Source organism: Apodemus sylvaticus, chromosome 1 (assembly GCF_947179515.1).
Source record: "Apodemus sylvaticus chromosome 1, mApoSyl1.1, whole genome shotgun sequence".
NCBI lineage: Eukaryota > Metazoa > Chordata > Mammalia > Rodentia > Muridae > Apodemus > Apodemus sylvaticus.
Window position 1 is genome coordinate 107,247,667 of NC_067472.1, and position 144,179 is coordinate 107,391,845.

The following is a 144,179-nucleotide window of genomic DNA, read 5'->3' on the forward strand; positions in this document are numbered from 1 at the left end:
AAGGCTTACCTCATATAAAGATCTCTTTCTTGTCTCTTTCTCATGCTCCCCAAAGCCCAGGATCCCTGGGCCAGGAAACAGCCAGAGTTAAGCAGTCACACATGAGTGCTGTAGCACATGAACTGAGGCATATCCAGAAGATACCGATTCAGAACCAGAGGCTATAAAATCATCTGGGAGCTGAGCCAGGAAGCTTTGAGTGGGAAGCAGTCCCCCGCCCCACCCCTCCCATTGCCACCCTGTGGAAAGGCCTCCACCCTGATTGCTTGGACATCTATACCTGTGGGATGGTAAAAATTTAAAACAAGTATCACACATCAGTCTGTGATTTACCCTGGCAGGAAATGACGTGTTCAATGTCTTAAGGCCTCCAGACAGGGAGGAGCAGAGAGCTGAGTGTGAGCCAGGGACAGGATGGGTGGCAACAGATGATATGTTCTAGATTAACATTTTCTAACACCAAGTCCTCCTGGTCCCCTCCCCATCATGTCACACTCTCCTGCTTCTAACAACCCTCACTTCAATTCCACTATGGAAAAACGGTCAGAGCATCCTCTGTGTTGGTGACAGGACATATTAGTCCCTTGATTACAGTGTCTTCCTGTGCCTGCTCTTAGTTATTTACTCACTTAAACACACACTGGACACTCAAAATGTGTTCTAGATGTGAAAATGAAGGAAAATATGGCCATGACTTCAGACTCCCAAGGACTGGACTGGGCATTTATTTAGTGTTTTGTTTTGTTTTGTTTTAAGACAGGATTTCTCTATGTAGTTCCAGGCTGTCCTGGAACTCACTCTGTAGACCAGGCTGGCTTTGAACACACAGAGATTCACCTGCTTCTGCTTCCCAGTGCTGAGATTAAAGGTGTCTACACTATTCTCAGCTTTATTTGGTTTTTGAGACATAGTCTCATGTTGCTCAGGTTGGCCTCAAACCTTCTAAATAGCTGAGACTGATTCTTAATTCATTTTCCCCCAATTTTTAAACAATTACTTTTATGTATATATTTGCCCTCATGTATATATGTGCACCATGCTTGTCTGATACCAGCAGAATCCAGAAGAAGGCATCAGATCCCCTAGAGCTGGAGTTACAGATGCTCATGAACTGCGAAGTATAGGTGCTGGGAGCTGACCTCAGATCCTCTCCGAGAGAAGCCCTTGTTCTTAACTGCTGAGCCATCTCTTCAGCCCTCTGAGCTACTGACCTCTTGATGCTCTTACCTCTGCCTTCCACATTCTGGAATTACAGACACACTCCACTAAGCCTAGCTGAATAAATAATTTTTGTTATGGGAAATATAGAATTAAATTTAAAAATAACTAAATATCAGCTCATAAATAACCAAGAAGGAGACAATGGGCTATTATTTTTGTTTCTGTGTTAGGATTTAAAGTCAGGACCTTAGAGAATGCTGGACAAATACTCCTAGTATCTGAGCTGCCAATATCATTTCTTAAAGGTGTACCACCTCTAAATACAACCACTAAGGGCTAAATTTTAGCGTGGGAACCTTTGGGGACCCAGAGACTCCAGCCACAGCAGAAGGGTACTGTGTGTCATGCATGGGGTACCTTTCTTTCTTTGAAATTACAATATATGCACTATATATCAATTTTGGCTCAAGCATTACCTCGTCAGGAAAGTCTGTCCTGGTTTTCCAGGTGACATGCCCTTGGTTTTTCCTCCTTGTTAACCCTATATAGACTTGTGTCTGTAGGCCTGTAATCATTTCCCATTGTTTTTTACTGACTGGCTGATTTTGAGACTGTCCCAGTGTGTAGCCTAGGCTGGTCTCACACCTACCTCATGTTGGCCTTGAACTTGAATCTTCCTGTCTTGATGCTGGAATTAGAGGCGGCACCACCATGCTCACCTCACTTTGCTTGCTATGTTAGGTCACCACTATTCTCCTGTAGGCAGTAGTCTTCTTTCAAGGGTGGCCTGAGGGTCCCGTGTATCTTAGTTACAATTTCCATTGCTGTAAAGAAACACCATGACCAAAGCATAAGGAAAACATTTACTTGAGGGCTGGCTCACAGCCTCAGAGGTTTATTCTATCATTATGGCAGCATGCAAGCAGATACGGTGTTGGAGAAGGGGCTGAGAGTTAACATCTTAACCTACAGGCAGCAAGGAGGATCTGTCTCACACTGGGTGGAGTTTGAGCATTGGAAACCTCAAAGCCCACCCCCACGGTGACACACTTTCTCCAACAAGGCCATACCTCCTAATAGTGCTACTCCCTATGGGTCAAGCTTTCAAACACACGAATCTATAGGGGCCAAATTTACTCAAGGCACAACATTCTACTCTCTGCCCCCATTGGCTTCTAGCCATAACATAAGGCAAAAATGCATTTACTACTACTTCAAAAGTCCCCATAGTCTGTCACAGTCTCAACAAATGTTTAAAAGTCCAAAGTTCAAGGTCTCTTCTGAGATTCACAGAATCTCTTAACTGTAACCCCCTATAAAATCAAAAAGGCAGATCACATACTTCTAACATATAACTGTTCCAAAATGAGGGAAAGGGAACATAATGAAGAAGTACTGGACCAAAGCAAGACTGGAAATCCCCAGGGCAAGCTCCCAACTCTGCATCTCCTTGTTTGGCATCATAATGCTCTGCAGATCTCCAATTCCTTTCAGCTTTGTTGACTGCAGCACACTTCTTTTTCATGGGCTGGTTTTACTTTCTGTAAATAGCTTTCCTCGACAGGTATCCCATGACTCTGGCATCTCTAACCTCTTGGAGTCTCCAAGGTAATCCCAGTTTCACCTTCACAACTTTATGCTGTGGCCTCTCTAGGCCTTCATGCCTAGCCTCAGCTGGTTTCCTTGTCTCTGAAGGAAATCCATAACCCTTTTCACTCAGTGGCCTATCTAGACCTCTAAGCAGGGACACCCCTGACACATTTCTGGCTTCAGCAGCTTTCCTTAGTTGCAGAGGGAAATTCCATCCTTGATTCTAAGGCCAGTACCACATGGCCAGAGCTACCACATTCTGCTGCTCACTGTGGCCCTCACATAGTTCCCTTGTTCAATTACATCTTCCCCAGCTTTCTGTTTTCCATGGTTTCCTTCACTGACTAAGGTTGACTGTTCTGGAACTTGCCCTGTAGACTGACCTTGAACTCAGAGATCTGCATGCCTGTCTCCTGAGTGCTAGGATTAAAGGTGTACATCACCATGCCTGAACATATGCTTTTCTTTAATTCTTTTTCATTATAGATCTTTATAAGCATGGCCACTATGTCTCAAGATCTGTGTGTATGGATCCACACCAAAAGCCTGAGTCTTCCAGCTTCAAGATTTGGATCTAAGGCATGTTACTTTCCTGCCTCAAGATCCTAATCAGGTGTGCACTCCATTTCTGATTTGTAGTTCATTCCAGATATAGTCAAGTTGACAACTGAGAATAACCAGCACAATTACCCATTGTTAACATAATTGACAATCACACCTCCTTATGTCTAAATGAAAACAAGACCAGGTCAAAATAATGCATAGCATGATATAACTATCCCTGCTGTAACCACAGACACATTGTAAATTTAAAATAGGTGGCAATGTCCTTTGGGGAGTAACCTTTTCACAAGATGGAAGCTTACTTAGCTGGGTGAGATCTTGCTCTGAGGTTGCCACTTTCTTAATTCCATTTAATATCTTTAATCTGTTTTTCTCCTTGAACATAGAATTTAGGTCCATCCCACTTCCTAGTGTCCTTTGATCCTTGAGCCATATATTTTTTGATCAAAATACTCTTAAGAGTGAACAACAGACCAGAATCAATGCTTAGCTGTTTTGAGATTTCTTTCTAATTGTCAAAGCAATTAATCTAAATCTCGTCATCTTTGCTTTAAGCAGACTCTTTGAACAAGGGCAAAAAGCAACCACATTCTTCACCAAAATATCACAAGAGCAATCTTTAGGCAACATACTAAAATTCTTCTCTTCTGAAACCTCATGAGCCAGTCTCCCACAATTCAAATCACCCTCAGTACCACTATCTTCCATGTTTTTACTAGTATGGCCCATTAAGCTGTGCTTAAAGTATTCCATTACTTTTCTAACCCCAAATCCCAAAATCACATTCCTTCAAACAAAAACATGGTCAAGCCTATCAGAGCAAATACCCTAGTCTCTGGTACAAACTTTTGTCTTAGGGTTTCCATTGCTGTGAAGAGATACTATGGCCAAGGCAATTGTTAGAAGGAAAACATTTAATTGGGGCTGCTTTACAGTTTCAGAAGTTTAGTCCGTTGTCATCATAGCAGGAAGCATGGCAGCTTGTAGGTACACATGGTGCCGCAGAAGGAGCTCAGAGTTCTTGGTCCACAAGCAGTAAGGAGGAACTGTCAAACATTGGGTGGAGCTTGAGCACAGGATACAACGAAGCCCATAGCCCACAGTGACACATTTCCTCCACACTGATTTCAATAAGGCCACATCTACTCTAACAAGGCCATACTTCCTAATAGTGCCACTTCCTATGGGCCAAGTATTCAAACACATGAACCTGTGGGAGCCAAACATATTCAAGCCACCACACTAAATAAGTGTCCAGTGTCCAGAACAGAGGCTAGAATAGGACCTCTGGTTGGTGGTTATTTGTTTCGGGAATAAACATAGCACTCTTATATGAACTTTACTGGTGGTAATTTTGTTTTTATATTTATTTAATTTTACATGCATGAGTGCTTTACCTCTTGCATGTATGTGCATGGTATGTGTGCCTGGTGATCACAGAGGTCAGAAGAGAGCACCAGATACACTGGAACTAGGATTGGGGGTGGTTGTAAGACATGTGGGTGCTGGAAACTGAACCCAGGTCTTATGAAAAACAGCAAGTGCTCTTAACTATTGAGCCATCTCTTCAACTCCCTGATGTGTGATAGTTTGTATATGCTTAGCCCAGGAAGTGGCACTATTAGGTGTGGCCTTGTTGGAGTAGGTGTGTCACTGTGGGCATGAGCTTAAGACCCTCATCCTAACTGCCTGAAAACCAGTATTCTGCTAGCAGCCTTCAGATGAAAATGTAGAAAGCTCAGCTCCTCCTGCACCAAGTCTGCCTGGATACTGCCATGCTTGATGATAATGAACTGAACCTGTATGCCAGCTCCCAGTTAAATGTTGTCCTTTATAAGACTTGCCTTGGTCATGGTATCTGTTCGGAGCAATAAGACCCTACTTAAGGCATGTTGCTTATTTAATTTAGACCTGATCAGTGCTGAGCCTTGTGCTATATACTTTCCCTCCTGCTCACTCTCACCATCTTCACAATTGCCATGTGCAGGACCACATAATATACTATCATTAAAACTCAGTCAAAGGAAGGTCATAAATACGAATGAGATATTTCTTTTAATTCTTTTGTTCTTATTTTTTTATGTCTATGGATTATGGGTATGTGCCTGTATGCAGAGGGAATTAGATTCCCTAGAACCAGAGTTACAGATGGGTATGAGCTACCATGTGGGTTCTTAGAATTGAACCCGAGTCTTCTGGAAGAGCAGCAGTACTCTTAGCTGCTGTGTTATCTCTCCAGTCATCTGAGGTTTGTTTTTAACAAATGTTTTAAGATGTGTTTTTCTTTTCTAGTTATGTGTATGCATATTTGTCTGTGTGTCATATGTGCAGGCACCCAAGGAGGCCAGGAGAGGATCCCCTGGAATTAGAGCTTCAGGTGGTGTGAGCTTCGCAGTGTGGATTCTGGGAACAGAACTCTTGTCTTGTTGAGACAAGGGCATCGAGTGCTCTCATCTGCTAAACTATCTCTCCTGCTTCTGAAAGCTATGATTTAACCCTGAATCCTCCTGAAACCATATTCTGATGCTTCGACATCTATGTGATTCGATGCTACTAGCTACACATTAGTTCCTTTTGTGAACCCACACCACTCCCCAAGGCTCTCTATCTGACTCCATACCCTATTTTCTATGGTACCATAACAATGCTTGCTATGTGTGATGCATATTTTTTCCTTTTGTTTTATTTCTCCCCCCCCCCCCATCTCTTGACACAGGGTCTCACTATGTAGCCATGGCTAGTCTGGGACTTTTGTAGACTAGGCTGGCCTTAAAATTCAGAGACTACTTGCTTCTGCTTCTGGAGTTCTGGGATTAAAATCATACATCATAATACCAGACATCATCTCTATAGATGCTGAGATTAAAGGCATGTACCCCCATGCTTGGCTCACTCCATGTATCTTACTTAAATCTCTAAAGAATTGAAAAGAGTACATACGTTTGACATCAGGTCATAGGATGGCGATGGGCTGGAGGCAGGGAGCTTTTGGGGGGTAGGTGCCTTCCCAGTTACCTTCAGGCATCTTCTTTAGGATGAGGAAACCTGAAGATGCTCTCAGTGCTAAAGAACTTTTATAACTTACATCTTTTGCTCAGTTGTATGCCTCAGTGGACAGGCATGCAAGGAAGTCGGGCAGAGGGGAACATGCCTGGTTTCCAGTGAGTTGGGAAAATGAGGTTAGGTTTTGATTCAAATACTTGTTTGTGCTTTCTGGGTCTGCATGGTCGATAAATGTCCAACGAGCAGTGATTCTGTCCCTCATCTTTCATTGCTTTATGGGACCTCAGGGAACGAAAGCACAACATCCTGCCTTCCCATAAGTTCCCTGGCCACGACCCTGGCACCGATTAAAGACATGTCTATGTGATTAATCAAAACCCAATGTGGAAGCACTCTGGCGCTGCTTCTGATATGCTGCTGCCTCATATACAGTAGTTCCTCAGCTTCAGTGGTGCAGCCAGCACATTCGGGCTTTTGATGAACTGGCTATGCCTGCCTCAAGTGTTAACTATGTCATCTGACATGACTAATGAGGCTCTGGATTTGATCTGTGCAGAGCGGCCCTGCTGTCTAGAGGAGGCTCAGGTTCCACAGGCAGCCTGGGAGAGGCTGCAGTGTTGGCTACACACCTCATCATGTCAGCTGGAGTCTGGGAGGCCTCTAGTGTTGGAACCGGGCTTGTCTACCAGGAGGGTGAGAGAAATTCTGTGCTATGACCTGGAGTGAAGGTGACTTCTAGCTCAGCCTCTGTTTATAGACATGAAAACCAAGACCCAGTAAAAGTGAGGGGCTTGCCAGAGGCCTGAGCTTTGGACAGAGAAATAAAGGAGCAGACACAGATAAACATGTATAATTTTAATGACTGAGGCCCAGTGCAAACACACTTATGAAGGGTTCCAGTCTAGCCTTCTGTCTTTCCTTAGCAAAGTGTTATGGGAGTTGGGATAGGTAGAGCTCTGTGACCCCTGTAGTTCCAGGGAAGGGGGTGTGAAGTCAACAGAGCTGGGTCTGAGACAATTCCATATTCAGCAGGTTGCTTTATTTTTTCTGAGCTTTTGTTTCCTCAGCTGGAACAGCCATACACTGCTTCCTGGATACTTCCTAGAGACTTGGCAGTGTGAATGGGTGTGAAAGAGTAAGCGCCTGCGAGTATCAATTCCTACTGCAGTTCTTGCCCCCTCTCAGGAGCACCAGGATATGGATCCACGGGTACATTTAACTATTTTTCCTTTTCCTGCTTCTCCAAGAATGTGCAGGAAAGCAAGGGACATAAAACCAACTGGTCACTTGCCTAAAATCTCAATAGCTTTCCCAGAAATCCCATGACCTATACAGAGGAAGAACATGCCCATTTAGTGTCATTCCACACAGTAATTGAGCACATACCACATGCCAGACATTGGCCACGCTGTGTGGGGAATCAGAGTTGGATAAAACATGTTCCTTAGCCACCTTGAGATGCCCACCACTCAGTGAAGGAAACAGACATGGACATAAATAGCTATACTATATGGCAGAAAAAATGCAATTGCCACAGGAAAAATACAAATCAAGAGCTTTTGGAGAAAGAGGAGGGAGGAGTGATTTATTACCCAAAAGGAGGATGGAGAAAAGAGTGTGAACTGTGTGGCAGGAGGCAAGGGATTAGCCCTGTCCCTGCTTTCTACCCGTAGTCCCACATAAACTGCCCATGGTGGTGTGTACCCATAGTCCAACTACTCTTGGATGGAAGCAGGAAAAATAGGAGCTGAAGGCCAGCCTGAGTTCCATAAAACCCTGCATCGAAACAAAGAAAACAATGGGATGGGGCATTATTGTACAGGTTAGCTGTGTCAGGAGCCACAAGAAAGACTCCTCCAGGTAGAGGGAAGGCTGTGAGGATGGACAGCATCTGGAAAGTGTTGGTAACTGACTCATGACACCCAGATAAACTTCAGGTGGTTGGTGTTTCAGTGTCTGCTGGCTGAGGTCACCTTGGCCCCTGTCCTTCAGTCAGAATCTCGCATGGGCCTTTGCTCTAGCAGAGCCTCACTGGAGCCCCAGCCAGGTAGAGCCAGCGACAAATGACCAACAATCACCATCAAGTGTAAATAGCCTTAGGGAGGTGCTAGGTCACAGCTGAACTTCCCAGTCCAGGTCAGAACTTCTCATTGACTGTGGCAACCATTAGAGCCAAATCCTCTCAGCCTGGGCCACATGGTAGCCTTTTCTCCTCTCTTTGTTTAGAAGCAGCTCCTTTCCCAAGTGCTGCTGACAGGACGGCTCTGGAAGGTCCAGGGCTAATGCTTGACTCTAGACATGACATGTAGGAACTCAAGGGTTCCCAGTCTTTCCATGAATCGTTCTTATTGTGCAAATAACACAGTGGTAAGAAAGAAAACTCAAACCATGAACAAAAGAAGAGCAGCCGCTCACACGAGTGTGTGTGTGTGTGTGTGTGTGTGTTTGTGTTCCTCTTTGCCCTCCACCATCTGGGAATAGCCTCTGCCTTCATGTACGCCTTCTCACACACTCTGTGTTCTCTTCTCACTGCCCAGTGACATATCAGTGTGGTTTCTCCTAGTTTTCTATCCACTGCTATCCACACAGGTTTCTTCCCTGAGATAGAATTAACATGCAAGAACCACATAATCCTACCACTTAGGAAGCTGAAGCAGGAGGATGGCTAGGGTGAAGCCAGCCTAGGCTATATAGTGGGACACTGTCTCAAAAAAATAAAATAAAACATAATATGAAGCTAGAAAAGGGATATGAAAGAGTGGCCTGGAAGAAATTGGGGTAGTCATAAGATATATTATGTGTATGAAATCCTCCAAAAATAATCAGATATATTAAAGAAACTTCCCATAGATATATGTTATGGTTTGGATGTGACATGCCTCCCCCAAAATACCCACTAATGTATTGAATGACTGGTCTAGCTGGTAGTCCTAGTTTGACAGATGCTGGAAACTTGAAAGTGGACCTAGATTTAAAAAAAAAAAGTCAATATGATAGAATCTTTAGGGGATCTTGTCCATGGCCTCTTATCTCTTTGCTTCCTGTGATCAGGAAGTGAAAGGTTTCCTCCTTCACATGTTCCCATGGCCATGATGTTCAGCCTCACCTCAGCTCTTAAGGAAGCCAGTTGACCATAGACTGAAAATAACCTGTTTCTCTCTTGACACTGTTTTCAGGAATTTGGTAACAACAGTGGAAAGTTCACAGATATACACGATCTTCAGTGATGGCATTATGTCACAGAGGCAAAACACTGCTGTGCCTTCACACTAACTTGATTTGGAATCTCAGCTCCTCTCTTTTGAGGCCAGCTGTTTCTACACAGACCATGCCATCTCTTGGAGCCTCTGGTCCTTATTTGTAAGATGAGAATGGTATTAATAACAACATTATGGGATTGCTGTGTTGTGACATCAGAAGGGCTGTGTGGGAAGGAGGGTGTACGGGTTGGGGGCTGGAGGGATTGCTTAGTGCTTAAGAGCAGTCACTGCTCTTGGATAGCACAGCTCAGTTCCCTCAAACCCACATGTAGCAGCTTACAACAGTCTCTAACTTCAACTCCACAGGATCCCAACCCTCTTCTGGCCTTAACAGGCACTGCACTCATGTTCACACATATTCATAGTTAAAAATAAAGTCTCCTAGGTGCTCCTTGCTCACACTGTCTTCTCTCCAGTGCCCTACCTGAAGCCTAGCCTGGTTATGCTGGCTGTTGGCCTCTTACTCACCACATCCATACACTTCCCAGTTTGCTACATGTCACCTCTACCCCTAAGCTCTGCCTCTGCTGTCCAATCAACTTGCAGCTATTCTCATGGGTCATGTGAGACAGGTGAGTTAGCCGGGCCACACCTGAACAAGCCAGACAGACGCCTGGGATTGAATAAAGGACTGAACCTACTTGTTGGTTGTGATCTGGTTCTCAAGCCCAAAATCACTGATGATACTTTGTAGGCATTCTGGAAGCATAATGATTTTGCTAGTCCCGCTTGTACCCTGGATTTGTTATGGACAAATAAGACCTCATAAGGAAATCTACCTCTCTGGAACTGTGTCCACGAACAGTGAAATTCCCCCTGGTGGGCTTTTTAAGCTTTTATTGACACTGGTATTAGATGGAAGCAATCACCTGGAAATGTTTTATTTGAGTAAAATTGCCTTTGAGAATCAGACCATGTAATAGTAAGTTGGACTTTAATAAAAGGGTTTGAGTGGGAAAAGACCCTTTAATTGGAAGTGCTTAGTAAATGGGAACTCCCCTTGGTGGGACTAAGATTCCCCTGGCATTTTTTCCTTCATGCCTGACTTGGACTTTTCTTTTCACCACTAAGCTCAGAAGGTCTCCTGTGTGAGTCTGCCTAAACTCAGACTGGCTTACCGCTCATACTCATTGGCAAATGTGCCATCTATCACTGAGGTATTCCCTAATGGCAATTGTGTTGTTTCTTAGTTTTTTTAGTGTTTCTAATAATGGTGCAGGAAATGCCTTAATGACCTGGCCCAGCAGTTAAGTGTTTGTTGTTCTTGCACAGGACACTGTGTCCTATTCCTAGCGCCCATGCTGAGAGCTCACAACTGCCTGTAGACAGCTCTAGGAGATCTGACTTCCTTGTCCATGCTTAGTGAGCACCCACATGCACATACCGCCTGCTAACACGTAAGAAAGGAGTATCTTGAGCCCAGTCATGGCCAGGGGCTCCAGAACTCTGCCCAGGAGACCTGTATCTGTTTAGCTGTCAGCCTTTGCCAGTCCCCAGCCTCTATAGTTTCTTTGGGGCTCGTGCCTTTGGCGCCTGCAGAAGGCTTTATATTAGCTTTGTTTGCTACACCCACCTGTCCAGGAAATCCTGTTTGGAAACCACCCAGGGCTCCTTTAGGCCCAGGAGCTGATCTCTAGCCTATCTCCCTCTCATATATATAAACATCAGGCTCTGTGCCTACATGTTCCTTCTGCAGGCCCAAGTGCAAGACCTCATCAGAAGACAAAGCCCTGGAACAATGATGGTATCTTAGAGGGTAAATGCTTTCAGTGGTTATCCTTATTATAATATATAAATACTGTTTAGTGACTTAACTCAAAATGTGATATAATTATAGATCTAATATTGGAAGATGGGGGACACAGTGGTATCAAAAGAATCATTGTCAAACTCAGTGATATTTGAACTTAAAATTAAGGAATAGTGTGTATGTCTCATTTGGAAAATGAAATTACATACTCAAAGACACCTGAAGAAATCAAAAAGCGGTTCATTGTCTCAAGGAGCAAAGCTTAGCTTGGAGAGGGATGGTGGGAGCCTATTATTGTTGTTGTTGTTGTTATTTTATAAGCCTTAGAACTTGACAGTTGGAAAGTATTATTATCATTATTACTATTATTTATTTTAGGAGACTGCTGCCGGAATCCTGATGAGAGGTGTTAGCCAAAGGGAATGATTAAAACAGCTGAGCAGAGCTAAAGATAAGCCAGGTGGTAGTGGCGCACGCCTGGGAGGCAGAGGCAGGTAGATTTCTGAGTTCGAGGCCAGCCTGGTCTACAGAGTGAGCTCCAGGACAGCCAGGGCTATACAGAGAAACCCTGTCTCGAAAAAACCAAATCCAAAAAACCAAAAAAACAAACAAACAAACAAACAAAAAACAAAACCAGAGCTAAAGATATTTAGGAGATTGTATTAGCTATTTTTCTCATGGCTGTGACTACCTGCTCTGACAAAATGAAGGAAGGGATGGTTAATTTATTCCAGTTTATAGTTCTACAGAATATACTCCATCATTGAGGGGAAGGGAGGCCAGCAGGAGCAGGGGGTGGCTGGTCACACCTCACCCACAGTGAGGCAGTGGGAAGCAGTGAATGCTTGTGCTCTTCTGCTTAGGACCAGACCCAAGCCCATGAGATGGTGCTACTCACATTTAAGGTTGGTCTTCCTACTTCAGTTAACCCCATTGAAATAATCTCCACACCACCCACCTCAAGACATTCATTCCCAAAGACTCGTCTCATGGCAATTCTAAATCCCTTCAAATTGACAATCAAGATTAACCTTCACAGAGATTAACTGATAAACCAGGTGGGGCAAAAGGGTAATGGAAGATGAAAAGCAAGAGAATCATAGAGACTCGTGCACATGCCTGGGTTAGGGGTGACTGCCCCTTAGTGAGGATTTGGATACCAAGAGTCCCTCCAGGCACCACACACAGCAAGAATGACTAACCCTCCTTGGGAGGACTGGAAGAAGTTCATGGAGAGAGGGTTCTGGACCGACTTTTAGAGAAAGTACAAATGTTCCCAGTTCCACAGAGCTGAGATAAGGTTAGAGGGGAGCTTAAATGAAGGGAATGTGTGGAAAAGGTAGGCAGAAAGGACAGGGGGTATAGACACAGAGCGTGAGCATGACGCTGTGGAGGGAGGAGAGGGAGCTGTTCTGAGTAGTCTGGGAGCTTGGGAGACTTGAGCAGAGAGGATGGCAGCGGGAGAAGCAGAGTCAGAGTGTGTAAACAGATCCCAGAGGCAAGTCCTCAATGCAGCCCAGCTGCTCCGCTCCCCTGGACTGGCCCAGGCCTTATGAAGGAGCCATGAAGAGGATTCTAACCCGTCTCTCTACAGGGTCCTTTTCCAGAGACTGTTTCTAACAGGTAAGGTTTTAGAAGATAAGGTCAGCAATATACACCAAGTTATTTTTTGTGTATTTAGAGACAGTGTTATATGTAACCTTGGCTGGCATGGAACTTGCTCTGTAGACAGGCTGGCCTCAAATTCTTAGAGATCCATCTGCCTCTGTATCCTGAGTGCTGTAATTAAAGGTGTGTCTCAGGTTCTTTACTTGTTGAATCCTGGAAGTTCTAAGATAACGGAATACTCAGGGATACTCAGGGAGGTTTGGGTAGCTAGTAACTAGACAGAGCTAGTTCAGCTGTTTAACTAGCACAGTCTGATATAATCAGCAGACCCATGGGCATGGTTTATGACTATATAGATGCAGTTCTCAGTCAAACTACATGGGGTTGTATGAGTTCAGTTCCATTCTTGTTTGGATTTTAGTTTTTCCTGGAGGTGATTACGTCCTGTTTTCTTTTGCTTGGTTTCTTTTCTTTTCTTTTCTTTTCTTTTCTTTTCTTTTCTTTTCTTTCTTTCTCTTCTTCTTCCTTCCTTCCTTCCTTCCTTCCTCCCTTCCTTCCTTCCTTCCTTCCTTCCTTCCTTTCTTCTTTATTCTTCTCCTTCTCCTCCTCCTCCTTCTTTTTGGTTTTGGGATTTTGGTTTTTTTGAGACAGGGTTTCTCTGTATAGCCTTGGCTGTCCTGGAACTCACTCTGTAGACCAGGCTGGCCTCGAACTCAGAAATCTGCCTGCCTCTACCTCCCAGAGTGCTGGGATTACAGGTGTGTGCCACCACTGCCTGGCTTTTTGCTTGGTTTCTATGTACCCATTACTAAATTTTTTTGGACCCTTTGACAGGATAATGTGCTGACTGAATCTGTCAGGTAATTTATTATGTCCAGTTATATTGCAAATACTGTGCTATACTGGCTCTGGGAGAGTCACCTAGGAACAAGACAGACATGATGCCTACTTTTACTGAGTTTATGGTGTATTGAAGGGTAACATATAAAGTTATCCCTTTGGTATCCGTGAGGGATTGGTTCTAGAATATGCCCCTCTCTCAGCAGTCACCCAGACCCACAGATGCTAAGGTCACTTACTTAATATGGAATAATATTTACACATAGCTCATATACATTCTCCTACACACTCAGATCCTATCTAGAGTGCTTACGATGTCTACCACAATAGAAGTGCAGTGTAAACAGTTAGACTTACTGCTTAGGGACTAAGGACATAAAGTCCATGTCTGTGCATTTTCAGTGCAGATGTAACTGTGTTCCCTGTCTATTTTCAGTCCTTGATTGGCTGAACCCCATAGGGGTGGAAATTATAAACCTCTAATGTGAGTGAAAACAGAGACCATGTCTGTCTTGCTCATAGCTGAATTCCAAGTACCAGCCTTGGACTATGACTGGAAATGATAAATTGCCCAACAGCTTGGGTCACTGTGTTGTTCTGTCAGGGCCAACTGTAATTGTAATTAAGTGCTATAATGAGAGAATGTGTGGGTCCTCTGGGGACATGTAGCAGAAACCCCTCACCCAGGGAAACAGGAAAGAGTGCATAATTGAGGAGTAGATGGAAACAATTTATTCAGGCAATCCAGTTATCAAGTACCACTCTGAATGCTGAGGATATAGCACTTAGCAGCACAAGGCAGCAAGCTGTCTGCCTTTCCGGAGCTTGCATTCTAACGAAGGGAGAAGGAAAATAAACACAGAAAATTAGTTCCAATAGAAATAAACCCAGTAAAATTAACAGTGGGGACAGGTGAGCAGGAAATGCGGCATGGGGCTATTTTAGGCATATTGGCAAGATCAGGTCATGGAATGTCTTTCTGAGAAGAGAATGCTGAACATGCCATCTGAAACCTGGAAGCAGCTAGCCCATGAATAGAAAGGAACCTGGAATCAGAGCCTGCGGAGGCAGAGCCCTGTGAAAAGGTAAGAGTGTTAAGGGTCAAGGTAAGTGGGAGAGGCTAGCTCGCACTGAGGAAATGGGCATCAGCTCCAGGCTGCCTGTCCTCCAGCATCACCAGTAAACCCCTCTGCTGGAGGCTATCTGCCCACTTACTGTAAGGTTCTTTCCCACAGCTCATGAGGCCCCATCTGTCCTAGAGGAGCTATTGGCAGTCAATGAGTGCTGGGGTGGGGAGCACAGAGGGGTCATTTAGTAGTATCACCACTGGAAAGTTGCTTATATACATGTAAGCAACCCTATGTGAACTCATGGGCCAGTGAGAGGTATGGAGGGAGAGACTGTGAAGAAAAGGTTCATTGGAAGTAGGAGGGGAGTGAGAAAGGGTAAGGGGGTGAAAATGATAAAAATATATGTCTGAAGCTTTCAAAGAATAAATAAAAATACCGAAAAGAAAAATTCCTTTCCACTCTCTCTAGCCTCCTCCATATTACAAGAAGGTAACGGACAGAAAAGGCTCTTAACCTTCCCTAAAGATGGCCTCGGAGAGAGTGCCTGGCTGTCTGGGCTTCAGTGAGGACTACTACACTGCCAGGGTAAGGTGAGATGCTGTGTTGGGGAGGAGCCTCCACCCAGTGAAGGTACCATGGGTCCCAGGACATTGACAATTTGATGAGAAACTTTCCTCTGCAGCACAGTGGCCAGCAGGGCCATAGCTGAGTAGAGTAGTTTCATTGTCTGAAAGTCTAAGGGACCAAAGCAATGGCTGGGATGGCAGCTTCCCAGGTAGTGTGGGAGTGCTGAGGCGCCCCAGGCCAAGAGCTTAGAGGCTTTTATAATAAGCAATCAATTAGCCGTTTCTTTCCTCTTTGGGAATGAGCTGTTGACATAGAAGCCATGCTAGGTCCCCTTAGCCTACCTAATTCCTTTATGACTAATTATAGAGATGACTCAGGCATAGTGGATAGTTAAGTCCTACCCAGTTGGCATACCTGACAAGGACATACAGCAAACTTGAGACTTGGACAACATCTCTCAACAGCTAATAGATATGGCATGCAACAGAAAAGACTTGCTTAAACTACCACCCATAGGTACCTGTATGCTCACTGGAGACCAAGTGATGGCTGGAAGGGACTTTAAAGATGGGAACTGTGATTATAGGATTTTAAGGTGGATTGACTTCTGACTGTTGAGGGTTTCACCAGAATACTATTACCAGCTCAGAGTTCTAAAACCCCACTTGTAGACATACTTTGAGAACCAGAGCTTTGCTAGTAGCTCTGAGAACCGTGGGTGTGGGTGTGTCACTGGGGTTGAAAGCCAGGGCCCTTGTGGATAGTAGACAAGCTCTCTACCACTGAGCCACAAGCCTAACCTCAACCAACATCTTTTTAAAACCTGTAAACTCTCTAGGACTGGTACAGTTGAACTCAGACTAACCTTTGGCCTGTGGCACAGGGTTATTAAGGTCAGAGTCACAGATGCCTCAGGCTTTGCATGTGAAAGGACAAGGGATGCAGAAGAATGGCACCCAGCATTTTAAAATGAAGGCATTTAGTTCAGCTCAGCCAAACAAGCATCTGGAAAGCCTAAATCCTGAGACAAAGCATAATATCACTCATCTTTGAGGGTCAGGATGAGTATGGTCTTTTAGAGACATACGTGGGTGCACAGGCATCCACACTGTGGGGATGCATGTTTATAAAGAATGAGAACAAGTCAGAGAATGATGTCAGGTATTGGCGCTGAGGTACCTTCTACCCTTTGTTTGAGACAGTCTCTCAATGGCCTTGAACTTCACTGCAAAGTCACTGTTCCCACCTATCTCCAGCTCCCTTCTCACCATTGCTAGGATTACAGGCACACACCACTATGTCGGGCTTTAGACATGGGTTCTAGGGATGTAACTCAAGTCATCACATTTGCAAAGCAAGCCCTTTATCCACTAATCATCAAATGATGAATCCCTGTGTTTGTATGGGGCATAGATGGGGCACAGAGGGCATGTACACATTTTAGTAACTGCAACTCCAAAAGACCATTGGAATATACAAACTCAGAATTCTTTCCAAGTAAAATGAATATAGGTGTCTTACTTCCTCCAAGTCATTCTGGCACTGTGTCCTGTCTTATCTGGTAACTACTATGGAGCAGGCAGGTCCACATGGAAACAAAATTCCTGATCATAAATCTCTGGCTTTGAATGTCTTTTTTCTCAGTTTCTTGCCAAGTTGGATTCCACGCTCCTCCTGGGACCCAACATTTCCCCTCTCCCATTTGCTCTACACTTTATTTGTTTATTGAAATGCTCCACTTGCTGGGATAGTCTCTCCAGGAAGTAAGTCATCATGCTGTTTTGCTATGGTTGGGATTCCAGGGGTGACTCTTGGGGGCTCCACAAGCATGCATGGCAACTTCACTGCATGAGCCTCAATTTACTGCTAAGACCTCACTGCAGTGACAGAACTTGGCCACTTCTGACCCATCTGAGAGTGAAGTGGTGCCCATGTGTTGGAGGATGACCTTGTGCTCAACTCAAGGTCTCACTATCTTGTGGTGAAGTCGAGAGTTAAAGAGAGTCACAGTTCTGGGAAATCATTGCAAAGTTAGAAACAAGTGCATGGTCTTTTAGGGTCCTTGTGCTATGGGAAGGAGGTAACAGAAGAGGAACTAAACTCAGGAGAGGACAGGATGGAATTGATGCTGAGCTTTCAGAAGGAGATGGTCAGTTGTGCAGGAATAACCTGCCATTCCAAGTCATCACCAGCAAAGAAAGACGAAGCTTCTTCCCATCTTACAGGTGTGGCAAAAGCTAAATTAAGCAAAGTAAAATACTTTGCTTAATGTCACCCAGATCATAAGTTGTGGCTATGGAACAGTCACAGGATCTTAATCCGGACATAGTGGTGGCTGCTGTAGAGGAGCAGAAAAGATGCTTTCTGCCCTCCAGGAAATGAGATCTCCTCCCAGGATGGTTGGAGTTACTGGCCTTGGACTATCAAATGCTTCAGTAAGGGCTCTTCATGTTGTCTAGGGGCAAGGACATCATGACAGTGGACCATTTTGCAGAGATCACTGTCTCACTGAGCCTCCTCACACAAAAGGAAAACATTGGGTATACAGGACTGCGTTTACAGGATTACAGGTTGACAAATTAACATGCAGAATTGCGATTGGAGAATGATAAGTATAAACTGTTTCTAGTGATCATTGAGTTTTGCAGGCGGGGCCAACCCTAGGAACCTTTATAAAATTCCTGTAGCCTAAGTACCCAGGCAATAATTAGACACAGCTATATTAAGTAGGTCTTTATTAAGCACTGATGGCTTTATATGTTATCTAATTTTATCTTTTTTTTGTTGTTGTTGTTGTTTATTTTTTTCAAGACAGCATTTTTCTATATAGTCCTGGCTGTCCTGAAACTCACTCTGTAGACCAGACTGGCCTCAAACTCAGAAATCTGCCTGCCTCTGCCTCCCAAGTGCAGGGATTAAAGGCCTGTGCCACCACTGCCTGGCTAATTTTATCTTTTTTATTTTATTATTATTAATTTTTTGGGGTTTTTTTTGTGACAGGGTTCCTCTGTGTAGTCTTGGCTGTCCTGGAACTAGCTCTGTAAGCCATGTTGGCCTTGAATTCACAGAGACCCACCTGCCTCTGCCTCCCTCGTGCTGGGATTAAAGTCATGTCCCACCATCATCCAGCTCTAGTTTTGTTTTTATTTTTGTATTTTGAGACAGGGTCTCATGTAGTTCAGGCTGGCCTTGAACTCAAGTCTGTAGGTGGAGATGACTTTGAACTTCTGCTCCTCCTGTTTGCACTTTTTAAGTGCTGGGATTGCAGATGTGCCCCACTACTGCCAAATCAGATAATCTTATCTCCATTTTTCAGGAGAAGAAACTGGGGCATTAGATTTATCACCAGTAAGTTCACATAGTAAGAGTTTAAATACATAGGCAACAAATAATGTTTATCACACAACTACACAAGACACTGTTGGGTTCTTTCCTAATATCCACCCTACTCCTTCTCTGCTAACTGAATTCTGTTCAGATATCTATCTCTTGGGCAATGAACATGCTCTTCACTATGACTAATCATGGTGATCCTAATCTCTCTTGTCAGCTGTTGGGTTAAAGCATGAGTTGTTACTCAGGCCTGGCCAGTGACATGAGGGCAAGAATCAGCGAGAGGCTTCTAGGAAAGATTTTCTCACTCTTATAAATGAGACAGAGTGATCTCTCTTCTGCTGCTATGTAGTGGAGGGTGTTAATGTGATTCCTTGATCTGTGGGAACCCAGCCTAGCCAAACTTCATGCTGAAGTTAGCAGAGAATGAAAATAACTGGGTCCTTTAGTAACTCACCAATCCCCAAACTCCCCTACTTCTGGGCTTCTTGTTATGTAAGATTATTAAATTTCCTTCATGGCGCTAGCCATTTTGGGTCCCTGTTTATCACTAGAAGCTGAAGACATCCTATCTGATGGCCATGTATTTTCTTATTTGTCATAAGCCAGTGAGAATGCTGGCATTCCCTCATTTACATACTATAAAATGAAGCCTCAGAGTTGGGTGATTTAGCCAAAGTAATGGAGATAGGAAATTACGGAATACCATTCAGACTCTGTTCCTAGCCAGACAGTGTAAACTGCACACTCCCCACCTGGCTAGCTCTAAAGACCGTGACCTTTTATTTACATTTCATCTCCCAATTTCTGGGGTAAAATATCCAGATTCCTGGATCTTTGATGTGTGGTACTTAGGATGCCCCTCCCCTATGAGAGTGAAAAGGGATAACCACAGGACGCAGTGTAGAATGGTGACAAGTGACACACAAGTGGCTTGGCCTTGGTCCCTTATTGCCAGCAGCCTGAGCTTTTATCACTTGGGCTTGAGAACCCCAGGCAGAAAGGAAAAGCCTGGGCCATGAAGAGAGTGACCGTGGTGCCAGCATTTGATGGGCCTAGCCACTCTTCTAACTGTCCTTGTGGGAAATGACTTGGCACCATGTCCTCACAGGGACACTCTAAAGAGATCTTGTTATCAAACATAACCATTCCTGTGCTGAAGAGGCTAGGATTGCATGAGATACCAGGGCAGCCTTTTTCTAAATCTACCAAATATGACAGGATGGTGGGCATAGTCATTCTTAAAAACAGTTCTGAACATCTTTGCCAGGCCCTGGTGTTAGAAATGTTACATGGCCTCTGTGGTCTAGGTTCTAAAGCACATGACCAAATAATTAAATAGATGATATCCAAATCTCTCTCTCTCTCTCTCTCTCTCTCTCTCTCTCTCTCTCTGTGTGTGTGTGTGTGTGTGTGTGTGTGTGTGTGCGCGCGCACATGTGTGTGCATGAATGCACATGTGCATGTAGTAAATATGGTTATGTGTGCAGGTAGATCAAAACTGGAGCATGGATTCAGCTAGACTAGCTGGCTAGCTAGCCCCTGAAATCCACCTGTCTCCTCTCTAGCCTTGGGATTACAGACTCACAGGGCTATACCTGGCAAGAAAGAAGGAAGGAGAGAGGCAGGACAAGCAAGCTTCTTGCCTGAAAACCATAGTGTGCACCATTCCAGATGGAGCATTTGTTGTTGATAGTGGTAGGAGTGAGGGAAACCAGTAAAAAGCATTTTGGGATCTTCTTAGCACAAATAGCTTGCTTTGAATTTTGTAGAAAAGGGGAAGCCACTGAGGATTTTGAAACATGACGCATAACACTGTGCTGTTATAGATATTAATTCTGCAGGCATAAGCAGAGTGGTTATGGGAGAAGATGTAGAGCAGGGATGTCAATCTGAAGGCTTAGGGGATCTCTTCTCCATGATCCCCCGTGAAAGCAGTGTTTCTAAGACTAGTGGGTCCCAGGCGTCTGGCTTTCTGCTGAAAGGCAGTCTGTGTGAGCTGGGAGGAAACTCACACTTCATTGAGGGCTGCCGCCCAGCTGGGGGCTCACACATATCATAGTGTACACAGAAGAGGTGCTGACAGAACCAGAGGACTGGGATCAGTTACACAGGGAGAGAAGGCCAGACTGCCAGAGCTGAGCTGCAGAGAATCATCGCTGAAGACAGGAGGTCCCCATGGGGCCGAGGCATCCTTCTCTGAACAGCTGTTCAGAGCTCAAAAGCCAAGTCCAAGACTCTAGGAGAGCTGGAGGATTCAGATACCTAGACGTGAAGGGCAGTGCTAAGATGAGGGTTCACATACTTAGACATGAAGGGCAGTGCTAAGATGAGGGTTCACATACTTAGACATGAAGGGCAGTGCTAAGATGAGGGTTCACATACTTAGACATGAAGGGCAGTGCTAAGATGAGGGTTCACATACTTAGACATGAAGGGCAGTGCTAAGATGAGGGTTCAGATACTTAGACGTGAAGGGCAGGGCTAGGATGAGGGTTCACAATACTTAGACATGAAGGGCAGTGCTAAGATGAGGGTTCAGATACTTAGACATGAAGGGCAGTGCTAAGATGAGGGTTCACATACTTAGACATGAAGGGCAGTGCTAAGATGAGGGTTCACAATACTTAGACATGAAGGGCAGTGCTAAGATGAGGGTTCAGATACTTAGACATGAAGGGCAGGGCTAGGATGAGGGTTCAGATACTTAGACGTGAAGGGCAGTGCTAGGATGTGAGGAGAGATGGCTAGCAGGAAGGTGGCCAGATCTAGTGACCTTGCTGAACAGCTAGGCCAGCTTTCAAGCTCCTGCCTTTAAAGTGCACTTTAGTCTTTTGGCCCTAGATAGGGGTGTGGGCGGATCTGCTCTTACATCTCCCCCCTGTGGCATTACTGGCTGCAGAGAACTCTGGCCATTAGCAGCCTCTGGGGCCCTGACAAACCCTTTCTCTATGTCCTTACAATTTTTTTTTTCTATTTGATTCATCACTTACTTGAGGCTCTGAGAGTCAGTGTTGGCCTCTCTTCCACAGGACCTGGCCAGACATGTCTTCTACACATTTAATACTAGCCCACCCTGCACATTCCTTCCTGATGCCTGTAAGCACTGCGAGATTTAATGAAAGTGAGGTGACCCTGTGAAGTCATCGCACTTCACACAGCAACCCTGCAGATGACAAACAAGCAAAGGGAACAGGCTTAGGAGAAATCTGCTGTCTCCTCAAGGACAGACTTCAACTTCTTCCTCACAGAGGCCTGCTGTTTCCCATTTCCTGAAATGCCTGTAGTGGTGATTTGACCTCTGTGGCAACCATGGTGAGACACTGATACTAGAAAATATTTCTTCTTAACGACCAAGAACACAAGCACATGACAAAAGGGTGTGGTGAGTCTGTGGAGTCACAAAATACTTGTAGGACAAAATGCATGTGAGACAAACAGCCCTCAGGACAACCTGAATGAGAGCCTAGGGTGGCCAGACCCGCATCAGCAAAACCAACCATTAAGCCCTGTTTGGGGCAAGCAAAGCGCAGAGGGCAAAGCATGAGGATAATTTACAGCCTCTGTCCTACTGGGTCAATCTGAGCTCTTGGCTTGGAGCTGAAGGCCTTCCCCCTTGCTTACTTCCCTATCTTGGCGGGCTCTTCCCACTATACCAACCTGCTTGCACTCCCACCCACATCCCCTGACTGATTGCTCCTGTCTTTACCCTCAGGATTGGGTCTCTGTCTGTAGAAGAGTCTCTCTGCCCAAGATCCTCCTGCACTATCTCATTTAATCAGGTCACAGACTTCCTTGTGGAATGCGCCCTGCCCTCTGCAAGGTCAGCTGCTCTTTATGCAGTCTTGGTTCATAAAGTCTTTGGATCTACTTCAGCCAGACACCCTGGGCTCGGCCTTAGCTTCTGTGAACCATTCACAATCTGCTATTTGAACCCACTTAATCATCCTGGCTCTGGGCCTTCCAGTGGTAACTCACTAGCTTCCCTCCATCCTACAGCTTCAATTACCAAGCTCCAAGTGTATCTTAGTGTCTGATTGTCTTGACCTGCCTGTCAGCTTGAGAAAAATGACACGGAGACCTTTTATTATTTAGGAATGTTTAGGCCTTATAACTTAGGCTTGTTCCCAACTAGCTCATATAACGTCATATCCCGCATCGTTGCCATGTGGCCTGTCACCTCTACTTCAGTCCTCACTCGTTCAACATCTGACTTCCTCCATGTCTGGCTGGCGAATCCCCTGTGCCTGATTCTTTCCCAGAGTTCCTATTTCTGCCTAGAAGGCCTGCCTACCCTCCTCTGCCTGGCTGTAGGCTATCAGTACTTTATTAAACCAAGACAATGTGCCTTAGGCATGTGTCTTAGTCAGGGTTTCTATTCCTGCACAAACATCATGACCAAGAAGCAAGTTGGGGAGGAAAGGGTTTGTTCTGCTTACACTTCCACATTGCTGTTGATCACCAAAGGAAGTCAGGACTGGAACTCAAGCAGGTCAGGAAGCAGGAGCTGATGCAGAGGCCATGGGGGGATGTTTCTTACTGGCTTGCTTCTTGGTCATAGTGTTTGTGCAGGAATAGAAACCCTGACTAAGACAGTAGGTGAGGATAGACAGGGATACACTTTCCTAGAGCATACAAGATTATGCCAACTGTCTTGTTTGCATTCCCAATTTTCCCACCACTCAAATTATTTTTTACTTTGTTGGCATATTCACTACCTATGTATTCATGACAGAGAATGAAAGAAAGTCACTCCTCTCTGGGAATCTCAGGTTGGTGAATGAAAAGGAATTCACAAGTTTCAGATCTATGAACAATGTGATAGATGCAATAGAGAGAAGTGTGAAGCCTGTGGAAGGAAGGCTCCTCCTGATGCACCAAGGCCCACAAGTGACACAAGCGCTCACACATCTAGATGAGAACAGAACCTGGGGTAGAACCTAGGCCTTGCTCTGCTTGGGGATGTCCTATCCCTGTAATCCCAGCTCTCAGGAGGCTGGGATAGGACCAACCTGAGTCTGAGGCCAGCCTAGGCTACACAGTGAGACACAGACTTAAAAAATAGCAGGGCTGTTTTGGGGGTTCTCTTGATCATTAGTGGCTTTCTGCCAGATGCCAGACATTTAGCTGTCAATTTACAAGTTTTTTTTAAAAAAAGACATCTCCACCCATTTGTCTATTGAAACTCCTTTAATGTAATCTGAGTACTCTCGAATTCTGCTGGTCTGTTTGTGTGGGGGTTCCATTGATCCGTGCTTCCCTCTACCTTTGGAGCAGCATTTCCTTAGCTGTATTTCCAACTGTGGATGTTAGGATTCTTTGTTTCTAAAATTTTACTTTGTTTAAAATAAATGTGTGGGGCTGGGGAGATGGCTCAGCAGTTAAGAGCACTCTGCTCTTTCAGAGGTCCTGAGTTCAATTCCCAGCAACCACATGGTGGCTCACCACCATCTGTAACAGGGATTCAATGCCCTTTGGTGTGTCTGAAGACAGCAACATACAATAATTAATAATTCTAAAAACATTTTCTAAAAATAAACAAATGTGTGTGTATTTGTGTATAGGTTTGTCCATGTGAGTGCTGGTGCCCTTGGAGGCCAGAAGAGGGCATCAGATCTCCTACAGCTAGAGTTAAGCAGTTGTGAGTCATCCAACTTAGGTACTGGGGACAAAACTTGGGCCATCTACAAGAGCATGGCACATTCTTTTTGTTGTTGTTAATTTTTTTCAGAGGTAAAGACCAAATCCAGGGCCTTGCACTCTACCACTGAGCTAAATCCCCAACCCCAAATGGAACATTCTTAACTTCTGAGCTTTCTCTCCAGCCTCAAAGTCTGAATTCTTAAATTCATACATCTTAACTCATAGTTGTTGTGTGCCCATAGCTGAACATTATTTTTCCCAATAACAGAGAACAGAATAACAAAGATGAAACGTCTGCTTTCACCAGGATCTTTGTAATCCCAGTGTCCTAAATTTGGATATCACAAAATGTTGGATGAATTGCATTGAGGTTTTAAATTATTACTTCCAGTTCTGAACCATTACAAAGAACATGGGGTGTAGGGGTTTCTTAGATTTCATTACTGATTTTATATTTATATTGTCTTATTTTTTAGTGTATGTGTGTGTTTGTGTGTGTTAATCAGAGTACAATCTCTGGTGCTAGTCCACTTTCTACCTTGTTTGAGGCAGGGTCTCCCTGTTGCTTGCTGTGTATAGCCAGCCTTCCATCTTTAGAAAATTCTCCTGTCTCCACCTCTGATCTTACCATAGTGTTGTTGGGATTACAGATTGAATGCAACTCCGTCCTGCTTTTATGTGGATTCTGGGATTTTGAACTTGGGTTCTCATGCTTATATAGTAAATTTACTCACTGAGCCATCTATTTCCTCAGTCCTTTATTTTCTTAGTTCTGTTTCTTTTCCTAAGATACAGATAGGTCTTTTATGGCTTAGGCTCTGAGGTAAACCCAGGACATCTGTTATGTTAACTACATGTGTTCTTCATTGCCTGCAGTACAACAGATTTTTTTCTTTTGTCTTCAGTTTTTCTCACTTTCTAGAGCCTTCTATACTTGTTGAGGGGTGAGGGCAAAAGAGAGAAAAGAGAATTTCACTCTTGTGCATTTTTTCTAAGGAATGTATTTTAGTCTGTAATCAGATCAGCAGAAAAAGATATATCAGGTTACCCTTTTGGGAATAAGAATGTTCTCGTGGGAATTATAGGAATGTTCTCTGGTCTGGCTAGGCTGGAAGTGGAAGAAACAAAGACATCTGGAAATAGAGGCTCTGAGCAGTTGGGCTGGATGGACAGCGATCAACTGTGAACCACTTAATTGTAGGGAAATGTCTTCCTTGCTCCTTATACCATTCAGCTCTATGTTGGGAGAAGACAGACATATTTGTTTATCTCCTGGAAACAGGATTAAATGTTATTTCAATTAGACAATTGTTGAGGAGATGCCCTTCCTAAAACAATCCTTTTCCTGGCTGTTTGAGCTAATCCCTTGAGACATGTTTGGTTTACATAAAGGTATGAGTTACAGGAGCAGTTGGCCCAGGAGAAGTCCTAGGAGGGTCTGGGGATGACTCAATGTTTGCTGCACAAACATGAAGACTGGAGATCTGTCCCCAACATGCATATTAAAAAGTGAGTTGTAGTGGCATGTGTGTGTAATCCTGGCAGTGGGGAGAAAGAGACAGGGGAATCTTTGGGGCTTGCTGATCAGTCAGTCTTATCTGGATCAGCGGGCTCCAGGCAGAGAGAAAGAGAGAGAACCTGTTTTAATTAAAGTGGAGAGTGGTACAGAAAGACAAGTGGTATCAACTCTGGCCTTCACCTGCAGGGGCACACACCCAAAGACCTAGGGAAAAGGCACAAGGCAGTATGGGAATAAAGTTGATAAAGTTATGGAATGAAGAGTGGACTGGTAGGGGGACTGACACCAAACACGAAGCTGGATTTCATAGATGAATGAATATAATCAATAATTACCCACTACCAGTCCACCCTGTACCAATCACAGGGCGAGGAACTTTACATGGTTTATCACAGGATATCTTTTTTTTCCTTTTTAATCCTATACAGAGGCGTTATGTGATACTATTCCGAGGAGGAGACATGGACAAATGTTTACTTACCTCAGAGCTGAAGGCAGACCAAAGTAAGGGTGACACCAAAGTCCAGCCTCATGAACCACAGAGTTTTATTGGTTACTTACAATAATATGGCAGAGGGGTTACTTACAGGAACAGAAGTGACTCCAAGACAGTTGTATCACCCTTACCCACCCCAGCATAGGTAACAGTTTAAAAAGCTGGAGACCTGGAGTGCACTACCTAGAGGCACTGTAAGCCTCTTCCAGCCAGCTTGGCTGGATTTTGTTTCTTTTGTTAGTTCTGCTGGTCTCTATTCTTTCAGGGTGCTAGTCTGGTCTCTGCTTCTTCTAAGTTGTTGGGCTTGGCTGAGAATCCATTTGGAGCATGGCCTGAGAGTCCCTCTTAGCAGTCTTTACTGCTTATATATTCTTAGGGAGGGAGGGGCCTAGTGAATCTGGTCAGTTTCAGGGACTTCCTGAAGCTATTTTGAATTTCTATTTCCTGTCTTAATGACCTCTGTAGGAGGGAATGTTTTACCTTTCCTTAGAACATCCTGTTGTTTTACCTCCTTGTAAACATCTTGTCATAAAATACCCTATTTCACTTTTCTTTATATCTTATGTCAAGAAGTTGCCCTCTAAGATAGAATGTTTTAATTTTAGAAGTAACGTTTACACATCAGGAGGGCAGGCACTGTGTAATTCAATGGTCTAGTGTTAGCCTTGATGAATATAAGACCCTAGGTTTAATCCCCAGCACAGAAAATTTCATACAGAGGAAAGTAAGGAACAAGAGAGACAATGTAACATGAAAAAAGAAAAGCCTTCAAAATGGAAGAACTTGGATTCAATTTTATAACTTTTAATTTCCACAAACATTTCCTACACCCCATTTGTGATCAGTGGCTGGAGAGATGACTCAGTGGTTAAGAGCACTTGCTGTTCTTGCAGAGGACCCCAGTTTGGTTCTCAGCACCCACACTGGGTAACTCACAACTCCAGTTTCAGGGGGATCTGATGTCCTCTTTTGAACTGTTAGTACTGCATGTACACAGTGAGAAAGGAATTGAAAACTGAGTATAATAGAGCACATCCAGGCTAGCAAGCATGATTGGATAGGAAAGTCACTTGGCTTTTAGTTTGATGCTGGTGGTGACTGTCTTTTCCCCCCACTGGCTGAGATCTGACCTTTAAGTCTTCCTCTACTGGTTCATTTTAAAAGAACCAGTGCAAAGAAAATGAGGGAAAGTGTATAGATCACTTACTTATTTCATGTAAACAGAAGTTTTATTGTGTGTGTGGCAGAAACATTTCCATGAAAGCCTTACAAGGTGGGAGAGAAAATGATTTGAATACCTTGTCAATACATTTTACTCTGTAAGACAGAAAAGACTAATATGTAATTTTCTTACACTTAAAAAGATAAGGTCTTGGGAGGAGAGAAAGGACAAAGGTATTGTTGGTGAAGTCAGAATGGAGGGGTGCAGCCGCAGGAGAGTGGGAAGGTGCAGGGCGTGTTATAGAAAGCTTAGGCAAGGTGCTGAGACCATATGCCCGTGTCCTGCTTTCTCAGATTCAACTCACCATCCGTTCATTAATGATTCATTGTTCTGAACAGATTCCAAGCTCCCAAGGTCGTAGGCTCCGCTGTCAATCTCACTGTGATCTGCTGAAATAACTGCCTTTACCACTGATTGCCTTGTGATGTGTTAGGGCAGGCCATGTGTGCACGCACATGTGTGTGCGTGTTTGCACATACTCAATTGAACATTATTTGGTTCATTTCCTTCCCACAACCAAGTCTCAATACATACTTCCTGGGCTCACCATAAGCCTGTGTTCCTTTATTACCGTAACCTTCAGTGAGGCATAGATTTGAACCACTGACCTTAACATGACAAGTTTAAGCCCATGGCATCACAACAAAGCCCTTTCAACCCAAGAGGGGCCTGACCTGATCTTCACTAGCACACTCAGGAAATAATGTTGTACTCTGGGGTTTGCCAGGGAAAGACCTTAATTGGAACTGACAAGAGAAAGGACACCTTCTACCATTTCTCTGCAGACTTCATGAGTTCTCAGCACTTCTTGAAAGAGAATATGCCTCCAAGCTTTTCCTCCAGCTGGCTCGAGAGGAGTCTTTCTTTTTTTTTTTTTTTGCATTTCATCTCTGGCAAGTCACAGCAGAACGCCACAGCAGCTGGAAACTCTCGGAGGTGAAGACAAGCTGGGTATTATGTTTGGATTTCTCATCCCCTCCCCCATGGTAGCTGATTTCCACATCTGACAGGGTTATTATTTCCATCTTTAGGAACCACCTTGGACCTGCCTTGGATAATTGCAGACTATCATTAGTCCCTTACCTGAGGCATTTTAGCACTTGTGAGAACCTCAAAAAAAAAAAATCTTTTTTTCCCCCTAAAATCAAGTAGGGTGAAAAACTCAATGTGTGAGACTATGTCTTTGTTTCTATTTTCATTTGCAATCCTCCTTGGCTCTTGGATAAGCTAGCCATTAATCAGTGTCAAGTCACGGTCTAGAGCACAGATAGTGCTTTGCCATTTGGAGTCTACTGTGGCTTAAATGGCAATGACTTGTGTTACAAAGTCCGGTACTCTGTCATGAGGTATAGTGGAAGTCACAGACCTAGAAACTGTTAGGGCAGAGACACCACCTCGGTTACCATCTGAGGCTTTCCTCCATGGTTGTACATCTATCTGTCTTCTGACATTCCAGAATGTTCCCCACATTATTCTGACCAGCACTCCCAGCTGAAGACTACTAAGATTTAATGTTCCCCATTTTACTTTTTGAGGTTGCTAATATTTGTCCTTTGCCTCAAGATCTTGGATATTTGGGGGCTGGTGTGTGTAGCTTAGTTAGAATGCTTGCCTAGTATGCAATGAAGTCCTGAGTTGGATCTCCAGCATCACATAAAGCTGGGCATGGTACCACAAATGTAATATCACTCAGGAAGTAGAGACAGGAAGACCAGTGGTTCAAGGTCATTCTCACCTCTGTAGCAAGATCAAACCAGATGGGCTAAATGAGACCCTATCTTAAAACCAAACCAAAAATGAAACCATGTGACTGCAAACCAGGGATGGTGGCTCAAGCCTGCAGTCTCAGTACTCAAAAAGCTGAAGCAGGGGGATCAGGAGTTCAAGATTATTTCAGCTACATATTCAGTTTCAGGCTAGCCTTGTTGAATTGGAACTGTGTAGACCAGGCTGTCCAACTCAGAGATCCATGCCTCAGCCCCTCAGTACAAGGTGTAAACTGCCATGGAGCCTATGGCCGATCCATTATGTGGCTTGCTTTCATACTAGCCCCTTCTCTTTTAACTCTTCTGCACACGGATCATTACTGTGGGTTTTAAACTTAATATTCATCCATCTAGGACAACGAATGGTATCATACTGATACAGTAAGAAAAGCATTTAAGAGTTGGAATGGAGTTTAAATTTGGGCGTGATTGTTAACAATTTGTACTTTCCAACAATGGCTAATACTCCTGCCAAGTCCTACTCACAATGCAGATTCATGAGTGTAATTAAATTTTACTGTTTTTGCCAGAAATTTTTGTGGTGATGTTATGTAGTAGATCAGCAGGTCAAATTTTGGGACTCAGAGTAGGATGTTATACCAGAACTTTAAGTCTGTTTTTGGGACTGGTGTTAGTGCTGACCTAACAGGCTTCAAAAAGGCTGTCGGCAGAGGCCTGAGGTTTCTACAGCAAGGTATCTGTGAGAGCACAAAGGATACTAGGAAAATTTTACCGGAAGCGGGATGAAGGTGAATCTTAAACATATAGTAGAAGAAGTTTTAGTGGTTACCAGGGATGGCAGGGAAATTGAAAAGGTACCTAATATGCTGGAGAACCTAACGGATGTTTCCCAAGCAGTGTTACGAGCACTACCTGGCTTCTTGAGACAGGAAACAACCCTCAAGACCAGGAGACCTGGACTGGGTAATTTTTTAAAATAGAGAGGTTTTGTTTTTCATTCCTAGCTTTCCAGATGCCAAATGATATTAAAAATTAAACAGCTTGCAGGCAGAGATGAAACTCAGGCTCAATTGAGTAACAAAGTCTAAAGACAGAGTTAAGGGTTTGACTATAAAACCCTCCATAAAGAGCTCAGATTCACCATGGTGCTTCAACGACAAGTCCCTTCAAACATCTTAACAGTATACTTCAACATCTTATAATCCCAGGAATAGGGAGGTAGAGGCAGGACAATGGGGAGTTCAAGGTCATGCTTGGCCACATCAGCCAGTTGAAGGCTAGCCTGAATTAGATGGGACCCCTTTTCTCAAATAAACAAACAAACAAACAAACAAAAAATCTGGGAGTATTAGTTATCCCACAGCAAGTTTACTGGAAGACTACAACAGGGAAGGGTTTCTTTGGCTAAAGTTTGTTGGTGCAGCTTTTAATTAAGCAAATCAAAATCAATTAAGAGAGGATACAACATTAAAAAAAATCATGGAGCTAGAGGGATGGCTTGTAACCCAGGTTCAATTCCTAGCACCCACATGGCAGCTTACAACTGTCTATAACATCTGTTCCAGGGGATCTAACATCCTTATATAGATATACATGCAGGCAAAATACCAAGGCATGTGAAATAGAAATAAATTAAGAATCACATATTACAAATACGATGCAAAGAAACAGAGAATGGTTAAAATGAAAATAGGCCTTTGGACTCCTGGAATTGGCCTCAAAACAGGTTTTTTTTTTTTTTTTTAAACCTGAAAAGAATGGGTGGGAAAGCAGATTTCAGAAGGTCCTGAGGGTAGGGTTAGGAGCTGTGGCGCCTCAGTCAGAGAAATTGAGAGCTGGTGCATGGCACTCCTAATTCTGCCTTCCTCGGGTTGTACTATGGCTCCAGCTCCAAGGGGCTAAACGCCCTCTGCTGGCCTCTACCTGCACTGCACTCATGTAAACAAACTCACAGTCACATACACATAATTAAAAAGAAAATCTCTCCCCATTTTAGATTAATTTATTTCATATTTGTGTGTTTTGTCTGCATGCATGTATGTAAATCACATGTGTGTCTGGTGTCTAAGGTCAGAAAAGGGTATCAGATTGCCCAGATCTGGAGTTATAGATAGCTGTGAGCCACCACATGGGTGTTGGGACTCAAACGAGAGCAGCAAGTGCTCTAAACTGCTGAGCTACATCTCTAGTCCCATGACAGGCCTCTTGTCTTGATGAAGTCAGCTTTAATACTTAGCTGCTTAGTTAAGGAAGGAATAGTTAAGGCAGGCATTCTATCTGCCCCTAAGCATTCTCCCAGACTAGGCAGTTGTGATCACTAAGGTCAAACAGGTTGTACTTCTCCCTTGGAAGTTAATTCATCTGAAATCATAGCTCCGCTACTTTACTAATCTGTTATCTTATTCATGGTATTTATCTTGTACCTTGTTTTTTTCATCCCCAAAATGGCTACTTGATGGCTATTCTTGGTTGTCAACTTCACTACATTTGGAATTAACTAAAACCCAAGTGGTTTGGTACTCCTGTGAAGGATTTTTTCTTAACCAAATCATTGGAGGTGGGAAGACCTACATTTAATCCGGATCGTTTGAGGTGGGATGAGCTACCTTTAACCTGGGTCATACCTTCTGCTAGCAGTTTATATAAGGGACAGGGAGGGGAAAGCTGGTTCTCTTTGTGTGCTTGCTCTTCTAGCAAGTCCATTCCTGCGCTGACATTACAGCCTGAGCTTCCTCGGGATTGTAGAGTATACTGAAGCCCAGCTGAGACAGCCACACTGTTGTTCAATGGCTGGATTCCTGGACCTTCTGTTGGAAGATAGCCACTGCTGGAGTAGTTGGACTACAGCCTGTAAGCCATCTAATAAATCCCGTCTATATAAATACATACATTTATTTATTCATTCTATAAGTTCTGTTCCTCTAGAGAACCATGGAAGCTAATACATACTTCCTTAATAACTAGAATAGAAAAAGCTGTATGTTTTAGCTATTATTTTTAATATAGCAATTATTTGTGCATCAGACACACACACACACACACACACACACACACTCTGAATATATCTGGTTAATCCCTCTTCATAGAAAGCTTCTTTTCTAGCCAGGGAATTTTCAAATGACCATAACTCTTTTTTTTTTTTTTTTATTTGGCTGTGTAACACAGTAAGTGTGGGAATAGATGTAGGGACAGGATGTTTCATGCAGTATAAGGGAAAGCTGTAGTTTGAGTCTGATCCTTTAGAAAGAGGACATTAGGGACTTTGGTTTATACCTGTAATCCTCAGGAGGATCTCAGGTTTGAGGCTAGCCTTGACTCTAAACCTTGACTCCAAACAACAACAAACAAAAACCAACTAATGAAAATGGCTAGGAGAAAGGGGGAAGATGTAAAGTGGTATGTAGTGTCAGCAGCATTGAGACTTGGGAGCTCCTTAGAAACAGGACCTGGCCCTATCCCCAAACCACTCAATCAAAAATTTGCATTTTCACCAGGACCTACCTTCATGTGTTCCTGCTGACATTAAAGCCGGGGCGGCACTACTGGCTGAAGGTACGGACTCCAGGACCAAGCTGCCTACACTTATAACAAAGAAGGTTTTCATTGTGTATGTATACACACTGGAGGTCATAGGACTATTTTATGAAGCCAGTTCTCCATCACGTGAGGATTGAATTCACGTCACCAGGCTTGCAAAAAACGTATCGTTACTTGAACTTTCTCGCCAACCCCGGGCTGCCAAAACTTAAATCCTTGTTTATCAATCTACTTATGTGGGACCGTAGGGATGCTTTTTAACCTGTATCAGGGACTTATTTTTAACTAGGGATATACCTGACAATTTTAAGGACTTGTTATGTAAGAGATGGAGGATCAACTCCAACAATTTGCCACTTATTTTTGACTTACTGTAAAAGTCAAGTTTTTGTTGTCTTCTTTAAAAGATTTACGTTTGGTATCTGGGTGTTTTTCCTGTTTGTGTACTACCTGTGTCTAGTGCCTAAGGTATGCCTGTAACTGAATTTATAGTTGTGAGCCACCATGTGGGTGCTGGGAATAGAACCCAGCTTCTCTGGAAGAGAGGCTAGTGCTCTTAAGCACTGAGCCATTTCTCTAGCTCTCTTTTGAGACAGGGTTCTACTATGTTCATTAGTGTCTGAACAATTGTGCCTTTCCATTCATAGAGTGGTGAAGCTTAATTACACCTGCCTCATGGAGATGCTGCAAGAGTCAAATCAAAGAACGTCTGTAAAATTACAAAATCTCCTATTAAGACAATTTACTGGCTGGGCAGTGGTGGCGCACGCCTGTAATCCCTGTACTTGGGAGGTAGAGGCAGGCGGATTTCTGAGTTTGAGGCCAGCCTGGTCTACAGAGTGAGTTCCAGGACAGCCAGGGCTACACAGAGAAACCCTGTCTCGAAAAACCAAAAAAAAAAAAAAAAAAAAAAAAAAAGACAATTTACCAGTCAGGTGGAGGTGGTGGTGGTACACAAGGCCAGGAGAGATGTGTAGGTAATGGTCCTTTTTATTTCTAACCTACAGCCCCATTCAGGAGCATGAACAGACTCACATTTATGCAGTGGTTCACAATTTATTTAAAAGCATTTTCTGTTTTGGTCACAGGGCCTCTTACAGTCCAGTTTGACCCTGCATTCCTCATATTCCTTCTTCCACTTCCCCAGTGCTGGGATTATAAATGTAATTCATAATCAACTAGGAAACGAACTTTCATTCACGTTGTGTATCTTAATATTCCCACAGGGTTTTTTCCTCGTGTGTCCATCCCACACCTTTTAGTGTTAGGAATCAAATTCAGGACTCCTGGTCTAGCGCATATTTTACAAGCAATCTACCATTGAGCTAGATGTCCTTCCAGTGAGTGGTTACCCCAGTTTTCACGGGAATTTGCTAACAGCAGGATGCATAGTAACAATGCCTTTAGATCTGCACACTTTCATTGCATCTGATGCTACCAGAGTTCTTTATTTGAGGGAGGACACAACAAATTTTGATGGGATTTACAATACTAGACATTAACTTTGATTTCCTGGGATCAGAGAAACAATATATTGGGTCCCTATCGATCTGTAAAATAGGGGCAGAAGACCTCCACAACATTATGTGGTTAAATAATAACAAAGGCTGAGGGTGAACCTACCATGTCGTAGTGCCTCAAGTAAATCCCTTCTTCTCTTTGACAGATATCGCACGAGATAGCACTACCTTTCCTACTTCGTACAAGGCGTAACACCAAGCCGAGACCGCTTGGATTCCTTTTCTCGACTTTAACTCTTAACACCGAGAAGGGTGCACCAGCCACTGTGAAGTCTTCTCCCTCCGTAGAGGATAACCTCTTGAGTTGTCGTTTGGGTGGCTGGAACACGCTGATGACTACTCCCAAGCGTCTAAGGAACCAGATCTTAATTCTCAATCGGGCATCAGGGACCAAGCTGCGTTCTTTTTATCCCTAACCTCGCTAGAGCAAAAAGGTCGAAGCTCAGCTCCAATTACGAACGCCATCTTGACCGCTACGTGTGACGCTACACGTATAGCTGAAAGAGCGGCTGATTGGCTGGGAAAGGCCGGAGGATAGGCGCGCGAAGCTGGAGACTGGAGCGGAATGTACAAGCCTAAAGGAACTACACTCCCAGACTTCCTTGCGCAAGTGACCAGCAAGCAGCGAGAGAAAGAGAAGCGAGGTTGAACTTGGACTACAACTCCCACTAGGCCCCGCGTCGTCCGCCCTTTCCTTTCAAAACACGGAGGAAAAGGGAAGGGACGAATGGACGCTTCTGAGTGCTCGTTTCTCAAAAGGCGGGAAAGGCGAACTACACCTCCCGGCGAGCTGCGCGCGCTTGCGCCTGCGCTCTGGTATCTGTCGCCATCTTGCCCCTTCTGAGGCACCGCAAACAAACCTAATTCCTGGTGTCCCCTAGTCTTGGCGGAGGAGCCTTTTAGATGAGCCCCGAAAGGCCGGGCAGGTGGGTGTCTCTCAGGCAGGGTCCTGGGAAGAGCTGGCAGGCTATCCAGGGTAGGGGAGCGCTTGGCCAGGCTTGGGGAGCCCGGCTTGGGGCGGTCAGTCCCATCCTCCGTTGTTTCCTAACGGGATCGCGGGGCTCCCTCAAGTGGACTGAGGGGGACTCCGGCTTGCCTGGTGATGGGACACTGGAGGTCGAGGTCTAGGAGCCCCGAGGCGACTCCTGGCTCTCTGTCCGCGCCCCTGCTTTTTTCTCGGTTGTCCTCTCCGCTGAGGAGTGCGCGAGGCGCGGACGCTGGCCAGGGTTCTCAAGACCGGCTGCTGGCCGCGGGGGCGCGGGCTTGACATTGGAACCGGCTCTGAGCCGCGCGGGCGAGGAGCCGGGCGGGCTGCTCTTGTTGTGGTGCTGTGGGGAGTGCGTGTTTAGAGAGGGGGCGGGGCGGGCTGCCTGCTGACACTTGAGCGGGGGATGGAGTCGGGGCGACCCCGGTCCCCGGAGCGCGCTTCGGCTTCTGCTGCCCGGCTTTCCTTTGCTGTGCGGCTCCGCCGTGGGTTTCCCTGGAGGGGATGCTTTGGGATGCCGTGACGTGGTGGCTGATTCGGGCGGTCGCCGGCCGCCTCCGAGATTCTACCGGGAGGCGGGGACTGGCTTGGGGAGCGAGCGGATTCCTTTGGCTCTGCCCCTTCCTCCTCTCCACCCCCTTTCTTTATGTCATCCTGCCAGCTGGGGCGCGCCTTCCAGTTCGGCTTGCTCAGAGTTGGTTCTGAGCTCAGAGGACTATGGGAAGTAGGGGGAAGGGGGCTCCATTGAGGCCAAGAGTTGAAGTTAGCAACCCAGAGCCTGGAACGCAGTTGAGTCATATCGGTTTAGTGTTTGACTCTTAGGCTGGCTCATTCATTCATTCTGTTTTCCTGCTGATCATTTATCAGTTTAACAGATGTTAAGATCTCCTGAGTTCTCAACCTGAAGTGTGTGGCCAAGGAATTCACTGGCGAAATTCTAGGCTTTTAAACTTTTGGTAACTGGTGGATATGACTCTTTTACTGTCAAAACTTGAGAAGAGTTACTGAGTTCCATTTATCCAAATAACATGCTCTATCCTTTGCTTATTTTATCTTGTAACTTATTATTAAGGAAACTGGCAGAGGTCAAGTCACTTGTTCAAGGCTGCACAGGTGGTAGAATCTATTTGGCAAGTCATATGCCACTATGAAAGAACTTGACATGCCCTGTTTTCTAATACTTTATAACAAACTGAGTAGGATTACTTTATTATTTTTTTTTTTTAAATAAAGGTACAAATTGGGTTCAGACAGGCCAGTTCACTAGGATGAAACAATTATGTTGTAAAGCTGGAACTGGAACCAAGAAGTGTTTGACTTGAAAACCTGTTCTTTCCCCTGTTAGTATTTAGTACGAGCTGGATCAGTGTGCTCTCAATAGTTTCTGTTTGTCAGGAGCTGGTGTGTGGAGATGAAATGGTTATGAGTTATCTTTTCAGTCTTATTTTGTAGCCAGTTGAAGGATTTCTATATCCTTGCATATACATTGGTAATTCAATTTGTTTTTCTTCTGATAGGGAGGACAAGCTCTTTGGGGCTACCAAACAGAAGCAGCAATGCCTGTTGTTTGGCCAACCCTTTTGGATCTCAGCAGGGATGAATGCAAACGGATTCTTCGAAAATTGGGTATGATTCTTGTTTGTTTTTCCTGAGACAGGCTCTCACCCTGTATAGCCCAGGCTGTCTTATAATCATGATTGTTCTCCTTCCTCAGCTTCCCAAGTACTGGGATCACAGGTGTGCTTTGCCATACCTGCCTGTCTTATTTTTGATATTTTATATTTCTCTGTGACCCTTTTTTTTTTTCTATGTGGGTCATAGCCGTTGGTGGCATAGTCCTCATCTTTCTCACCATTTCCTCAGTACCTAGAATGATTTTGTACATGAGATGGAGGAATTATGACACAAAGAACCATGATGAATGGAAGCCTTCTCATTATACATCTCATGTAACACTTAAGCCTCAAAGCAGATTGCTTTGGTTTGGTTTGGTCCCCTTTTTGCGTATGAAATTTAAACCTAAGGCAATACTCACAGTAAGTCATGTAGTCAGTATTTGACTTCTAGCATAGTGCTTCTCAACCTTCCTAATGCTGTTCCTACATGCTTTAATACAGTTCCTCACATTGTGGTGACCCCCAACCATGAAGTTATTTTGTTGCTACTTCATTACTGTAATTTTGCTACTGTTATGAATCTTAATGTAAATATCTGTGTCTTCAGCAACCCCTGTAAAAGGTCATTGACCTCCTGTGATCACAGGTTGAACCTCCTGCTCTATGTAATGTGTTTTTGGTTTTTTGCTTATGTTGGGATACTACTAACTAAGTATGTGTGAAACATATGCCTTTTCTGATTCTAAGTTAAGGCAAGCCGCCTACTTTCCCAGTTATTTCTTACTGTAATTGATAAGATACCCATTATATTTAAATTTGACTAATGCTTCTTTTTCCCCCCTATAGCAGCTCTTTTCAACAAATATTTAGAGAAGCAAGCCCTAATGCTAAAGCATATGTTACGTATAAGGAACTTATGTTGTCCCCATGTGTGTAGAGTGTCGTTAGCCATGTGCCAATTCTTGGGAATATTGGGAAAAAGAGTTATTCTAATCTTTGGATCTTTAGTTTCAAATGAATATTCATGAATATGCTGTTTTAGATTATAAAAGCCCTGACTTATTTATTACTGTAGCCTGAGGCACTGTACTAAATGAAAGAAGTGACAGATAATTTGGAAGGGATCATCAGTGTCTTTGTGATGAATATTAATTAAATAAAAAGCCTCTCATTGTGGCCTACATCTGATAATATAATGTTTAAAGCAGTACTTTCAGACAAATTTGTAGGCCACTAGTGTTTTCCTTCAGAGGAAATCTTTGCAAAATTCTTATATATAGATCAGATAAAATCATAGCTACTGTGGATCTGCTGCTAATAACCCATTCAGAATTTCAAACTGCTTAACCTTGTTTTAGCTATCTAAAGAGTGTTCTTTGAGGGAGACAATCTTTTAAGCTTGCATGTAAACCTTTATCACTATTTTGAAGGTATTTGGCTATACACATGTACTAATATAACCTGCTGTAGGTTATAAAGTTGAACTCCATTTCTCTCAGAGTTAAAAATATTAGATAAATAGATCACAAAGACAATAGATTAGACTTGAGGTTTCTGGATTTTGGGAGCCTTGAATCAAGGGTTTATGGTTAGTAACCTTTAAGTCTACTTTATCCCTGGCTTTTCCCAGAAGTGATTTGAGATAATGTATGAAAATGGCTTGACCATAAGACCCTATAAAATCACCCACATCCAGAGGTTTAAATTTTGGTGTTCAAGAAATGAACGCCCATGAAACTGCTCACGCTATCAAGGTTATATCTGAAAAGCTATCAGCTACCCAGAAGATGCCACTTTATAAAAGCAATGTGTGCCATTGTGTTGCTACCATGGTGGCAGCTAATATGTATGCCCAGGCCAAGCAGTGGGTCCAATTGCAGCTTCCAGAGCTCAAAGAGAGTGCTAACTTTCTTTTGTTTTCTGCACATTGTTTAAAATGTATAGAGTAATTCTTAACCCTTGGATTTACATGTAGATTCTCAGTTACTGACTGTATTCAGATAAACTGGTGAATTACCCAAGATGTGCTGATGGAGTTATAGAACTAAGGGTCAGATTGAGTTCTATATTGGGGTTCCCCTTGCCCCAAACATCTGAATGACCATCACTGGAGAGAGTCAAATTGTTCTTAACATAGATGAGGAGGTTGCACAGAAAAAAAAAAAAGGATAACTGTAGAAGAAACTGAAGAAATAAAGACTTAGGGTGCAGGAAAAAAATGAGCATAAAACATTTTAAAGTAATAAATAGCTAGCAATAAATGGGTCTGTAGTTTTAGGTAGACTGTGTGGGAGATGCTAGGTGCTGCTTCTGTACTAAAGAAAATAGCCATGGCCCATGTACTGTCTGTCATCTCCAGTGACACTTATGAAGGTAGACTTTTACAGAAATTTGACAAAAACTTCTTTCTCCCATTGAATTACTATCATGTCATTGAGGTTCAAAGTCTAGAGAAGATACTGTCCTTAAGAATTGTTAGCTTAGAGCAGTGTTTCTCAGCCTTCCTAATGCTGTCACCCTGTAATACAGTTCCTCATGATCTGCAGTGATCCCTGGAACCATAAAATTTTCATTGCTACTTTCTAAGTTTGCTACTGTTACAAATCATAATGTAGAATAATATGTAGGATATCTGATATCCTATCCCAAAGGGGTCTTGACCCACTAGCTTAAGGACTCCCCAGAACTCTACAGTCAGGTCAGGCGGGTGACAACTACTTTTAACTCCAGGACCAATATCTCATGCCCTCTTCTGGCCTCTTTGGACACCTGTACTCCCACAGCATTGGCACCTCATATTCCCCCCCTCTGTCTTTCTCTCTGTCTCAGTCTGTCTGTCTCTCTGTTACACACACAATTTTTAAAAAGTGTCCTTAGCTTAAAACTTTGTCTCTTTAGAAACAGCTATAAATTGTTTCAATCTGAGATGTCAAACGTTTAAATCATCAGGAAATTAGGGGACTAGAGAGATGGCTGCTCTTTTAGAGGACCCAGGTTCAGTTTCCAACACCCTCGTGGCAGCTCTGGGATCCATGCTCTCCTCTGGCACCAGGCACACACATTGTGTATAGTGTATATGCATACATTCAAGCAAAATATTCACGTACATTAAAAAATAGAAATTGGGCTAGACAATTTGATATAATTATGGTACCAGTAGCAGGCAAATGCTTGCTACTTTTTAGCTGCCCCTCCCTTGCCTTATTTTTATAACTCTTGAGCTGTAACTTAACTGACTTGTGTGGGCTTTATGACTGAAGTATTAATTGAGAAGCTGATTTGTTTAAATGCACCTATTTTAGATGTTTATAAAAGTAGTGTAGAATGGATGGAGAGAAGAAGGTTTATGCGACATATGGGGAGGGGGGGATCCGGGAAAGGGGAAATCATTTGGAATGTAAACAAAGAATATAGAAAATAAAAATATAAAAAAAAAAGAAGGAAAAAAAAAGTAGTGTGATACATCTTTTATTTTCTGTGGCATTCATGTTTATTTATTACTTTATTATACTCATTTTTCTTTTTTGTTTTTGAGACAATTTCTCTATGTAGTCTTGGCTGTCCTAGAACTTGGGTGTCACTCACTGTAGATTAGACAAGCACCACCACTGCCCAGCTTCATTATACATTTTGTCACTGGAATTAACCCTGTAATAGAATGTCGCCAAAAAATAGCACCAAAAACTAAGTTGAGTTTAAGATATCTCAGGATACTCATAAATATATTTGTCAACAAGTATGAAAGGAAGGTTGGAAGCTCGTAAAGGTTCTAATGGTTACTGGACTGCTTGTGGGAATGCTGGGATTTGTGTAGCTGAGGTAATGCTTTCAGAGTGCAGTTTTGTGTGGTAGATGTTGCCACCTCCTAATGTTGAACATAGCTTTTTAGTTCGGCTTAAAATAAAACTTGAAATGTTAGAAATAATTTGTCACATTAAAATTTTTAATGCATTTTAACCAGTGTGATGACACCTGCCCTTACCCCAGCACTCAATAGGCAGAGGCAGGTGGTTCTCTGAGTTCAAGGTCAGTCTATTCTACATAGAAAGTTCCAGGTCAGCCAGGGCTACATGGTAAGACCCTGTCTAAAACAACAACAACAAAAAAGATACTACATTTTATATAAATTTGTTTTTTATTTTATTTGTGTGTGTGCCTATGCAAGCAAGATCTTGCACATATGCTATGGGGCATTTGGAAGTCAGGCCACAACTTGCAGGAATCAAGTTTTCTCTTTCTTCTATGTGGATCCTAGGAATTGAACTCAGACTACAATGCTTGGTAGCAAGTTCCTTTACCTGCTGAGATATCTTGTCCAGCTCTGTTTGTCTTATTTCCTCAGTTAATTATATTTTTTTTGTAACCGTGTGTTTTTAAGTCAGGCATGGTGGCATATGTTGTCATCTCAGTACTAAGGAGGTAGAGGCAAAAGGGTCAGGATTTAAAGTTAGTCTCAAAACTAGCTTCCCATCTCAGAAACATAACAGTAAAACCTGAACTGCAGATAGTTTCTCTTTTTCCCAGGCCACTTCTTCCTTCTGATCTTTAGTTTCTTTTTATGGCTTTGCCATTCTCTTAAGCATTTTGCAGAATCTTTCTACAACCAACTACTGGGTTTTAGCAAATAACTCTGTAGGTTAGGATTACAGAATTTTCTTAGTCTGACCACAGATTACTTCTGTTTCCCTTTTACTCTGTTCTCTTAACATGTGTGAAATAAAACCTTCTTAATATATGTCTCCTTATCAATCATCTATCTAACATACACATATACTTTATAGATTTTGATTTTAATCATTTTGAGAATAGGAACTTTGTTTTATACCTACAAATATTTAAATAGTTTCCCTGGTACTCTGTCTTATATTCTGTTAGTAGTTTGGTTGAATTGACTGTACTATCTGTAGTTGAACTGACTATTCAACTACAGATAATTTTACCACCTTTAAGGTAAAACTCTTAAAAGTAGTTATTGTTACTGGAAGTTACTAAAGTCATGGGAAATATATTCAGTTCTTTTGCTCTCTATTCCTTTTGGAGGAGTTTATCTCTCCACTGTCTACAGAGATATTTCTTTTCCTGATTAAAGCTTGTTTTTCCAAACCAGATGATGTGTTTTTTTCCTGTTCCTCTATGACTATATCCTAACCATTATGATTGTCTGACGACATTTGCAGTTAAATGCTTGAGGGCAGAACTTTACACTCTTTTGTGTATGTGTATTAGGACTCAACATTGATTTGTTAAGTAGAATATTTCATAAAAATTTTATTGGGGCATAAACGTTTAATATAGTGAATTCTAAGATGGTTATTTCTAATACTGTTTTTGTAATCTTGGCTGGCTCTGATCATAGCTGAAATGTATTTCTTAGACCTGAGTTTTTGCCTTTGGAGAACTGGAGCATTGTCTTTTGAAATACACTTCATGTGGTGTCTGCATAGTGTCCAGTACACACTCGAAACACAGGATGTTCACACTCAGGCTATTTCAGTTGAATTAGACATTTCTGCTTCGTTTACTCAGCCCTTTCTTCTATTTAAGGCTTCCTTAAAAAAATAAGATTTCCTTATTTTTATTTTATATATATGGATGTTTTGCCTGCATGTGTGTTTGTGCACCGTGTGTGCATGGTGATCAGAGAAGCCAGAAGAGAGTGTTGGTTTTCAGGGAACTGGAGTTACAAATGCTTCTGAACCACTATGTGTGTATTGGTATTTGAACCTAGGTCCTTTGGAAGAGCAGCAAGTACTCTTAACTGTTGAGCCATCTCTTTATCCCTTAATGTCCCCTTTTTATAGAGTTGTGGACACTATGGGCTAAGTGAGACTACTGTTTACATATTGAGTGGTTCAAAGTCTGCAGACATATCATCAGTTAGCCCACATTTACTGAGTTTCTGTTTGTATCTTTATACATGCATGTGTGTATATTTGTATATTCCTTCACATGCATGCATAAAACAGAACAACCTCAATTGTTGTTCCTTAGGCATCATTTATCTAATTAAAATTTTTTTTCTGTTTTTTAGATAAGTCTTTATTTGGGTAAGGTCCGTCACCTAGAGCTTGTTCAGTTCAGTAGGCTGGGCTAGCTTAGTGGCTGGTAGGCCTAGGGGGTCCTCCTGTCTCTGCTTCCTTTAACACTGGGGGGACAACTATGTACTACCATTTCTGGATTTGGGTTTTTTTTGTTTGTTTGTTTGTTTGTTTTTGTTTTCCTTCGAGACAGGGTTTCTCTGTATAGCCCTGCTGGCTCTCCTGGAACTCACTTTGTAGACCAGGCTGGCCTCAAACTCAGAAATCCACCTGTCTCTGCCTCCAAAAGTGCTGGGATTACAGGTGTGCACCACCATCGCCCAGCTTGTACTACCATTTCTGCATTTTTTTTTTTCTTCCCTCTTTTGGTTTTTCAAGACAGGGTTTCACTGAATAACCCTGGCTGTCCCAGAACTCACTCTATAGACCAGGCTGACTTTGAACTCAGAGATCTGAGACTACCTCTGCCTCCTGAGTACTGGGATTAATTAATGTGCCACCCCCTCCCAGCTTTCTCTTTTAGTTTGTTAAGTAGATTTTGGGGATCAAACTCAGGTGCTGTCACCTCTCCCACCTATATTTCTTTGAGTCAGTCTTGCTCGACATCTCAGGCTGTCTTTGAACTCTCCCTATTTCTGCCTCAGCCTTGTGAGTGCTAGGATTAGAGGCACGTCCCACTAAACTAATTCATTATTTGGATGGCAAATTTTTGTATTTTATTTGCTTGGATGGTAGTTTTTATGGATGTAAAGATCTACCTTGCCTAGTAGATTAAATATTCTTCAGTAATATGTTAGAGATTTTCTTTTCTAAGCATTTTATACCCTTGACCTTCATGAGACATTTTATAACAAAGCAATATAAACGATGAACTTGACACTTAAATCTTTTTAGTTGATAAAATTTTTGAAAGGAATTTTAAATTTTGCGTTTGGTTGATTTGGGAGTTCTTTCTCTAAAGCTTAATAGTGCATAGCCACATTATTCAAAATCAAAGGCTTAACTTGATAAAATAATTTTCTTTTTCTAGAACTGGAGGCATATGCTGGAGTTATCAGTGCACTTCGGGCACAAGGGGATCTCACCAAGGAAAAGAAAGATCTTCTTGGAGAACTCTCAAAAGTCCTTAGGTAATTTGTCATGAAAGTTTTGGTGATGTGACTTGAAATCTCAATTTATAGGGTTTACTTCTTTTCACACTCAATTTGAAGAACAGTGTGTTGGGTACTTAGAGGCCCTATTCCAGTTGTGCGATTGCTGCTATAGAAAATGGGGAAACTTAGTCTCTGTTGTGTAAGCCAACCAAAGGGCTGAAGGCAGAGTTACCTGGTGGGAGGTCCTTTGACATAGCTGAAAGACAGGAGAGCTGGTGCAGCTGAGTATCAGGATGTAGAGTGGCATTTACTGGAAGAAAAAGAGGGATATAAGCACGATGCCTCAACGTGTCAGTGGGCACTAGTGATACAGTCGCTGCCTTAATCTACTGACTTCTTTATCTGAGCTCAAGTGGAGCTTGAATTCATCCGACAGCTTTAGTGAAAGAGATTCATTCCTTGGTGCTTTGACTTGATCTATTTTTATATCTTGTGATTTCTCAGAAAATGTTCTGCTAAACTCAAGTTTGCTTTCTACATTTAAAGTAATTTTGTTTTATTTTCAGAAGTTAAGATATGGAAGAGGCTCTTATTTACTTAATTTACATTAATAAAGGAGTGTAATTAAATAGATTCTCAGTCTTATTTTTTTATTTATATTCCTCATAAATTCTGCTTTTAGTTCTTAAGTGTTGTGATCCATGGTATAAACTTAGTGTTAAGTACTAAAGAATATAAGAAGAGTGGTATTTACTTTATTGGGTATTTATGAATATAATGGATGTCTTTAAAAATTGTTTCATTTATCAGTGTTTATATATATACACGTTTTTACCATTGGTAACATAATGTAGAAGGTGTAGCGAAAGTTGGAAAGTTGAGTCACGTTTCATTGCATGTACTCACGAGAAACAGTATCTGGCCACTCTGTCTGCTTTTATTATATTCATTGAACATAAAATTATTAGACTCTGGAGCCTTAGGAAAAGAACTTAGAAGACTTTCCTCAGTGCTCAGTCCTCCTGCCAGCAGTCCTGAGATAAGGAGGTCCTCGAGCACCAGTTTCCATGCTAGCTAACAGGAAGTCTTGCCTGCTCTTTCACAGATGGGAAAATCTGCATATCGGGCTGAGTTTGTCTTTCTGGGATTTGCAGATACATAATCCTCAGTTACACAGAATCAATATGAAATCTTTTCTATGACTTTGAAACATTTTAAGATACACATTAGGCAAAGTAATCCTCAGCCCCCAAAAGATGTTGACTTAGACATTAATGAAAGTGTAGAGAAGAGCTGCCTGCTTGGCAGAGTTCTATAATGGCTATTTTTTTTCATAGCATCTCAACAGAGCGCCACCGTGCTGAAGTTCGGAGAGCAGTAAACGATGAACGGTTAACAACAATTGCACATAAGTAAGCCATTAGTCTACCACCCCTGGTTTTAAATGATGTAGTATAAAGTAGTTTTGAGACAGTCTTCCTTTTGTGGGGCAGGTCCCTGAGCCTCTTATCTTAATAAAATATCTCTGTACTCAGAGACCCTACCCATAGCAATTACTGTTTATTCCATTGATTACTTTTTGTTTTTGTTTTGCATTTTGTTAGGGAAGTTTAAGTACTTAGGTCAAATCCTATTTCAAAGTAATCTCTGTATAATCAAAGACCACAGGAAGCACAACTCAATAACAAAGAAGTGTACTTCCTAAAATTGAAAGGTGCTTAGAGGTTTCTTGTAATGGTATTTGATATAGATATTGCTTTATAAATAGGCATTATTAATTTTTATATGGCTCTAATTATTTCAGATAGATATTTCAAGTCTTAGAAAAAATTATAAAATATATGTTCTTTTTAAGATATAAATATAACTTAATGTACTTTAAAAAGCAAACACAATAAAATAATAAAGGCTTCTTATGAGATTATTTTCAGATCATAATAACTGAGAGATTGGGTACAGGGTGGTAGAGCACTGAGAGCAGAGCCAGGCATTAGTTATAGAGAGGTAGTGCCGCCTGCAGAACAGAAAGGACCAGGAAGGAATTCTTTCAGTGATAATAGAAATATTTCATAAAATGTTAAAGTATTCTCCATTTGTTTTAAATTTTATGTTTTAATTGACATAAAACGAAAAGAAAAAGAACTCAGTGCATTACCATAATGTGATGACATAAGGCATTTGGTAGAATTTGAATTGATTACATGGTCTGTTGGCTTCTTGTACTTCACTGTCCCTCATTTTACTTAACACATAGAATGGGGTACTCACTTCTGTAACAGTGTAGTTTGAATGTTTGTTGTTTGTTCTGTAAGTTTGAGATTCTTCAGTGGTAGACTTGTATGGTAGAAACTTAGAAGTTCTCTGTAGAGATGGCAAGTATTTCCTTGTCAGGCTAACATGATCAAAACATTCAAATTTAATGTGTTCCTTTTTGATTTGCTTGAGACTTTTGAATCAGAATACTTTAAACTGGGTCTGGATTCTAATTTGGGGACTGGTCATAGGAAACTGCTAGATAATAAAGTAGACAAAGAACACCTTAGATGCATTCACATGGTATTATGGGGCAATGAGTTGTAAGTTGATGCGTCAGTGTCATTCTTAAAGGATAACATTTATTTAGTCTCCTTTTCCTTTTTTCCCCTTTTAAGAATGAATTTATCCTTATATTTGGGTGAAAGACCAAGTTACAGGTATGCAAATAGGTTATTATTATTTCAGGCTTTTTCTTGTATTTATTTCCAAATTGACGCTCTCAATTATTCAGGGGCACATACTCCATTTATGAATTAACCATGCCCCTTGCTTCTTCTCTTCCCCCTCACCTTCCTAATACTGCCCGACCTTTAGCCATTTTTGCTGCTTGGGAATCTCTCTAGTCAGAGGGTGGGAAGGGAGAGGAGGTGAAAGTTGTTATAACTCATTTCACTACTTGTTAGTTGGCCTGAAAAAAAAACTGGGTACAAGAATTTACTAGTATTTGCTAAAATAATTTTTGGATAATATGTAGATTTCTTTAATCTGTGTGACCTCTCCCTTTCCTTCCTCTCTCCATTAGCATGGATAATTGAGAGTTGGCTTCTATTCACCTGTTTCTCCGCCCTTCCCTTTCTTTCTGATTTCTTTAATATATGAATTGCCTTTTTGAAAAATTTACTTCAGTGTATAATTTTTAAAAAAGCTTCTTAGGTCTTTTTGTATTCCAATTTAAATATTTCTTACTGTGGTTTTAGTTTGACTAGCTATTGCATTTATTTGTTGAGCCCAAAAGTTAGAGAATGAAGATTGATGACACTTCCTTGACCTGAGATATAGTGGTGGAGCCTAGACTTGAAGATGACCCATGAGGGTTTTAGTGGTTTTAGTCAGTAAAAAACAGCTCAGGGACTGCATCTGAGCTGACTGTATTCCCTCTTCCTCCTCCTCCCTCCCCCTCTAAAAATTGCTGTGTGGCTCTGAAGGAATGTGCTTGAAAGGTGGTGGGAAAGCTGAGAGGATCGAGCAGGAAAGAAGGGGAACAAAGGGAGTATGGGACCTGGACCCAAGAGAACCGTGCTGAAGGCCTTCTGCTCCAAGGCTTGACTGGGAGGGTCCTTGTCCTTGTGACTGTAACTTGAGTTCTTAGTTATGACAATTCAATGCTTCATATGTTTTACTTAGCCCGGTCCTCAGTGTCTCTACAATTAGACTAAAATGAGAATCTGGTATATCAGATCTTGGCACTTCTGCCTACTGTCAGATATTCCCAGAATGCTGTGCTGCTGTGTGAGGAGGATGCAGCTTTTCTTAACTTCTCCCCATTGTAGCTTATTAGTATGTGGCTTTCCAGAGCAGGAAACAGAGCAGGGTCTGCACCTTCCTTATGTTCCTTGGATGACTAGAGAGGCAGGCAAGTGTGCAAACTAAGGGGACCTGTGAAACCCTCAGGTACAATACTTAATTTCTAAATTCACTTAGATGACTTGTTTAGCTAACAGATATTTACAATCTTATCACTAAAGCAAATAGGAACTTTTGACTTAATTCTAACATGATACTTCATTTCTCATTCTCTTAATATTTGAGCATGCTTGCATGAGTGGACATTTGGAAGACATAATTCTTCCCAAAAGTTGCAGTTGTGTCTTTTTGCACTGCAAGCTTCATCTTTTCAGTAGCATATGTCCATGTGCTTCATATTTTTAATTTTATAGTATCTGCCACCATTTAAATAAGACACCAGGTAAGTGTAGAAGTCACTTTGTGTGGTAAACTCATACCAAACAGGTTTATCAGTGATAGTCTAGTAAAATGGTATCAGAATAGGAGTATAACAGGAAAATGGTAGCTTTTGGAAAGTTTTCATTTAACAGTTAGTAGTAATGCTTTTCTGTCTTTATTGTTTTTGTCCTGGTCTTTGCTTCTGAACTAGTATTGAGATGGAGATTATTTGACATACTTTTGAGGTCTCTGGCGCCTCAGGAAGTCCACCTTTCCTTCTTTCCTGTTAAGACTTGCTTTAAATTACAAAAGAATTTGTATATATTTTTAGTACTCTAACTGAATTCTTCAACTTAAATCCTTTTTCTTCTTCCTTCTTTCATTTCTTTCCTTTTCCAGACGACGTTTTGTTTCAGTGTTTTGAAACAGGGTTTCTCTATATATCCTTGGCTGGCCTGGAATTAACTATGTAAACCTTGAATTTACCGAGACTTACAAGTCTGCTTCTGCCAAGGGGTGCTGGGATTACAGGCTAAAGGCTTGTGCTATCATGCCTGTTTTAAATCCTTTTTAAGTTGTAATTTATTCTCTTCAGCAAAAATTGGCAGTAATGAGGCAATAATTCTCAATTGGTATAAAGTAAACCTGCCCATAAAACCCACTAGGAAACTTTTATTCTTTATGTTTATGATATGACAAATAATTACAGAAGCATGATACATACTTGTTGAAGGAAACATTTATTAGTTGTGTGGCCTTAGGCAAGTTACTTAACTTCTGTGTGATTCTGTTTCTCATTCTAGAGAATGGAGATGCTAATGCTATCAACTTCTTAGGATTGTTGAGAGAACTCAGTTAACGCAGTAAGAGATGTAGAGCAGTGCCTGACATGTAACATGCCCGCAGTTGGTTTTAACAACACCACTGTCAGCATCACCATCATCATCATAGAAGTACTTCACTGCCCACTCACAAAGGATTTGGGGTCTGAATCTGAAGAGTCACTGGCTATCAAGTCTAAAGCTCTAGGCTAGGCTATAGAATTTGTGGTTTCACAAAACTTCTATTTCTAATTTAGTGAAGAAAATCAGTTGTTTTTAGATTAATTTTAAACCTTGACACTAAACATTAGGATATTTCAGGAAGCCAAGTGAGAGAGATGACAGCTGTCTTTTGGTATTTTAATCTCTGGTCTGATTTCTGAAACAAAATGTTCTCAGGAAGTTTAAGGAAGAGAGACTATTTAATAATGTCTTAGAGAGGATTCAGTTGCCACAAATGCCTTTTAGAGTGCAGGGTACAACAGGAAAAGTAAAATAGTGGTAGGTTTCTTTTAGCATCCTTAGATCTGCTCTTAAAACAACAACAAGAACAACAAACCCAAAAAATCCCAGGAAGGGTAATAATATAAAAATACAGTGAATATTATCAGTAACACCTGCTGTTGTATACAACTGTTTTTCATCTTCCTAACTCCTCTCGTTTACTGCCTCAGTTTTCCATGTTTGAAAGCCTTTAGAATCTCTGGCCATGCGGGCAGTTAAGGGAATTTTCCAAAGATTCATTGAACTCCATCCTTAATTATAAAGGAAAATCTGATTCTTAACACTATCAATGCTTTTAGTTTCTTGAAATAATTACAAAATTAAGTTTTAAAAGTTAGTAGAAATATTTATTTTCATTCATGAAACCGAATTCCATAAGTCAATATCAGTTTTTATTTTCAAAGCATAGAAAAAAAGTATCCGCATTGTAGGATTCAGATTATAGAATAAAGTGTGTAAGAACCTCAATGTGTGGCAGTCCTTGAATTTAAATGTTCCTAAGTTTGATCTTGCTTGCTTAAAAAAGAAGCCTCTCCAGAATTCAGGGTACTTCTGACATTTAAAAAGCTGTGTCTGTCTGACTCATTTTTAGCAACTGTGAACCCTTGTAGCAGTATTTTCTCTTTTGTTTAGTATGTCTGGACCTAATAGTTCTTCAGAGTGGTCCATCGAAGGACGTAGATTGGTACCACTGATGCCCAGGCTGGTTCCCCAGACTGCCTTCACTGTAACAGCAAATGCGGTGGCCAATGCAGCTGTCCAGCACAATGCATCCCTTCCTGTGCCTGCAGAGACAGCAAGCAAAGAAGGTGAGTAGGTACACTGCTCTGAGAGATGAGTCCTCTCAGGGCTTTTCATCTATTTAGAGTAAGTGCTTATAAATCATGAGATTGGTATGTCTTTGGTTCTCAAACTAGAAACTGCCAGATTTTCAGTATCCACCAAAAATCAAATTTCTTTACTTCAAAGGGAAATTATGTTAATTATAGAATTGCAAAAAGCTTTGAATTTCTGACATCAGTGTATCTTTTGTTTCATTTTGTTTGCTTTGTTTTGGGGACCAAACCAAACACTATCCCAGGGTAGACTCAAAGTTGAGGTAGTTCTTCTGTCTTAGCCTCCCTTCTGCTGAAATTACAGTCATGAGCTACCATGCCTTATGAATGTTTCTTGTTAGAGGTGAGAGGTGACTGGAAGGACTTAGTGAGTGGCACTAGAGAATAAACAAGGTAAAAAGATGTTGAACTGATAGCTCCAGAAAATAAAACTTTTTTTGTTTTGTTTTGAATCAATGGTAAACTTAGTCTCTCTGGCACAGTCAGTGAATACTTTCTTACCAAACTTAATCTAATAATTGACCTGCTGTTTTAAGTTTTTGAGTTGTCTTACCAAGGGTGATAATAAATTCAAGAGTATGCTTAGATCAAATGCAGGTCTAAAAACAATACATTTGCCAGCTTATTTTTAGAAATTGGTTTGTCTTTTCTAGTAGTGGGTTTTGAGTAGAGTGAGACATTTTTTACTCTTGTTTAGGCTTGGCTTTATGCCAAAGGAAGCTGTATTTCTTAGGGAGGCAGTTATCTGTGCATACTTTGTAGCCTCTACTGGATTCCCATTTTCTTCGTTGTGCGCAGTTGTATGTCTTTTCTTCTTTTACCTGTTCTTCTTGCTAGCTGGTAGAATGGGAAGAAAGTTCGGTTTCTAATAGTGAAATCAGTGTTTGGATCCAGGTTTGTCATTTCCTATCCTTGTGACCTTCAACATGTCTTAGCATCTGTAAACTGTGGATTCCTTATCTTTAAAACGGGGTGAGAGTTGGTGACAGTGGAAATTTTTAGTGTAGTGTCTGGCTTACCTAATTCCAGCCTCTTCTTGGTGTTCCTAAGTTGTGTCCTTTCACTGAATAATAAGGAGGTTGAAATTTGATGTCATTGTTTTAGTCATTGTTGATCCACTAGATTGGCAAATGGCAGATGAATTAGTTTATTTAAACAGACTAGCTTGGTTCTCCTTCTGTAAGAGTCTTGGAAATCTTTGTGTTAGGGAGATATTACATTCCCCCATCATTGGTGTTGCTATTGGTATTAAAAAATACTGCAAGTTTGTGCCTGGTATCATGTGCTCTTGCCATCATGAGAAATTATTTCCCTTTCAATAAATTTTTAAACTTGATTGCTTTGTACCTCCATTCTTCTCCATTTGCCTGTTGATAAGCCTGTAAATACTTGGGAAAGACCATTAAATGGTGATTTTCAAAATAACCTTTAACCATTGAGTGTAGTACTTTGCACTAGCATTTAGCTTCTGATCATATGAAAATGATAAAGTTGGTCTGCAATAAAAGTAATTTCTCTGATGTCTGGACAGTTGTGGTGAAAGTTAACAGCAGACTTTTTTTTTTTTTTTGTATCATTCCTTCAGTAGTGGTTTGCTATTCCTACACAAGTACCACGTCTACCCCAACCTCTACCCCTGTTCCAAGTGGCAGCATAGCAACGGTTAAGTCTCCAAGACCTGCCAGTCCCGCCTCCAGTGTAGTTGTCTTGCCAAGTGGAAGTACTGTTTATGTCAAAAGTAAGTGATGTCTCAGCATTACCAGGACCCTCTTTACCAAATGCTGCAGCCCAAGCTCTGAGGGAATCTGCTTTTCTGGAGTAAATCATCAGGCCACAAGCTGTTTTTCAGTGGTTAGTTCTTGAAGGTTCTAAAGATTTCTCATTTGTATATATGACTGGGTATTTGCTTTTTTATCAGCTTTGGGTTTTGAGAAATGCCATCAATTTTTGCTCTGTGTGGAAAATCTGCCTTTGAACAGTGCTGTCCTTTAGGCATTCACACCTTTGATGCCTGTGGAACACAGACATGAATAGGTACTGAAAGCATGTGCTTATTTGATGTTTTCCCAGAATTCCAATCTTTTCAGTCTTTTCTTGAATTACTCCATATATCATCCAGCTCTTACATGCAGTGACTCGTTCTAGAGGCTACCTTTTATATCTCCACTTGATATAATCTTAGACAGTTTTTTATTTGCAGTTTTAAACTTCTGATTCTGTTCTGCTCTATACAATATTTGTTTGTCTGTTTGTTTGTTCATTTTTGAGACAGAATTTGTGTAGCCAAGGCTGGTTTCAGATTTGTGATCCTTCTGCTTCAGCCTCCCAAGTGCTAGGCTTACTGGTGTTACTACCATACTTGGCTCTATAAAACAGTTTGATATCCAGTTTTTCTTATATTAATGTCTCTTAATTTTATTTTTAAAATTGTTATATATTTTAGTTTTGTTTGCTATGCTTTTTAATCATTAGTATTTGATTTTAATTGGTCCTAATATAGTAATAAGAGATTTTAATGTAGATTTTAAAGGTGGCATTTGCCATTTTTAGACAGATTTCTAGGTCATTGCCAGTTCTTCATGGAGTCTAACAATTGAATCAGTAATGACTTATATTTATTACCAATTCCATGAGTCATACTGTGTAACTTTTTTTATATATGCTCTGTAGAAAATTACCATCTACATTGCTGTGTATATTTGTTATGTGAATTTTATAAAATTACAAAAGAACTGAGGTTTTAGGTTAAAAAAATGTTAAGAGTCATATGGACTGTTAAGTTTTTCTCAAGTTTCTGTAGAGTTAACCAAAGTGGTCTTTATAAATGACACTCAAGGCCTGTTTTATACAATCATTTTTAAAACTGCTCTTAGTGAATCTCAGATATGAAGAATTATTTCACAAACTAATATGTTTTCAAATAACAAGAACTATATCAGTTTATACTCAGAGACAATGTTAGTTTTATTATTCATTCACCAACTTTGTGCAAGTCACCATACCAGGGAGACAAAACAGACTTAGTCCTTTTGTGTAAAAACTTGTTAATATGGTAAATGTGCAGACAGTTACATTGTCATGTAAGTGGTTCAGAAGAGGCTGTACAAAGTGCTTTATGTGCCATGCTTAGAGGAGAGGTGAGTTAGCTTTGCAGCAAGGAAAGGAAGCTTCACTGAGAAGTGGCTTGTAGGTTGACGATAGTAGCAGGATGAAGAAGAGGTCTTTGAGGATGGTGGTGTTCTTCAAAGAAAATTACGATATACAGACTCAGATAAGAGAGGGCTGAAGTGTTTTTGAACAAGGCTGAGGAATTTAGCTTGTCAAGATTTTAGAGGGGCACAGGGTCAGGGTGATAGTATTGTGTGCCTGGAAAGATAGAGGTCCTTGAGTTTTCATCTGGTAGGGATTTTGGGTGGATAGGAAAATATAGACTTAGGGAATTTTAGGCTTTGCATCTCACTTAGGAAGTTTCTGGGCTTGCTGTGGTAGGAGAATAGAATGATGCAGAAGCATCTTCTTCTAAGAGGTTATTGATAAAATACAGGCAAGAGACAGGGAGCCCCAAATATAATAGTAGTTTAAGAAAAGGGGATTGGTATTCAGAGAGACAATTTTTCTGAGGGAAAATTGTCAGGACTTAATGACAGATTGGGCGTAAAAGAAAGGGAGAGGCCAAGGATGACATAGGTATTTAAAAAGAGAGTAGAAGAGGCAGTGCTAGTTTTGTGTAAGTAGGAATACTGTTGTTTTCTTTCAGGTGTTAGCTGCTCAGATGAAGATGAAAAACCCAGGAAACGCAGACGAACAAACTCGTCTAGCTCCTCTCCTGTTGTTCTGAAGGAAGTTCCAAAGGCTGTTGTTCCGGTCTCAAAGACGATCACTGTGCCTGTGAGTGGAAGTCCCAAGATGAGCAACATTATGCAGAGCATTGCCAACTCCTTACCACCCCACATGTCACCTGTGAAAATAACTTTCACCAAACCATCAACACAGACAACAAACACAACAACACAGAAGGTAGGTTGTAGAGGGAGTCTCAATCATTCTGTCTCTGTCATATCGTGATGTAAAGTTGGCAGTTGTGTATTGAGTGCTTACATGTACTTGGCATTATGCTGGAAAACTCACATATCTTGTATAAGTCTACATGTAAAATATTGGGATAGATTGTATTATTTACTTTTTAAAATGAGGCTCAGGTGCCAAATGATTTGCCCAAGATGACAGCTAGCAGATCTGCTTCTGGACTTATGTTGTATTTGATAATTGTAATATCATTTTGAAACAAGCTAGAAAACTTTTAAATTCTTAGTTTATGTGGCCTTATGTTTAGAAAGTCACTTTTTGCTTTGCCAGTAGAGTTGAGTGTGTTTTAGGAGAAAAAAGGAGTATGTATAAATGAATAATTGTTAAAACCCCCCTTTTTATTTTTTGGTATCATGCATTCATTTTGACCTTAAGCTCTTGGTATTGTGTCAGTTTCATGCTCTTGAAACCTCCGTCTTCACACTAGGCTGGATTCTGATGACCTGAGGCTGAGTACACCTGCGCTTCTGGGATTTCCCTTTTAGCATCTTTGTGCCCTTCCCTTTTTATTAGTTTATTTTGATAGATAGTGTCCTTTAGTAGCTCCACATGTATGGGTGGCTGTATTGTTTTTTGAGACCCTGTGCAGGCAAAGGAAGTTTTTCCTGTGAGTTTTGAAGGCATTCTTTACTTGGCTTCCAGCTTTCAGGATTCGTTTTGAGATACCCAGTGCCATTCTCTTTTAAGCTTCTGGTTTTGTCTTTGGAAACTTCAGAGGACTAAAGCAGCAAAGACTTCATAACCCTCATGTTCTGGCTTTAGAGATTTTTATCTTTTACTGCAGTTCTTAGAAGTTCTTTCTTACCTCTCTGATCTTCTGCATTTCCTTTGCGGATTACTTGGAAATTTGAAACTTGCTAAATTGATCCTTTAATTTTCCTGTATTTTTTTATCTCTATTTTCTGTTTCCCCTCCTCTCCCTGTACCGTAATTGATTGGGATGTAGATTTTGGAACTAGACTTTTTTTTTCATTTGAATTCTAGCTTGCCGCCAGCTTTTTGACTGTGAGGAAACTTAAACTCTAGACTCAGGAGTTCTCTGTGAAATAGAAGGGGGTTGGGGGAGCAACATAGTATTTCTATTGTGTCTTTTGTTTTTATTCATTATATTTATAAGTAGTTGATGTTATAAATTGCAAGTATATTTTCTATTTCTCTTTCTATATGTAAAACTGTTAGAAGAGAGCCTAACATGGTTAAATTGAATCTTTGTTTTCAGTATCCTTGATCAGTATCCTTTATTACTTGCATGGAAGTTTTCATTTTTGCTTTTATGCTTTATTTTTCTTGAAGGAAGGATCTCACTATTTAGTTCAGTCTGGCCTGGAACTTGCTATGTAGTCTTGACTGCCTGAATGCTAAGGCTCGCAGGCATGTATTAGAATACTTGGTAACCGTCATATTTTAAATTTCTAATACTTTCTTCTTCTGTAGATGTTCCTAATTTTTCTTTTTAAACATAACATCCTGGTTTTTGATCGAATGATTAAATTCTTTTATTTGATTATAATTATAAGTCTGTTGGCCTGACTTTCTTTTCTTATGCTCTTTAGCTGACCTGTTAGCTTTTCTTTCCAGACTTTTCTTAAGTGTCTGTCAGTCAGCTTATTGTTTTGTTTTGTTTTGTTTTGTTTTGTTTTGTTTTGTTTTGTTTTGATACAGGGTTTCTCTGTATAGCCCTGGCTGTCTGTAGACCAGGCTGGCCTTGAACTCAGAAATCCGCCTGCCTCTGCCTCCCAAGTGCTTGTCAGCTTACATATGAAATTGGCACATTTACTGCCCTGTCCCTCTGCCACTTATCCTTAGGTTTTTCCTGAACTGTTCAGATTTATCAGACAAGAATCTTTCTGTTTTCTGCTTTGAGTATTAGAAACCTGCCTGCCAGTATTTTGGAATCAGTTGTGGAAGGGTGCTATGGTACCTGAGATAATAAGTGCTTCTAAGTCTTTTCTCATCTCAGGGACAAGAGTCATGTCTGCACCAAGGCTTAAGTGCAATTGAGTATTTAAGATGTGACACAGAGCACCCACTGACAAAATGCCAGCTCTTTTGCTTTGTAGAGTATCTTTGGAAGTCAGCATTTTACTAATGAACTATTCCAAATATAGGAACCCACTGATTCACTAAAGGTTATCCATTAATATGTTGAAATTACTGCTTTTGTTGATTTTTGAGTTTATTAAGCATAGTGTTTGTATTTTTACTTGATTTTAAGTAAGCATTTTTGAGTTACTCCCTTTTTTTGGTAGTAAGGTTTTAGGTTTTGGTTTGCTTGGTTTGGTGTGTGAGTGATGCTGGGGGATGGAGCTCAGGACCTCGTGTGTACCGGAAAGGGTCGTACTATGGAGCTGTATCATCTTAGCTTAGGTTTGCTTTCTGAGCTGGCCTCGACATCAGTGACTATTACATAACTGTGCTTCAGGTTGTTAGACCTTACTGTAATAGTTTTAACTGCCTTCGTTGCTGGAGCTCATGGCTATTGCTTTTTTCTTCCTCTTTCATTTACTTAATGATTTTAGTATTCAAGAAATAGCATAGGAAAGCTGTAACTTAAATGTACCAAAAAAAATGTCATCCATATTTTTGTTTCTATTGTCTTTCAGTATAAGTAGTTGATGTTATAAATTGCAAGTTTATATTTCTCCCATAGACTGCTGAGGGTAGCTTTCTTGGGTCTGATTTATCATTGTTCCTAGTATTTAGAACAAGGTCTTGGCTTGTACTAGATGCTAATGAATATTTGTTGAATTAATTAATAATTGAACAAATCAGCCGGGCGGTAGTGGTGCACACCTGTAATCCCAGCACTCTGGGAGGCAGAGGCAGGCAGATTTCTGAGGCCAGCCTGGTCTACAGAGGCCAGCCTGGTCTACAGAGGACAGAGAAACCCTGTCTCAAAAAAACCAAATCCAAAAAACAAAAACAAACCCCCCCCCCAAAAAAAAACAAAAAATTGAACAAATCAACACACACATAAGTAGATCTAGCTCCAATAACTATCTGGTCATGCTAAACAAGCATTTTCCCATAGAACTATGTCACCGGGCATCTGATAATTGTCTGCTAATCATCTATTTCCTTTTAAGACAAAACTAATAATAGTATTTCTTAAGAGTTACCAGAGTTAGATGAGATTATTCATTGAAAATGATTATAGTCTGAACAATGTTTAGTAAGTGTCACCTAACATCCTTAACTTTCTAATTTTCTTTGGTAGACTTACTTTAAAACGTTTGTAATATATAGGGTTCCCTATAAATGAAACCTGAATGCTTTGGATTTTTTTCCCCCTTACCGACTCTTGTTTTTACCTTCAGCATTTTGAGGCCAGAATAAATATTTGAAGCTGTCAGATTCATGCTTTTAGGAGGGCACGTTTGTTTCCAAAGTCACATATAGTGTTTACAATGAATTTCAGATTCTAAAATTTAGGTTTACTTGTGTTTTAAAAAATAAGTATTTAAGAAAAAAAAAAAGGACTCAATATTCCACGCATAATTACTGAACATCTACTGGTCCCATTTTTAAAACTGTCTTTTCTTAATTTTTTTTTCCTCTGCCATCTATTTTTAAAAGATTTTTTTGGATAACTAGGTTATGGTTAGGATTAATAAATACATTTTCCATGTTTTGTTGCCTGTTTGCTGGGTAATTTGATTAAAATATATTTTTATCCAAGGCCACTGTCATAATTATATTTACCTTGGATTTCTCACAATTTGTATTTAAGTCAGCTTAGCAATTAATTATTGTAGGTAAAATGACTTTACATTAAGTATAATTGTTTCTGATTTTGTAAATAATATTGATGTATAAATAGGTTGTGCATTTTTAGTGTCGATACATTTCTATGTATGTCAATATGCCTCATTTAAAACGACACTGGTACGGCACTCATACAAGCAGAGTGACAGAATATAGCTTTATGCTTTCATGTGCTTGATTGATATTTTTCATTTTGTCCTTAGGGTGCAAGTCCCAGCACTCTTAAGGAGTTTTTGTGAATGCTAGAAGGTCAGTAATTGAATTATGACCTGAATAAACACTGTGGTTCACTTGCCTTCAAAACCTTTTTATCTCCTCTCTCTTTGTATTTTGTTTTAAGACAACTTTAAAGTATAAGCAATTTCTAGGATGGATCTCTAGTTTGGGAAATCCCTGTGCAGATTAGAAAATCATTTGTGTACTGAAATCTCAAACTATGTTTTATCATTTGTATCTAATCTAGAATGTGGTTCAAAAGACCCTAGATTTATTCTTTTCCTAATGTTAAAACCCCGTCTCCATACTCTCATTCTGGAATTTCAAATATTTGAACTGTGCACACTTCTCTTTCCCTTCCATGCCCAACACTGTTTATTAACTATGGCTTGCTTTCCTGTCAAGCCTAGTGAGTCCTCTTTGTACTACAGTTTTCAGCATTGGGCCTCAGGGAAGCTCTGAATTGGTTCAGGATTGACAAAAGTCATACCCAGTTCAGTACGCTAATAAGTTTGGGTGCGGTAGCCACAAATTCTTTGTATACTCAGTGATAACAGAATTAGGAAGGAAAGAAATGTGTCTAATGAAGCAAACAAAGTGTATGAATCTCTTTTCTGTATAGAAGTGATCTGTACTGCTTCACGTACATCCATCAGACAGTGAACAGGAACAGTAAGCTGCTAGTAAGTACCATCTCTTAACTGTCATGGATTGACCACCTGCTATGTGCCTAGTAGATGCTTCACATGATTATGTCATCTAATCCTTGTAATGATTTTGTAAGGTCAGAATATTATCCCTATTTTATAGGAAAAATAAATTGAAGCCTTTTAACATGTTCAGGGGCCTATCATTTGAAAGTGGTAGAAGCAAGATGGTCTAAGTGCAGACTTGTTTGACTTTGAAACTTATGATCCTCATATCATATTAGTCCACATCCTCAGTTTGTATAATAGTTTCTTGTTGTTTCAATAATATTGCATATTGTTGGCTAATCCAGCTTGGTTGTGATTATACTGACCAACTCTCTACAGATGTCTACTAGTAAAGGCATTGTTAAGACAACAGACTCCTTAAAGTAATGGGCAAGTACTAATGTCTTTAATTCTTTTTACATTAAAGATATGTACTAATAGTATAGTTAAAGTTTCCTTGATGTAGATACAGAATATAAATTCACTCAAAATTTTTTGACTGATTTAACTTTAGACGTTCTTTAGGGCCAGTGTAAAACAAAAAAGAATTTCTTCCTTAACTTCTTAGGATTTTTTTTTTTTCTCTAACCAATTTGTTCTGTCCTAGGTAGGCACAAATAATTTTAGTGAAAGTAGGGTATCACTACAGCACTGCATACTTACCCCTAAACAAAACTGATGCAAACTCCCAAAGCATAAGTAATGTTTGTGTTCTCTACTGTGAAATGGGGATAATATAGCACTTGTGTCATGGGATTTAGGACAATTAAATAACCACTTACATATCAGCTCCAGGAGCTCTTCTTGGTCCATTCAAGAAACCCTACAGTTATCATTTATCAAGTTTTAGATTCTCTGCTTGTCAGAATAATTAGAATCTGATTACTTCTCTTTAGTTTTGCTAACATCCCAGCCCAAGAAACTGCTGTCACTTCTTTTCTGGACTGCTGTAGTCGCTTCCTCTGTCACTTCCTAGCAAGTGGAATGATCTCTTTGTTGTTGTTGTGTTTTTGTTTTTTGTTTTGTTTTTGAGACAGTGTTTCTTTGTGTAGTCCTGGATGTCCTGGAACTTACTCTGTAGACCAAGCTGGCCTCGAACTCAGAAATCTGCCTATCTCTGCCTCCCAAGTGCTGCGCCACCATTACCTAGCTAGATCTTTTAAAATAGATAGTACGTCTTGTTTCTGTGTAAAGTCTTACCATGGCTTCTTACTCTTCTTAATATGAAATCCGTGTACTTTTACTTGGCTTTCATATTTGATTTAGTCTCTACTTTTAACCACTCTGCTGTAGGCTTTCTGTACTTAATTTTTTCCGGACATTGGGTGCTGGCCAGGGGTCTTTTATTCAGTGCTAATTGCTGTGAAATGCACAAAACTAACTACAGTTTCTTAGCCTTACTGCCTAAACCTTGACTTCTCTTTTTTTAATATCTGTTCTCTGTACCAGGCTAGGAGCACACACTCCTAGTTCACCTATAAGGTGTAACTAACAGCTCCTGTGAACACATTAGCCATTACATTTCTGCTGCTTCTTAATTTATCTGTATCTACTGTCACTGCCCTATTGTAGCTTCAAACTAGCAGATAGATACTTTAGATTTAAAGACAATTTATAAAAGTTGCAAACTTTACACCTCTTTCCTTGGATATCCTTGGGTTTTACTTACTAAAGTAAAAGTTTACTTACTGGTTCTTTTCAGTGCCAGGATTCTCACCTAGGATGCCACATTCTATTTCCCTGTTCTATCTTCTTAACACCTTTCAGTGTGAAATCTTTCAGATTTTCCTGTTTTTTGATAACTTTGACAGGTCAGGTGTTTTAGTAAGATACATCATTCCGAGAATTTTCTTGATGTTTTAGATTAGGGTTATGAATTTTATGGAGGAAGGTCATGGAGAATTGGTGCCATTTGGCGCACAACATATAAAAGGACACAAAGTATGGGGACTACATCTAGTGCTTGGTTACTTCTCAGAAGTTGTGTGCCTTACACATGCCAGTCTGTCCCTTAGATCTTTAAAGTTTCTTGAGTATAACAAGGTTGTGGGTGAGACAAACCCACAACCTTGTGGGTGTGGGTGTGGGTGGGTCCGAGGTTGTTGCCTTGGGACCTTTGTTTCCTACTCCCCATGCCACCAAGTGCCCTTCTATATGTTAACACCTGACCTCATTCTGATTTCTTCTCAAATACCACTTTATAGAGAAATCTTCACTGAGTACTTTATTTAAAAAACAAACAAAAAACACCAACACTATCAGCATCCTTTTTATCTTTACTCGGGTTTATTGTCTCTTCCATTTGTTTCTGTGTGTTCTGTATTTTGATTGCTCTATCTGCACTAAAATGCAAACTCTGTGCAAGTAAGTTTTGTTTATTCTTTTATCCTCAGCATCTAGAACCATGCCTGGCACGTAGTAGATGCTCAATAAGTATTTACAAGTGACCAGATGTCCAGATTACATTCTCATGTGAGGTGGATTATCTTCCAAACAGTGTATGGTATTGGATGCTTGTAGAGCTGCGCCATGCACAACACTGAACACCACCTTTTAAATACTTGCTGGAAATTGGTGCTTTTTGATACTTGCTGGTAAAGAAAAGAGTTTACAAACTTGGTTATTTGTCTATTCTCCCTGTTGAGTTGTTTTTTATATTGCAGAGCTTAGTTTTGAATTGTATATGAACTTAAATGCACTCGTAGTATAGAGTAGGTACATGAAAATAATTTATTTTTCCTCCTTTAGGTTATTATAGTGACCACATCACCAAGTTCAACCTTCGTGCCCAACATTCTCTCCAAATCCCATAACTATGCAGCAGTCACTAAGCTTGTACCAACATCAGTCATTGCTTCCACGACGCAGAAGCCACCTGTTGTTATAACTGCATCCCAGGCCTCTCTGGTCACCAGTAGCAGCAATGGCAACAGCAGTTCTACGTCATCCCCAATTTCTAGTACAGTTGCAGTAACAGCGGTGGTATCTTCCACCCCATCTGTGGTCATGTCAACAGTAGCACAAGGTGAGTAGTGAGCCAACAGCTAATTCTGTCCCTGTGTGACAGAATTTTGATGGGAAGAGAGAAAGAGAGACAGAGACAGAGAAAGAGAGAGAGTGTGTGTGTGTGTGTGTGTGTGTGTGTGTCTGTCTGTCTGTCTGTCTGTCTGTCTTCCTGTCTGGGGTTGAGGATCTCTGCTGTCAGGTCAGTGGTGACTTGCCTGCTCGCCTTCTCTTAGCTCGAGGCAGTTTTCTTTCGTCTGTAACTCCCACACCTTGTCCTGTCCTACTCTTCCCCATTATTTTCTAAGTTCATCTAAGTTCTTGGTAAATGTGGAAGCAAATATGTACATATTTAAGCTTTTCCTTAGATAAAGGCTAGCAGCACATTGTACATGTTGTGCTTTAATGTTTAGAAAGGAGAATTTGTAATTTGGTATTGTCTGGTGCTGGTATCATAGAGGCGTGAGTTGATGTGTTTTGTGTGTATATGAAATTAGTTTATTTTTAGGTGACTGTTTCTTATTTGGTTCTTTTGAGTCTTTGCTCAAAATTGGAAGCTGTAAACTAACTTTTTGGATGTCTCTAGTGTCTGTCCTTTTGCCTTTTGTTAACTGAAGAATGGGGCACTGCTAATTACTCAGATTGATTGCATTTTTATTCTGCTGCTACTACTTCTTATTTAGTAAGAAAAATTTTTTTTCATTTTATTCTTTTTTCATGTCTTCCATGGACTTTATGTATTCCTTCCACGATAGTGTGACAGTCTGCTGCTGACTATAGTTCTCTTAGACTAGCTTTGAAGAAATCTTTGTCCTTGTCAGTTTTTTCTCTCTTATGAGTTTGATGATGGTTTACATTTGGCATCTAAGCAGGCTTTTTTTAAGGGTTTTAAAACCAGAAACCAGTGAATATAGGAGTTTTTCGAGAACAGTAAAGAAATAAAACAAGTCCACCAAATGCTCACAGCCGTATTATAATGCCTTTCCTGTTTAATACATTGAGCCTTTTACAATAATTGCACACCAGTAGTCTGCAATAAAAAGTTCCTACTCCATTTAATACGTTTTCGTAGTTTTACCTCATTGACTTTCTTCTACTTTCTGTACCCTTCTTACTAATTTTCATTGTTTAATTCTGTTACTGTTGGACAATATATTACTCATGTATTATTATTGGATTATTTCCTAGTTTTAGTATTCTAGATTAATATTTGTGTGAGTTTTACTAGGCCTCACCAGCACAAGACCAAGAGTTTTCAGTGGGAAAGGGGAGCTTCTGGGAGTTGTCTGTGTGCACACTTTGTCTTCTTGAACTCTATTGGAGTACTTCGTTAATGCCTGGCTAGTATTAAGTCCTTGTTATTTTTGTTTATAAAACAACATAAAATGATACAGAACGTTATGGGGAAATAATTTCCTTTTTAAATAGATTATTTATATTGTGTGTAAATGTGGCATTTGTTTCTTTGTATGGGCATGCACATTCATTGCACACTTGTTAACATCAGAGGATAACATGTGGGAGATGGTTCTCTCCTCCTGCCATGTGGGTCATAGGAATCGAACTCAGGTCCTTAGGCCTGGCAGCAGTCCTTTTTATCTGCTCGCCCAGTCACACCAGCCAGGAATAGCTAAGATGTGTTTTTAAAACTTTGAAACTATTTAACTAGTATGTTGTCTTATTCTTGACCACATCCCCATTCGTTATCTTCTTAAGTACACAAAATATGACCAGTACTTTCGCTTTTATGCATTATTTTTCTTTGCTTACACTTTATTTTTATTATTGTGTGTGCATGCATGTGTACAGGTGTCATGAAGTGTGCGGTGGTCAGAAGACGACTCTGTAGGGTAGTCCTCCTTTCCCACCTTTATGTGGGTTTTGAGGATCAAACTCAGATTGTCAAGCTTATCGGCAAATATTTTACTATCTCTTTACCCAAATTTATACTTTTTTACATAAAAAGGTATTTTGGGCTTCCTTCTTTCTCTAAGGTTCATGTTACAACTTACAGCTTTTTTATAGTGTAATAAGTCCATTTTTTTATGTGGCATAATGAAATATTTCACCCTGGATAAGCTTATAATGGAAAATGATTTATTTTGGCTTATGATTTAAAAATCTAAGATCAAGAACTTATGTCTGGTGAGACTTTCTTGTTTTCAGATCTTCAAGACAGTGCATAGCTGGCACATGGTGAGAGACAAGGAACACATATGTGTGCTTTATCTGAGTTGTTTTACACTTAAAAAGCCACTGATACTCAGACATGGGGTTCCCCCTGATTATCCTGCTTAAGTTTAAAGACTCTACTTTAAACCATAATCATTAAGTCAGATGAAGTTTCTAGTTTTTTAAGACATTACATTGGGGATTGAATTTCAACACATGGGCTCTAGTATAAACCATAGCACATATTTAGTCAAAATTATCAGTGTAGCTTCATCCTTAATTTTTTTAAAGATGGATTTTGGAAAATATGTTTTATTTAATGGTGTTTCCTGTATTCTTTTGAGCAGTGAATTAATTGTTCTAGAGTCTGACTGGAGTAGTGTCTAAATTTATTTGAAAAATGTGATGAGCTTAGATTAAATGAATGACTGTACATAAATAAGCATTGGTTTTTATCTGTAAGAAAGTTTATTTTTTCAGAAATCTATATGACAGAAGGCTTCAGTTAAGGTAGGCAAATCATTGGGCCATGAAGGAAATTTTCCCTCCTTGGGTAACTTTATTGTTGGTTAGATGAGTACATTGTAGGTATCATAGTCAACTATGAAGGTGTCCAGAGGCTGAGTAGTTGTGGCACACGCATTAATCCCAGCACTTGGGAGGCAGAGGCAAGGCAGGCTGATTTCTGAGTTCGTGTAGCTCCATCCCTAAAACAGAAAAAAACCTTATGTAGGTGTTCTCTCATAACATGTTGGCTATAATTAGCTATAATTAGCTTTTTATTCCCATAAAAAGTAGGGATGTGCTATGACAAGCTTAGATCAATTAAGAATTGTCCTCTAAAGCTGGCTTTGGGACCAGCCTCGATAGAAGTGTATACCAATGCTCAAGAATGTGGATTCTCAAGGGAAAAACCAGGGGTTTGTTAGAAAGGAAGAAAGAAATTTGACTAGCAACCAACAATCACAATAGAATTAAACAGCAATGAAAATAGCATGATAAAAGAAAAATTAAACAAAAAAATTAGAAGCTTGTTGACAAAACAAGACTATTACAAGAGTGAGCACTGTAATTAGTCTACTTTGTAGTTTTGTTTTTGTTTTTTTTTTTTTACAACGGTTTACTTTTCATTTGATCTTTTGTATTTCTAAGACAGTACACCGATGGAATGGTTCAAATCCTCCTTGTTTTGAGCTGCCCACCTTCCCTTTCCTAAATCCTTTTTACTTTTCTGTAGGTGTATCTACATCAGCAATCAAAGTGGCATCAACAAGACTTCCTTCCCCCAAAAACATAGTGAGTGGCCCTACCCAGATTCTTGCACAGTTTCCTAAACAGCATCAGCAGTCTCCTAAGCAGCAGTTACAGCAAGTGCAACAACAGACACAGCAGCCAGTCGCCCAGCCTTCCTCAGTGTCTCAGCAGCAGCAGCCTCAGCAGTCACCATTGCCCCCTGGTATCAAACCTACCATCCAGATCAAACAGGAGTCAGGTAACTGGAAAAAGTGTGTGAGCTCTGTGGGTATCCTTAGTCTTGGTCCTACAGGTCATGAGCAGAGTGTGGCTTCCTATTTACAGCTTTTTCCTTCTTTCTTCAGTTTCTTATGATTTCCAGTAGGAGATGTCTATAAATGTTTTTTAAGCTATAGCCCTAAGTGATTTTCTTAAAGTGACTCTAAATGGTAGGGTTTGAATTTTCATTTCACATACTTTCTTTTGGTGTGTAAACATGTCGTTGAATTTGTATTCTTCTAGCTTACTGAACCTTATTATATGGGAGTATCTACATAGATTTCTTGGGATTCCTATGTATATAGGATGTATTTCATTATGTCATCTGTAAGTAAGGACATGGATTTTCTTCCTTTCTGTTCAATATTCCTCCCCAACTGCCTTCCATTTTTACCCCCTCTGTCTTATTTCACTAGCAGGAATCTATAGTAAGTAAGAGGGAATCAAACAGACATCCTTGCCTTGATTCTGGTTTTGGGTAGAATGCATTGGGTCTTTCGATGTTGAATGTGAAGCCTGTTACGGGATTTGTGTATGCACCTTTTGAGTTGATATGGGACATTTCTTCTTTCCTGGGACTTTTCCTTATGACTTTGTGTTAGGTTCTGTCAGATGTTCTTCCATGTTCAAATGTTGTGACCTAATACCTTTCTTGTATTTAGCTACTGATAGGCTGAGTCACATGAGTTGGTTTTCTGTTGAGCCATTTACGTATATGAAATAAGACCTATTTAGTCATATAATTCTTTTTTATGCAACAATGGTTTCATTTTTTTTATCTCTGTATAAGAGAGGTTTTTAATGTATATATGTGGTGGCCATGTATATGTTCATGTGTAAGTTCACATGTAGACATGTGAAGGTTTCTGTGCACATGTGTACAAAGTACACATGGAGGCCAGAGGTTGCTGCTGGTGTTCTGCTTACCAGAAAAGATGAAAAAAGATTGGTATTAATTCCTTAAAATCTTAGCTGACTTCTCCAGTGAATCAGTTGGGCATAGGAATCTTTATTTTGTGAGCATGCAAATTATGAACTCACTTTGTTTAATGGTTAGAAAACTGGATTAGCTATTTCATCTTTGTTGAGCTTTGATAGTTTATAATTTTTAAGTTATTCATTTCTAAGTTGTTAAAATGGTTATCATTATCAGTTCCTTATTCTTTAAATGACTGCAAAGTCTATACTAATGAGCTTTTTCTTTGTCAGGCTTTCTAGTCTACCAAGTTTTTTAAATTATTATTATTAAATTGAGTTTTGCTTTATTGTTCCAGACCCAACTGATTTATTGGAGAAGTAAGCTAAATATTTAAGGAATTAATACCAATCATCCCTAATCTCTTACAGAAAAAGAATACTTCAAACCTGTTTTGAGGCCATTAGAACCTTGATATGTTGTCATTTTCCCTATAATTTTTGTTCTGAAACCTCCCCCTGGGACTTCCTTGTTGACAATGTATTTAGCATTATGCTATTTTATTTTCATTATGTTTGGAAAATTTTTTTGGTGCTTCTTTTGGTATTGTTGTCTAGTTGAATTGTATGGATTAGAAATGTTCTCTGTAGTATTTGAGTTTTTACTGAGTAACTGAGGAGGATAAGCTGGAGTACTGTTTTTTTGAAAAGATGTCCTCTGGCTAGGAGCTGTGCAACAGAGTCCCCCTACTCCATGACTGCTGCAGTCTGGAGTGGAGTCACCACCTCATTCAACTAAGAGGGAAAGAAATGGATTTGGTTCAGATATCACAGAACTTGTCTTTAGCTTACAGAGGTTCAGTTGGGTACATGTTTTTATGTTCACTATTTACCATAAAACCCCTTTCCAAAGGGTTCTCTTTTGCATTTCATTTGTATTTTGGGTGGACATGTATGTGTGTATGTGGACACATACAGTGTGAGAATATGTTTGTGTATGCATGTGTGCTGTGGTGTGCATGTGGATGTCAGGGTGCACCTACAGGAATAAGTTTTCCTTTTCTACCATGTGAGTCTCCGGGATGGAACTCGGGTAACTAGGCATGATGTCAGTGACTTTCTTTACCCATGGAGCCATCCTGTGGTACCCAGAACCTTTGATGATGCTTGCTTTAAAACTTTAATTAGTTCTACTATGTGGTTTTGGAGATTTCTTAATGCCAGAACACCAAGTGTGGCTCTCCAGAATGTATTAGGTACATTGAAATGACTTTTTGAGGGCAACTCTCTGGGCCTGCCACCTGCTGAGAGGGCTTTTGGAAGTTTATTTGATTTGCTCTCTTCTTCACGCTCAGTTTTGAGAAATAATGTTTCCCAGATTATCACTTGATTTGTCTAGGACTGAGTAGAATTGTCTCTTGTGATTTTTTTTTTCCTGTGATGGTTATTTCTTGAAGTTTCTATCTGCATGGGAATTATGCAGGATTATGGTTCATTAGTTAAAAAAAAATACTAGAAGTGATGTTTCTTTGTATAACCTCACTGTTTATGGCTTATTATATTTACCTATTTCTATATTTACACTATTTCTATAATACTTATTGAATTCTTGACATGTATTAGATAATTTAAATTTAATCCTTAATAGTTCTATGATTTATATACTACTTAATTTTTATTTTGTACATAAAAATAGTCATAAAAGTTATTTAAGTGATTATGCCCAAATACCATACTTTTAATTTCTTTCTTAGTTAATAGAAGTTTAGAATTATTTAAAGCTGCTAAATATCTATATATGTCTATATATTTATATAGAAATATATCTACATCTCTTTATATAAATATATATATTTCTTTCCTTTATGTCTCAGTTTAAATCACCACCTGTATTACTTACTTTCTTGTTGCTGTGACAAAAGCCATTGGGAAAGGAAGGGTTTACTTCAACTGACGTTAGAAGATCAGTCATGTAGGAAAGTAATGGTGACTGGAGCTTGTGACTGAGTTGTGTTGAGTCTTCAGTGAGGAAACAGTAGGCAGTAGTGCTTCTACTCAATTCCTGTTTCCTTTCATTCAGTCCAGGATCAGAGCCTGTGGAGTGTGTAGATCTTCCCTTCTTAATCTAATCTAGAAAATCCCTCCATACATGCCCAGAGGTTGTTTCCATGGTGATTCCAAATTCTGCCAAATTGATAGTCAAGGTAGACCATCATGCCACACCAAAAAATATAATTCTTAATTTTCTCTTTGAAAATGTTTTCTTTTATGTATCTTCTTTAAAGGTCAGAGTGGGGAAATGGCACTAAATTTTTCTTTAGTTACTGCTGTTTAAAAGTGTAGTCAATTTAAGATGTTTGGAAGGTCAATACAAACATCATATCATTGAAAACAAAATAACTAACATAACTTTCTTAACAGTTTTTATTATATTTCTTGCATATTGCCTTAGTGTCCTTTTCACATGCATGTTTTATATAGGTGCAATACTGATGTGACCTTTGGCATTCTGTATTTGATAAAGTGAATTATTAAAATACTTCTGTATATAGAAAGCTATTTAAGGACTTCAGGTTATAGCTTAGTGGCAGAGCACTTGCCTAGCATGAATGAGTCCCTGGGTTCAACTATACCAACAACAGACAAGCAAAAAAAGAAGCTTTTTTAAACTGGGCGTGGTGGCACACATCTGTAATCCCAGCACTCAGGAGGCATAGGCAGTAGAATCTGTAGTTTCAGATCAGTCTGGACTACTCAGTGAGTTCCAGGCCAGCCTTGGCTACATAATGAGATCCTATCTCAATACAAAACAATGAAAAATGAGACAGCCATTTTAAAAAACGAAACAAAAACTGTTCTTAGCCTATTAAGTTTCTACCAGTGTTTGTCAGTTCACTGAGTCATGAAAGTCTTTGTTGCCGAGAATCTGGAAGGACTGTGTGACTGCCTTTGATGTCTTATGCTAGTCCTTTCCTCTCAAGTACTAAGATCATTTGCTTTGGCTATCTGGTTTGAAAGCTCGTATGCACACCACCATAGATAAAAGTTTAGATTTAGTTTTCTTTAAGAACTCTGTTAATGAAATATGGCTGCATTCTTAAATTGGTAGAATTTAGAAAGGAGGGATTTGAATAATGAAAACTTAAGAGTTTCATCAGTATTAAAAAGGCATTTCTAGGGTAATACTCAGTAAGTATGTGTGACTGTTGCCCTATTGAGTGACATTTCTTAAACATTATTTGTACTGAGATTTATCTTTTTTCTTTCAAAGGTGTTAAAATCATCACACAGCAGGTTCAACCAAGTAAAATCTTACCCAAACCAGTGACTGCAACTCTACCCACCAGTAGCAATTCCCCAATTATGGTGGTTAGCAGTAATGGTGCAATAATGACAACTAAACTGGTAACCACTCCTACCGGTAAGTTCCAAAAGCATCAGTCCATTCATTCATGCCATCAGCAGCTTCCCTTTCCACACCAGCCATGTGTGTTGCATAGAGAGATAGAAACAGTTCTACAAAGAAGTCCTTTTTAAAATTTTGTTTAGAAACAGGCTCTGTGGCCTAGAACTCTAGCAGCTGAGGATGACCTTGAACTCATTCTTGATCCTCCTGCCCTTACCTCATGAGAGCTGGGATTACAGGTGTGCTCCACCACACAGGTTTATAAGGTGCTGGGGGTCAAACCAAGGGCCTAGTGCATGTGAGGCAAGCACTCTACCAAACAGTTTTCAAAAGATCTTTCTTGACTCCCTCTGCTCTGTCCTGACCCTGAAGTTACTCTTTTTTGATATAGTTTTTCATAATCCTCTCCAATTTCTACTTACCTAGTTGTTTGTTGCTTTATATTCATATTAGACAATAAACTTTCTGGGATTAAGGAAACAAATCTGTTTATCTGTATGTGCTTGGTTAGGGTGTGTTAAGTAACTGAAAGCATGCCTAGCTAATGCACAAGGGTATTACTTATGAGGTTAAGAGTTCGGCTCATGTTACATTACAGTGTAGTAAGGGTTGCCTAGACTGATAGAAGCCTGTTATTATTCCCAGATAGAAGAGCAATTAGCCTGAGCTTGAGGTGGTAACAAGGTATAGAGCATTTTAAATTACTACCCTTTGTGAATTTTATAAGTAGTAAATGATATCAAGTCAGGAGCTAAGGCGATAGCTCAGTGGGGAAAAAAATACTTGTTAAGTTAGTGTAAGGACCTGAGTTCAAATCCCCAGAACCCACATAAAAGCCAGATCCATAGCAATACTGGCTTATATGTCTGAGTTTCTAGTGCAGCAAGTGTTTCTTTTAAATAGTTATAATTCAGTGTATTCAAACTTTATACCCCTGTATTATGTTTACTTTGTCCTAGACATTTTTTTTCTGGTTCAGTTGTATGCTGTGATTTGTCTAATTCTTCTTAATGTTCTTCTCATAGTCTTAGTGGCTATACGTTTTTAAAGTAAGTAACTTCCTAAAAGCATTTTTTTTCTGAGGTGGGTATTTTAGAAATGTCTGTCACACAGTCTCTGAATCTCATTTCAATTTAAGGAAATGCCATCTTCGTCTTTTCCATATTTCCTCTTCATTTCCCTGAGGCTATTCCTTCCTTTAGGAATAGAATAGTCTTTCTAAGTTTCTGGGTTTATAAGAAACTGTAAAAGACTCATCTGATTAGTTTTTAATCTTTCTTTGGGAAAGAGAAAAGTCGTCAAAATAGTGGAAAAGGGTATAAAATCCTTTGAGAGAAACATAAAGATAGAATTTCTATCAGGTCAGTTAAAGTTGAAGAAATATGCAAATAGAGATAATTTTAGGCTAAAAACTTCTCCGGGCAATTCTTAGCAGTTTCATATATATCGCTAGTAAAACGATGGACCTATCCTTAAAAGATGGAAATCTCCTTAGACAATAGCAGAATTTTTATAACAGAAATGTTATAAAATTTTAGGTAAATGCCTTATTTGCTGACTGGTGACCTTAGGTTTGGCTCTGGGACAGCATCAGACAGGGGCTTTAATATCTGTAAGAGAAACACCTACAACACTTTAGCAGGATGATGGTCACATTTAAGCTTTGGCATAAGACTAGTGGAAGAAAGATAGTGGGAACATGGGCAGGTTCTCCCTTTCCATGGGTTGGTAATTTGATGTAACACATCACAAAGTTTTACGTATAAATTTAATTTGAATTGACTTGGCATTGGTTCTTGCTATACCCATTGAAAACTGGCTATAAAATTGTAAATGAATGCTTTGGCACCTTGCAGTTTCATTTTCAAGTTAAAGTGATGTAGAAGACGTTAAACTGTAGTGAAATTGTATGATTATCATTCTTTTTATAAGTATTGACAATTTTTTGTCTTCACTGCTTTCTTCCTATAGGTACTCAGGCAACCTATACCCGGCCAACAGTGAGCCCATCCTTAGGTCGTGTAGCCACAACCCCTGGAGCTGCAACCTATGTGAAAACTACCAGTGGTAGCATCATCACTGTAGTACCCAAATCATTAGCTACCTTGGGAGGCAAGATAATTAGCAGTAATATTGTTTCTGGTAGGTATATGTAGACTATGATAAAATCACGGAGCTATTTGATTAGGAGAAAAGCCATGTTTCTCTACAGCAGGACTCTATTGATAGCAGTTTTTTTGCTCCAGAATGTGTTTTCAGTCCTTATATATAGTGATTAAATAGAGCTTTTGGTTTTAATATTAAGCATTCATATTTAAAGCTTTTGATAAGTCTAAAGTTGAAAGAATATTCAGTTTTAAGCCACAATGCAAAGACTAGTTTATGTTTGCATAGTGATCTTTTATTTAATAAAAAGTCTCACATTGTCAACTTTTGATGAGGTATTGTACCAACTTTAGAGCTGTGGATTCAGAGATCAGATAAAGCTGCAAAGGGGATAATGGAATCGAATTTGCATCTGAATATATTTCAGGAACATAATTCAGATTTTCAGTTGTTAATGTTACTTTAGCTTATTAAACATAAGATATTTGATTACCATTATTTGTCTTTCACCATTTATGCTGTTTGCTTTTTAAAAATACTTTACTGAGATTGTAAAACTAACCCTCTGCCTATTTATTAGTATGTTGAAACACTACCTGGTTTTTATTGCCTCATTAATCTTTATGGTATTTGGGTTATAGATTCTAAAGTGGAATGTTAATGAGACATTCGTTTTCACTGATTATTATTTTTAATTAAAATTATGTAAATAATCTGATCAAGCAACCTTGTGGATTTTAGCTGTCTACTGTTTTTGAGACTAGTCATGTTTTGTCTGTCCCAGGTGAGTTGCTCTAACATTTTTAAAGTGAAAGGATAAAGTTCCTTGTAGTAATTTGATGTCGCTGATAACTCGGAGAATGGAGAAAAAGCAGGGCAGAGCATGGCGTTGGCATAAAGCTCTGTATTCAAAGCTGTTAATTTTGGCTCCACTCTTACATATAAGTGAGAAAACCCAGTGTTTGCCAACCTGAGGAGGAAAGGGATCATTGTGCCATAGCTTTTAAGTGGATATTTAAGTAACACAGTTAAAATTCTAATTTATTATTTGATAGTATCTTTAAATAGTACAAAGCCCTTGTTTAAACATTTTTCAGAAAGTTGACCTTCATTGGAAGGTAGCTTTTTTATGACCTTGAAAGGATTTCTTACATATATCTGAGTTCATAGTACCATATAGCTTGCAGGTGTGTCTAAATGTCATGAAGTCTTTTTTGGGACTTATTCATGGTGTAGCTGCTCTGTACTGTAGTAGAGTAATGTGAGTATGCACATCCTAGAAGCAGAGATTTGATCTGATACCTAATTATCAAAACATACGCACATGCACACACACACACACTATTCACCTTTATATTTAAGAGGAAAGTGCTCATGGTTAGTTGCTATTTCACATGAGTGGGTAGTTCCAGCACTGTAGGATGTATTGACATAGAGTTAAAACAATTTAACTTGGTGGCAAATACTTTCAGCTACTTCCTGCTCCATGCTTACCTACCATCTTTCTGGCTCCCATTTCACAATCTTTACTTAAAAACAACAACAACAACAACAAAAACCCACTTTTATTTTATATTCTTGCTGTCCTGTGCCACTGAGATTATAGTATAGTAATTTAAAAAGTTTATTCATCATCAGCTTGTAGCAAATTTAGATAATTTTCTGCCTTCATCGGTGAGCAGCTGATGGGTTCTGAGTTCTCTCTCCCACACAAAAATATTTTTGCTAAAATATTCTCAGACATATGGCTGTAAGAATAGAAGGCTTTAAAACAAAAGCAAAAAAAAAAAAATCCTCTCATTGTGGGGACTTTAGAAAAGTGCAACCAAAATTAAGAATCTATACTGTATTGTGTAAGCATTTACATGTATATTCTAAATTTTAATTTTTATTAATAATTTATATATTTTTCCATATCAACAAATGCATTTTGACAATCATCCCATGGTTATATAACATTCTCTTTTGTACAATAATTTAATCATATTCTTACTGTTGGATGATTTAGATTGTGTGTAGGTATGGGGGTTTTTTGACTATTAGATTTTTTTTTCTTGTTTGGTTATTATGAATAATCCTGTGGTAAACATATAAATTATTTGTGAAGCTCTTGCTTCCTTTGTATAATACCTTAGAAGGCAGATTAAAATTTCCATATTACTTTTTAGAAAAGTTGAATTTTAATTTTTTTAGAAGAAACTGACGGAAAGCATGTTATTTATATTCATATATCAGATAAGTTTCAGATTTATACATTTTTTTGTGAATGTTGAGAGTTGGTTGTAGAAATATACTCATTATATACAGAAGTTTGATTCCTTCAGAGATGAATTCATTGTCTTAACCCTAAAGGCATTTTGGGGATTTGGGGCAAGACTTGATTGTAACTCCTTTAATCTTTCCAGTCTAAGCAAGGAGCTGCTGTTGTTGGTGTACTTTTTCACTTATTTATTGAATCATTCTTTGAACAAAGTAGCATAAAACCTTACACAGAGAGCAAGATAGAGTGATTTAAGAATCTGGATTGAAGGACCTAAGCCAGTGAATTTGTTAGGTCAACATACCACAATGTTCAAATTTTACCCATACCATTTAATGTTTTATTTTGAAGCAGGTTCTTGCTGAGTTGCTTTGGTTGACCTAGAACTTGTGATCCTCCTACCTTAATCAATAGAGCAGTGTAAACTTACATCACCAAGCCTGGTATAATCATTTTGATTTTTTTTATCGTTTGTTGTTACTGTTTGAGACAGGATCTCACTATGTATTGCAGGCTGGCCTCACATCAGCTCTATAGCCCACACTGACTTTGAACTTGTAGTTCTTTTGCCTCTGTAGTTTACAGGCATCCTAAAAAAGTGGAAAAAATATCTATGAAATGCATCATCATTATCAGAGCCCACTGTGACCCACGTGTAATTGTTACTTGGTCCCTTACCCTTTTGAAGCATAGTCTCTGTCGGTAGGTTCTCTAAAGGCCTGATTCCGTGTGTGGTGCTACGGTACATAAACATTTGTGATTCAGTGTGTACCCTAAGGAATGCTAACTGGACCACAGATGAAGCTCGAAGGTAGAACACCAGCCTAGGATTAGCAAGGCCCTGGGCTTGATTCCCAGAACTGCAAAAGGAAAAAAAAAAAAAAAAAACCAAAGCAAAGCAAAAAACAGAAAAACACAGATGTTAACTGGCTTTTGCATGTTCTCTTGTATTATGGAAAATGTAGACCAACCACAGTGAAAGCTTAGCCATGGCCTTTTCTTCTTCTTTTTGAATATGTAATACTTCTTTGCATACATTTCTCCTTAGGTGAAACATGCACACTATTTTAATACGGTGTTCTACTTATTTCCATTAGTCCTTTTTCTCTTGTTTGTATCATTGAACCCCCCCTTCCCCCTACTTACTTCCATGTCCCCATGTGCCCTCCCTTCTGTTAAACCGGTAGACGTTATATATGACTGTCTACTAAATTGACAGTCCTTTATAGTGAAAGGGATAGATAATTTAGTACATATAAATAAAACCAGCTGTTATGTTTTATCTAAGAAAAATTGCCTTATATTTTGGTGTTAATTTAAGAGTATAGTTTGTATTTCTTTGAGTTAGTTTGTATAGAAATACTTCCTCAGTATCAAATATTTGATAACTTTCTAGTGTCTAAAACGGCCTACATAATCATATAATGAGGGATTAGAATTAATCAAGAGTTAAAGTTGACTTAAGCAAATAATGATAATCTTGGTTTTTATGGTTTATAATAGCTTACTTATTCACAGTGTAGATGAAGGAAAGGCAATTATAAAGCTAGTCAGCAGGTGCATGTGCTTTTCTATGCACCTGCTGAGTGCCACCCCAGACTGATGAGACATTGGGTAATATTAACTGTATTGTAGAGCTCCATAACAGAATTGCCCCAGTTTAACAGAATTTCTTATTCTTTAAAAATATTTTCAGTTTTACTTTGTGTATATAAGTGTTTTACCTGAACATGCATGCATATATACATACATACATACATACATACATACATACATACATACATGCATACATACATGCATACATACATACATGTGCCTGGTTCCTACAGAGGTCAGAAGATCCCTTAGAACTGAAATTATGGATGGTTATGAGTCACCATGTGGATGCTGGGAACTGGCCTCAGGTCCTCTGCAAGAGCAATAAGCCCTTGACCTCTGAGCCATCTTCCTTTGCCCTTCTGAATGATTCATAGAGCTAGTCTCTTCTTATTCTTGATGTAAGATTATTTCATATAATATGATAATCTGAATTCTAATAAGTAATGTTATTATTTTTCCAGTTGAAAATAATATAACTTTTTAAAAAAGATTTATTTATTTATTATATGTAAGTACACTGTAGTTATGTTCAGACACACCAGAAGAGGGTATCAGATCTTATTACAGATGGTTGTGAGCTACCATGTGGTTGCTGGGATTTCAACTCAGGACCTTCAAAAGAGCAGTCAGTGCTCTTAACCGCTGAGCCATCTCTCTAGCCCCCGAAAATAATACAACTTTATATAATATTTTTGAGAATATATTAAGCATGTTTTTATTGAGTGTCCATTTTGTACTTAATTATTTATTGCACAGGCCTGTAGAAAAATATGATCTGCCTACTTTCTGAGGCACAGAAAATTGTAGGACCGAAAAAATAGTTTCAGGCCTAATATGCTCAATATGAAATCAGCACGTCAACTAATCTTAATCTGCCAGCACTTTGAAAGTTCCATTCAGGAGTTCGGGCTTTGTGGGGTAGGTAGTAGGAAGCCTCCTAGTTTGCCTGAAGTTTTATGCTGTTTCCTGTGAACAGGAGGAACCAATATGGTAAATTGGTAAATTAAGGGCCTGAACCAGTGTAAACTGCTATTTTTTGTTTGATGGTTTTAATATTTTGGGGGTAAGGTAGTGGGTAGGGTGCTAAAGCCAGAGACAACTGGTAGGAGTTGGTCCTCTCCTTTCATTGGGGACCCTAGGATTGAATCGAGTCCCCGGGTATGAGGAGCATGTGTCTTTCCCTTCTGTGCCATCCTGCATGTACATCCCACATGTAGGATTATGACATTCAAGAGGGAAAGTCGAAAGTAGATACCATGGGGATTAGGAATACTCTTTAAAACCTGGGTACACTGTTTCAGATTCTTGGTATAGAAGGTTTCATTTAAGGTGTTAGATTTGGTATGGAATATCAAAACTGTAAGAGACACACTTGAAATGGAGGAATAGTGGGGAAACAGGAGAGTGGAGTTGACTGCACTTGCGCAGATACATTACTGAGGAACTGAGAGCTCTGACTTAATTATAGAAGAATCGCTGTGCTCTGTGCTAAACACTGAGTAGGCAGGAACCAAGGTTTGTACCAGGACTTGTAACTTGGATGATAAGAATATGGAACATGAATATAATAGTAAATAGATTTGATAGGTGGGAAGGAAGCAGGCTGTAGGGGAAAGGCCACAATATGTGTCTGACAGTGGACATATGCATTTAAAAAGTAGATCTTTTAGCTAGTGCACAATAAATTAGGCTTCATTATGCCATTTTTCAAACAAATTATTTTTGTGTTTTCTTTGCTTGTGTCCTATCCTGTCCCTCCCTTTCTACTACTCCCAGTAGCCCCCTTTCTAGTTATGTCCCATGTAACCTTTTGTTCTTCCTCCTTCCCTTTTTACATCTGTTCCAGTCTTACAGCTCTCATTTTCATTCTTACAAACATTAAATGTTAAAATCTAGTACGGAAGAGAGCATGAGATGCTTGTTTTTCTGAAGCTGAATTGTCTCATTTAATATAAGAAAGTAGATCTTAGCCTGGCGGTGGTGCACATCTGTAATCCCAGCACTCTGGGAGGCAGAGGCAGGCGGATTTCTGAGTTCAAGGCCAGCCTGGTCTACAGAGTGAGTTCCAGGACAGCCAGGGCTACACAGAGAAACCCTGTCTCGAAAAAATCAAATCCAAAAAACCAACCAACCAAAAAACAAACAAATAAAAAAAGAAAGTAGATCTTAATGGCTGAAAATAATTTTACCTTGTAAGCAAGTCTATTTCATCCTTGGAATCTCTAGAGTTCTGTGTGTTCAGAAGCGTACGTTAACAGTTACTTGGTCTATAAATCTGTGTTCACTTTGGTCCTTTTTTTTTTTTTTAAACTTTTAAAATTCATTTTGGTTTTTTTAAAGACAGGTATCACTCTGTAACACAAGCTGGTCTAGAACTTGCAGTCTTCCTCCACATCTCAAGTGCTGGAATTATAAACACTCACAACTATGCATGGCTGCGTAACTTACATATTTTCATATATTTATTTTCTATAGTTTAGTCAATTTTGATATTTTCCTCTAATGTTTCTTTTTGAAGAATTTTTCCATCATGATGGACATAAATTTAATATTAGACTTCAGAGAAACACATCATAAACTAAGATTTTTATTTAATTTAAACTGGTCAGGGAAGACTGTTGATGGGGAAATGGATAGTGATATTTTTAGATTTGGAATTTGGTGTGTTAGGTCCTTAAATTTTCAAAGATTGTTTTATGACTCAATTCTTTTTGAATGTTGTAGTGCATGCCTTTAGTCCTAGCACTCAGGAGGCAGAAACAGGTTGGCAGATCTCTGAGTTTTAGGTCAGCCTGGTGTACATGGTGAATTCCAGGCCAGGTAGAGCTATTTAGTGAGATCCTGTCTCAAAAATGTAAAAAAAAAAAAAAAAAAAAAAAAAAAAAAAAACCGTCAGTTTTTAGATTTTATGATTCTGGGATGATTTAGAAGCTACTATTCTAAGTCTTCGTTTTTGTCATTAGGACCACACTCATTCACCTAAAGTTGACATTGTTTAGACATGTAGTACTTGTATACATCATAAATAGAAACAACCAAATATCACTAGTCCTTAACCCAGGCCTCCTTTTCTTCCCCCTTCTCTAAGGAACGACTACCAAAATCACTACAATCCCAATGACTTCCAAGCCCAATGTGATTGTTGTACAAAAGACTACAGGAAAAGGAACAACCATTCAAGGCCTCCCTGGAAAAAACGTTGTCACCACATTGCTAAATGCTGGAGTAAGTAAGACTGTAAACACACGCAGTAATCTTCTAAGCCGTTTAAAGGCCATGTATGTAAACATTTCCCTAAGGACATCAGAAGCCATAGTGAATGGAGTGGCTTGACTGTATGGTTGTGATAGAATAATCTTTACCATCAACTGATGCCATTTTATATTCAGATTCAGTAATCTGAATACGTGTTGCTTATAGCTGCTCGCAGCAAGGAGGCTTGTTACCAGGATTCAACTGTTTAGTTCCCTTCAAATAGAGATTCCGCTGGCTTAGCTGCAGGAATACTTGGAGGAATTCTATTCCTGCTAATGGTCAGTAGATTAGCATTTGATTTAGGCTAGACAAAAGAGAAATATTTGAGTTTAAAATAAAATTCATAGATGGGGATTTGTTACTTAAGGTTTCTTGTTTATTTTTTATTTTCCCATTTTAGGTTCTGATGACAATTGTTAAGAGGTCAGAGGTAGACACACTTAGGCTTTGTGTCTCACTTTGTAGTTTAACCATGGGTGACTTATCTAACCGGTGTAATATTTTTTTTCTTCATGTCTATATTGGGTGGTGATAGGTGTTTTGAAAGTGCTTAGAGCAGTGTCCAACACATAGGAAGTTGTCAGTCATTGGTCTTACTGCTCTTGGTATTTAAGCACTCAGACTCAGTAGCATCCTTTCCTTCCCTGACCTCACTAGAAGACAGTGGTTCAGTTAGTCCTTAGTGAATTCAGAACGGCAAGGTTAGGATTCTATGGTGTTTGGATTTATAAAAGGGTGTGATCTGCTATGGGATATCTCAGATCACATGTGAATTTTTTTTCTAATAGATATTTAGCAGTAGTTTGGCAGGCAATGCTAATAAAATGAGCAGATCCGCCTATGGGACCATCATCTTCAGCACACAGAGCGTGTTTTTATACCCTACCTGCATCTTGTGCGGGCCTACCACACATGTGCTTTCTCAGATGACACTTTTCAAGTTGACTTTGTTTGGGTCACAGTGCTTGGACAAATCAGAGCTCTTTCTGAGAATGCTGCTGCAGACAGTATGTGAGACTTGAAATAACCCCTTGATTGGAGACACATTGTTTCTTTTGGATAGTTGTAGTTGATAATTAGGTTTGTAATTTTTGGATTTAGATCTGAATTCTCAGTGGTTGATTTTTAGACAGCTCACCTAATTGCTCTCAGTTTAACAACTGCTAATAAAAGCCCATACATCTGTGATGATAGCTAAAAATTAAGAAAATGACAATGTGAAAATTGCCAACTCTCTTAATTTTATTAATTTTAATTTAAAAATTAATAATAAAATTACTATATTTGAATTTAATTCAGTTAAATTCAAATCTCTGTGCTGAAATTAAAAATATGACCAGAAAATAGTACTTCAGAAGAAGAGTAGACTGAGGTTATAGATTAGTGGTAGAGGATTTGCTTACCATTTGTGAAGCCCCGGATCCTGGGTTCAGTCTCCAACACCACACACAAACACACACACTCTCCAACACCACACATGCATGCACACACAGAAGTAGAAAAAAAGACAGGCAGACAATAAATCAGGTAAAAAGTCAGAAAATTTTGAAAGGTTAATGGGCTTGAATTTATAATAGACTAAAGTGGTATTGGTAACATACTCGGAAATGCTTTATGTTTTCTTCCCCCTTTCCTCCATATAACCTTAGAAAGAAGTTATTTCATCTCTCTCATACTTGTTTATATAGATATCCTACTGCATACCTTTATAATATATGCCTGGCTTATTTTGTATGCGTATGTTAATCTGATAAACCGCATAGTTTTTTAATTATATAAATATTCACTTTAAGTGTATTAAAAAATAAAAATGAGTTTGGGAGATGACCTACAATCTTGAACTTAACAATTGTTAATATTTTTAGTATATCTTCTTCTAGAAACTTCTGTTTTAATATAGATATTCTATGAATGGGGTGGTATAAATTCTTAGATGTTCTTAGATATGGTGATTTTAAAAAATATACTCATGAGGAATAATTTCTTTTTTGGCTAGAAAATTGATTATGTGACTTGTAATATTATTTCAACAAAGCCCAGGATTTTTTAATCACTTGTACTTTATTACATAATATACAGTCCTTTTCCCACCCTGGCAAAATTTTTCTTTGCTTTTCAGTGAAAGGACAGTTGTGTCTTTGTTTTTTGTTTGTTCTGTTTGTTTTTAATCATTTAAATGCATATAAATCTCTTTTATAATTGACTTCAATTTAGGGAGAAAAGACTCTTCAGACAGTGCCGACTGGAGCCAAGCCAGCTATCATTACTGCTACAAGACCTATCACCAAAATGATTGTAACACAGCCCAAAGGAATAGGTTCCACGGTACAGCCAGCAGCTAAAATCATTCCAACAAAAATTGTCTATGGACAACAAGGGAAAACACAGGTATGCTGTAAGATATGTTGACTTTTAGCTAATTTCCAGGTAGAAATCTCCTTTCCTTTCCTTTTCTCCTTTCTTACCTCCCTCCTTCCCTCCTCTCTGCTTGCTTGCCTGCCTATTGATCTGTCTGTCTGTCTGTCTATTTTGAGGCAGAATCTTTCTATGTAGTCCTGGCTGTCCTGGAGTTTTGCTATGTAAACCAGGTTGGCCTTGAACTCACAGAGATCAGCTTGCCTCTGGTAGAACTAAAGGCTGTACCACTGTGCCTAGCCTAGTAGAAATGTCAAGGAAAAGATCAATAGGCCAATAAAAGAAGCAGGATTTTAAAAAACTGAATGCATATTATTAATCTGTTCTCAAAATCTGCCTTTTTCCTTCAGTCCTTTTAAAGATATCTGCATACATCTGTCACACTATGAGCAAAGGCAAGGAAGAGAATTCCTTTGGGATAAAGTTTCCTAAAGATGTTTATGACTGTGAGAACTGGATAGCTGAAGAAGGACAGAGCACTGGAAATTAGTTTCTTCTATGAGTTGTCAGGGCCTGCACAGGTGCTTTACTTATGAAAGTTTGATTTGTTCCAGCCCTGCATGCTGGTGATATGGTCACTTTCAGGCAGTATTAGTCTGAGAATAAGGGTATAATCTCACCTTGGTAGGCTGTTGACTTTGTAGGTGCTTTGGATTACTTTTCTGAGACCACCAAAGGAAACAATATCAACTTTGGTTGAGAAATAGAATCCTAGACTTTTTGTAAAAGGTATTAATTTATCTAAACTCATAATTGGCTTTTGGAATCTGTTCCTTCAAAACTACCCATTGTTTATATATTTTTAGAAAGTAGTTTTGTTAAAAGCTTAAGTTATTTATTGAATTCAGTGTAATTTCACTTGTTTCATCATGTAAAGTATAACGGAATTTTTTTTTAAACTCGTGGAAATCACTATTTTATTAGAGGCTCATATATGGGTCAATATTATTATTTTTGATGGTGATAGTGGTGGTATTGGATATGAGTCAGTATTTTCATTCCATGAATCCAATTAAATTTCTAGAATCCAGAATCTGAAGGGTAATGTTTCAGTAAGAATTTTTTTTCCTGGTTTACTTGTTTTAGTTGTCTGAGCTTTTAACTTTGCAGGAGTTGACCTCTTACTGCTGCAGATAGCACTTTATATCACTTTTCCTCTATGGTTCCTTGAGAGATGACTTAGATCTCCTGCAGTTTGCTTGTGCAGGTGTGTCAGGATTTTTATTTGGTTTCTTATTAAAAGAGACTTAGAAAATGGTGGCTTGAACAAATTGTGGTCTTAGTTTTATTCTGTTAATACAAGTTGAGAGCGAAAGTTCAGACAGATACTTTGGTTAAAAAAATTCTAATGAGTCTAATTTACATGTATTTTTTTCTTTTTCTTTCCTTCCACTCAGCTTGTGGCTGTTACTATGATAGTACTGAAAAATGATTTCTGAAGTTAGATAAGAAAAACAATGAAAATACTTGTCAGAACCATAGCTTTGGGAGACTAACAAGATGACTCTGTAGTCGTGAGTGCTTGCTGTTCTTACAGAAGACGAAAATATCATTCCATGCACACACATTGGGAGGCTCACAACTCCAGCTCCAGAAGACCTAATACTTTCTTCAGGTCTCTGGGGGCACCCACTTACATGTGCACATATACCTAAACAGACACAGACATTAAAAAACGAAAAGAATTAAAGCTGTTGTGATCTGTCATATACTACTTAAAATATTGTACATAGTTTAGCTCTAGTTCATCTGTGGATCTTGGTCTTTGGTAAGAAATACTGCACCCTTGCCAGGCAGTAATGGTACACGCCTTTAATCCCAGCACTTAGGAGGCAGAAGCAGGCGGGTTTCTGAGTTCAAGGCCAGCCTGGTCTACAGAGTGAGTTCCAGGACAGCCAGAGCTACACTGAGAAACCCTGTCTCAGAGAGAGAGAGACACACAGAGAGAGAGAGAGAGAGAGAGAGAGAGAGAGAGAGAGAGAGAGAGAGAGAGAGAGAGAGAGAGAGAAAGAGAGAGAGAAAGAGAGAACCCAAAGCCATGATAAATATGCATGATGGCAATTTATGTACCTGGAAAATTACCTGTAAGTTTAGCATTTGTTGTTTATGTTTGTTTGTTTTTGAGACAGGATTTTATCCTACCCAAAGTTGCTTCAAATTAGTGAGTCTTCGAGCCTCTGTCTTCCAAGTACTAGGATTATAGGTATAAACCAACCTATGATATTTCATCTGGGCATGTCTGCTTTTCTTCTAGGTTCTCATTAAACCCAAACCAGTGACATTTCAAGCTACAGTTGTTAGTGAACAAACAAGGCAGCTGGTTACAGAAACATTACAGCAAGCATCCAGGGTAGCAGAGGCCGGTAATTCATCTGCTCAGGAAGGAAAAGAAGAACCACAGGGTTACACAGACAGTAGTTCTTCTTCCACAGAGTCCTCCCAGAGTTCTCAAGGTAAGACTTACTGTACTGTTTATGCAAGCACTGATGATGTCATACCTCAGTTTCTAAACAACTGTTCCTTCTAGGGATTCCAAATCAAACTTGTATACTGGTAGTTCTTTTGATTGGATTGGATTATTTATTTATTTATTTATTTATTTATTTATTTATTTATTTTGGCTGTTTAGTGAATGAGATGAAATCTTATTTTTGGCATAGCTTGCCACTATTACCTTGTGTCATATGTTCATCAAGTCATTGATAAAATTTTTTAGATGATTTTTTATTATGTAGGCAGTATCAAACAACTATAATTTCTAGATGGTAACTTTTATGTTTTTCCTGTTTCAAATGGGTAAGAAGAGGAAGAAGTGTACAAGAAAAAGGAATGTAGTTTTTAAAAAATGGTTATTGCTGAACCTTGAGGAAGAGACAAGGTGGCCAGGAGTGAGCTGTAGGTGGGTGGCTATACATCCCAGTTTGTATGGATCTTACTTTATGTCTGTTGTTCCGGCATAATCATTAATAACATTTCCTTTAACTCTCAAAAATATTGCAGATGACAATCAGTGGTTATCCCAATTATTAGAAGCTAAACACCACAGCAGGAGATAATCTTTAGTGTTGTTGTCAATATAACATTGTTCTAGGATGTCTCTCAAAATACAAACTCATGGTCTACTCTGAAGCTCTGAGACATTGTCTTTTGCTCACATCACTCAGTTATTCTGACTGCCCTTGGTGTCCAGAGCCACAAGCTAAGGAGCCTATGTCTGAAATGCTTGGAATGAGATCTGCCTTGGGTTGCAGAGTTTGTATTTTGTGTGTGTGTGTGTGTGTGTGTGTGAGAGAGAGAGAGAGAGAGAGAGAGAGAGAGAGAGAGAGAGAGAGAGAGAGAGAGAGAGAGAGAGGAGAGAGAGAGAGAGAAGAGAGAGAGCGAGTGAAAAAGAGAAGGAAAGGGGTTATCTTACAGGTAGGATCTGAGTCTAAATGTGATATTCATGTATGTTTCATATAACCCTTCTAAGTGTTAATCTGAGGGTGAGGTCACAGGTCCTGCTTTCCCCCTGCTCCTGTATTTTGACTGTGACCATCATGTGAGGTTAGGGATGGGGTTTTCTGCTGGTAGTGTCACCTTGTTCAGAAAGGCTCAGGTGTGGAGCATTTTGGATTAGACCTGTTCAGCCTATGTGTATGTATATCTGTGCTTCTGCAATCTGATGTATATAGGCAACAGTGTTCTTTTCTCCTAGTCCTTGTTCCTCTCTTCCTTTTCTCTGCCTCTGCACTAACCTTGCTGGTATGCCTGCTGCTTTTTTTTTAAAAAGCACTGATAGAAAGCACATTTTTTCCATATTATCCAAACATTATTTTAATTCTTCAATGATGCCTTCACATTAATTTTATATGGTTTACATAGCTGTATGTTATTTGTTAACAATTATTTGTTGGTTTGTATTTTAATATGTACCAAGAATTATGTTAGATTTTATTAAAGTTGATTAAGACACAGTTCTTGCTCTCCCCCTTTCCCCCCACCCCCTTAAAGGTAGGGTTCCAGATAGCTTAGTCTGGCTTCCAACTCTATAGCTGAAAATGGTCTTGAACTTCTGATCCTCTTTCCTTCATCTCCCAGGTCCTGGGATTACAGGTATAAAGCACCATACCTGACTAATTCTTGTGCTGTAGGAACTTAAAATCACATACAATTGCAGCATACACATTTTTATTAGTAGTGAACAAAATAATGCTAAAAGCTAAAAGTCCACACTCCAAGAAAAAGAAATGTTCATTCATAGAACAAGTAGAAAATGATCTTTGAAAGCTTGTTAATTAAAAATAAATAAGCTGTTGATTTCAATAAACAATATAGTACTTGTTTTAGAGAGTAAATAGTTTTTCTCACCCTGCTATCAGAGTAGTAATAATTTGCAAGTCGTTTTGCTAATTCTCATTGTATCTTTCTGCTGATTGTAAATCAAAATGTAAACTAGTTACAATGTGTGACTTTTATTGCCAGACTTTTATTGCCAGTCATTCCTACTTGTTTATATTTTGTTCTACCCAGTTTGTAGTTTCATTTTTTAAATTTTTATTAATTTTTATATTTATGGGTGTTTTGCCTGTCTCTGTCTGTGTACCAGCATACATGCCTAGTTTTGGAAGAGGCCAGAAGAGGGCATCAAATCCTTAGGGAATAGAGTTATAAAACAGTTGTGGGTTGCCATGTGGCTTCTTGGAATCAAACTTGGGTCCCCTGAAAAAGCAGCCAGTGTTCTTAACCATTAAGCTCTCTCTCCAGCCATAGTTTTGTTTTTATATTTTAATTTTTGGTTCTAATGATGAAACCTATGTATATATAGCCTTATACATGGCTAAACATACACATTGCCACTGAAGTACTGAGAGCATTGCTTTATTACTTTTGTCTCTAGTCTCTTTTCTGTTGTATCTATTGTATATGTGTACAGTTTTTAAGTCTTTTAGCCAGTTAAGAGTAGGTATAGGTATTATATGATTTAACCGCTAAACAGTTATATTTTAGGTCTCTAATTTCTTATGTGTTATCCTTTTTGTAACTAAATTACCATTATCAACGTCAAGAAATTTAATGTAATACTGTTATCTAATTTATAATTCAACTATATATACTACTAATTGATAAGTGATATTCTTTATTGCTTTGTCTCAGTCATTTTCCAACCCAGGGTCATACACATTACACTCTGCTGTATCACGTTGTAACTATCACATTATTGTTATCACTTCCTTTTCTTCCTCTTCCTCCTCTTCTCACTATGTAATCCTGATTAGCCTGGAACTTGATATGTAGACTAGGCAGGCCATAAATTAAAAAAATATCTGCCTGCCTCTTCCTTGTAAGTTCTGGGGATTATAGGTAGGCCTGGCCCTCCTCTTCGGTTTTTTGAGACAGGATCTCATTTTGTAGTCCAGGCAAGGCTGAAACTCATGGAGATCTTTCTGCCTTAGCCTCCCAAGAGCTAGAATTAAATTATGAACCATCATTTCAGATGCCATTAGCATTCTTTATTCTCTTTTGCCCTAGATAGCCTCTTAATCCCCACTTTTCCCTTTGATTATAATATTTTGAAGAGTTTAAGTTGGTTACTTTGTAGAATCTTCTTTATGATTTAATTCAGTAGGAATTGTACAGGTAGATAGATGATGACTCTCAATTTCCTCAGGTTATACATAATGTCTGCCACATTGATGAGATGAGTGGTAGTCACTTGGTTAGGATAATTGCTTCTAATTTTCTCTACTATGAAGTTAACATATTCCTCTTTGAGATTAATACCAGTTTTGGAGGAGGTTCTCTGAGACTGTAGATATAGTGTTCCTCATCAATCACTTATCCATAAGTTTTAGCATCTATAGATGATTTTCTAAAGCCTATTATTCTTTGTTCTGTTCTAAGGAAAAATTGTCCTTTTTTGACCTAAGAGTTCTTTTCAAGGGTTTTTCCTGTACATGCTAGATGTTTTAATGGTTTCTAGCTCTAACCACCACAAGGAACCATCTAGGCCCCGTGTTGAATTCCTGAACAGGTAGAGAAGAAAGCCTTGGGCATTTTCCTGATGTGAATCTTGATCACCCTGGCAGGATTCATCACACCATATCATGTTTCTGATACTGTTTTTTTTTTTAATGTTAACTATTTTGTTATATAATTTTTGTTATTTTTTCCTCTCTGTTAGCATGATGAATGGGAATGATTAAACTTCATGCTTATAAGCTCATTTTTATTGCTTCATTCTAAAACATTGTTCCTTCTCATCACTTTCTCCTAACATTTCTAGACTTTTGTTTGAATATTGATAGTAAATTTGCCAAGACTATTAGATCAAGAACATTTTTGCCTTTATCATTCACTGAAAATCAGATGATATGTTTTCTGAAGCTACTGTGTTTTTTATCTTCTCAAATAGCTCTTCCAATTTTTCTTTCTCACTTGCAAAGTGAGATAAGTATCCTTATTGGTGTTCAGACTTTTTAAAATTATTATTTTTTTCGTTTATATGCAACTTTATTTCTAAAAGGTTTGGGGTTTGTTTGTTTGCTTGCTTGCTTGCTTGCTTGCTTGCTTGCTTGCTTGCTTCCTTGCTTCCTTGCTTGCTTGCTTGCTTGCTTGGTTTTTTGAGACAGGATTTCTTTAGCCCTGGCTATCCTAGAACTAGCTCTGTAGACCAGGCTGGCCTCAATCTCAGAGATCTGCCTCCCTTTGCCAACCAAGTGTTTGGATCAAAGATGTGTTCCACCACCACCCATCTAAACGGTTTAAGGTGGATTGAATGTAACATTATATTAAGCAAACCAGAAGAGAACAAGGAAGTGAATTCAGAGTAGAAATTTAAAGTAGCAGAACATGAGTCAAATTTGAAAATACATGTCATAAAGATACAGCTTTAATTCAGAACTCAGTTTCTGGCATTATTTTTCCTGAAGAATCATGATCTTGGGAGGCCAAGAGTGAAGGTTCTTTTGTTGTTGTTGTTTTTAAAGCAAACATAGGTCATGCAAAATGTACATTCTACAGAATTTCGTTAGCTAATTTATTTGGTAATTTATATTATTAAAGGTGAAAACTAGGATATCTAATATAAAATGTTCTCCAGTGTTTTTTGACCACAGAACCCCCCTTTTTTTGGGGGGGGCAGAAAATTTTGTGGAATTGTTGTTCTCTATAACATTGGGATAATGCTTCGGGGAAAGGTTTATATTGTAACATAGACAGCTTAGGTTTAGCTTGGAAGAAATGGCTTAGGGAGGCTAGACATCTGGAAATCATTTTCTGTGAAGGAGTGGGGATGGATTAGGTGGGGGTTCTGGGACTGTTAGTCATGTTGTGCTCTGTGATATAGATGAAGTGAGTTGGTCTTTGTAGGTAAGTATACAGACAATAGTACTGTTGTACAGATGACAGAAAGATCTATTTCCACTTTATGTAAGAAAATTTTGTATGTCACAGCTGTGCAGGCAGAAATGAAAAGGAAGTATTCGAAAGTAGTGGGTTCTCTGAAGATGACTCTGCATGTGGGAGGGGTAGAGGATGGAGGATAACATTGACCTTTAGGATCCTGCTAATTGAGGAGTCTTGTGCCTATGAAAGGATGGCACAGTTTATGATAAAGGCATATCATACATGCCTGGGTTTGCCTTTGAATATAATGCTAAAGAATGGATTCCTGGACTTAACATGCAGTAGACATCTAATACATAGTTGTTAAAGAATCTGTAAGGAAAGTCTGCAGCAGGCCACTATCCTTAAGAAGTACAGAGGTCTAGTTTAGATATGCCAATACTTTGTAGACTACATTGTCATGTTAAAACATAAAGCATGTTAGCAGGACACCCGAATGCACGCTGCAGAAACAGGACATCAGATTCCAGGTGTTCTGTGATCAAAGCATCTCTAGGTTTGAGTGTAAACCCAAAGAGTAGAAGAGGGGGAGACTGTCAAAAGAGTTTTTACATAGTTCACACTCTCATTTTGTATCCCAGCTCTTTGGGTTGCTGTCTGATTCTTGGTGATCATCATCTGCTCTGTATGGACAGAAAGAGGTGGCATTCTCCCAGTCCCTAAAGAATGGTTTTATTTGGAGAGATGTTATTTGGTTAGCACTGCTATAGAGATATTTATACAGTCCCTACTCTGAATATTTAGTATATCTCAGAGTTAGGTTGCAAAGACTCACTCTCTTTGCCTATATCAGCAATGAGAATTTGTCTGTTTTTGAGACAGAGGCCCAGACTATATGGCATCCAATTTAATTACCATCTCATGTGCTCAGATTATAGGCTTGTGTTCGTCATGAAAATTTATTTTTAAGTTACATAAAAAAGTGCTTCCCTAGTCTAATTTCTCAAGTTAAATTTTTGCATATTAGGACGTTAGGGGTATATTCAGTTAGAAAAGCACTTGCATGGTATATATGCAGACGTGGTTTCAATCCTCAGCACTGAATAAATCAGACATGGTAGTGTATGTGTGCAATCCCAGCACTTGGGAGGTGGAAGCAGGAGGGTCAGGATGTTAAGGTCATTTTGGCTACATAGCAAATTTCAAGCTAGCCTGAGTTATATGAGATTCTGTTCCTAAGCAAACAAAATTTTCTATGTATCTTACTAGAATGTGTAAAGAAAAAACTGCAGTATTCTTCACAAAGCACTTGGCATTACAGGCAAGCAGCCAGTCCTTCACCTGTGCTTGAAAGCTTAGTAGGAATGTTATGTCTCTGGTGTGATGGTTTCTACTCAGGGTTTATGTTTGTTTATCTTTGCTTTGGGGGTAGTGTGCTTCGTTTTGCTTTTTAAAGACAGGTTCTCATATAGTCCAATCTGGGCTTATAGGCCTGTGCTACCACACCTGACCTGTTAGCTTATGGTTATTAAACACTATGAACTTCTTGCATGTTGATCTTTTTTTCTTCAGGAAGGTTGTTTCATTAGAAGAATTGTTCCCTTTTCAATATTTTTGGACATCCTCCTGCCTTTAAAATATGTGATGTTCTTAAGAGGGTGAACTTGATGTTTTTTCTTGTATTTTTGAGCCACCAGATAAGTTTTGATTTGATGCTTCAACTAAGCAGCACAATTAAAAGCAGTCTCTTTTCTTGTTTTAACCATTTGATATTTATCCCAGAGTGTGATGCCATCTATCAGTTTTTGTTTCCTGTTACAATGTAGATCTGAACCTTAGGGATTATGTCTTCGTATCTTCTCCATTTTCTTCTACGATATCTTAGACAAAGTAGTCCAACCTTCTTGCTTTATAGAGAACTCTTAAGTATGTATTGCTTAATCTGATGCACATTTTATATTTACATGTGCAGAAATTTATTTTCAAATCAACCAAAGATCTTAGAATTGAATTTTCAGCCTAACCCCCAATAACCTCATTTCTACTGGTTTTTATAGTTTATAAAGCTGTGTTACATATGATCATGTAGCTTATATTGATGTTTCAGTCAGTAATGGACTGTAGGTGTGCATACATACACATAAACATACATGTATATGTGATAACAGTAATAGGGTGTGCCATATGGCCTACCTGTAGCAAGCTATTTCTTCTGAGTGTGTAAGGATGCTCTCGCAATGCCAACATCGCCTACGGTACTTCTCAGAATGTATTACTGTTGTTAAGCAGCCCAGACCATCTTTGCATTATATCCACCCCTTGTTCCTATTGAAGAGCAGGGCTAAGACCCAGAGAATCAGCTTGCTAATAAATGACAGGCTTCCACTTGGCTTTGACCTTTGCTACACTTGTCACATTACATTATTATGTTTCTAGACTGTCTCTTTTCTTACTGTTAATTCAGCAAAATATTCCCTGAGTACTTAGGCTTTCTATAGAAATCTTTTTATGTATTGGGAAAAACCAGTCTCCTACATATAACATTTGTTTTTAGTGAACACAAACAGCACTCACTATATAGATGCTCACCTTCATAGACAGCAGTTAGCATATTGAATTGTGCTTTGTCTTTTTACATGTTCGTCTTTTCAGACAGACTGTGTGCTTCTTGAGCCTTCTTGGACTATTCTGTGAGTTCCTTTAAGTCCTTTAAATATGGATCCTGATGCACAGGTGTCTAGTGTAAAATAAATGTGTGAGTGAATAAGTGAATTCAGAAGTGAGAGTCAGTATCAGTATGCCTTCTGGGACCTTACAGTCTCCTTAGAGAAGTCAAGGTTGACGTGTACATTAAATACAAAGATTAAAAAAAAAATATTGCTTTATTTTAAGAGAAACTTTGTTTATAGGGTTTGTTTTTTTTTAACTAATATAAAACAGATTCCCAGCCTGTAGTTCATGTAATTGCTTCCCGGCGTCAGGATTGGTCAGAACATGAGATTGCAATGGAGACTAGCCCCACCATAATATATCAGGATGTATCCAGTGAATCACAATCAGCTACTTCAACAATCAAAGCTCTGTTAGAACTCCAACAGACAACAGGTATGAATTCACATGCTCAGCTGAATGAAGCATGTTTTTTCTAGAGACGGGTTGCTAAAATACACCGCTGTTGCATAGCTTTTGTAAATTTCTCCCCCTCTGGACTTATTATAATTATTGGTACAGTTTATTGTTCTTTTAGCTGTACATAGGAGTGTGAAGCATATATGGAGTATTGTCATTAGAACAGAGACAGTAGATAGAGTGACTTCTTCAAATGGAGACTCCTCTTGCCAGCAGTGGGAAGTGGGTTGTCACTTGTAAGCATGAATGCAGAACAAGGACAGGTGCAAATCAAATCAGTTGCTGGGTATATTTAGGAATGTTGGGACAGATCGAAGGGTCCTTCTTTGGTCATAGATACTGTCAGACCAATTCTGTACCATAAAACACCATTAGACTGCTTGTAAACATTCTCATTTGCTCTCATCTTATTTTCAGATTCATTTGTTTTTGTTTAAGTTATTTGCTAGAGCATATGTGTTTAATAGGATCCTATCAGTGCTTCTAGGTTCTTTGAACCTATCTTTGATAGGTTCTAGGACAACTCTGTGTAAGTTATACTGAGTTTTTTGTTATAATAAGGCAACAGTTATACAACTATTTTATGGGTTGTAGTGATGATCTCATGTAGCCCCTTCATGTTTTGGAGAAGTTAGCGGAGACTGAGAAAGGTTGACGGCCAGGACCGTGTCTGCTTGTGGGATCTCAGCCGGACCCTAGGTTTGGTTTCTGTGTTTAAATTGATTGTTTTGCTTTTGTCATAGTCTGTGCTTGGTGGGAGCAATCTTTAGTGGACTTAGTTACTTAATACTGTTTATTGTAAATCCCATGCTGTACTCTATACTCATATTTGATATAAATGTAGATTATTCCTTCTAAATATTTTTAGCCTTTGGCACTTTTTTCACCTGCTTGTCTTTGAAAAATTCAACCATTTTTATCGATTATATTCATGTAGATAGAAATGTTGAGTGAAGAGATTTTGTTGAAGAAGTGATAAGAAGATTTTTTTAAAAATGCATCTTAACATATACCATTATTAATTACAGGCTGTTTTATCAGACATTTTAGACATACAGAAGCAGAGCACTTATTCTTTCCTAACAGGGAAAAGCTTTATGTTTTATTCTTTAAGAGTCATTAAAGACTTGAAACATTTTTTTTGCCCATATCTTGAAATGCCAAATTTGTGTAGAGGCAGACAGACAGACAGACAGACACACACACACACACACACACACACACACACACTGACAGGGTCTCATTTTGGCCTGGATATAGCCCAGGTCAGCATTGAACTCAGCAGTCCTCCTCACTCAGTAAAGGGTATATGGATTTCCCCCCTTATGCTGGAGATCAAACTCAAGACCATGTGTATGCTGGATAAGCACCCAACATCTGGGGAACATAAACTTGGAATTTTAGTAAGTCAAATGAACTAATCAATGGGAAGTCTATTCTGGGATATGCTCTAGAGCAGATAAAGCTGTTGTGAACTCAGTATACCAGGGATTACTTTGAATACAAAGGAAATAGCATCCTAGGAGGAGTATATAAAGAGAAACAGCTGGCTGGCCTGGAGTAATAGGGAAAACTTGAATGTGATTGCATATGAGTTATTGTAGGCTGTTGTTAGACAGGTTGTAGTCTCTACAACCATACAGAGCAGCCTGCAGTTTTCAATTCATTGTCTTCTTAGCCACTGATGACATAGCACCGCAGAGATCTGGTTCATTATTCCCATAGACAGCTCTGGTTTCAGTACTTGTTTATAATAAAAGTAACTTTTCCCCGACTTTTTTATGCAGTAAAGGAAAAATTGGAATCTAAACCAAGACAACCCACTATTGACTTGAGTCAAATGGCAGTACCTATTCAGATGACCCAGGAAAAGAGACATTCTCCTGAGAGTCCATCCATTGCTGTGGTAGAGTCAGAACTAGTTGCTGAATACATCACCACGGGTAGGTGTCCTCTTAAAACATAGTAATAAGGTAGTGCTACCTTTGCAGATTTCATGGGGTGCTCATTTCGGGGAGAACATAGCTTTATATTTCTGGTTCTTTTCCTGTTTTATTTAGAGCAGATTGACATTATCTTTGGGGTTTCCCTAACTTTAGCCCCCCTATTATTTCCCTGACTTTAATCAGTCAAACACCCCCATCACATACATACATATACACACACACAGATTCACACAAACACACACCAAGGAGGAAAAGAAAGCAGATTAGATATTAAGTGTGCTCCAGCAACAAAATGTTAATGAGATTTTGGGGATGGTACCTATGGAGAAGGGAACCTCTTTCTCTTACATTCAAGTGAAGCCTGCTTTCAGTTTGGATCCTTTGTTAATTTGAGATCTTAAGGAGTTCAGGGGCAGTGGTGTCAGTAACCCAGAGTGAAATAGATGATGCATACAACAAGGCCCCTGTCTTGTGTTCTTAGAGAGATGGCATATAAAACAAGGCCTGTCTTGTGTTCTTATAAGCGTTGACTAAAGAATAGCCACTGTAAAGGAATCTGTAAAGTTTCAGGTATTTGAAAGTTCCAGATGCTATGGAGAAAAAGATTTTTTTAGCATTTTTTAGGAGATCCTAGAACTGGTGAATTAAAACTTCCAAGAAAGAAAATCTGATGAAGATAGTAGAAAACTATCAACATCACAGATATTAGCAGAAAAGAAACTGATGGAGAGGCCAGTCTGCTGAGGAAATGAATGTAGTCTCTCCATAGCCTAGGCTAGCAAATAGTAAATAGATGAAAAGACCTGTGATTTCTTCCCTTACTTATCCTTTCAGAACGCACTGATGAGGGGACAGAGGTTGCTTTTCCCCTTCTAGGTAAGTGGTGTGCATCCATCGGTAGTGTAATGAGAGGTTGAAGCTGACTAATTGTGGGGACCACTTAAATGGATGCGCTCTGCTCTGCTCTGGTAGAGGGAAGGTAAGCTCTACTAGTAAAGGGAAGGAGAGGTTATTTTGAAAATAGCAATGAAACAAACACTTTGCTAGAAAAGAAAAAGAATTGTCTACTGAAATAAATGACTGGTTTTGGGGTTTATGGGAGCCAGCTAAGATCACATCGTCTATTTCACGGATATTCTTTCTATGACCTCCTTCCATAGTTGCCACTTCTTATATACCCAACCATATTGACTGGTTTTGGGGGCTTATGTGAGCCAGCTAAGGTCACATCATCTATTTCACAGATATTCTTTCTGTGACCTCCTTCCATAGTTGCCACCTCTTATATACCCAACCATATTGAGCATTCACTTTGACCTTAAAGCTAGCTGCTCTGGGCCCTGATTTGTTCTGTAGTAGATGGTAGTTTTTTTAGGTTTCACTGAATTTTAGTCTCCTACACCTTGGACATTTGGTATGAAGAAATGTATAGAATGTTGAAGGAGAATTATTTTTAGATAGTGTTATTTGATCTTTTATTTAATCCAATTTGGGGTTTTTTTGTTGCTGTTTTTTGTTTGTTTGTTTGTTTGTTTGTTTGTTTTTAATTTTAAAAGTCTTACTGTTGGGGCAGGTAAGAGTGGGTGCTGCTTTTCCAGAAGTCCTGAGTTTGGTTCCTAGTACTCATATTGAGTGGTTCACAATCATCTGTAACTTAAATTCCAGATTATCAAATACCTCTCTTTGGCCTCTATAGGTATCAAGATATATGTGGGGCACTTGTGCATACACACACATACACACACACACACACACACAAAAGTAAATGTTAAGGGCTGGAGAGATGGCTCAGCAGTTAGGAGCACTGATGCTCTTCTAGAAGCCCTGAGTTCAATTCCCAGCAACCATATGGTGGCTCAAACCATCTGGGGATCTAATGCCCTCTTCTGTGTGTCTGAAGGCAGCTAGAGTATAGTACTCATATAAATACGATAAATGAATCTTTTTTTTTTTTGTCAAAACGTTTAAAAAACTTACTGTAATAATTATAAAAACTAGTATGGGTATCAAAATGGTCTATATAATCTGGTAATTTCATCAGAAATTTATCATTTATCTTCCAGATGTCATTTTTGATGAAACTTTTATTTAAAAATTTCATTGATTTACTTGCTTGAGTTTAATGTCATCATTAATTTTTCTCCTATTTAGTCTTTTTGTAAATGATTTCATTTCAGTAGATGTTAAATTGTAAATCTTGGCTCTTTATTTTCCAGTTTTGCTGAGAATATATAGAAGATTTTATTAACTCATAATTTAAAATGCACGTAGTAAAGGCATACTGTGAAATGCAGTGAAGTGTAGTGTAGAATCAAAGGGTTCTACCAGTCTAGGTGATACTGTCTGATCTCATGACACATGTAAGTCTATTTGTAGTTAGAAGCGCTGCATCTGTGAGTGTAAAGAAAAGAGAGTTGTAATTGCAGCTAGAGCTGTAGTCCTTAGACCACCGCACCTGTAGGTGCAGTTCACTCTTGGGCATTCAACTGTCTCTAAGCATGGAGCAGTGCTACTTGAAATACGTTAACCTTACAATTATGGGGCATTAGAGGGGTTTTCATAATCTCAAAACTCTTAGCTCATTTACACATTTGTCTTTTACCTATTTTTGATTCAAGGGTTCTCTTCCCAGTAGCTAACGGCATTTGAGTGCTTTGTAGGTTTGGATGTGGCAAGTGTTTATACTTAAAGGTTGAAATTGGGGCTGGTAAGAGAGGACATGGATTGACACCTATGTGAAAAGGTAGTTTGAATGAGTCCTTTGGCAGGAGAGGAGGAGATGAGGTTGATTTCTAGAGCTTGACTCTTTAGTCTATTTCAGCTAAAACAGAGGTGACAGAATGACCTTTTTATCTGTTGACCCTTTTATTTAAGGGCCATTTTCAACCCATTTCTTCATTGGCCTCTTGTAAGAAGAAACAAGTTTTTTATAATCCCATCTAAACACAGACCAACATAGTGAGGCTCTGAGTTTTAGTGCTTTGGTAGGAAACAAGTAGCTTCAGATTCAAGGAGCAGCTGGAGCAGAGCAGGCAAGAACCGCTCCTGCAGCATCATTTTTTCTTTTCCGTAGAGCCATGAGGCTTTCTCTGGAAGCAGTTTCTCTTCATGGAAAGGAGCACTGCTAGTGTTAGGCTGCATTCTTTTCCCCATTTTCCTTAATGATGTGTCTGGGGTTTATGGAAATACAGTTTCCTTGTGACCTCAGAGAGCTAAAGCTCAAGGGAGAAAAGCCCTGAAGGGTGTCACTTTAAAGGTGTCCCTTCTGGATGAGAAAAGTTTTCACAGTGCCTCTCCACATATTTCACCCTCATCATTACAGTACCTTTGTGGCTCCCATCTTGCAGGTGAGGAAGCAGTTTCGTTAGAGACTTTTATTAGAGTCCCTCAGTTCCCACATGGGAAGTTCTGGTCTTCTGCCTCTTAGTGTGTAGTACCACCCTGTGGGATATAAGCTCAAGCTTATAATGTGCTTAAAATAATCGTCACTGGTTACAGTTGCTGTGGTGATTTCTGGAGAAACATCACCACCTCCTCTATTTTCAGTCAGCCATCGTTCCCAGCCCCAACAGCCTTCCCAGCCCCAGCGGACCCTGCTCCAACATGTGGCTCAGTCACAGACTGCGACACAGACTTCGGTGGTAGTAAAGTCCATCCCAGCGTCTTCCCCTGGAGCAATCACCCACATCATGCAGCAGGTTGTACCTCTTCTTTTCTTCTTACATTCAGCAACTACTTGATTCTCCAAATAAGGTTCAGTTTTATCTTCTATTTAAAAAAGAAGACATACCTGAATTGTAGAGTGTATTTGTGACTCATTCGTCTGTAAGGAATGAATAGAGACTGAAAAGACTGAATTGGGCGTCTGAACACCAGGAAATGATTAGAAAGTGGTATTTTTTTTTTTTTTAACATTCTAGAAATAGCATTTCAAAAGAGTTAGGTTGTCTGGGTGAATCTCATCAGAATTGGTCACTGTTTCTGTGACTCTTACTGTTAATACAGATTTACTAATAGAGTAAATAAGGTTTTCAAAATGAAATCTTATTTGGCTTGTTTAGTGTTTGCTGCTGAGTTCATTTTTGTCTTTATTTTATACTTTATAATAAATCCTTACTATTATGAGAGCATTATGAACAAGAAAGGAGATAAATATTTTACTCCTTTAATTATGTGTGACCAATAAAAGAAGACTCAATGGGGAGGGATCAAGTACTATCAGATAGAAATGCCTGCTATTAAGGCTAATGAACAAGAAAGCCTCGTTGTTAAGTTGATTTGTATGACTCCGTGCTCTGAGCTGTGAGTACATTCATCTGATTCTGAAGATCAGGGGCATCATCCCTCTTACTTGCCAGCCATGTAGCTTCTCCAGGTGGCAGAGCCGTAATTTAAACCCATAGTGACAGTTTGCCACACAGCTGCATCCTGGGTTTCAGATTCAGCCACGACTCTCCTTGGTAGTTCCTAAATTTCTTTCACTCTGCTGCCAGTAGTCAAATCTGATTGTATATGACCTACCTGAAAGACAGTGAAGAGGTGTTAAATCAAAACTGTGTATCAGGGCGTTATGAAACAAGGGCAAGTTCCAGTTTCGAAGGTAGAGTAATGGTGTAGTGTATGACAGGGCAGCAGGAGGGTTAGGAATAAAGTGGATTTTGTTGTGTTCCAAAGAAAAACCATCTGTCTAAAGATTTCACTGGGTGACAGATCTTAGTCTGTCTTTTACTGGTAGGTCCTGACATGGATATTTCTCAAAACAGGCAGAGGTCAGACAGGCTGGCTCTTTAACAGCATCACTCAGAGTGATTTCTCCTCCCAGTGCAAGCTGTCTCTGACCCCAGTCAGGCAGGCTTTTCCCACGAAGAGGAATGCTTATCCTCTGGCTCACGCCCTTCCAGGAACCAGGTCTTTGGGAAGCTGTTGAGTCTGACCTGATGAACCTGAGACTCATACACCTTAGTGACACAACCTCTCCTCAGGGAGGCCTGTTGTAGGCACTGGGGTGGACACGTCTCCAGAGAGTAGTACATCTGGCCTTTGGGACTGAGGGTGTGCATGTGGCCAAAGTGGGCTTTCCCAGCCTTGGTTCTGCTCTGGATGCCCTACTGCTCAGCTGTTGCCTTCTGTCTTTAGACGGGTGAGTGTCCCTCAAGTACAGGCTATAGAGTCTCCCTGAGCTGGAGAGCCTTTCTTTTCTTTATGGGCTGTAAGATCGCCTTATTCCTCTAATCTATAGGTTCTGGGTTCCCTACAATAGTGAGTAGACTGGATTTTGAAGTATTTACTGTTTGAGAGTTAAAATAGGAGTTTTGATTAAAAATATGTGAGACTCTATGATCATTTTAGACTCCTCAAAATATTGGAATGAATCTCACATATTTTTCAGTTCAAGAAAGATGTGACACTATAGGTGTTTTTTCTTACTTCATCCTTACTTGGTGTCTCTCTTATCTAGGCATTAAGCAGTCACACTGCTTTTACCAAACACAGTGAGGAACTTGGAACTGAGGAGGGTGAGGTCGAAGAGATGGACACATTGGATCCTCAGACAGGTCTGTTTTACCGCTCTGCCCTGACACAATCGCAGTCAACTAAACCTCAGAAACTTAGCCAGCCCCAGCTGGAACAGACTCAGCTGCAAGTGAAAACTCTGCAGTGCTTCCAGACCAAACAGAAGCAGACCATCCACCTGCAGGCCGACCAGCTCCAGCACAAACTCACACAGATGCCCCAGCTCTCCATCAGGCATCAGAAACTGACTCCTCTCCAGCAGGAACAAGCACAGCCCAAGCCAGATGCACAGCACACACAGCATACTGTGGTGGCCAAAGACAGGCAGCTTCCTACCTTAATGGCACAGCCCCCGCAAACTGTAGTACAGGTGCTTGCCGTGAAAACCACACAGCAGCTTCCTAAACTGCAGCAAGCTCCGAACCAACCAAAAATCTACGTGCAGCCCCAAACTCCCCAGAGCCAGATGGCACTCCCCACCTCATCAGAGAAACAGCCTGCAAGCCAGGTAACAGATTTGTGCTAGCATGCCAAGTTATCATTTGTGTTCTTGGATTGGGGGGTAGGTGAGGTTTTTAAGGTTGTCACCACAGCTGTAACATGCCAGCAGTGCTTTCTCTAGGCAAGAGGAACCCAGAAGCCTGATTGCGCTGATGTTGGTATCAGGAGAAAGGTGCACTGTTGATAGAGGAAAGCACAGCTCTCAGCCCGCCTTCTAGGTAGTTTCTAAAGGAATCCCTTTCAGCAGTGACCAGCAGTGCATGAAAATGACAGTTCCATACCTCCATGCTTAGGAACTTTTACTTCTGTGGCAGTGATGCTAAGTAAACTGCAGTCTTTTAAGGAACATCATTGACCATCTATCTCCCTTTCTAGTATACATCTTTACTCTAGTTGATGATTTTACCCTCTACACTTACCATCTAGATAGAGGAAATATATGGGTAATCATAAGAAATTTGCTAACAAAAATTTATTATTCTGGATTGATTTTATATATATATATGTGTGTGTATGCATATTGCAGTTCATATAGAATGTTTATACAGTTGTATCTTGAAGCACAACTTGAAAGAAAACCAGCTTACTTTAATTTAAAAAGATTATGAATTCATTTGAGCGGGTTGAAAGTGTCTAGGTATGTTAAGTCACAAAGGAAAACTAGGCTGCTGTGATTTTTTTTTTGTTTTGTTTTGTTTTTTTGTTTTGTTTTTCCTTTACTGCCTCATAGTGTGGCTGGCTGAACAAAGGTTCTTTCAACCCCTCCTCTTTCCCTAGGTTCCTTAAAAGAAAACAGAACCTTCCCATCCAGCCCTCTTACTAAAACATCGAGCTTCAAAATGTCTTCCTAGTATACCGCACGAATGTTTCTTTTACCATATTTTCTGGAGTGTTTGATTAGTTTTTCCTCAAAGAGATGTAGCTATAATACACACAACCCCAATTTGTTTTCAGGTGGAGCAGCCAATTATAACCCAAGGATCCTCTGTTACAAAGATAATATTTGAGGGGCGCCAGCCTCCCACAGTTACAAAGATAACTGGTGGCAGTTCTGTTCCTAAGCTGACATCACCAGTTACAAGCATATCTCCCATTCAGGCCTCTGAGAAGACAGCAGTGTCAGACATTTTGCAAATGTCTTTGATGGAAGCTCAGATTGATACAAATGTAGAACATATGGTAGTGGATCCCCCAAAGAAGGCTCTAGCCACCAATGTGCTCACTGGTGAGGCAGGAGCTCTACCCTCCGCCCATGTGGTGGTGGCAGGGATGACGAAATGTAGAGAGTCCTGTTCAAGTCCATCTGCTGTTGGCCCTCCCCTAACGACCAGAAAAATCGAAGCAGCAGGAGTGCCTACGACAGGCCAGTTCATGCGTATTCAGAATGTAGGCCAAAAGAAAGCTGAAGAGAGCCCAACAGAAATTATCATCCAGGTAAGAACTGGAAAGAAATGAGGCATCTCGGGTAGATGGGAGGCTGTGGGCTTGATCCATTTTGGGATTTTACAGGACTAGTCACTTCAAGGTAGTCACAAAGGACAGAGACTTAAAAACTATTATCGTTATGTAAGTTTATACTTAGTTTTTGTTCTTAGTGGTCTTTTTGTTTTGAAAATAATCATAGAAACTTGGTGGATGTGGTCAGACAGCACAGCATGTGACCATAAGGGCCATGCCTGTATGTATCAGCTTTCTTTGATATCCATACCATATTTGCAGTGTGTTGACTTAGCGAGTTTACTCAAAAGATCAGTGATTTCCTAGACTCGTGCTTTGGACTCCTCAGTCTGACAAACTGGAATATAACTGTCTGCCCTCCTGTTTAGCTGGATTTCAGGGACACTTTGTAAATAGTCCTTGTTCTTTCTCCAAATCTGTGGTTCCTAGAACAGTGACATTTGAGTTGACTGGAGTGTCTGCAGAAACACATTCTTACATGTGTTTCTAAACTGCTTTTATGTTTAGGTTGTCATTAATGGTAAACTGCTTCTTATGTCAGTTAGTATTTGGTCATCTTGTTAAGGTGTTGTCACCACACAGGGGACAGTTCATTGGCAGCCCACCTTCTTGATCTTTACCTTCTAAAAGCCACCAGTCATTCTATATTACAGGTTGAGATTGAAGACTAAAACTGAGCACAGACCAGCCCTTACAAGTTGTGTTTTATTTCTACCTCTTGATACAAGATGTTAAGTTTTGTTTTTGTTTTTTCTTGATAGTAGCAGTTTTATTTTCCCCAAACTAGTATATAGTTTGGAAAATATCAGAGCAGCCCCTTTTAGTTCATTAAGAATTCCTACTTATGAACTGGTGGATGATTTAGAATTGACAAAGAGCCACTATTGTATGCTTCAAAGGTCATAGAATAAGCTTTCCAGTTGCAGTGATTCTAAGCTATGAGAGAATACAAATTGACTATCGTTAAACCAACTGAGACATAATTAAAGTCAAAAGCTAGTCAAATAATTAAGGCTAGTCAAAATGGCCATTGAATTATTCAAGTATTTTGTTTCCATCTATAAAAGTAAATTTATATATAATTCTTAACAAAAGGCTTTGTTGTGATTGCTGTTTTTTTTTTATCTAAAGGCTAAGGTGTTTTTGATTTGCCATTCACTACTTTGGACTGGACAGTTTGTTTCACTCATCTCAGTTTCCTCATCAGCAGCAGGAATAATATTAAGGATTAATAAAGATAAATGACTGCTTCGGTGTTTGTCCAACATATGGCAACTTTTTCTGATTTTACTAAAATGGATTATGCCAAGTAGGGGTTAGATTGCCATACACATTTGGAGTGGCTTAGTTGAAAATTATCTTTCTGTGTTGTATTATTAGCAGGAATGAAAATGTGGTTCATTCATGTCAAGGATTAGGAACAAAGGTGTGATATAACTGATAATCTTTCTTAAAAGATGTCATAGCCACAAATAGTAGTGCATGCTTTTAATCCCCACACTTGGGAGGTAGAGAAGGGAGAATTTGAAGTTTAAGGTCATCTCATCTACATAGTCTGTTCAAGGGCCAGCTTGGGATACATGAGACCCTGTCTCTCTGCCACCCCCTACCCAAAAAAGGTTATGATGAAAAAAGATTCTGGTAGGACCATAAGTCTTAGCAAGATGCCCTAGTATTCACCTAGTGATACTTTTTAATTGTTTAAATGGCAGACTTTTGGCATTTTCTTATATTTGAAAACCTTCACTATTGCTATTTACCCTATTAAAGGTGATTGTGCTATGACTAAAAAATCATTTCCTCTTTGAACCACCAAAGAGGCTTAAAATACATTGTGTGTCAGTAACCAATTATTTATCTTAAAGATGAATAACAAAAATATAGTACAATTCAGGCTGGGTGTGAAGGTGCATGCTTTTATTCCCAGCAGTGGCCAAGTGGATCTCTGAGTTCAAGACCAGCCTGTTCTACAGATGGAGTACCAGACAGCCAAGGCTTTCTCAAAGAAAAACAAAACAAAACAAAACAAAGGAAAAAAGCCTGCCTTCTGGATTTGGCCTTCTTTGTTAGAAGAGGCCCCCTAAGGGAATAGAAAGACATAGTTTGAGTTGTGTGGGATTTGAGGTTGGATCCAGCATTATCCCTGACAGCTATTTGACCTTGAGGACGTCTTGTACCTCCTGTTTCCTTACTTGTTACACGGAAGCAATAGTTTCCACCCAGCATTGTCTTGGATGCAATAGAATGGCATGTGAGATCTAGCCCAGTGCTTGTCATGAAGGTGGTCCAGTACATGCCAGCTTTCTCTTTTCTGTGCTTGGGGTGGGGAAGCATACATTTTCCTGTTACTTTTTCCACTATAAACATTCTCTTGTGCATCTTCTCTTCTAGGCCATTCCCCAGTATGCTATTCCTTGTCACTCCAGCTCCAACGTGGTGGTGGAGCCCAGTGGGCTTCTTGAGTTGAACAACTTCACCAGTCAGCAGCTAGATGACGACGAGTCAGCCATGGAGCAGGATGTGGACAGCAGCACGGAGGATGGGACTGAGCCCAGCCCCTCTCAGAGCGCTGTAGATCGGTCCTAGTGTGCAGACGCCGCAGTGCACTTTAGCTCCTGCTTGCTTACCAAATGTCCAGGGAAACTTAAAATTTGTTATAGTAAAAAAAAAAAAAAAATGCACTTTGCTCATACTTAGGCTGGGGACCTAGAAATACAGTGTTTGAATGAGATGTTGCTGCAGGAGCAGCATTTTAACAAGATTAAACTCACAGAGGAATGTACTTTAAAAAAAAATAGAAAAAAAAAAAAAAGCAAAGGAAACGACACACCCCACGGAGCCTTGGCACCTTGTGGGTGCTAAGCAGGGAGAAGAGACTTTCCTGTGCGTGGTTCTCGGCTGCTTTCCACTGAGCAAATGCCACCAGAGAATATTAAAAGCAAAAGGAAGGAAAATATGAAGACTTTGTAATTTTGAAATGATGTATTTGAACAGTTTTTTAAAAATCGTGTTTGTTTTTGCAAATCCCTGGAAATGTTGATTTGGCTAACATTTTACATTTGCTCAGTTCATGATTAGTTTATGAATACTTAGGAAAGTTCTGGCATTAAAGAATCCTTGCTGGAGGGTAAACATCAGATTGCAGACCGGGAAGTGTTTGGGGTGGCTTGTACATGTGCTCCTTGGTTGTATACTAATTTATTGTGGTGTTCCACACTTGTCTATTTATTTAATGTAAATGTTTTCAAGCAGGCCAAATCCCTTCTACATGTCCTGGGAAGCTGGATCGCCTGGCCTTCCCACCTCCCCCCAGCCCCCCTTTAAGAAGATGAATTAGAGGAGGTTTGGTCAGGAAGCAGAGGAAAAGACATTTCTAGCCCAAAGGAAATGTTCAGTCGTGTTAATGAAAATGAACTCCTCACTCATTTGATGCTTTCTCAACACCGAAGCTGCACATCGTGTTGGACTGAGACTTTGAAAACAGCTTTTACTTACCTTGGTTTAAATCCTTTGAAATGTATGAAAATGTTCACTTACAGTTCTAAATGTAATATTTTTAAGTTTTTACTTTTTTAGGGTGCAGTTTGTCTATATTCTGGTGTGGTCTTGTGATTGCTGTCTATCACAAGTAGAGTGAAGGGTAAGGGATGGGAGGGGAAGAATTTTGACAAGCTGTGGCAAAGGAAACAATACTTTTCATTTTTAAAAAGTGTAAATAGAAAAGTTTTTAACGGTTTTATATGAATTTCACTATAAATAAGCATTTTAAGACTGACAAATGTTGAACTGTATATACATTTATCAGCATAACTGCCCAATTTTTGGTGCTGAAGTACTGTAAGATTTTATCAATATCATCCTAATTTTTGCATCTACACTTGGGAGAAGGAGCTGAGATGCTATAGTTAATCACTCACACAAGCGGGACACTAAAATTCTCAGCAGGAGCATCCTGAGACACCTTGTCCTCATGTTTACTAGGCCAAAGTTACCCATAGATGGAGCTATTGGATAGCATTTTATTGTACAGATGTGTTTCAACCACTTTGTGATTGTTCCTAGCTAAAAAAAAATTTTAACTTCTCTTGGGTCATAGACATCTTTAAGAATCTGATTAAACTATGAACTCACCAAAAAAAAAAAAAAAAAAACCCACATGCCAGTACACGTGTTAAGATTTTGCATACAATTTTAGGGCCTTCTGAGCTCCCAAGACCATCCATGTATTCCAGGTCAAGCCTTCTGTTATGGTCAGTCCATTACTTACAGGTGTAAGTTTTTATTAAATAAAATTTGATTACACATGGATCAGGAAATAAGAACAAACTTGAATAAGTTCCATCTCTACTATCAGCATACCATGCCCGTGTCTCTCTGAGAATTTAGCCTCACTGTGCTCCAGCAGCTTAAATGACAAATGAGTCTACTTTAGTCTGCATTTAAACATTCATATGTGCATATATATACACACACACATACATGAATTATCAAGTAAGATTTAATTGTTTCCCTTTGAATGGTTCTAATGCCAATTAGAGCATGATTTGTTGTTGTTGTTGTTGTTGTTGTTGTTGTTGTTTTGAGACAGGGTTTCTCTGTATAGTCCTGGTTGTCCTGGAACTCACTCTGTAGACTAGGCTGGCCTTGAACTCAGAAATCTGCCTGCCTCTGCCTCCCAGAGTGCTGGGATTACAGGCATGTGCCACCACCTCCCGGTAGAGCATGATTTTATGAGCAAATAATATTTATTCTTCTTACGTGCCAGGTAAGGCTCTAGGCCACCAAGGACATTACAGTGAGGACATGGAAAATCCTACCCAGATGGAGCTTACAGTCAGGGCTTCCTGCTGATGAAAGAAGGGGGAAAAACAATTCTGGGAGTTCTTCCTCTTCTTTAATTGGCACATGTTCAGTGTATGTAGTAGTTTTGTCTGTGTATGGAGGACAGAGACCAATCCTGGGGCTGTTGCATAGAAGCCATCTTCCTAGTTTTGGGTTGTTTTTTTTTTTTTAATTACATTTTTATGTAGTGTGTGTATGTGTGTGTGTGTGTGTGTGTGTGTTCATTATGTCTATATGCATATGCAGGCTGGAGGACAACTTACATGAGTTGGCTCTCTTACTATCTGGGTCATGGGAATTTGACTCAGGTACCAGGCCTGGAAGCAGGTGGCTTTACCCACTGAAGCATCTTGCTGGTTCCCCACCTTGTTTTTTGCAACAGGGATCTAGAACTTGCTGATGAGTATAGACTTGCTGTCTAGATAGATTAGCTGCCTAGCAAGTCCCAGGAGCTGCCCACTTCCCCAGTGCTGGGGTTATACGCACAAGTCATGGCCTGGCTTTTCATGTGAGTATTTGTGTGGCAAGTGCTGTACTGATCTATCTCCCCAGCCCAGCACTGGGTTTCTTAGACATTTTTGTGTAAGCATTTTCTTTGACCACATTCCCCAGGTTCCCTCCAACCCTTATTTTACATGTATGAGTGTTTGGCCTATACATGTCTGATGCATCATACACATTCAGTGCCCATGGATTCCCTGGGCCTGGAGTTACAAACAATGTGAGATACCATGTGAGTGCTGGGAATTAAAACCAGGCCCTGTTCGAACAGCTGCCACAGCTCTAGATGACTCTTAACTACTGAGCCATCTCTCCAGTCCCTTTCTTAAGTGGATTGACAGTGACAGTGAGAACGTGTCTGGATCCATCCTTAGACATGCTTTTGCTGAAGTTGATAGCATTTCTTTGTTTTATGTTTAAGTCCATAAAAGTAATTGTAAGCTATCTCTGAAGAATATTTAAAGATAACGATGCACTTCTGCAAAGCCATTAGAATTCTGTTCATCATTGAAGATTTGGTTTTGAGTTGGAGATGTAGCTCAGTAGAGTGCTTGCCTGGAATGCACAAAGCTGAGTTTGATTCTTAGCACCACAGAAAAACTAGGCAAGGTGGCAGATGCTTATAATTCCAGTTCTTGGGAGGTAGAGGCAGGAGAATGAAAAGCCACAGTCATCCTCTGCCCCTTAATACATTTGACCTCAAATGTATTATCTCAAAAGAGATTTGGTTTAAAGTAAACTAATAAATACCTACTATTGCAGGTGTACCTTATAGTGAATTTTAAAGACTTTTTATTTTTTATTGTTTTTGAAACACGTGTCATGTTACTATGTAGCTTTGGCTGACCCGGAAATCACTGTGTAGACAGGCTAGCCTTGAACTTGCAGATATCCAGGTTTCCTGAATACTCAGGCCATGTACTTAACACACATAATGTGTGTGGCTCCATGATTTCTAGGCTTTTTCACAGATAGGGCACCTATTACCAAAATCAACTTTAGAACATTTTCATCAGTCAGTAAAAGAAACTGCCTCAGACAGCCACTTCTCTAGCCCTGGGGCACCATCATCTTTCTGTCCCTGTGCACTTCCTGCTCTGGGTCCTTCGTTTGAATGGAATACTGTAAATGCTCTTTCATGATGGCTTTCACTTGGTGTCATATCTCAAGACTCATCAGTGCTTCCTTATGGCTGTTCCCACACATGACTGCATCACTGTAAAAATCATTAGCTGATGGACACGTGTTGTTTTACTTCTTGGCTTCCTTGAGCATATGTTGCTGCAAACTCTTGTGCACAAATTACGCTTAGGTTTCAATTCTCCTGAGTAACTACCTTTGACCTTTTAAGGAACTGCCAAAATTGTTTGCCACGGAGACCAGGTGTTTTGCATTCAGTCTAGCTGTGCATGAGGGCCTCTTACCAACACTTGCTATTGGCTCTTCTAATGTAGGCTCCCTAGTATCTGTAGTGGTACCTCATTGTGGTTATGACACATTTCCCTGCTAGCTAGTGATGAACAGTTTTTATGAGCATCTTGCTCATTGGTTTGTCTTTGGAGAAGTATCTCTTCGGTCCCTTCAGTGGTTTTATAACTTCAATTGGGAATGTGTGAAGTATTAGAAGTATTACTACTATTAAAAGGAAAGTTATTCTTCACATCATCATTAAAAATTGTTTTGAGTTGGCTCTAGTTCTTCCTCTCTGATGCAGCATAGCTTGACATTCTTAAACTGTCTTAGAATTAAAAGCTTGCTCTTTAAATGCATTGCTTTCTATGGTTCCCATAGTAGGCTGCTTGTGTGGAGGGCAGCAGGAAACAGAGCAAGTACAAAGGAAGCAGGGCTGTGTTTAGAACCCTCTTCTGGTTATTGCGTATATGAACTTGAGTCAGTCACTCTCCATTTCCATAACAGGAAGTCTAACCTCTGGGACTCTTGAAGGCTGGACCAACAGTAATGTAAAAATGCCAGGCAAGGAGTTAGGTGTTGGATATGTTTTGAGTAGTCATGCCATTCTATTAGTCAACACGGGCTTGAGAAGTTAAAGGTAAAAGAGCTCACATTGAATGTGAATGGAATTGCCCTGAGTCAGGCCTCACCGCTTTCTCCGGAAGGACATGTTTGTTCCGCCTAAGAAGACTGGCCCTTTGGGAGAGCAGAGGGACTTGACCAAGGAACATTCTGAAGCCTCCCACAGAGGTCCTTGATTCAGGGCTTTTTGTTGGTTTGTTTGTTTTTTAAGGTTTTACAAATCTATAAGAGGAAGTATAGGCAAGACCTTTTCCCAGAAAGGCTAGTGAAAAGTTGACTGCCTCTGCTTTGTTGGTTTGCAAGCTTCGGTGTTGTACTGTACATTGAAAAGAAACAGGCACAGATTTGGACTCGTGGGAAAGCTCATAATGCAGGCGAGCCTGGGCTTGAGCTCTGATATGCCACTTTGACTTAAGCTCTGAAAGAATGAAGAGTGTAGAGGTTGGAGTTCTTGCCCTGTGTTACCTGAGTCATGCAAGAAGACTTTGCTATATACACAAGTTGCCATGGTTCTTTGTAGGAGCCTCCATTTCCTTCTCTGCCATATATCCTTGGAGATGTCGAGCTTGGGAATGTCAGTTGAAGGTGGGGGTACCGCAGACTTTGGGAGTTTCAAGGTAGTAAAGGATTCGTGAGAATCAGAACTACAGCTTAATGCAGTAGGTGGTAAGAATGGTAATGGAGAAATACTGAGTACCTGTAAGTGGGGCTGCTACAGAAACTGTCCTGCAGACATTTCCATCTAAAGGAAAAGTAAGGAGTTAAGCAAAGAGGAGGAGCTATCCAGGGACAACCAAACCCAAAGACAGTGTGGTGAGAGGAGAAAGTGGAGGTGGGATTGTGATGATGGCATGTGTCTGTCTGTGTCTGTGTGTCATTGGGAAATCAGAAGACTCCTAAGGTACCAGAGCTGGCAGTAAACTAATTTGATCACAATATTTTTTTTGGTGTGTAAGAAAATGGCATTTCTTGATGTCACCTTCAGTTCCTTAGATCATTTTTAAAACCTTCAGTGGTTCTGTAAAATAGTCATTTAAATCTGACCTTTGGGGCTCTTAGCCAAAGCCACTACCACTGTTCTATCTAGATCTGTATCCCATTTTGCTGGTTCTGTGCAGCTGAAGTTTCTCCTGCCTCCAGCAGACTCAGCTGGATTCCTCCTCCATTCTTTTTGTCTTGTGTCAGTAACTTTTTGTTTGATGTCCTTATCTGGCTTTGATAGTGTAATTGAGCTTCATCAAATGAATTAGGAAGTTACTTTTTGGAACAGTTTGAGAAGGATTAGTGTGGATTCTTTTTAAGTATTTTTTATAATCTATCAATGATGACATCTGGTCTTAATTATTTTTTTGAGCGGTTTGGTTAGTGAGTCAAACTTTTTATAGCTCCTTTAGTCTTCCCCCATCAATTTCTGTAATTTGTGTAATTTTCCCCTTTGATCTGTAAGAGGTCTGTTGATGTGAAATTGTTCCTAGTATTGTTTTGATCTTTTCAGCTTTTGTAGGATTACAATAGTGTCTACTTTCATTCTTTAAGCTTGGCTTTTTCTATATCACATAAAATTTGGTATTTTGTAATTTCATTGTCTGTAGGTATTTTCTATAGTCCTTTGTGATGTATTTGACCTGTTGGTTAACAGTGTTGGTTAACTTTGTTTCCTCATTTGTGGATTTTCCAATTTTCCTGATAGTGACAATCAGGTTGTACAGCTTGGAGGGAAGTCCCTTTACCCACTGAGACATTTTTCTAGAACATTTAAATGTGTCCTTTTTATTACTATGGGAGTTATATTTAATGTTTTAAATATGTAGCAGTCCATTTTGAATTAATACCAACTTAACTTCAGAAGCCTATAAAATCCCTGTTCCTATATAACCATTCCTCTCTTTATGTTGTTACAAAAGTATATTTTTATGTACCTAATAACAGATTTATAATTGTTTTTATACATTCATATACATGTTTTAAGTCATGTAAGTCATTGTCTTTTAAACCTGGGATGTGCTTTTGAATATCTGCCTCCCCAAGAAATTTCACTGCATTTTTCTCCTGAGCTCAGATTGATCAGGTTTATACCTGAAGCAGTCTTCCCCTTGGCATCTGTGAGCTATCCGTGATGTGGTAGGACAGTCTCCTGGCGGTAGGGCAGAACAGGCAAGTGTGCCTGGCACCCCTGCTCTGCTGCTTCTAGAGCTGGAACCAGGGTCCCTCATGAGGACATGAGTTAGAGTGCCATCATCCCTGCCTCCCCCCAACATGGCAAAATATATACAACCTGAACTTACCACTTTTAACTGTTTTAAGAATATAACTCAGTGGCCTTTAGTGCATTCACAGTTGAGCCACCACCACCACTGTCTATCACTAGAACCTTCCCAGCAGCCATCTGTAACTGTACCCTTTGCACAGTGGCTTCCCTCCCCTGCCACCTCCCCCAACCCTCCCAACACCAGTCTTGAAGTTGTCATCTTTCTTTACTGAGTATTTGGCTGTTGCTGTAATTTTCAATGTTTTCCTGAACTCTTAACAAGGCTGCTTCTCACATTTTCTGTTTGGTTTCCGATGCTTCTCTTGGGGAAAAGGAGCATAGGACATGTAATGATGTCACTCAACACCAAGGTATTTGGAACAGCACCTTGGAAGAGAAAAATGACCATTGGAACAGCAAGTTCTCATCTCGGACAATGGGGGCAGGGTGGAGTTTAACATCCACTAAATGTAAGATGTTTACTAGTCATCAAAGAGAGATGCAAGTGGACAGAAGGGCAGAGGCAGAATGAGTCAGCTCTGGGGCGGCACAGCACACGAGGTCCAGATGAGGCAGAACCAGGAAGAAGATGGAAGGCGTGGCCAGAAGGGTGACAGGTGAAACTTAGCACTAGCAATCTGGACATAGATAAAGAAGCAATTCAATTCAAATTATTTTTACATTTATAACAACTTCCAAGAGATGGTTCTCTTTCTCTACCTGGGGGATCTGGGGACCAGACAGGCCTTCGAGCTTGGTGACCCTTAACCATCGGCTAAGCCATCTCACCAGCCCCAAGGAATTTCTAAAGCCATATCAAATAACAATGATCCTTGGAATTGGCTCCGAGGAAGTCATTTGGTGACCTTGGGAAAAATAGTTCTAATGAAATTAGTGGCAAAGTCTACAGGAGAGTGGAGAGCAGTGGGGAGTTCAGACAATCCATGGGTGCTGTAAACAAAACAGGGCCTGGCTGTGAGGGGAAGTGCAGTTGAGAGGTTTTAGAAAACAGATTTAGTGAGTTTCACTATGTAGCCCAGGCTAGTCTCAAATGCATAATACCATAAACCCTTTTGAGGTTTGGAGGTGTGTTTCATACTGTACCTTGATGCTTTGGGGGTGATTGCTTATTTTGAGATGAGATCTCACTCTGTTGCCCAGCCTGGTTTTGAACTCTTGGGCTCAATTGATTCTCTTGCCTCAGCTTCCCAGACAGCTGGAACTGTACCTGGTTCTATTGTTTGGTTCAGTCTTGTTTTGGTGTGAGAAATTGTTCCAGGTGGTCTGCATCCCAGGAGCATTTCTGATGTGAGAGAGAGCTTCTAATGTGCTGGCCTAGGATGACCAGAGAAGATCTAGCTGATAATGGATTCTCAAAGAGGACACTGTACAGGGTTAGTAAATTGCTGAGTAAATGCATTGGATTCAATTTTCTGGCAACTCAAGCTTGGAGCAACACAACACAGGATGTCTTCTGGGAGCAGATCCATTGCCTCGGGGTATTCACAACTGATATCCTAAAAGTATTTCTGCCTTAAGCTGTCTCGGTCAACTCCTTTTCTTCTAACTCCTGCTTGTTAGTCCCTGACCACCACATCAAAACTGCCAAGGAGAATGGTTGGTATTTGGGGGGAGGGGAGTGAAGGAAAAGAAGCTCCTCCCCCCCAGCTGAGGCAGCAGATGCTGTTTCCTATGTGAGGAGAGGTGTGGGATGTGCTACAGCCAGGGCATATAAAGGTAAAATATAAAACTGGGCTTAGATGGGTGCTAGGGACAGTGGCTTAGAGCAGTCACCTAGAAGGTGTCACACTCTCACATGCTCACAAAGCATTGTTGCAATCTATGGAGTTAGCAACATGGTTGAAAGGGCTGCTTGCCTAGGGTTCTAATTTTATCATTCAATCAGATTGCTTGAAGAATCTGACAGGACCTTTTTCTCAACTTTCCTTCTTCCTCATTTGATGCATCCTTGTTTTTTTGAGGCAAGGTCTCTCTGACTAAGCTAGGCCAGCAGGGTCCTCCTTTCTCTGTACCCCATCGCTGAGGTTACAAATGCTTGCCACCACACTTGGCTTTTCCCCGTGGGTTCTGGGCATCCACCAGGTTCTCAGCTTGCATGACAAGCACTTGACACCATCTCCCCAGCTCTTGTTGATGGAGTCCTCTGTAATCTTTTACTGCAAGTCACCTCCCAAAACACTTCCTACTCTTGCCCCTTAGCCTCCTCATCCTCATCGCCTTTCTGGCTGCTTTCATCCGGGACCACAACTTTCACTGTGAGAGTCAAATTCACTTTCCTGTTTTGAGAGCAGGGCCAGCATAAAGGAAGCACCAACAAAGTTGTTGATTGGCTGTACAAAACCCCACACAGCATCTTGGATTTTGGTCTTTTCACAGGTGCACCGTGCTTCCTAACTGAAGGGCACAGGCAAATGGCAGAAATAGCACCCTTATTCCGGGTTGTTTTTAGAGGAGGATGTTTTTGTTGTGAGATGTTATTGTTGAGATGATGTTTATGTAGCATCCACTCCTGACTGGGGGACAGTGCCCATCTCTGCTGTCATTTGTTCTGTCACTTCAAAGGACAGGAAGAGCATGGGTGGTGATTTTTAGGATCATATTCAGAACCTCAGGGAATGAGTCATTTGGAGCTTGACTTTTGGGGCTTGACGACTTTTCCGGTGACTACAGCACAAATAAAGGAAGCACCAGGACGCTGTTGATGTTGTTATTGTGTTGATGTTGTTGTTGTTCATTTTAACTGTGCACATAACCTTCAGAAATGCAATCTCAAGCTTTCTTGACCACGAGTCCATCGTCTGGTATTTCTTCAGAACTGTTGTGCTGAGCACAGTTCTAATAACTTCTCAGCTCAGCAATGAGAGCACAGCCTTGTGGGAGAAGGAGGAGGAGGGGGAGGGATGATAGGGAGGCAGGATTCAAAGCTGCCCCCCCCCCAAAAAAAACCAAACAAACCTGGGCTATAGTCAAGCCTAACAGTAGAGGCAGCTGACCTGCCTGGGTGATTGAGGGAGGGAGGGAGAGGCTGCCCTAACCCTTGCTTCAATGTGCTGCGTCTGTTTTTCATTTTTTGTTTGTTTGTTTTTTGTTTTTTTTTTTTCAGACAGGGTATCATATAGTAGCCCAGACTAGCCTCAGTCTCCCTGTTTAGCTCAGGCTTGCCTCGGACTGGGGGTAGTCCTCAGCTTCAGCCTCACAAATGCTTACAGGCATGAGCCACCATGAGTAGGTTTTCTTATGCCCTTGAGTCACGTGGTATCTTAGTTTTCTCATTGTTCTGACAAAATACTTGACATAAGGGACTTAGAAGAAGAAGGATTTGTTTTGGCTCGCATTTGGAGCATACAGTGCTCCCTGGTTGTGGTGGTGTGGTGGCAGGGCTTGGGGGACGGGTACGGGTGGGGATGAGGTGGCTGGTCATGTTGCATCTGCAGTCAAGAAGCAGAGATGAATGCTGGAGCTGTTCGCTGCTTTGTCTGCATGTGCCTGCATGGGGGCAGACCTGTGCTCCCATGTGTGAGGGCTGTGGTCAGCCTCAGACATTGTTCCTCACAATCCAGTCTTGAATTTTTATTTATGTGCATTCCTGTGGGTTGCATATACATGTTCATGTGGGAAGGGACACAGGACAACTCAGAGTGCCATCGTCATCCACTTCCTTTGAGTCAGGGTCTCTCAATGGCTTGGGAACTCTCCAGTTAGGCTGGTTAAGCTAGCCACTGAATCCCAGGGATCCTGCCTTCTCCCCAGTGCTGGGATTCCAGGTATGCTGCTACATTCGGCCTTTTTATGCCGGTTCTGAGGTTTGAATTCAGCTCCTCACACTTGAGAGGCAGACACTTTGCTGAGCTATCTCCCCTTGCCTTTTGAGGCAAGATTTTCTAATGGGAATTAGGGCTTGCCAAGTAGACTTGACTGGCTGGCCAGTGAGCCCTAGGGGATTTATCAGTCTTTGTCTCCTTAGGGTGGGGATGCCAAGAGGCAGGCATACCTTTCATTCAACCAGGAGCTATTGAAAGCTGGTGAGGAGTCCCCTGGGTGCTCGTGCTGGGTCATGCTGAGGAGTTCTCAAGCACAGCAGGCTTCAGGGATATATCAGTAACTCCTGAAGGGCTTCCTTTGCTTGTGCCTTCCCTCTGCTGCACGTCCCTTCTCTCCTAAGAGTGTTTCCTGGGGGCTCTTCCTAAATGAGCAACTCACACTCACTAGCTTGACTGGCGTTGTCTGGAGGGCTGCTGGGTAAAGCAACTTAAGCCCCTTCCACCATTCTGTCATTTCTCTGAACTCATTACAGCTGAACAGAGAAAGAGCATCCTGAGGGGGTTATACTCTCCACAATGCATTCCTCCAGTCTGCTCAGTGATTTTTCTCCAATAATTGTTCATTTTCTTTTAAGAGATATATGGTGCCAGCCAGTGGTGGTACACGCCTTTAATCCCAGCACTTGGGAGGCAGAGGCAGGTGAATTTCTGAGTTCGAGGTCAGCCTGGTCTACAAAGTGAGTGCCAGGACAGCCAGGGCTACACAGAGAAACCCTCTCGGGGGTAGGGGGAAAGAATCTCTGGAAGAAAGATATAGGCCTGTGAACCATGAGTATACAGTGGCCACACAAGCCAAAAGAGGGCATCAAATCACCAGGAACTGGAGCTAAGAATGGTTGTGAGTTGCTGTTTGTATGCAGGAAACTGAACGGAGGTCTTCTGCAGACACTTGTAACCACTGAGCCATCTCTCCGCCAAATGGTCCCTTTTCAATTTATCCTCCTTTCCTCTTCCTTCTCCTCCTCCCTCTCTCTGTTGATGTCTGCCCCACTCCTCTTTCCTCTCCATCTCCTTTCAAGACCATCCTACCTTATAAACATGTCTCAGTAATAATCCCCTGGACCTTTGTCCTTTAATTATGATGAATGCAGATCAATAGTGTGTGGATTTTTTCTTTTGCTGAACCAACAACGAGTAGCAGGGTGGTTTCTAAGATATTGGACCTCAAACAATAAAGGGCAGGATTCTTGCCACCTATAATTGCACCAGCACAGGAGGAAGCTTCACTCCACTGTAGAAGAAACAGAGCCTAGGCAAAGCCTAACAGACTCCATTAATGAAACGGAGAACTGAATGCAGAGAGACCCAAGGGAAAAAGAATGTTCAAGGACCTAGAGCCCCTGAGACCTGCAGACTCCTTAAAAGCTCAGCAGGGCCTGTTTGTCCATACAAGGAGGGTTCCCAAAATTAGGAAAAGAACCGCCAAGCGCCACAAAGGGTTAGAGAATATCCTAACTGGCCAGAACAGTGTCTGTTCCTGTCACTCCCCTGGAAAACGTCATGTTTCATAAGGCATAGGGCTAAAGGGCTCAGTTCTGCTGCTGTATTCCAGCCAAACATCTCAAAACAAATGCTTAAAAGAATTCAACTGTTTCCAAGTAACCATCCCAGACCAAAATTCTAGAATCTACCTATATACATGCATATGCATCACACAGTAAGATGCTATTTACAGTTGTTAGCATTAAATTTTAAAAATGTCGATAGTTGGAAAGATGGCTCAGTGGTTAAGAGCACAGGCTGCTCTTCCAAAGGGCCCTGGTTTGATTCCCAGCACCCATAGGGTCATAATTGTCTATTTCTCCAGGTACAAGGGATCTGGTGCCCTTTTATGGACCTGTAGGCACTGCCTGCACAGATAGAACATGAAGGCTCAACACTCATACACATAAAATAAATGTTTGATGTCAATCTTGCAAAGAAGCAAGAAGACACCACCCACAACGAGAAAAACATCAAAACCTACTCTGGACTGACATGCAGGTAACAAGACAGGAACTGTCACCTTAACTTCATTAGCTATGTCCAAAGTTAAGTAGAGGTGTGGTCAGAATAAAAGGAAGATCCAAATTACACAACAATGAAGACTACAATATTTAGAATATTTGTGTGTACAAATAACAGTAGATGAAGTGTTTCAGACTAGTAGACTTAATAGCATAACAAGAACTATCTAAGGCTGGAGAGATGGCTCAGTGGTTAAGAGCACTGATTGCTCTTTTGGAGGTCCTGAGTTCAAATCCCAGCAACCACATGGTGGCTCACAGCCATCTATAGTAAGATCTGATGCCCTCTTCTGGTGTGTCTGAAGACAGCTACAGTGTACTTACATATAATAAATCTTTTAAAAAATAAATAAGAACTATCCAGAATGAGATAATAGTATTCTTTTATTTTAATAAAGTATTTGTTTTTTAGGAGACAATATCAAATAATCTGGCATGTGTCTGCGTGCCATTGGGTGAGATGGGTAAATAAAAGATTTGATAAATTATACCAAGTTGCTTCATAGTCAGCTCGAGGCCAGTGATAAAGAGAAAATCTTAGAAGCACTTGAGTTTTCTCTTGGTTAATGTTTTATGAACTATTGTTTCTATTTTACTTTTTGTCTGTTAGTCTGAGACAGGGTCCCTTGTTGCTCAGGCTGGCCTTGAACTTGATATAGCCAAGGATGACCCTGAATTCCTTATCCTTCTGCCTCCACCTCCTGGCTGCTGGAATTCAGGATGCATGCACCACCACCACTACACCCAGTCTATGGGAGCTGGGGGTGGAGCCCGGGGCCCTGTGCATGCTGGGGGTGGAGCCCGGGGCCCTGTGCATGCCGGGCAAACAACCAGCCCACCACCTGAGCTGCATCCCCAGCCTCCTGTTCTTTTGCTTTTAACCTATCTATATTGTTATGTCTAAAGTGTTGTTTTTTTGTACACCACACATTGTTGGATCTTGATTTTTCATCCAGAATGACAATCTCTGTTTTGATGATACATTTAAACTACCCATATTTAATGTAGTTATTGATAGAATTGGATTTAAACCTACCCTTCTTGATTCTGTTTTCATTTGACAGTCCAAAGTCCACGACTGGCTAAGTCACAGGTGCCAAGAGAGAACCTCATACTATTATTCTGCGAGATGGACACAGTATTGAACTGCCATCCAAGGTCTTTATACATATAGATCACTGCATCTCTTGATCCTCCTCAGAGAAGCATCTCTTTGCTGTTGATGGTCATTAATACTGAGAGCCTCAGCTGGTCATAAGAGATTTCAGAGTGCTCAGCTCCAAATGGGACATTTATGTCACACCCCTTCCTCACCAGACTTAAACCCCATCAAGGAAGAGGAGTACAGAAGGACACAGTGACAGGAGCAAAGCAGCAATGTCTACTAGAAATGACAAAGCTGTTGCACACATGAACTTACTGCAGGCCCAAGATCTTCACAAGGTCAAGCCAGCCCGAATCCCAGCAGGAATTAGGCAGGGACTTGCGAAGTTCCACTCCTATATTGGAGCTACTGGCAGTTGTCTTTTTGGAAAATATCAGCTGGGTCATAGTGGCACACACCTTTAATCCTAGCACTTGGGAAGCAGAGGCAGGTGGATCTGAGTTCTAGGCCAGCATGGCCTATAGACCAAGTTCTAGGATAGCCAGGACACAGAGAAACCCTGTCTCAACACACACACACACACACACACACACACACACACACACACATCATGTGTATGAGTATTTTGCCTGCATGAATGTGTGCCTACAGTACTTATGGAGGTCAGAAAGGGTGTAGGGCCCCCTGGAACTGGGGTTACAGGGGTTACAGGTAGTTGTGAACTGGACATCCAGTGGCCTACTTCCTCTAACTTGGCTCCATTTCCTTTAGTCCCAATTGCCTTCCAGTGGCACCATTAGCCAGGGCCAACCTCTTAATACATGAATTCTAGGGAGACATTTCAGGTTCAGACAATAGCACCGTGGAGCCCTGGCGCTTCCTTGTTAAAAGGGCAGCTGTCGACTTCCTGAGTGGTAGCTAACCCCTTCCTGTGTTCTTAGAAAACCATTTCCCCTCTTTTTCCAGGTCCTTCCTTCTCCTGCCTCACTTGTTCTGCCTCCTCTGTGAAAGTGGAAGATGTCCTGACCCCAGCACTGTAACACCTGCTGGAAAGGAAAGGGTAGGACCGAGAAGAAAGAGTTGTGTGAGGCCAAGATGCCTCCTATTTGGATAATCTCTGGTCAAATTTTGTCCCTTAGGAGGATGAGGCGTGGCTCAGCTGTTAAGAGCGCTTGCTGCTCTCCCAGAGAGCCCAGGTTCGGTTCCTCTACCAGCACCCACATTGGACGTCTCACAACCACCTTCCAGGAGGCCTGACACCCTCTTTTGGCCTCCTTGGATACCCATGTACACATGCTTACATAAAATCTTAAATAACACAAGCAACTGGGATAAGACATGGTTGCTAATACAGGGCTGTCTGCCCCCGGCCCGCAGCTTTCTCTCTACTTTCTGTTGCTAGAGATAAGGCCAAGCTGTCCACAGCACAAAGTACCGCGAGAGAGAGGAGCCGGGAGAGAGAATGACAAGGGGTTAGATAGTGTGGGGATGGAATTTTCCAGGGGGCTGAGAAAAAAAAAAAAAAAAACCAAGCAAAGAGTAGAAGTGGGCAGGAGGAGTGGGTTTTCTGAGTGTCACATGGTTCCGTGTGCTTACGTGCTTTTGTTTTTCTTCTTCAAAAGAATGGACTGTTTTAATGGCTTCATTTGGGTGTACTTTTAAGTTCATCGCTGTTATGAGGCCTGTGCGTGTCATCATGGTCTCAGGAGGGTTACACCACCAGTTTCCTATGGAGTACTGAGGCCAGACAGGGCAGTGACTTGTCCCCACGGCACATAGCTAATACGTGACAAAGCTTGGATTAAAGCCCCAGCCAAGTCTGACTTTAGCTCAAGAATTCCTAGTATTTCTGCTCAACAACTGTCCCCTGGTCAGCCAGTGAACCTAAGCTCACCCTGACCCCTCTCTTCTAGCCTGCCCTTGTCTCAGGGTCTGGCCAGATCTCCACCCTGCTGAACTCTGCCACCATAGTCTCTCATCACATCTCCTGGCCCCATCAATGAAGTGATAGAGCTCTTAGCTTTCTGACAGTCCAAAGACAGCCAGGCCTCAGGGCTCATAGCCAAGCACATTGCTCTGAGTCCCCCCAGCCTGGTCCCTCTGTGTACACTCCATCACAGGCCAGGAATGTGGGCATCCGAGCACCAACAGTCAGCCAAGCTGGGCCCCTCATAGCTAACCGGAGCTAACAAATCATTAAAGAGAAAGGCTGGGCTTAGCGGCAGATCACAACCTGACAGGTCTTGTCATCCTCATCCATAAGACAGGGATATCCTATCTGCTGACCTTACCAGGCATCTGTGAGAAAGCCTCCACTGAACTTCTTGGTGGTATTGCCTACCTCACCCCATCTCAGGGGAATCTGGGGCTCCAGGAACTCATGTTGTACCTCAGGTCGGTAAGAGCACCACCAGCAGGCTCCCCTTTTCTGGAGTGAACACCCCCATGGAGGGAGGGCGACTTCCTGTGTGGGGGACACCAGGATGTGGCTATGCTAGCTCAAGGACCCCTGGGTAGAGCTGTCAGGCTCAGGGCTGTCACTAACACAGCAGCAAACAGGACAGAGCTTTCTCTTTTCTCTGCCTTGGGTCCCAAGCTAGAGCAATCCCAGAGAGTAGAGCCTCTCTGGCCGGAAACTGTGACCTCACAGGCCCTGTCAATACGCAGATTCTCCCTTGCAGACTGGGGTGAGACTAGAGCCTATATTTCTAGAAAGCTCCGAGACTGCTGATGCTGCCGGTCCTGATACTTTGCTTTACAAAGCAGCCGCTTTGTAAAGCAGACATTTGGTGGTTTATGCGGCTCTGAGATCCCTCTCTTCCTCATCCTAGTCTCTACGGTTGTTCTCAGGTTCTCAAAACTCACTGGGAACATGACCGCAATTTCCTGGGAATCTCTCTCCCTCCTACCTCACTCTCAGGATTGGGAAGGCTATTGAAACACCTTGCTTCAAGGAGAACACCCTTCTGCTTGGATTATTTTTATTGTTGGTGTGTGCATGTGTACATGTGGATACACATGTATAAGTGTGTATGTGGAAGCCAGAGATAACCCTTGGGTATTGTTCCTCAGGAGACACCCACCATTCCTTTTTTGAGACAGACACTCTCATTGGCTGGCTCGCTATGATGTCCCCCAAATCCACCTGTCCCCTTCTCACTGACATTGGGATTACAGACACTCTCCTCCATGGCTGGCTTTTAAACATGGGTCTTAAAAATAAAAAATTAAATTAATACATAAATAAAAAAGCCGGGTAGTGGTGGCATAAGCCTTTAATCACAGCACTTGGGAGGCAGAGGCAGGCGGATTTCTGAGTTCAAGGCCAGCCTGGTCTACAGAGTGAGTTCCAGGACTACACAGGGAATGGCTACACAGAGAAACCCTGTCTTGAAAAACCAAAACCAAACCAAACCAAACCAAAACAAAACATGGGTCTTAGGGATTGAACTCAGGCCCTCAAAACTTGCACTTTACTGACTGAGTAGTCCTCCCTATCCCCTGCAGGTCCCTTCCCAAACTGTTTCTAGCAGGAGCCAGCCCCATCTGCTGAGCACACCGGAGCCCAGCATACAGCTTCCTGCTTCACGCATGCGCCGGCAGATAGAGCCGGATGAGAGAGTAGCGCTCGGTTGCTCGCTTTGGTGTCTCCATCTCAGAGCCCAGCTCTCTCTGCTTCCTGCTCCTCCCACCATGCCTGTCCACACCAGCAGCTGCTGGAGTGAGATTTATGTGTGTGCCATTGGAGTTTTGTAAAGAAAAGAGGGCGTGTGTTCATAAGGAAGGAAGAAACTAGCATTAAGGGTCCATTGTGTGACAGGCACATTGGAAAATATCACTTCCGGCCAGCTCTGAGCCCTGGGAGGTGCTCTTGAAGCAACCCCATGCAGCAGGAGTGGGGCAGATGGCAGCACGTGATACCCCAAGGTGGCCCGGCACATCCGCAGTATGAGGAGTGGACAGAGACCAGCTTGGCTGTCGAGCACAGAGGACGCCGGGGCAGGCGTCCAGCTCAAGAAGAGTCCACAGACTGGCTTGAGCCCTGAGTGTAGGGGGTGGGCTTGGTAGCGGGTGTGGGGCATGCGCAGACTGACACACGCAGAGGGAGTGTTGAGCGGGAAGCTTGACTTCCCTCTGAGAGCAGCGGAAAGCAGGTAAAGGATCAGGAGAGTTTGGCATCAGGTCAGGGTAGCTGTGGCCAGAAGTGCAATGTGTCCTTTGCGTGGAGAAGAGGCACATACTGGGTGGGAGGCAGAGGGACCCCAGTGAGCTCCCCTCCACCTCCGGGTCTTAAGCTGCGCAGGCTATAAGGCAGGTCTCTTGTTCGTCTTCACACAGAGTATTCATACTGTCGACTTCACCTGTCAAGACACCCGGGACGGATGAGCAGAAGCCCCTGTCTCCCCTTTGGAGGATCAAGTCTAGGGAGCATCGGAGGCTTCCCCGGATCACCCCAGAATTAGCTACTGGTTTGGTCAGGAACCTACAGTCCTGCAAGCTGTGTGGCTGTTAGAACTCAGGTCCTGGTGGGGAGAAAGACCAGGAGGCAAGGGCCCAGCCTGGGTCAGCTGGGGTTCATCGCCAGGAGCTCCGCCCAGCTGGCCTGGCTCAAAATAGCTTTCCAGATGCAAGGACATATTTTATCTTGTTCTGTTTTCCCACATGCACGCACACACACAAATAAACATCCCTGCATCTCAATGGGGCCAGGCTCTGGAGTGGGGGGAAGAAGGACTGGGGCCGGCAGACCGCCTACTGAGAGGCCTAGGTTTTATCCTTTAGTTCCTTTCTTGGGGTCAAGACTTTGCTTCCTGACGTGACTATGGAGACTCACGCTGGTTTCCCAGAGGCCACTGGCTTGTGCTTGGGGTCAGGCTGCCCTTTCCCTCGGGGTCACACACTCCTCAGACATCATGACGCTGACAGGACAATACATGGGGGACTGAAGGGACCATGCATGAGAGAATTAGGAAAAATACAACACAGGTCTGCCTTGGGTGGGGGGGGGGCTTCCCAGCCACAGGAAGACCCGGCTGGGCTTCCTCTCTCCCCAAGAAGGTCCTGGAACCCTGGGCAGTGAGAGGTCTCTCTCCACTGAGAGCCTGCCACACACCAGCCACCTCCACAGATACAGTCCCCTTGGCCTTCATTCTAAGCCATGGAGGTCTCTCCGCTTGATCTGTTCAGGGTGATCTTTCAGCTGATCTTGTCTTGCCATCAAGACAAATTTCCCATCCTTAGCTCAGAGGCCACAATATATGGTCATGCTGGCTTTCGAATGCCCACTTGGAGACTGGTAGGTAGAGTCACTGAGTCCGGGGCTTACTTGTGCACAGCAACAACTCAGTGTTGTGAAGGTGAAAATAGGCTGGGTTAGGCTCCCCCAAAGCACTGGTACCCATGCATGTGATCTTTCCTGGAAACAAAGTCCTTACAGAGGTAAGTAAATTGAGCTAAGGAGGGTGGGCCCTAGTTCAGTGTAACCAGAGCCGGTTTTTATGTGCACATGTATGTGCATGGGGAGGCCAGAGTCAGTTGGTCCTTCTCTGTCACTTTGTCTAACTAGTACCCCCCCCCACCCCCAGACAAGGCTTCTTACTGACATGAAGCTCGTTAAGCAGGCTAGACTAGTAGGCGAATGAGTTCCAGGCATCTCTCTGGCACCCAGGAACTGCTCTGGCATTATGAGCTCAGCCCCACTGTGTCCTTGGCACTTCTAGGTTCTGGGGGATTAGATTTAGGTCCTTACTGTTTAAGGCAAGAGTTTTACTAATTCAGATCCTTGCAGTCAAATACTTTTGCAACTGAGTCATTCCCCCACTTACCCCACCCTCTTCCACCCGACCCAATCCCACCCCTCCCCTCCCCAGGCCCAGCAACTTGTACTCTTGTAAGGAGAGGGAAGGCCGGTGCAAGCCACACAGGCCTGGGAGTCCAGCACTCAGGCAGGCTGCAGTGGATGGAGCTATGTAAGTTCGAGGACAGCCTGGGCTGTCGGAGCAAAAACTGTCTCCAAATCACAGAGTAAAGAGGAGATACCATACATCTGCCTGCTTCCAGCTTCCCAGTGTGTGACACTTTGTTACTGTAACTAGGGAACCCACAGGGCAGAGTGCCACATATTGTCTCTGGCCTCTCTGGAAGCAGGCAGAGCTGGACCCACAGAGGCACTGCAGTAGACTCGCTCAGCTTAGTCTGTCTGCTCTGCCTCTGGGTGAGTGCAGGACAATTCCTGGGGTGAATGCATGCTGTGAACTCCTGGGGTGAATGCATGCTGTGAACTCCTGGGGTGAATGCATGCTGTGAACTCCTGGGGTGGATGCATGCTGTGAACTCCTGGGGTGAATGCATGCTGTGAACTCCTGGGGTGGATGCATGCTGTGAACTCCTGGGGTGAATGCATGCTGTGAACTCCTGGGGTGGATGCATGCTGTGAACTCCTGGGGTGAATGCATGCTGTGAACTCCTGGGGTGGATGCATGCTGTGAACTCCTGGGGTGAATGCATGCTGTGAACTCCTGGGGTGGATGCATGCTGTGAACTCCTGGGGTGAATGCATGCTGTGAACTCCTGGGGTGGATGCATGCTGTGAACTCCTGGGGTGAATGCATGCTGTGAACTCCTGGGGTGGATGTATGCTGTGAACTCCTGGGGTGTGTGCATGCTGTGAACTCCTGGGGTGAATGCATGCTGTGAACTCCTGGGGTGGATGCATGCTGTGAACTCCTGGGGTGTGTGCATGCTGTGAACTCCTGGGGTGAATGCATGCTGTGAACTCCTGGGGTGAATGCATGCTGTGAACTCCTGGGGTGGATGCATGCTGTGAACTCCTGGGGTGAATGCATGCTGTGAACTCCTGGGGTGAATGCATGCTGTGAACTCCTGGGGTGAATGCATGCTGTGAACTCCTGGGGTGGATGCATGCTGTGAACTCCTGGGGTGAATGCATGCTGTGAACTCCTGGGGTGTGTGCATGCTGTGAACTCCTGGGGTGAATGCATGCTGTGAACTCCTGGGGTGGATGCATGCTGTGAACTCCTGGGGTGAATGCATGCTGTGAACTCCTGGGGTGGATGCATGCTGTGAACTCCTGGGGTGAATGCATGCTGTGAACTCCTGGGGTGGATGCATGCTGTGAACTCCTGGGGTGAATGCATGCTGTGAACTCCTGGGGTGGATGCATGCTGTGAACTCCTAGGGTGTGTGCATGCTGTGAACTCCTGGGGTGAATGCATGCTGTGAACTCCTGGGGTGAGTGCATGCTGTGAACTCCTGGGGTGAATGCATGCTGTGAACTCCTGGGGTGAGTGCATGCTGTGAACTCCTGGGGTGAATGCATGCTGTGAACTCCTGGGGTGAGTGCATGCTGTGAACTCCTGGGGTGTGTGCATGCTGTGAACTCCTGGGGTGAGTGCATGCTGTGAACTCCTGGGGTGTGTGCATGCTGTGAACTCCTGGGGTGAATGCATGCTGTGAACTCCTGGGGTGTGTGCATGCTGTGAACTCCTGGGGTGGATGCATGCTGTGAACTCCTGGGGTGAATGCATGCTGTGAACTCCTGGGGTGAGTGCATGCTGTGAACTCCTGGGGTGAGTGCATGCTGTGAACTCCTGGGGTGAATACATGCTGTGAACTCCTGGGGTGAATGCATGCTGTGAACTCCTGGGGTGGATGCATGCTGTGAACTCCTGGGGTGAATGCATGCTGTGAACTCCTGGGGTGGATGCATGCTGTGAACTCCTGGGGTGTGTGCATGCTGTGAACTCCTGGGGTGGATGCATGCTGTGAACTCCTGGGGTGAATGCATGCTGTGAACTCCTGGGGTGGATGCATGCTGTGAACTCCTGGGGTGTGTGCATGCTGTGAACTCCTGGGGTGGATGCATGCTGTGAACTCCTGGGGTGAATGCATGCTGTGAACTCCTGGGGTGTGTGCATGCTGTGAACTCCTGGGGTGAATACATGCTGTGAACTCCTGGGGTGAATGCATGCTGTGAACTCCTGGGGTGTGTGCATGCTGTGAACTCCTGGGGTGAATGCATGCTGTGAACTCCTGGGGTGGATGCATGCTGTGAACTCCTGGGGTGAATGCATGCTGTGAACTCCTGGGGTGGATGCATGCTGTGAACTCCTGGGGTGAGTGCATGCTGTGAACTCCTGGGGTGAGTGCATGCTGTGAACTTCTGGTTTTGTTTTGAATTTTTTTTTTAACCCCAGCATCGTGGGAAAAGACACCTATCTTTTTGTTAAAAAAAAAAAATTGAACACTACTTTTTACAAATGTCTTTTTTTTTCACCTGGAATGGATTTTTGTGTAGGTTTGACTTTGTTTGTTTACTGAGGAAAGGTGTCTCAGTCAGGCCTAGAATTTTCCATCCTCCTGCCTCATCCCAAGAGCTGGAATCACAAATGACCAAGTTCCAGTTTAATATCTGGAAGAACAAAGCCCTCCCACTTCATTTTGCTATTCTGGGATGTCACCCATATATATGTATATTAAATACATATATGTGGTCATGTTCTCCCTCCCTCTTTTCATTTTGAGGATCACACCCAGGGCCTCCCACGCACTAAAAAAGTGCTCTACCACTGAGAATGATATCCCCAACCTTAAATAATTCTTCAGTTTCCTTACATAAAAGATCTCTCAAAATAATATTACTATCACTCAGGGTTGTTTTTTTGGGGGGGGGTTGTTTTGTTTTGTTTGGTTTGGTTTGGCTTTTGTTTCTGTTTTTGTTTTTCAAGACAGGATTTCTCTGTGTTGCCCTGGCTATTCTCAAACTCACAATGTAGACCAGGCTGGCCCCAGAATCAGATCCACCTGCTTCTGTCTGACAAGTGCTGGATTAAAGGTGTGCACCACCGCCGGCAGGCCCTTATAATTTAAAATGTGTAAGCTATAACAGAGATTGACAGTTCAGTATGTATCTTTGTGAAAAGCTCCCATTCCATGTAGATAGCAATATGTACACAATGTATTTATAATTAACCATGATGATGTCTTGCTTCACATATTGTTTTAACTTTTTCTTTTGTTAATAAACCTTTTTAAAAAAATTATTTGTTTTATGGATATGAGCACACTGTAGCTATCTTCAGATACACCAGAAGAGGGCATCAGATCTCATTACAGATGGTTGTGAGCCACCAAGTGGTTGCTGGGAATTGAACTCAGTACCTCTAGAAGAGCAGTTGGTGCTCTTAACCACTGAGCCATCTCTCTAGCCCTATTTTAACTTTTTCCATTTGTGATACATCTTAAATTATGCATATTCATAATATGTACACAGCACTCAGGAGGTACGGGCAAGAGGGTCTTGAGTTCAAGACCATAGCAAGTTCAAGGCCAGCTTGGGCTACTTGGCAAACAGAAAAATATCTATTTGCATGGTGGAAAAAAATAACTGCCTTATTTTTAAAAAATAATATTTGCAAAGATTCACACTTTAGAAAAATACACATACTCAACCAATTCTTGATCAGATACTTTGGTGTGTTTCTAATGACTCATTTGAAAAATAAATTTTGTTTCCAATGCCCTCTGCGGTATTGAATAAAAGTGGCCACCACAGACCTCTGGGGAGTGGCACTGTTAGGAGGTGTGGCCTTGTGGAGTAGGTGTGGCCTTGTTAGAGGAAGTGTGTCTCTGGGAGGAGTGGCCTTTGAGTTTTCAGAAGTTCAAGCCAGGCCTAGTGGCTTACTGTCTCTTCCTGCTGTGTATTCAAATGTAGACCTCCTAGTTACCTCTCCAGCACCATGTCTGCGTGCCTGCCACCACGATTCCCGCCATGATGACAGCGGGCTGAACCTCTTTGCTGTGGGCCCCAGTTAAATGCTTTCCTCTATAAGAGTTGCTGTGGTCATGGTGTCTCTTCACAGCAATAGAAACCCTAAGATATCCTCCAAAAAGAGTGTGCTCACTAGTCCACCCACTGGCACCACACCCCACTGAGCACACTAACACAGACACCAACTTCTGGCATACAGACAATTCCACCAGGCTTCTTCCAGGGGCCTAGCAACAGCGACCTAGCAACAGTCTTCATCATCATCTGCTACCATTCCCTGCTAGGAGCAAGCCAGGTGCCACAGTGTATAAAGAGGACTACTCATTACCCCAACTCTCTCTCTCTCTGTGTCTCTCTCTGTCTCTCTCTCTCTCTCCCTTCCCCCTCCCTTTCCCCTCCTTCCTCCCTTCCCCCTCCCTTCCCCCTCCCTTCCCCCTCCCTTTCCCCTCCCTCCTCCTTTCCCCCTTCCTCCCTCCCTCCTTCTTCTCCTCTCTGTTCCCACGTGTTCCCAGCTGGACTCTCTTCCTTCCCTGCCCTGTGTCCCTCTGCCCCTACCCTTTCGCCCAATCCTCACGCCCCTCCCTTTCTAACAAACCTCCCTTATACCAGGTCTGTCATATGGAATGATTTCTCAAGGAGACACCTTGGCATGGGCCTGCCACGCACCCCCTCTCCCCAGTCACCACTACATTATATTTCATGACACTAACCATCAGGCATCTAATGAATTAGCTGAGCGGTTCAATTAAAGGCATAGCAAAGTGTGAAGCAGCATGTCTTCCACAGCCTTGCTGTGTTAGCTCTCTTTCTGCACTAACCCCCTAATCTGCTGGTAAAAGCAATTCATTTTCAGATTCTCCTGATGTTGATTTCTTTTGTCAGAGATGATGGCTTATGTGACACGGTGTCACTGAGTTTGTTCGTTATCACGTAGGTGTCTGTGTGCTTTGGAGACCCGGTGGTACGAATGGCGCAGGGAACAGCGCTACACTGGTCGTTTAACCTCAGCAACCGTTGACTCTTGTGCTAAGGCTGGAGCTCCAGCCCTGAATTATTTTAAAACAAATGACATTAACCATTTCTCTCACACATAAATACTTCACCAAGTCTCTCCAAAAGACAAAGGCTCTTATCTTACATGCTCCCAGGCAGATAAATAATGGTTATGTGATAGAACCACGAATCCAATATATCAAATTTCCTTGGCTGCCTTTTCAAAATATGGTTGATAAGACTGGGGAGATGTCAGAAAAAGTTCAAAAACCCAAATTAGGCAAGAATAGCTCTTTCTCCTCAGCTCTTCAAAGCATTCGTTTGTTTTTATGCCATGGGCTTACTGTTTTCGGCCTTACTCCGGGGGTTGTAATCTCCTGCTGTTATTTATTGTGCTTCACTGAGCATCCCCAGCCTGGCTGGGGGTGGGAGGGGCTCCAAACTGGCTTGGGCATCCCTTTAAGAAAGCCTGCCAATCTGAGAATGGCCTTACCTTGCTGTTCTAAGCTGGCTTTGTATTTTCCTTGACTGCACCCTGTAAGCAGACATTCTCTAAGGAAATGTAAAGATGGTGACATTCTAATTATATTATTCTTTATTTATTACCTACAGTTCCTTTGTTAAAGAAAACAACAACTTCCTTTCCTCCAGGTTTACTTTAAATAGCAGGTCAGGATTGTTGCGCCTTCATCCTGACTCATCAGTTTGTCAGGAGGAGTTCCTGGACTTCTCCAAGGATGGTCGGTAAAGGTTTTCTTGTCTGTATCATGATGAACTAGTTCTTGGGCCAGTCTGTTAGGCTCGTTCCTATTGTGCAGATTGCTGGTCCTTGGCTGGGGAGGCCTGCTTTGGACATTTGCTGCTGTACACATCTCGAAGGAACAAACCCACATTCAGTTTTTCTCCCAATGAGAGATTTATGGGGAATCTCTTGTGGCGAGCACAGACTTGGTGGGTCTGTAGGGAGGAGGGCTGTCTATCCATGGATATGGTATACATCCCTACTGACTTAGGATAACTTCTGTGTCTCCCTCCAGTGAGGCTTTGCTCAGGGTCTGAAACTTCTCATTGGATTTATTCCAAGGCGTGTATTTTTATTGATAGAGCTATATCCTTCTTAAAATACCATTTGTATAAAACAAAACAAAACAAAACCCCCTGGTATTGTATAAGAACACAATTGACTTTTGTATATTATTTTACATCAGACAAAATGTTAAACTCTCTTAAGTCTGATAATTGACTTCAGATTATTTTGCTTTTCTGTGTAGAAAATCATCTGGAAAATCATCTGGACTACTCCCTTCTGGATTTCAGCATGTACATCTTCCCCTCCTTAACTCTTCTCTGGAGCTTCTTCTTCTTCTTTTCTTTTCTTTTTTTGTTTGTTTGTTTGTTTGTTTGTTTTTGTTTTGAGACAAGGTTTCTCTGTGTAGCCTTGGCTGTCCTGGAACTCACTCTGTAGACCAGGCTGGCCTCAAACTCAGAAATCCGCCTGCCTCTGCCTCCCAAGTGCTGGGATCAAAGGCGTGCGCCACCACCACCACCGCCCAGCTGATAAGATGCTGATAAACCTGGCAATACAGGCATACTTACTTCTCTCATTACTACGTTTAGTTTCATTTATTTATTATCTATCTGTGTGTATGTATACAGATGTGCCTGTTGCCATACATGGAAAAGCCAGACGACATCAGGCAACGGGTCTCTCCTCTGCCTGTGTGTCCTGGGGAACAAGCACCTCTGGCCCCAGATGTATTTTGCCAGCTCTAATTTGTGATTTAGAAAAACAATACCAGGCATTGTGATCCACACTTGTAATTTCATTGCAGGGCAGACTAAAACAGGAGGATCCTTGTTCAACGGCTGCCTGGGCTACAGGGGGAGAGACCTGACTCAAATAAACAAATACAAACAACTCTCAGAGTTGAGTAAAATGTTTGTTACAGGTTTTGGAGTGTGTATGGAGATATCAAATTTTAAGTTTCTAATGTTGCTTACGTGCTGGGAATTTTAACTCCTCATGGACAGATATTAATTTTTAATCAAGTTTTAAAATATGTGTTTTGACATAAATCATATTTCTCCCCTTTCCTACTTTAAAAACAAATTCATTTTTCAGATTTTCCCGCTCTTGAGTGTTCTTTTATCAGTGAGCATGAGTCACATGACCCTGGAGCATTGGAATTTCTTAGATTTGCAGTACAGCTCAGTCCGTTATCAGTGTGCAGAGGAGATCTCTGTGTGCTTTATTTAAGTTTGGCTGCATGGGCTGGAGCCACTGCCCAGGTGTTAAAAGCACGCAGTTCACGCTTTCAACTCCAGCTAGGATCAGGAGCCGCCCAGCAGGTCTGACATCCTGACATCCTCTTCTGGATTCTGTGGGCATCCACACTCTTGTGCACGTAAACATGCACGTGAACATTATGTTCGTGCACACATACTCACACTCTTAATAATAATTTAAAAATCTTTAAAAGTGGCTACATTCCCCAAGCACTGCAGTCTGTTTCTGTATCCATCTATTTGGCTCTTTCTTTCCACAGTCCCTAAAATCTTACAGAGGCTGCTTTGTTTACTCGTTCCTTCAAACCTTGTTACCACTGTCTGATAGGAATTCAACAGGTTTATTTCTTCATGGTTGGCTGAGTCGTTAATGGGGCCAATTTCTGTAAACATCCTAGCGATGGTCCCACTCGTTCTACCTACCAATAACCTTCCAATTAGTTTCTATCAGGAGAGCTTCGCTTTATTCTTTCATTTTGAGCTGTCCTAAGTTCTTAAAGTTGATTTTTTTATAGCCTACTTTGATAGTCTTACTCTTGTGGTGGTGAGTAATGGAGTCAATTTAATTCTGCCATACAGCGCATAGTAGGTGCTCAGACAATGAGCCATTGTTACCCAGCACATAGTAGGTGCTCAGACAATGAGCCATTGTTACCCAGCGCATAGTAGGCGCTCAGACAATGAGCCATTGTTACCCAGCACATAGTAGGTGCTCAGACAATGAGCCATTGTTACCCAGTACATAGTAGGCGCTCAGACAATGAGCCATTGTTACCCTGGGCCTTATAGAAGTCTGTCTGGGCGTGCTGTGAGGGAGAGTAAGTTCTCTGTTGGGGTGGGGATGTGTGTCATTGTTACCCCACTGTCTGGAGGACCCACACAACATATTTTTTTCCCAAGAAAAGGCTGGTGTTTCCAGAAAGATTTGGCTGAGAAAAACCAACCTTGTCTGAGGCCACATGTCTGTTTCCTAGAAACTAGATGTGAGTGAGGCCCGGCCGGTGCCCGAGTCACAGTGTACATTTCCTGTTTTTCACCCACTAACTAATAAAGTTATTTCCTTCGTGTGCTGTGTGACTGAGCAGGAAGGCCCCACGGCCTCAAGGCCCGGGGCCAGCTGTTATCCACCACCCAGCTCCACATGAGGGCGGAAGTGGCCTGGGCTCCCCTGGGAGGAACTTCCTTCCATCTACAGTGTCAGGCTGTGCTGTCCTACCTGTGCTGCCCTCCACTTCCCAGCAGTCACAGGGGCCCGGGGACATCACCGCGCTCACTCTGACACCTCGCAGGCTCTGTCCCTGGCCAGGAGTCTCCTGGATGTTTGACCAGCACCTCCAGGCCCTGCAGGTCCTAGATGGACTTTCTTTTCCTTAAATTAAATGATATCAAATTGACTGATTGGTTACAGACAGGGTCTTAAGTAGTTTAGGCCTGCCTCAAACTAGCTATGTGGTCAAGGGTGACTTTGAACTGCCCTTGCCTCCTACAGCTATGTGATGCCGTGCCCAGTTTATGGGGTGCGGAGGACTGAGCCCAAGCTTCATTCTTGCTAAGCAGGCACTCTACCAACTGAGCGACACCCCCAGGCCTGCAGATGGATCCTGATGTCTCCTCGGCTGTGTTCCCCACTGTCTTCCTGGAGACCACGGTCCTGTCGGCTCTAGGTGCCCAGCATCTCTGCCGTAACCAGGAAGACATGTCTATGCAACTGTTCCCAGACTCTGCTCTGCCCACCCAGCCCCTCCTCAGGTTCCACTCACAGACAGCAGTATGGCCTGGCAACAGTCCTGCCCTCGATTTCTGGGAGCTTCTCTGAGGCAGGTGCAGGCAGGTCCAATTCAGCACTGAGCCCCTGGAGCCCTGCCCCAGGTATGACCTGGGAAGACTTTTCAGAGAGCTTGTCCAGTAAATGAATTTTGAATGAATGAAAGGAAGGAATAAATGAATTGTGAATGAATGAATAAATGAATTGTGAATGGGTGATTAAATAAGCTGGCCTTGAGGGCAGGACCCCTGGTGGTCAGAGAGCAAGAGACTTGAGCACTAGGCTGCTGTGCTACTAAGTGACTGTGTGGCCTTGGCCAGTCCCTTCCTGACCACTCCTGCTTCACTTCTTTCTGGTGTACAGAAAGTATCCAAAGGAGGCTTTCAGATTCCAGCATCTCCAGGGGGTCCCTATCCCCCACTGGCCTCCAGAACTCACCCAGGCAGAGAGGCTGGGCATGGATGAGGGATCCTGGTGCTTCCAGGACTGCTGGCCCACGAATGCTCTTGTGGACTTACCCACCAGCTTCTCCGTCTTGAGAGCTGGGGTTGACTTGCTTTCACACACTGGTGAGTTCTCTCACTCACTCACACACTTCATCAAAGCATTGTCTATGCCAGGCCTTGTGTGGGGCTGGGTGTGATGGCGGGGATCACGGGACAGCATGGGACTTGGTGCCTCTCGGCCTGGGCTGCCCTGTCTGGGGGAGATCAGAAGCAGACACAGATGCATGCGAGCACTTCCTAACACCTGTTGGAACAAAGCCTGCTTAAGCTGCTTGCTTGCTCGCTCGCTCGGCTGTGCCTGTGCGAGGGACTTCTTGAGAACCCTGGAGATGCTTATCTCTGCCCAGCAGTGCTTCTCAGAAGGGGCCTACAGCTGTAAACTAAACAGGCCTGGAGTCTGGGCCCCGGGCCCCTCCCTCCAGCTCCTCTGCCTAGAGGACAGACAATGGTGCAAAGCTACAGGTGGTCTGGTCTGGGGTAGGAGTGTGCTGTGTGCAGCCCCAGGAGCGATGGAAGGAAGGGGAGCAGGCTGGCCTCGCCCCATGATGGAGGGAGACTGAAGGACAGCGTCGTGCTGGCCAGCCCTGATGTTGTTTCTCACAGGTCGGTCACCCACCACACCACCACATACATAACTATGCACAGGCACACAGATGACCCTGGGGTTGGGTCTACAATTCCCATATCACAGATGTGGAGAGTGAGGTTAGAGAAGTTACATCACTTGCCTAAGAACACATTACTGACAGGTGACAGGTTGGGAGGTGTTTTTCCTCCAAACCCCAGAAATAACAACTCTGAGACTCAAATTTATTTATAAATACCTAGGCCATAGCTTTAGCTGGTCCCCAATAAGATCATAACTAAATATCCCATTTATTCTAATCTAAGTTCCACCATGAGGCAGGCTACCTCACCTCAGGTTCCACAGGTGTCCTCCTTCCTGCTCCCGTGGGCCCAATCTTCCCACACACGGCTCTATTCCAGAACTCTCTCTGCCTATCAGATGCCCCACCTTCTATTTCCTGCCTCAGCTACAGGTCAATCAGTTTTAATTGACAGGTGTGACATTCGCACAGTAGGCAAGGGATTTTCTCTACCAACAGGGCTGCTTTTCCTTGGTAACCTTGCTTTCTTCTGACTACCTGTCCTGTCCTGTCCTGTCCCATGAGATACTTTATTCTTTGATCTCTTTCAGATTTACCTCAGGATCATGGGGCTGGAACCGAGATGGCTCAGTAGTTAAGAGAACTACCTGTTCTTGTCAGTGACTGAGGTTCAGTTCCTAGTGCCCACACCAAAGCTAACTCCAGTTCCAGGGTATTTACACTTTCTTCTGACCCTTGGGCTTCTGCACCCACATGGTGCACATAAACCTCACAAAGGCTCACACACGTGCACATAAGTTAAAAAGCAATAGCATCTTTTTAAAAATTGCAATAAACGAATCCTAATGCCCAAACTCTCATCTCTTTCCCATGACAGACTGTCCTGTGAGGACTTCCTGATACAACCCTGGGAAAGGTGACTGGGAAATTCCCACAGCCCTTCCCTGTGCAGGCCCAGCCCAGGCCCACAGACTCCACCCCTGGGTGCAAGATCAAGGACAAAGATCCTTTGTTACCTGTCTGCCTCCACCCAGCTCCTCCGCTGGAGCAGCCTGGATCTGGGCAGATGCTGGCAACTTTGCCAGCCAGGCTAGGACTTGCTGATGAGGCAACAAAATGAAGTACCCACTGACTGGGCACACAGACGGTTGTCCCTGCCTGCAGGACAGATTCACCAGCGTTTACCAAAATCCCCGATGCCTGGGCCAGCCCAGCCCGGTTAAACCGGAATATGGAGGTGGGAGCATCACACTGTATGTTAGAATAAATAGTTTGTTACAGGACTAGCATCGTGCAGGAGGCCACCCCAGTGGAGTCTGAGGTGTCCCTTGGGTCACCAGAGCAGGGCTGAGCATAGGCTCTAGCTTACAGGGCCCTCAGTGGTCCTGACATTCCAAATTCATGCTCAAGTCCTGGTTTCCTGTATCAGAACATGGAATTAACGTCTTTTTGTTTGATGATATGTTTTTGGGGGTGTTTGGGGGGGTGTTTTGTTTGTTGAAGAGACAGGGTCTCATGATATAGCTCAGACTGTACTGGAATGTGCCACCCTCCTGTCTAATCCAGTTAAAGTGAGGTCATTAGGAAGGACCTAACCCTGTAAGTTTGGTGTCCTTATTAATACACCAATCTTATTATCCTTATTAATAGGAGAAATTTGGAGACTGGCAGAAATTTGTGAAAATACAGATCTCTGGCCCTCCATAGAACCAAAGGTACCGATGAGCCATCAGGAGCCCTGAGGAAGATGATCCTTAAAGCTTCACATAATAACTGGTTCTGGCTGTCTGCACCCCCCCCCCCACAGTGAAACAGCATAACTCTGTGGCTGGAGCTGCCTGGTCTGTGGACTTTGATACGTCGGCTCTAGGAAAGCCGTCATCTCCTTTCTATGAAAGGAGAGCACCAAGGCTGGGGTGCCACTTCCCTGAGGGGACAGATGACCTCAGAGACTGTCACCTTCTCCTCAGGGTCTGCCATGCGAATGAATCTCTGGGGTTTCCTTGACTGAATCCATGGGTAGATGGAACAGGACCACAGGTGAAGGGCTGGGGAGGGGTCGATGAAGCAGACCCAATAGGAGAAGGTCTTTGGCCCTGGGATGAGGAACAGAACACACAAATCTCCGGTGCCCTCTTGCCCAGGGTCCTACCTGGGCCTTCCTCCCGCAGTCAGAGGCAGGTTCTAGCCAATGCATTGACCTCTAGGGAAGTCACACTTTCATGTAGCCCTTCAGTTCTATCAGCTGAGCTTGGACTTCTGCTATGCTGGTGTCATCATGGTGGCTTTGGGAGAAGTGTTGGTGGGGTGGTAAGGAGGGGAATCTAAATGGAACGTTGCCTGGTCTCACTGTTCTTAATCACCCTTTTGCCCGGAAAAGGTGAGAAAAGCCCCGTAGGCAGTGCCCAGGGCAAGGCAGGGCGGCAGCAGACACCGGCTGTGGAAGCCTCTGACAGGGACCAGGAAAGGGGTTGGGGGGCGGCTACCTCAAGCACCACCAGCTCACCTCCTCTCCAACTACAACTCCTCTGTGAAGGAAGGGTGAATGTGCTGTGCCTTTGCCAGCACTCGGCGCTGGAGGCATGGGACAAACCCTCACCTTGTCCCATGATTTTGGACAGTTATTCAGCTTCTCAGAACTGACTTACTTGTCTTCCCAAAAGAGATAACATTTGCCTCTAGAGTTTGTTGGGAGACTGGCTGCCGCTGGCTCTGCAGCTCAGGAAGCACTCGACACCTGGTGTGTCTTCTGGAATCTTCCCAGAAAGCCAGAATCCCCTGGTCATCTTGGGGTTGTTATAGTCATGTTGTCCTATGCAGTGGCCACATGGCTGGTGTGTTTTTGAAAAATGGCCAGTCTGAAGGACAAGTCCTGACCTAATTCTGAGATGTGCACTGTATAACCGACCATTCAATACAAAAGAAGAATGGAATTTGTCACACTTTGCTTTTAATATTGACTACATGCTGAAGTGATTTCTTTTTTTTTCTTAAAGAACCTTTCATTCTTTTTTTTTTCACATTTTTTTATTCGATATATTTTTTATTTACATTTCAAATGATTTCCCCTTTCCTGGCTCCCCACTCCCCAAAAGTCCCATAAGCCCTCTTCCCTCCCCCTGTTCCCCCATTCACCCTCCCACTTCCCTGTTCTGGTATTGCCCTATACTGCTGCACTGAGCCTTTCCAGAACCAGGGGCCACTCCTCCGTTCTTCTTGGACATCATTTGATATGAGGATTATGACTTGGGTATTCCAAGTTTCTAGGCTAACATCCGTTTATCAGTGAGTGCATACCATGATTGATCTTTGAGACTGGGTTACCTCACTTAGTATGATGTTCTCCAGTTCCATCCATTTGTCTAAGAATTTCATGAATTCATTGTTTCTAATGGCTGAATAGTACTCCATTGTGTATATACACCACATTTTTTATATCCATTCCTCTGTTGAGGGACACCTGGGTTCTTTCCAGCTTCTGGCTGTTATAAATAGGGCTGCTATGAACATAGTGGAGCATGTATCCTTATTACATGCTGAAGAATCCTCTGGGTATATGCCCAGTGATTTCTTTATGTATTAAACTAAATACATTTAAATTAGTTAGGTTCGTCTTTCTTTCTTTCTTTTTTTTTTTTTTTTTTGGACTGTGACTGCTGGAGAAATGGATGTGGGGGTGAACTACACTGAGTGGATGAGGGGTCACCTGAGGGGCACTGGCTGTCCCAGGAAGGGCAGTGTTGGGGCTTGCTGCAGCTGGGGTGTCTACTCCCTGTGGCTCCCCTCCCTCCTGATCCCTGACTCTCCCTCTCCCAGAGCCTCAGACTCAGTCCAAGGGAACTGCCCTCCCCCAAGATGAGTCTAAAGCCAGCTCCCAGCTGGTGGGGATCTCAAAACTGTGTGGGAATTTCCCTGGACTCACTCTCTCTCTCCCAGTCACCCCAAGGGATGTGGCTTCCTGGCCCCAGGGTCTGAGTCAGATGCGAGGAATCCTGTCTCCTCTTAGGAGGGCCTGGGTGACAGGCAGGCTCTAGACACTGAGCGTCAGAAAGGCAGGGTGGATCTAGGCTCAGCAGTGGAGACGGAGGCTCAGCTTCCCACTAGCGGAAAGGCCAGGGAAGCCCCACTTGGCTGCACCACAATACTTGGGCTTGTGAATCTGGCATAATCCTTATTTAGCTTGTGCCAGAGTCAGGGGACAAGGTGAGGTCATGGCGGTGTGACCTCTGTGAAGCTCTTTTGCAGAGGGTGACAGTGGTTGAGACCCCAGTAGGGCTGTGGCTGTGGTTGTCAGTCAGTTGGTTTCGTATAAGAAGCAGGTGTGGGGTGCACAAGCCAGGCTGGCTGGCAGTTCTCCCCCAGGCCTTGGACAGCGTGTGGTCTATTTGTAGCCCGATGGCCCTTTTCCTATGGGGACACTGAGGTGGCATCAGGTGAAGTGGCTTGTTGGAAGCCAGAGCCAGGGCTTGATTTCCATCCAGAGCCTGTGCTCTTTCTACCACTAAGAGGGCTTCAGGAAGAAATGGATCCAAAATGGCAACTCAGAACTGCGTAGTCCCGAGCCTTCAAAAGCAAAGTGTGTCCAGCCAGAAATGGCGGCTCATGCCTGTAATTCCAGCATTTAGAGGCAGAGGCAAAAGGATTGCCACGAGTTCAAGGCCAACCTCAGCTTCATAGTGAGACTCTGTCTCAAGAAGAAAGAAGTCAATCCATAGCTCTTGGCTTGGGCCTGCTCTCTCAAGAAGACCTGGATCCAAGGACATGGATACAGTTAGTCCACTTAGAAAGCGATGCCAGCAAATGGTTAGGAGCAGACAGGTGAGCTCGGCAGAGAGAGAGAGAGCCCTTGGGCAGGGGGTGGGATGTTCTGAGTGGGTTTCTGCTGTGACACCTGACCTCCATCCTGCCAGGTATCCTATGAGTTGTGTGTAGACAGACTTCACTATTGTACCCTAGGGACCTATGAGCGGCTGATGACCAACTGCTGTCCCTCCTGCTTGGGGACTCCCAGAGGTGCTGAAGTTCTGGCCCTTTCTTGCACAAGACAGGCAAGGTCTCTTGTTGCTGGGAGAGCCCTTGGGTGGAGCAGGCAGACACTGGGGCTGCTGCGGCAGGGCTTCTGTGAAGACAGCCTCAGCTTGACTACTGGGGAGTACTCTTGAGCAAAACCAACCTACACAGGGGTGTGCGTCCATTACAGCCTTTACTGTGTCTAAACTTAGATGTAACCTAAAGGTACAGCAAGAGGGAATCAGCTTAGTAAATTATGGCCCACCAAGACAATATTCTACAGCCTCCGGTGATGACCCTTTGACACCAGAGAAGCACTGAGGTGAGGCCTGGGCACCCAAGCTCCACCCTGGCCACTGGCCTCCCTCAGAGCAGAGCACATGCTAAGAGATGTGCTGACACACAGGCCAAGACCTGGTGGGAACAGGTGTGTGCCAACAAGAGGACTGCAGGCAGGACCCTTGTCAGGAGCACGGAAACTGCTGTCTGTAGGCAGCAACAGGATGTCCTCTCTGGAAAGACTTTATTATTATTATTTGGGTGTGCACGTGTATGTGTATGAATGCTGGAGGAATGCATGTATGTGTGTGCACATGCATGTGTGTGTATGTACATACATGTGTACACACCCATGCGTATACATGGACATGGCTCTCTGTGTGTATGCACATGCATGTACTGTGGGATATATGTGTGTACACGGGCATGCCTATGTGTGTGGGCGGGGCACCTGCACTCACACTCAGGTGCGGGACAGGAAGTGGGGTGGTGATGCAGAGTGCCAGACTGCATGTAAACGAGGAAGTCCACACTGGGCGTGTTCTTCAGCCGCTCTCCTTTGTTTGTTTGTTTGTTCAGATTTGGTTTTGTTTGTTTTGGGTTTTTGAGACAGGGTTTCTCTGTGTAGCCCTGGCTGTCCAGGACTTGTTCTATAGACCAGGCTGGTCTCTAACTCAAACCCACCTGCCTCTGCCTTCCCAGTGCTAGGATTAAAGGCGTGTGTCACTGCTGCCCGAGTTTTGGTTTTTTGTTTGTTTTATTTTTGTTGTTTTTGGATTTCTTTTGTTTTTGTTTTTGTTCTTGTTTTTGTTTTTAAGACAGATGAGACAATGTCTGGTCTCACTGGACCCAGAGCTCATGGATTTAGCCAGCCTGGCTGGCCAGCAAGGGCCAGAGATCTACCTCTCTCTGCCCTACCCCCTACCTGCCAGTGTCAGGACTACAGGCACGAGCCACCCAAGCTTTTAACGGGTATGTGGGATCTGAACGCGGGTTTTCCCAGCAAGCACTTCATTAGCTGAGCCTGCTTCCCAGTCCCTCAGCTCTGCTCCTAAGTCAGCCTTCTCTGGAGCAACCAAGCCCACCTAGAGTGTCAGGAAGTCTTTGATTTCTATGTCAGACAAATGCAGTACCTGGCCGGTGTTTGATTGACAGCCGGGGTCTGTGGCTGAGATGTGGCTGAGATGACACGGAGTTGACCACTCTGCATTGCCTATGAGGATGCTGGAAGCTCCTTCTGGTACAGGGTTTGTGCTTGCCCTGGGCCCAGAGCTGAGCTTACACGCCTGGCAGCCACTAGCTGACTCCTCATACGCTGAGGCCCACCTTAGCTGCAGCTTCCCTGCAGAGGTGAATGACCTGGGCAAAGGCCACTTCTCCCCTACAGCCTCTTCATCCCTGGGCATGGGGCTTGGATAAACGCAGCACAGCCTCACCTTCCCTCCTCCTTAGTCTCCTGGGTCTGGGACAAGATGGAGCACGTGGAATCCATCAGTGACCAAATTTGGACTGGTCATCTACCAGATCTTCCCTGGCTTGGCAGGAGCATCTCATTGTGAGTATGGGAGTTGCACAGCGACAGTCACCCCCAGTACTGACAGAGCTGTGCTACCTGAGGCAAGACCCTGTTCCTCTCTGAGCCTCTGACTTCTACTAGCCTTGACACGACACATATGTGGCCATTTTATAATACAGAACTAGAATCTGGATGATTTATAAACAAGTCTCCATCTCACAGTCTTGGGGTTGGCAGTATCAGATCAAGGTGCTGGCAGGTGTCTGGGGAAAGTCTGTCTTCTCACAGGTAATGGTGGGGATACTATGGTGGCGATGGCAAGGTTACTAGCTCTGGGATTTTTAAAAATAACAATACACGTGCAGTAGAATCTAGTCACCTTCTAAAGGTCACACCTCCCACAATTACTCATCCTCTTGAGGGTTGTTGGGGTTTCAGCATGGGAAACAGATACTGGCAATATTCTTAATTGAAAATTCTCTGACTGGTGAGGCCAAGGGATGTAGCCCAGAGGCTGAGTAGACAAGGGGCTGAGTGGTTAGTGGGCAGCTGCTTCTGCCGCTGGCTCAGGACCTGCTGGGCAGGCCTCTGTGGTCTCCAGTCCAGCCTTGGGGAGGGCAGAGAGCACAAGGTTACAGGGAGAACAGAAGCAGACAGGGCCAAAGCTGGTTCTCCTAGCTCATGGTTCAGTGAGGTTTCCCTCAAAGCTACCCTCAGAAACCTGGTTTCCTAGAACCAGGCTGTATGGTAGCTGGAAGTTACACAAGGCCAAGGAAGAGGCCAGGGACTCCAGGGGAAGAGGGACTTCAGACTGTCGGGCTCTGAAAGATGGCATCTGAACCTGGGCTGGGCCAGTGGACAAAGCCACTTCTTGAGTTACAGTCTTGTGTTATACCTGCCCAGGACTGCTAGGTCTGATGGGAGCCTTCTGAGCCAAGGCTTGGGCGGCCCGGGTTTGCACAGGCTGCTTTGGCATCTTGGTAGCTAGTCTCCCTCTCTTGGCCAACACTTTTCAGTTCATATCTCTTCTTCCTCTCCCTTTCTTCTTGCTGCCTCTCTCTTCTGGGGTGACCTTAGACTTCTTATTTAGCCAAGAATGCCTCTGAGGCTTTGGTCCACTGACCCCCACCTCCTGAGTGCTGGGGTTACATACAGTGCACCACCCAACCCCATCCTGCTCTCAAGGATGCCGCTCAGTCTGATGGGGCCTCCTGGGCCGGCATCTGTCCTTGCATTATAGGTATCTCACTCGTTCTATTGAGTTTCTCGTCTCTGCCATTCACTTGGCTGCAGTATCACTCCATCATACCTAACGCCACAGGGCCAGTCGGTTCCTTTCTTCCCTCTCCCTCACACATCCGTATCTACCTTTAGTAGGAATTACTCTGGGTTAGGAAGGAATCCTTCAGAGCTCAAACAGCCCATGAGCAGCACACAGGGACTTGTTGGCAGTAAAGTCCTCAAGAAACTAGATGCCTTTGGTCATGGGAGTGTATGCATGTGCTGTGCTGTGTGTGTGTGTGTGTGTGTGTGTGTGTGTGTGTGTGTGTGTATATGTAAGAGGGGTGGGCACCTGGAGAGGGTGCAGCCTGCTCAAGAGCACAGACCCATATCCTGTGGCTGCTCCAGTGCTCTGGTCCACCAGGCTGCTCCATCAATAGAGCCAAGACTCGGGGCTGGTTCACTCTCAGGGCCAGCTGGGATGGTTAGAGACAGAGAAGGCTTGCTGGAAAGTAAAACTTCAGGCCCCAGTTCCCAGGCTTCAGGCATCACCACACTCCACCCGTGACCTTCTCAAGGTCACCGATGACTGGGAAATCCCCCAGAAGGCTTGAGTGTCTGTCCAGACTCTGATCTTACGAGCAGGAGGCAGCAGCCTGGGGTCCAGACAAGCTCCGCTTCTGACTATATGACCTATGTGACCTTGCCTTAGTCACTGGACTTGGGAACCAGAAATGACAATAGCACCTCCCTTGGGGATGATGGGGAAGATTCACTTATTAGCATGTGTGAAGCTGGCATAGGACCTGGCAGAGAGTGTTCAAGCAATGATAAAGAAAAAAATAAGTAATTTTTATTGATTTCTTTTAGATTTTGTTTTTTTCAAGACAGGGTTTCTCTGTGTAGCCCTGGCTATCCTGGAACTCACTCTGTAGACCAGGCTGGCCTTGAACTCAGAAATCTGCCTGCCTCTGTCTCCCATAGTGCTGGGATTACAGGCACGCGCCACCACCGCCTGGCTATTGATTCCTTTTAAATCTGCTTACCTCAGGATAATCCTTCTCAGGAGTGTCTGTGGCTTTTTGGTGTCTGATTACTTTCTGACCTTATCCAGCTCAACTTAGCAGAGTAGCATTCCCACTGAGTCACAGGATTTAGCAGAACCGTGCTCCCTCTGTGAGGACTGCTCACCTCTGCCCACTCTGCCCACAGGCCTGACTCTCCTGCCCACCCTTCCAAGCTCACACCTTTGGGTGCTTATTTATTTAATTGTTTAAGTACAAGGATTGGATTCAGGCTCCTGTGCACAATAGGCAGGCTCTTGACCACTGAGATACATCTACCACCCTTAGAAAATGTTTGTTTCTAATTGAGATAGGGGCTCACCTTTTGGGATGGCCTTGAACTGTGTACATCCTCCTGCCTCAGACTCCTGAATAACTTGAATTGCGAAGCTGTGGCACCTGGACTGTCTGTCACCCACCTTTCAGTATGTCTGTGTCCTTGGAGACCCGCTCTGGGACTCTTTCAGGCAGGTTCTCAGTCCTGAACCTCACAGGTACCCCAGGTCCATGTTTGAATCTCTAACTTGGCCTCTCTCTGGCTTCTCCTCAGGCCTAGTCAGCTCTTGAGTGTCAGAGCTAACCGGTCCAAACAAGAACTTGCGATTTTTCTCCTTTAAGTCCCTCCAGCCCCACACTGTTCAGACCAAGAACTTGGCAGCCACTCTGGGGCTGTGTCTCGCTCACACCCACATCCAAAATAAAAAAAAAAAAAGTCAGCAAATCTTGTCAGCTCCACCTTCAGAAATACTCCCAAGGCCTCTCTGGGCAATGCCTGCTGTTAAC

General features: G+C 41.8%; 1 protein-coding gene across 18 annotated transcripts; it reads left to right on the forward strand.

Moving 5' to 3' along the window:
• Positions 1-34,947: 34,947 nt before the first annotated feature.
• Positions 34,948-111,180, forward strand: Emsy (EMSY transcriptional repressor, BRCA2 interacting). Of its 18 annotated transcripts, none has more exons than XM_052157948.1 (22): positions 34,949-35,336; positions 36,913-37,021; positions 44,080-44,179; positions 45,481-45,555; positions 46,795-46,836; positions 50,302-50,477; positions 52,090-52,242; positions 54,262-54,521; positions 62,015-62,291; positions 65,679-65,933; positions 70,140-70,289; positions 72,246-72,416; positions 79,328-79,464; positions 81,709-81,882; positions 84,164-84,362; positions 92,173-92,337; positions 94,149-94,304; positions 95,142-95,183; positions 97,854-98,005; positions 99,766-100,329; positions 101,277-101,756; positions 104,172-111,180. In XM_052157948.1, exons 2-22 carry the CDS (start codon positions 36,952-36,954, stop codon positions 104,364-104,366), a joined length of 3,993 nt encoding a protein of 1,330 aa, XP_052013908.1. In that variant the 5' UTR covers positions 34,949-35,336; positions 36,913-36,951; the 3' UTR covers positions 104,367-111,180. The 18 variants fall into 18 exon arrangements, with proteins under 18 accessions (XP_052013984.1, XP_052013958.1, XP_052013908.1 ...); XM_052157956.1 differs by having other exon boundaries at positions 52,093-52,242; XM_052158024.1 differs by lacking the exon at positions 92,173-92,337 and having other exon boundaries at positions 34,948-35,336.
• The last annotated feature ends 32,999 nt before the right edge of the window (positions 111,181-144,179 follow it).

Coding starts and splice junctions, on each gene's coding strand:
- Emsy (XM_052157948.1), top strand. CDS start 36,952: ATGCCTGTTGTTTGGCCAACCCTTTTGGATCTCAGCAGGGATGAATGC. Junction 37,022..44,079: donor ACGGATTCTTCGAAAATTGG/GTATGATTCTTG, acceptor TTCTTTTTCTAG/AACTGGAGGCATATGCTGGA. Junction 101,757..104,171: donor CAACAGAAATTATCATCCAG/GTAAGAACTGGA, acceptor CTTCTCTTCTAG/GCCATTCCCCAGTATGCTAT.